The sequence below is a fragment of the Embiotoca jacksoni genome, unplaced genomic scaffold, assembly GCF_022577435.1.
Source record: "Embiotoca jacksoni isolate LCO1_2020_lvr unplaced genomic scaffold, fEmbJac1.0.p SCAF_15, whole genome shotgun sequence".
NCBI lineage: Eukaryota > Metazoa > Chordata > Actinopteri > Embiotocidae > Embiotoca > Embiotoca jacksoni.
Window position 1 is genome coordinate 1,723,839 of NW_027185285.1, and position 112,419 is coordinate 1,836,257.

Consider the following 112,419-nt stretch of genomic DNA (forward strand, 5'->3'; position numbering starts at 1 on the left):
CCTTCCACAGTATCTCCCCTTCATATACCTCCAGGCAAGCCAAACAAACAAATTACAATAGAAAGGCAGAAAAGGCAGCACGGTAAACAAGCTATCGATGACTGAAGTGCGTCAAGCAAAGTACATCCACTTCGCGGTCAATGCTTTGCTGTCTAAGCTCAGTGCATGTTGTAGGAAAGTAATATTGAGCAGTTTCCAGGTACAGTTTATGAGGAAGGTCACTTGTTTTAGCTTTAAACTTCTCGTTGTTGTTGTTTATCTGGAGAATTACTGGATGGAAGTAATTTTCAGAAGGTTGTGGAACACAGAAAATGTAAGTGAACTGAGACAGTTGGATCCTCAAACAACAATTTTGTGTTTTATAATGTAGTTTGTTCTTCTTCACTTGCCTCTACTAATCAACAGCCCCTGCAGCTATTTACTTCTCATATTGTGCTTTCAGAAAGCAGTAATAGGATCATGAGACATCAAATCTTTAATATGATGATTCCGACTTGTGAACGAGCATTGCTTTAAGGCGTAAGTAAAGCTTTAAAATGTCGACTTTTACCATCTGTCACAGCTGCAACGGTCCAATGTGGACAATGGCAGAGCTCCTGTAACATATAACTACATTGTGGTTTGGTCTATTGAAGCGACTTTGGGTAGAACATTTTTTTTTATTTCTGCTCCCTTTGTCCCGACATGATGGGTGTAAAATGGCGAGGAAAGATGGTTTTCCAAGACACCAAGATGACATTAACACAGCTCCTGTTACTGGAAATGTGCTGGAAGTATCAGCACCACACTGAAGCATATTGTCTTGTTTGTCCTGTTAGCTACATTAGGAACATGAAAGATGCATAAATACTTAGCAGCATGGGTTCAGAATAGCTGATTGTATAACAGATCTAGTCAATAACGTAGCTTTTTGTTTGTTTTAATTGACGATGTTGTGTTCATAAAATTATAATTTATCTGCAGCACAGCAGTTTGGTATTGACTAGACACTGTATTTATGAGCCCTGGTCAGATTTCTTAAAAAAGAAAATAATAATAATTTTAGTTTGTGTTTTAAAATACGTTTTGTCGACAGAAAGATAATTTAATAGATATTTGTTTATCTTTCAATTTTTTTACAACTCTGAAATACTGATATCAGTTAACATGACATCCCACTGTCTCTGAATGCAACACATCCTGATCACGTTGACAATATTGGAGTAGCTTCAAAGTGTTTCTGACATAAAATCCATAATAAAGATGCCGAGTGTATACTGTATGTGCACCCTTAACTTTATTTCACAGTACTTTGTCTGAAAGCAGATAACATAGTATTTAGAAATAAAAGAAAAAAAATACATTTTTGTGCTCTTGTTTGTTTTGATGCACTTGAACAACAACTGTTGATCTCTCTAAAGGTTTTCTCAACACTTTAAACTCGTATTAGACACAGAAGTGCTACAATATGCAGTATAAAAAAACATGTTGCTAAATAGCTAAAGGAACTAGAAACCTGACAGCTCTTCGAAGATACTGAAATGCTTTTATAAAAATAACAAATGGAGACTCAACAACAGTATCAACATTGGAAATAAAACAAAAGGAAATTTACACTTGTACACATATCCCAAAATCTTAAGGCGGTTGCAATGTTAAGTCAGACAACCCAGTTAAGACTTTACAAGGTGCTTACATAAGACATTCACATCAGGCTCATGAATGCTTCATTTCACATTAATGAATAATAACAGTGTTGCGACACATGAGATGGACACAGGATTGTGACACAGAAAAAATACAAATGGGCTATAAATACCTGCAGTTATACTAATAAACTCACTGTCTAATGAAAACAAGACCTGAGTTAAGTTCAGGTAAATAAATTTCCTCGGGTCACCACTGCTATCAGATTGCAGGCGCTCTTGTCGTCACCTTAACACACACTGCATACATAGCAGTATACGTCTGCCATGCTGTCGTGTCTCTTAAATTAATTAATGTTGAAATGTTTGATATTCATTTACAACTAAATGGAGGATGTTTGTACCCATTAGAATCACTTTACCCACTGAAGTAAGAGATGCAGGTGAAGTTAAAGGCGAAGTTTCTTCAGAAAGAAACACAACGGGAACAAATGTTTTGCTGAGTCTTACAGAGGAAAATCCAGAAAATGTATTAGTGGGAGAATAGCTGTCATCTGGAGGTGTTTTACTCTGTTTGGTATAAACTAAACAAAGGTTGGTGAATCAATGAAAACAAAAAGTGCAACAAAGTGCAATGGAAACAGGCTTAGTGAAGTAATAATGACACATATAGACGAGAAGAGGAAATCATCCGATCTGTGTGGAGCGATGAGAAAACTTTATCAAATGAATACATGAAGCAAACATAGATAGATTTCCATTACAGGAAATATTTTCCACGTTGCTTTGACTGGTGCTCTTTAAGTTACGTCATCTTGGTGCGTCCTCTTCTTCTGCACTGGTTTAATGTTACCCAACCTGCGAATTAGTGCCACCAACTGTTTATTTTGTATTCTGTAACTTCTAATAATCACATGTCATTTCTGGCTGGAAATGTGCATTCATTTGCATTTTGTTTTTCTGATTTTGTTGAAATTCATTGAGAATTGACATTAAATTTGAATGGACACTTGGAAAAAAAAAATCCTGGGAATTCCAGTGGCTAATTGGAGAAGTAGATCTTTGTTTCCTTAAACTGACAACGATTACCAAACTTAGCAATCATGACTGTAAAAATGACTGATGTAAAGTTTAACTGTAACCACAAAGAGATGCATTTTAATAAACCCAAATCCTACAAAGACGGTACATGTAGAGTTACATCATGACATCAGTCAGATGAGTAAGAGAGTAGAAGTACATATTTAACACTCATTCATAAATACGCAATGAATCATCATGAGCCTGTTTGGAATAAAATTATGTAAACATCTTACAAAGTCAAAGCGTAAAGTCTTATATTTACTCAAAAATTTTTCATGATATACAAATTCACAGCCAGTAAGTCAGAGGATTCAGTTTCACATTCTTAAATGTTACTCTAGCATGTTGATATTTGCCTGGTACGTAGCTTTCATAATATACAAAATGATTTAACAGCCTAGCAGTTACAAAGTAAAACGAAACCTCTCAGCAAGCAACAAGGCCCATCTGAATAACCAACTACTTTCCTCCATTTTTTGGACCAGACATTATGCGATATAATACACTGGAAGAAATATTGAAGCAAAGGAAAAAAAACAAAAACACAGTCTTTAATAGCATTAAATAAATATTTCCTTGAAAATATACACAAAAGCTGCCATAGACAGATCAGAATATGTATCTGTTACATTCATCCATCGGGCTCTCCTGCAGGGCAGAACAGCTGTCTATGTACCTGAACAACAGATGACAAAGTACAGCTTTCTTCCCTTTGAAGTATTAGTGATTAATAATACGCTTTCATACCATATCCTGTGTGTGGATACTATTGTTCCCCAATGTTTTCTCTTTTAAAGGAGTAACCAATGGAATAAAAAAGAAAAATTTCCATGGGCCTGCTCTTGTATGTTCATACGATCCCCAGACCATGCAGAAATATTGTAAACATTTCAGCTTTTTCTACTTTGGTACTAAAGATACAAATGATGGTTTGTAAAACTGATGACGGAGACCTTCAGTGCAGCATGATCTATACTGCACTCTGCCAGCATGAAGTCTGTCAGGATCCATCCAGTGAATACTGCACAGTGTGATTCAGGGGACCTAAAACTGAATCCATCTGTATCATGTAAAAGCTTTAAAAAAGAAGTAAATAAAAAAACTAACAAAAAAACAGGCTGTTGACGGTTAAAATGACAAATGTTCTGACAGGTTTAAAGTGAGACTTGCCGTTCTTCAGCAACAAGGTAATCTAAATGAACAGCGCTCCGTTTGATAAACCTGATTTATCCAATAATACTTTTCCATTTACACAGCAAACATTGCAAATATAGAAATCCATATCTGTACATAGTTTTTAAGTAAATATATGCAGGGAAAGAAGAAAAAAAAAAAAGGTTGTTTTGAATGAAGGGTCCAGATAGTTCTTATATTGAGGTTTCAGTAGACATATCTTCATATAGTAGTTTCATATTACACAACAGCAAATCCACTGTCACAGGACTTGGCCATGCGATACCCAAAAACCTATTATCCATTGTAACATATATATTATTAATTTTCAATATATATATTTTTTTTCCAGATGAATGCTTTACATAATATGATAAATTTAAAGAATCTTTACCCCATTTTCCCCACAGTTAAAAGAGAATGTGATACACGCGAGTGAATAGTTGATTATAATATGGAAGTATCCATTGATTCAGTTGTCAGATGAGGTTCTTGTGTCATTTCTGCAATGTGTGGTCCATTTTTAAAAACACCTAAATAGGTTATGATTTATTTTGGGCTGATACACCTTTCCAGTAGTCTAAAATATCATGCAGGTCCTCATCCTTTGCAAACTGGACTTTCTTACGCAGGGCATGCCCCGCCGCCATGTACTCGTCATCTTTATGCCGTTTCCGGTGGAGCTTGAATTTCTCCCAGATGCTGTGTGAGGGTTTGCAGTAGTATTCAGGACTGGAGGAGTAGCTTAGATTGTGATACTGTGATGACATTTGGGAATATGCTAAGTCTCTGGAGCGGGAGTGAGTGAGAGGCTCCAACATGGAGGACTTGTGGCCGTCAGGTCCTTCGAGCTCCTCGATCTGAGCATCGGGATATGAGTGCCGGTGGTCACTGTACTGACGGATCTTCTCTGCCTCGGCCCTCAGGATGGCAGCAGCAGGTGTTACAGTGAGGAGGGTCTCTCCTGTCGGGGAGGTTTTCTCAATGTACTTGGATTCAGAGCGATAAGGCCTGGGGCTTCGCATTGGCCCTCCTGTGGCAGTGCTGGGCCTCTTTGGCGAGACATCAGAGGTCCGATGCCTCTGCAGAGAGTGGTGGTAGCTGTCCTTATACCCTGGAGACAGAAGGCCAGATTTACTCTGTGGGTGTTCTGATATTAGCACGAGCTGGGGCTCTGCAGTGGACACTGCCCCAGATTTCACCCCTTGAAAAGAAGTGGATTCTGACTTTAGAGCATCGATGCAGTTGTTAATTATCTGATTGACTTTATCCACTTCTTTTGCGATGGTGGAAATCTCTGCCACCGACCCCTGGCTATTCCCAGCCATTCCCATATTGCACTCCCTGCGGTCATGGTGGTCCATACTTCGCACCTCCATGTAATTTCCCTTCATCATTTGTGGAGTATCACTTATCTCTTGAAATTTGTACTGCTCCATTTCACCTGCAGATGGTAAGTATGGCATACGGGACATGCTCTCTCCGGCCAACAACTGTTTCTGCGACATTCGAGAAATAGTCCCACCCTCCAGTTCTTGTCCATATTTGAGCTCCATTATATTTTTCTTTACACTACCTGATTTTTTGTGCTTTTCATCTTGCTGGCGCTTTCTTCGCAAGCAATAGTAAATGACTCCCAGAAAAATAACCATGCTGAAGAGGCAGCCTAAAATTGTCATAATGTAGTGAGTAGCAGTTGCGTTGTTTACACCTCTCTCCTTTCCGTTCCATGGGCCAGTAGATATTGTCAGACAAGTATGATTGTGTCGAAGAGAATTACGTATTGAAGCGACACAGTATGTATAGTTAGTGTGTGGTTTAAGGTTTTTTAGCTCAATGTCCTCCTCTTTCTCTTTCAGGTTCTGAAGATCTGTGAAAAAGCTGTTGTTGTAAAGAACCAGGATGTACATCTTCGTATAGGGATGTGGAATCTCAACTGTAATGGTAGCACCCGTATTTGACACTTGCTTCACTTTCATCAGAGGGATTATTTTCACGTTGTTTTCTGTTGTACTGATGGTAATGTCGTCTGGTTCTGTGCCTGAGGGACAGTCCTCCAGCCCACAAAGCGTCGAGTCCGGCGGTAGTGTCGTAGGCTCCATGGACACTTGGATAAATGGTGTCACGTAGTCATCAGTACACACAGTGGTGAGCATGTGAAGTGCATTTCGGTATGTTGGATTGTTGGGATTCTGGCTCAGTAAACTATAACCAGATACGCCAGGTGGGGAGTCGCAGACCATACGCTCATTTGTCCTGTTCGGGAAAACCGAGAGCCATTTGACAAAACCAAGTAATTCGCACGAGCAGTTGAAAGGGTTGGTGTAAAGCTCACAGGTGGTGAGTTTAGTCAAACTGGTAAATGTGGACCCGTCTAACTGCTGGATTCGGTTCATAGAGAGGTCAATGTTCTCTATGTTGGGGCATTCCCAAAAGGCATTAGGTGTCACAGTCTCAATCAGGTTTGCCTGGAGGTAGAGGTACTGCAGCTTTCCTAAACCCCTGAGGATCCCCTCTGTCAGGTTCCGCAACTTGTTGAAGCCCATTTGAAGGACTTGTAAGTTAAACTGAGCAGAAAAGGCCCCATCCTCGATGTAGGATATTTCATTCTTGGTCAGGTTCAGGTAGGTCAAGTTGGCAAAGCGACTAAGGGCAGAGTAATGGATACTTTTGATTTTGTTTTCATTCAGACGAAGGTCCACAATGGTGCTGTTGATATGCTGTGGGATGGCCTCATAAGGTGGTTGGTTTTGGCTACAAATTGCAAGCCATACAAAGCCCTTTTCACCCTCAATTAACCAGCAGTCTCCATTGACTCTGCCAATATGAGTGAAATATAGAATGGCTACAGACCAAAACAAGGCACTCATCACCATGCCTAAGCTGCAGGCCATTGGTGCTTCTCTGAGAGTCATGTGCAGGGCCAAAAAGAAAGAAAGGAGGGTGATACCGCTGTGGTTTCAGTACAGCTGAGACGATCCTGTCAGAGATGTAGCTGGATGTTCAACTGTTCTCGGGGCAAGAAACAATCCTTTTATCAGTCTCCTCTTCATTGATGGGTGTAAGATGATGGATATTTTCCCCATGTACCAATCAGAATAATGCGGAGCGTCTGGTTTTAAACTAAGTTTCTTTCATTGAGGTTTGACTGTAGTGAATTTATGGCAATGCTTAAGGGATTTCACTACCTCAGCTTGGCTTGTGCTTTTTGTCTTAGAGGCTACCATCATTCAACGGTCTCATCCTATTGTTTCTGCCCATGTCTTCCTTCCTGTGTCTTTCTCATGTGCACGGATGAATAACCTGCAATATAAAGACAAGAACACAAAGATGACATTAAGTAGACTTTACTAAGTTACAAAATGTACACATATCCATGAGTTGGTTTTGAAATGTTACTCTCTAAGTGAGGATTCATGTTTTTTCAAGCCCTCCATGTTTATGCTCCACTATTCTGTACACAGTTTAAGAGGTGTTTGCAGCCCCTGCGGCAGACTACTATTAAAGGAAACTCTTGGCCAATTACCACTTGATAGGTTAGGAAAAGCAGGGTCCCTGTTTTCACACCATTAACCTGAGGAATGTCAGATGCAACTGAGGAGGGCCAGTATTAAGAATCTGCATTAAATCAATTATACAGCACTGTGTGAAGTGACAATTTGGATCATGTATTTTACTTCCTCTGAAAACCTTCATGCATGAATTAAAATATGTTTGAGCACTGGATTATACAAGAGAAAAGAGGAAAATCAGGTACAAGGTTTGATTACTGTTTCATTTTAAGTTAAATTAAATTCTTTTGAAAAGGGAGACAAGAAAGGGAGAAACAACTTTCAATCTGAAGAAGAAGCTGGAAATTACAAGTATTCCTAAAAAAACCCGTACAATTCTTGTATTCTTACAAGAATGTGCTTTTGAATATTCCATGTTTACTGTTACAGATAATATCATTTAATCCCTGTGGAGCTCACACTGACATATTCATCCAAAATGTTGGGTTCAAAAACCTTTTTTCGACTTTTACTAGAGCCTGAGCGATTTATCAGTTATATTGGCCAATATTACCCAATCACATATAATTGAATTACCATATAACTTGTCTAATACCAAAACGTTTTGACACAACATATTGCAGAAAAATATGTTTAGGTGCATTTACAAATTGTTTTCTGTTAAATGTATACTTAGTTATAATATTACCAGTGAAGTTCACTGTCATTTTAGACACTAAAGTCTATCAATAAAATATATCGACTCCATTACATATCTTTGTCACGTGTTTGAGGATATTTTGGTTGATATATCAATCGCCACAAGCGTCTGTTTGGTGAATGGCTAATGCTAAAATGTTGTGTAACAGTAAAGGAGCCACAAAGTCAAACTGACTTCAGTTGTGCAGCAACATCTAGCTTACATTAGCAAACATTAGCTATAATTAGCCATCATATAGTAAAGTTGTAGCAGTAAAATGTAAAACTAAGCATATTAAAGGGTGTGTTTCATTGCTCATGTTTTAACTTTTAATTTGTAAAAGAATAAATACATTACTTTGTCTTTAAAAAGTTACACAGTGTTGCTGTTACATGTAAAAATTCAATTCAGAGCACAACCTCCACTATTATATCACCGAATCACGCATTATTACAACTTCATGAGAACGTTTAATTGCTCAACGGCCAACGGAGTGCTGCTGACAAGGAAATGGAAAACAAAATGCTGCCTACCGCACAGGTATACAAGAACGGTTGAAAGACTGCAATCACCAATAATAATGGGTCATTTGAAGCAATTTGCTGGATTGATTTTAACATGCAGCACGGGGATGTTTATACTTAATTGCTGACTGAATGCTATCTTTGTAGAAACTGAATTACTTAGCTGATATGAGAGGAAGGATTTAATTTACAGGTAACAAGAAGTTACTAAACCTGACTGTTATCAGACAATATATTTTATTCAACGTAACCCCAATTATTCATTCAGAAAATTTTGCATTTTTTTGTTTTTGTTGGAAATATGATCCATCCTGATTTCTTCGACTGTTTAGTGTCATTTACAGAATCTACTGCAGTTAACACAAATTATATTAAATATTTGATCTTGAATTTAGGAAGAAATTTAAAGATGGTACAAGGAGACTACTGTTGAACCACCTCAGAAATAGTGAAAGATGCAAAAGCCCAGTTGCATTGTGGGAGGGGGAACACCAGGAATGAGATGTTTTTTTTTTTTTTTTTTTGTGTTAGAGCACATGGCTCTACACAACAGGATTAATCACTGTTAGAAGAAAGTAGATGTGACATTTTATGGCATAGAGAATATACTTCAAATTGGAACCCCACTTTTCACTGTGGATCTAAATACCATTCCTGTTGTCAAATGACCTTCATGTGAATTTATCACATTACAGTCAGACGCGTATTGTGGCTTCTCTTATCATCCACTGAGATGGGGAGGCGATTGTCTCTGCACTAAATCCTAATCCCTAATTTGTTGTCTTAGTCTGTTAAAAGGATGGGTCTCAGTCGTGGTATAACACCATCAGCTCCCAGGGCAGTTACCTTTGGTAAGCTTAATTGCAGGAGTTTTACTGATGCAAATCTCTCTCTTTGGATGGGTCTTCAGGCATGTATTACCACTCAACAATCCTGCCTCCTAGAAATAATTTTGAGTGACTGTAATCATTGGCCACGTTATGTTCAGTGGCAATGTTTTTTCAAGTGGGGGAAATACTGCATTTTTATAATGGACGCACGTCGTATGTAAAGTGTTTGGAGACAGCGGTGGGCGTACAAAGCTCAAGACTGTACCATCGAAATCGGGGTTTGAGCACAGTGTGGTTAGGTTTGTGCAACACTTTGACTAAGATTGGACAAAGTTTGGGGATTTGGCTTAAATGTTATGAAATTATACCCATCTTGTCTTGTGTTTCACTGTTGACCTTTAACCAAGACCACATTGCTTTGTGTATGGCAGCTATGGTATGGTTAAAGTTAAGTATAATCCTGGTTTAGGATCTAATTTAATCTACGGTTTAGGTTTGGCAAATTAAAACCCATTAAGTAGTAGGGAAGCTACATCCTTCATTGTAACATATGTGATTCTTCGGCATACTGAGCTAGGGCTGGTGTCATTTCAATACAATTCAAATGTATTTATATAGCGCCAAATGACAACAAAAGTCCTATCAGGGCACTTTACCATCATAAAGTCCTTACAACAGAACTTTGCAATATTAAAGAGAAACCCAACGATTCAGCAATTTCCACGAGTTACAGCTGGAAGGAAAAACATAATTTTAACAGAAAGAGACCTTTGACAGAACCAGGCTAACGAGTGGGCGGCCATCTCCCTCAACTGGTCGGGGTGAGGGAAGAGCAAAAAACAGCATTAACACAACAAACAATTGCACATCTTCCTTGTGCTAGCTACACAATCACAGATATGCTGTGTTTACACATTTTTATGAGCCAACTAAACCCTAATGCACATCCAAAAGTCCACAGTACACAAGAACTATAATCTGCATGTCACATTTAACCCTCATGTTGTCCTCGGGTCAAAATGACCCGCAGCTGTGTTCAACCAAGTTCTATTTTATTTCTATATTTTTATATTTTTTGGGATCATTGGTCATCATTCTTTAAAGAAACTCTCACAGCCTCCTTGTCACCAATGATCCCCAAAAATATGAAAATAAAATAGAACTTGGTTGAACACAACTGCGGGTCATTTTGACCCAAGGACAACACGAGGGTTATGTAACCTATGACCTTTAAAATAATAATAATAACTCATAACAGAATAAGTCTACAACACGTTATTGGTTATTCCAGCTCTAGATAATCTCTAATAGGCACAATATGCTGATAGACGGACACTGGAACATTGGTACTGAAGCTTTATATGTTTCGCATCGATTGGAACTGGCCTAATTGGGCGAGGTTATGTGTCAATCTAAAGCCTATAGATTAGCCTGTTTGTGCTTTATATTCCATAAATTCACTGTCAATGGAGAAGCTGCTATATCTTCACTGCCAATTCGCTATCTCTGCTTTCCCATTCCCACTCTACCGAATGTGGTAAATTAATGCATTGTACAGCAAGCTGTCTTGCTATGTGGCATATGCAAAAACATGTAGATTAAACTCCAGTAATATTTTATTTAGTGGCAGTCAGCATGAAAACTTTTTGATGTGAAACTCACCCAAAAGTGCAAATTTTATTCAGAAGTGCAAAAAGGACGATAAACGAAGAGCAATTTTGGTGAACAGAAACAGCTTTCAAAAGCAATTCTCTTTGGTTCACAACACAGTACAAATAAATAATCTGCAATGAGGCAAAGATAATCAAGTAAAAGCACTGGTCAGCTATTCAAGTACAGATAAAGAGCAGCATTAAATGCTGTGATTGAGGACATTGCGACAGAATGCCAAAGGCTGCCATTACAAAACCACCTTCATGATAACAAAAGAGCAGTGGCAGAGGAGCATTGAAGAAAAGAACACTCAAAGCCCCTGGGAGGAAAGAGGTTCCAAATCAAATGTTCCATGAAATGAATATGAAAAATACAGCTCTGCACAGTATCTGGCAAGGCAAGAGATCTCTTAAAGAAAAACTGTGTCCTGTTATTCGTCCTCAATCTTATGACCTTTATTGCAAATACCGCACGGCAGCGACAGAGCTCATCTGACCTGGCCTCCACTTGCTCAGAGCATGACACTAGTGAGAGATCCCTTTTGGGCGCTAAATGGAAGTTCAAGTTAAACCTGAGAAGTCTACCCTCATTTAGAATGCATAGGCTGTGTTTTGTTTGTCCACAGTGACTCACTCTAGTGAGCCTCCTACTGATTCGCTGCCTCACCACTGAAACCGTTGCACAAATTAGAGCCAGGCTAGTTCCCCTCGTAAACACAGATACACAAGTGTGCTTATGCTGACAGATAATACTGCAGTTCTCGGTTGACAAAACACAGATTTAGCATTTAAATATTGTATAATATTTAACTCCTGCTCTTGTGTCTAGATGAAATCCACAGCATATGCCAACTAAAACAATGCCTGCAGTGTTATGTTGTTAGGGATAAACAAAGCAACCCGCTACATTAAAATTAATTTCCGGGGCTTTAGTTCCATGCAAATCACACTACTGTAAATTCAGATCGTCAAATGAGCCCAGGGCAGTCAACAGTGTGTGTTGCCTTGAGAGAGCTTAGGTCTATTTACCACCACAGACCCACTTTCCATAATGGCAGCAATCTGTATGGTCCAGTGCTAGCCCTGAGTGCAGCAGGCCAGAACACCCAAGGCATCAGAGCCGAGTATATTCCCCTATCAGACACAGGCAGCCATTCCACAGTCTCTTTTCCATTTAGGCTTTATGCGCTGGGTAATGAAGACTTTTCTTTTTCTTTTCCTCTTCTCTTGATAACCTATTGAAACCCTGCTCTTGAAAAATGATTCAAACACAGCGTTGTAAATTTCTGTTGCAGCTGCTTTGGCCCACCTCATACAGCACTTCTGTTCAGCAATTTATTGGCTCCTTTCTTTATGAAAAAAGGTTACAAAACATTACAAAGGTTACACAGAATAATTTTTTGCAGCATGTAACGCAACAGAATTTAAGGAAGCAATCTGACCGTCATACAACAGGACAAATGTTGTGGACGGGGTCCAAGGAGGTGTAACGATAGTGACAGGTTGGGTAGTACTTAAAGGCTTCAGCGGCTCTCTGTGCCTGGCTGGACTCGTGAAGCAGGCGAGTCGTCCTCTCTCTCTCACACAGAGTCTCAGGAGTGCTGCTCTGCCACGAGAGCCAAGTCCTTCAAGGCAAACTTTGACAGAAGCTCCAGAATGCCACATGGAGAAAACAGATCTTAAAAAAAAATACTGCACCTCCCTCTCCACAGACAAACCAGCCAAACCACACCTCACCACCCTCCTCCCTGTCGGTCTCCCTCTGTTTGTCAGTGTGGCCATCCAAATCATTTCACTGTGCATACTAAATAAATATTTGTCTGTTCAATCTCCAAGTGTCTACAAAAGCATGATATCTGTTTTTACAGTTTAAAGGCCAGCTTTTTCTTGTTTCTCCCTTTGCTCCCTATCTTGTGTTTTGTGATGGTGAAGGTGCCTCAATGTCTGAGGACCCTCTTCAACCATACCAATGACTGCCCTTTATTTGATGCCATTGAAAATGCATGCACTTCTTGCTGGGAATGGGGGAAAAAAGTAAAGATGGGAAACCAGAAGTAGAGAATCAATTGAGTTGAAATGGAACTGCTTCTCCAGGGGAAGGAAAACATCGTGCTCATTGAGGTACTGAATTGCTTTGGAGAGAGGGAGAACAAGGGCACACATTTTTGGTTATATCAGAGGATATTAAACTCATACATTAATTACTGAGGGAATATTGCTTGGGAAAGAATTGATGGTACTGTCTTCATTGAATAGTGTTCGCTAAAAGTTAAGCACTTCTTATAGCTTCAGCGATATAGTTGTTGAACTTCGTATTTTTTTAATAGGCAAGAGCTCAGCAAATGGATTTTTTTTAATTTTTTTAATTTAAAATAACATAACTTCTCTTACAAGTGACGGGTATTGTTCACCACCTCGATGCACTGGATTCATTTGCTCTCCAGACAAAGCCTTTTATTCCCACATGACAATCAGAGTTGCTTCCTCATGTTGGAGCAAGACGACGCTTTCACTACCAGAGTTATCTCAATATGACCTGCTGACGCTGAAATAATGATATGATTAATTGTATGATAAGCAATGATAAATGTAGTGATAAGGTACCGTATTTGGCCATATATGATTTAAATGATGTGCTGCTGATTAAATATGAGCCATTTGAGAAGAATGTCACATAGTATGCAAATACCTACAAATGTGTACCAACTATATTGTGGAATGACTATTTTATCTGCTGCTGTAAGAATAACTGGATTTATATGGTTCAAAGGTTCCTGGTGGCATTTTTAACATCTGGTAGCAGTACAAAGTTTTGTTCATCAACTTAGTTTTTTTCTACATTAAATACACCACCAGGCATGTTTTACTTTTATCTCTGGAAGTGTAGTTCTTCAGTTGTGGCTTTGTTCAGCAGCCTCCTGAACAAACAAACCCCCCTTCTTTGCTTTTTGCTGTGCATGTTTAAGTCCCTCTGATGTTGTTTTGTGGCTTTATGTAGATAATTGCATGTTTGGTCGGGTTAGTAACTTGGAAAAGTCTTGTTAGAGCCTCTGTGCAAAATATGAACCAAAAACACAGCCATACTATCAGTATCTTATTTATTATCACTGTAGCTTCTTGACATCTGCCTTAACACTTTAACTAAGGCTTGTAAAAATGCAATGACAAAAGGCATGTTTGGGTAAGAAGAGTTTATCCCAGTATCAGGCTAAAGTGTATAATACACCTGTCAGTCCACTAGAGGATATTGTGTGAGTGTCACGTTTTGCCTCGCCCAGGCGTGAAGACTACACGCATGTATGACCAGGGTTCAAGAAGGTCATGTGACAGTGGTAATGTGATGATATATGTACCATATGCTTTATACCATGTATATATACATGGTATAAAGTATGACACAATCCTACAGTTGTTGGTTGAAGATGGTTGGATGAATCAAACCTGCGCATTATCTTTTTGATAATGTAAGTAAGTTCTTTACATAACTTATGTATGTATGTTAAGTAATTTACTTGCCGTACGTAACGTTACTTTTGTGAAATTACTTACTGTAACACAAACCATGATCTTTTCCGAACCCTAACCAAGTAGTTTTTTCTTAAACCTAACCACTTGCTTTTTGGTGGCCAAACCTAAGTCTTTTTTACACCAGCGGGTCAAACCATGACACTGACACTATATCCTGTAGTAAACTGGCAGGTGTATTACACACTGTGGCGTAAAACTAGGTTTGTCAATTACATGGTTGATGTATAGTTATTTAAATGATTACTGTCACTCCGTATAGAATATTTATCGGCTGTCTCAGCCATGTTGCAACATAAATAATAAAGTCATCACATGCAATAGTGATTTGTGAGAAAAATAATTTGAACATGGAAAAAAGGAAGGCTCAGCTGAAAGAGGGAAAGAGATAGATTCTGTTTAATAAAAGCAGAGAGCAGCTGAATGAACATAATTCACGTCTCCTGGCTTAAAACAGAACTCATCAGTTCACAGCTGACTTGAGGCCTGTAATATTACTATAATTGTTAAAAAAAAAAATAGAACACTAAACCTTTATTTTTGTTAATTTTCTAGCACCCCAGGTTTATTAATGTTTTACAGAGATAGATAAAAGACACGTAATCTTACAGCTGCCAATTAATACTGGTCCATGCTAATTAGCTCCACATTAGCACCAGGATAATAAGTATTGCTGAAGTGTTGGTTGATCTCAATTAATGCTGATGATACATTAGTGCCAAATGTCAAATAACAGATTATTTTGGGATAATTAAGGCATTGAGTGTAAAGGTTGGGCTGATATGCACAGGCATCCTGAATTTGAAACTGCCTCTCGGTATTTTTTTGCAAGTTACATTCAGCTCACTTACTACTTGTTATTCTACGCAGGTGTCATACTTTGTAAAACTTTAAATGACTTACTGCCCTGCCATCTCTTGTAAATTCCCAATATCTCACTCTATTGTTCTTCACTGTATCAAGAGTCCTTCAACAGGCTCATGACCTAGTACGATTCAAGCTTAGACGAGAGCAGAAAATCTCATTATAAACTAAAAGCTCTACTTTGGGCGTCACCTCTTATAAAGATGATAAGCCATAGAGAACGGCGTCGAATCACACTGCGCTAATGGAAACAGATGCATCAGTGAAACCCTACAGGTGAATTAAAGCAGCCGAGGAACAATAGTTATCTTAAAACAAGAAAGCACAAAGTCCATCCTGCTCAACTGTCCCCAGCTCCTTCCTGACATTAGTGCTGTGATCTCAGTGCTGCAGACTTCAAAAATGCCTTTCTGTAATAAAACCATAATGGGTCAGCTCTACAGGATGCATACTGAACAGGCCAAAAGCAACTGCATTGTAGAGCGCATTTATCAAAGGGACAGGAGCAGAGTAGAGTTTAATTTAATTCTCTATGTTTGAAAGTAAGATACGACTTGGAATAACACCTGAAGGTTTAAATGCAATTTTCCAGGCCATCAACTGACCATCAACTAGCCACGTTATGTTGCCCTCCAAACCAAAGCATCTGCCAGCAATGTCTCAAGCTGCTGACTCATGACATATTGAGCTAAATTGGGAGTTCCTGCGCAGCCCTGAGTGCGACAGAAAGTTATAGAAAAAATTCACAATCAGGAAGGATTTAACTGAACTGCTCGGTGTTAATTCCTTTTATAGTTTTAATATCTGATGTTTAGAGGAATGATAAAGTTCACATATGCTGATAAAATCTGTGATAAGACAGCCATTCTTATCTTTGTCAATTACATTGCCATGCTCAGCCAAGTTTTCCCCACCAATTAACCTTCAGAAAGAGAATGAAGCTAATTCAATTATACTGGACAGCAGCACCATGTTTCTGACTGACAGCTCAACTAGCCTCAGTGTTGTGATTGACACGCTGTGAACAGGAGCAGCCATTCCCTGTGCTGAGTGGTTATATCTGTCTGACCCAATAGACTATCTGACACAGTTAGGAAGAGGACATTATCACTTTGAGATTAGCTCCACAAAGACAATGTGAGACAAGTTTAACCGGAATAATCTACACTGTGAAGAGTTAGTTTGGTTTATAGATAATTTTACCCTCCTATCCAGATTTTAAATTAGTTCGGGTAAATTGACTTTTCAACACACTTAACAGGCTCTGAGGCCTATTTCCAGTCGGCCTGTACAATACTCTCGACATGGATGGTGCATTTAAGCATGTGGTGGTCAGCGACAGAGAATAGGAGCATCAGTAGCAACAGATTAATTGAGCAGGTGTTGTAATCTGTCTTGTAAATGTGTGTATACAGCTGATGATTACCTGATTTGGGAGAAATATTGACTTCATCTTCTACTTAAACATACAGTATGCACTCCTTCTACCGAACCCGGAAGGCAATCAAAGTTGGACAAGGTGACAGGAAATACAATCATTTGGTGCTAGCAAAGATGTTCACAAAGTCCGACTTTTGGTACTATTTGATCTATTTACGATGAGTGCAGTGAAGGAAACACCAGGGCAACAAATGGAAACAACCACCTCGTGTGATAGCTATGCTGAGAAATAAAACTGTCTCTCCCTTGAAAAGAAAGTTATTGTTTCTGACAGGGAAAATTCTCTCAGGCTCCATGAGGAGCAGAGGATGCAACATGGAGCTTGTGCTTGACTAGCAAAGGAGTGAATTTTTTTTTTTTTTTGGGGTCCAACCACAGAAAGCCGAGTGTAGACTTGAAAGAGATCTCAACCTGAGGTGACAGATACACCGCTGGGATGACTTTTTATCACAGTTAGCTTGGAGGATGCAACCAATAAAAGCTTTCAATGCTAATGGATACACACATGGATAAACAGACAAGAAGAATGTGACAGAATTTGCATTTTTATTGATGATGTCCTTCTGAATTTACTTTAATAAATGCACATGGGAAACAAGCAGTAATTGCTTTGCTGGTTTTAAAATATTATTTCTTCATGAAGGAAAATTATTTAAATGTATGCATACTAAACAGAAGTTTGAGTAGCTCTCAGAGGTGATGCTATAATTGTCACAGCCCTAACAATGCCATTCACACGCTTCCTGTCTGGCAGGTGTTTTATTAGACTACATCATTACCTATTTAAAGAAAATAACACCACAATAAGGTTTTTAATAGCAGTCTCCATCACCAACATGCAAATCATCCACATAAAACAATTATCTCTCTCTCTCTCACAGATGCTCCTTATCTTCATTGCCTTTTGCACACTTATTGTAAAATACTTGTAGAAGGATGTGTAGTCAATAAATGTCACCTGTGTCATAACCTACTAAGGAGATGAGACAGAGGCAATTATCATCCAACAACAAAGTCGAAAGGTCACACGACAAGATATATTACAGATTGGACAGATGCTTTATGTAATGCGTTCTACTTTCACCGTGCCCTGTTGAAGTGACTGCTTTTAGTCAGTCCACGGAGATATTATTTTGACACACCGTACACTGCTGAATAAAGCTTCAGTGAGAGTTTGTAAAAGCAAAACTGGATCACGCTAATTGAGTTGCAGACTTTAATATTGCAACTGGACTAACGTTTCATCACTAATGTGTCCCCATCAGGGTCAGAAAACAAAGGCATCAAGCAAACACATACATAATACACTAAGAATAGGTGAACATGTGTTATTGAGTAGAAAGTGGGGCTGAAATTCAGTCTGACTGAATAATAGATACAAGGTGTTAAGACATTATAATAAAGGAAGGCAGAAAATGTGTGACGGTGTGTTGTTTTACACAATATCAAGTAAGAGAGGTGCATGTTCTGCAGCAAATGTATCACCTCAGAAGGTTAAAGGATTCACCTGCGCTCAGAGTGTGAATCAAATATGTCTCTCAGTTTTTGATGTTTTGTCTCTGCATGTGCACTCTCTGGGATTGATGTACTTCTGATTGAGTCATCATAGCATACTTCAGAAATTGTTGGTGTCCAATTGATAGTTTTTGGATCATCCTCTGCAGGTTGAATGGTTATCCATGGTGCAATGGTCATCAGAAAGCCTATTAGTCTAATAGTATATACTATATATGCTGTAGGTGTAAAAGCCCTTTTTAGACTTTGTACAGAATGAATAAACTGAATGGGATGAAAACATACACTACACAACATTTTTTTTTTTTTTTTTTTTACAAAGTACCACCATACTGCTGTTGGATAGAAGCCATCAGTGTGTTTATTGTGCACTTGAAACAGAGAAAAAAGCAGATATGTTGACAAGTGATGCCTTCAAATAGTACGGTTGTTTCCAGTAAGTGCAGAACAGCAGTGTGCGATTTGAGATATCACCACCCTGTCAAAATGTAAGTACTACACAAGTAAATGTACCAGTATGGAAGAGTACTATCTGTGAGTTCATGGGGGGAAGTGCGTCATTTGGAACACAGCACATATGTATGCAAGTGATATAAGGGGTATTTCATTCAGCCATTAATAGTATTTATTTATTCACTTCATTCCCTCTCACTAGTTTAAGGTAAAATATAAATGAAAAGTAAATATAGTTGCTGTGCAGAAAACCTGGACACACAAGAATCTCAATCTTTCCCAGTTGACGTCATCTGACAAACATTTCAATGAAACAGCATGATTTACTTTTTTACTCAGATAAGTCACGTCGCCAATATACTGTTTTTAGATTAATTACTGATTCAACTCAGCTTTCTAAACAGAGTGAGTGATTCTTTATTGGGTCTGTGCCACAATCCTGACACGTTACTGCCCAAGTTGGGCAGTCAGACACTGATGCTAATCTATAATCCTTTTTAGATGCAATTTTCAGCTTTAGAGATGTCTTCCAAAGATGGGAGTGAGCATAGAGGCACAACGTATCAATCGTAAAATGGTGATATCACGTCCTGTTATTGTAAATAGAAACAACCAAATATAGTAGGGAATGAGAGAAAATGATAAATATGTGTGTGTGTGTGTATATTTTCATTACTATTTAAAAGTGATGACAAAAAGGGGGGGTGATATAACGGAGTATGTGATTAAGGGAGATTAAAAGCTAATGAAATGAATACTTTCAAATGGTTTGTCAAATGATGCTGTGACAAAACGATGCAGTGGTAGTTTTCTCATTTGAGTAGCCTACTGTCTCATCTCCTGCAATCTTTCAGACCAAAGAAAACTTCTGAAGAAAATCACTAAACAAGATTGAAAGGGCAATGGTAAGCCTATATAACTGAGACACTTTTCATATCAGTTTTAGCTCCTTATTATAAACAGTAAGTCATATAACATTTATCTGCAAGTATATGAACAGTAGGCACAGATGATTTCATGTTAAAGTCTCGAAAGATTAATTTACCTGCAGATTTTATTCTGTTATATCACATAATCTTCATAACTAGTTCCCTGCTTTAGTTCATTAATGTCTTACAAAAGAAATTAAATGGAAATATATAAAAAACATGACAAAAATGAAGGGCATCTTTTGAAAAGAGTAAGCAAAGGCAGATGGCCAGAGATCCTTCTTTAAAGGTGAGCGGCCTTGCGTTCTAATCCCACTCTGTAGGTGTTAAAAAAAGCGCCACTTATCCCATGTTTTTTTTTTTCACTCGAGAACTGAGCCTGTGTTTCACTACAGTAGGCCTGAGTGCATTAAATGCACAGCTTGTTTGTGTTTTTGCTTTAGTTTTACCACTTAAATTCCAACACAGACGAGAGCCATTGTCTTCAGTTGCCTCGCTGCGTGAATGGCATGTAATAATAAGAGGGAAGAGCTGAGGTGTCATGATTCGAGAAAAGTCCCGTCATGCAGAGAAAGGTGCCACAGCATTTTATCAGCGATGTGGAAAAAAATCATTAGAGAATCTGTAATGACCGGCTGACAGCTGTCTGTCAAAACTGTGTTGCCATGTTTTAACTCGCATTCATTTTCTCCATGATTGCCTTTCTCATTGTTGAGCCACAGCCTTGTTGCCTGTGCTCGTCTGTATTAACAATATATAGCATTTGATTAACATAATGGAGATGACATTATAAGAACTAGCAGTGTGTTGACTTGGCGAGAGCTACTTTTCCTTGGTCAGGCAGTTGATTTGGTGCAGCATCCAACTCCAAAAAAACACCCACAGACTTCCATCACTGTTTCACTATCGCCTTGATAGACTGCAGTATCATTTCCTCTCTTGTTTGTCTCCTTCCTTACACCCTCCTGTTACTGCCATAAATCTTGGACTTAGATTTATCAGTAAATAGGACTTTTTTTCCAGTCTGTGAAGTAGTGGTTTGTCTTCGCCCACCCTAAGAGTTTGGCCTTGTTCCCCCTCCTGAGAAGTGGTTTAAAAGGCCTATACTCATCCTCTGAGAGCACTAGACAACCTTCTTTTGGCAGGACTCTTGCTGATTGGAGTCTTATGTTCTTTATTTAGAAAAATCTGTATCTGGGATGAAGTTACTTTTCTATCTCTCAGTGAACAAAGCTTGATGTATTGATCCTCTGATGGTGTGGTCACTTTTGGTTTGCCTGATCCTACTTTTAGACCCTCACTAGAGTGGAGCATTTAACCACAAGAAAAGTTGATGTTGCAGACATTCAAACCACCATTTTCTGCTGGTTTTGGACCTTTTTGTTTTTACAACTACCATTGCTGTTTTAATGAGGGCTGACACAAAAGGACTAAAACATGTCCATGGTAGTTGCTGAAGGATGCTGTACTCTACAGTTATGGACTAATTTGGATCCTCTCTTCTTTCACATAGCAAAGCCTTTAATCTGGCTGATCTAAAAAACACTGGCTATATTTCTGATAGATGGGGCTCTCATCAACAAATTAATGTACTGAGGGAGCATCAAGTGAGTAAAGTGATCACTAAACATTACAGTACATTAGGGCCGAAGACAGCCCGGGCCAGGCGAGTGGATGAGTTCAATTCTGGGAAATGCACCGATACCAAGCTGCCACAGTCCCACTGAGGAGGCGGTGCTGTTGGATTCTCTTTTAGTCTGATTTAGCACAGTTGGTCCCAGTAATAAAGTAATCACATGAATCATTAATCAAGTGGTGTAAACTAGCCATTTAGTCTTTTAAATTTGGATGATGCTGTCATAGAGAATGTGGTATGTTGCACTAATCTTGCCTAAAAGACCCTAACGGTCAACAAAAGGACAGGTTGGTTTTATATGGTCTCCATGTGTTACCATCATAACGTCCCGGCAGCTAAGTCATCAATGACAACGAAATAAACTGAAGCCGTATGTGCAGCCGGTTGTGTTTCCATCCTGTCAGCATTGATCCCATAATCGTGTGCACTGTTTGGGCACCAACAAACACCTCTGCAGCCAACATGCACGCTGCAGCCCACGTGATGGGTAACTGGCCAAAGTGATATCAATCCCTTGAGCAAATGATGAGGCGATGAGGAAGGGTTAAATTGCTTTGATGAAGACGGAGCCCAATAACTGCTAACCATACAGATGTATTATAATCACCTTATGTGACCAATTTAAGACTCCCTCAGGATCCATGTCTCTCACAGGCTAATCCATGATGCTCTTTACGGTAATCCATTCAAATAACTCTTCTCGAGTGCCATCAATTAGGAATTGAGGTTGATGGAGGAGCTGGCACTATACAGCTTCATAGGGCTGAAGCTGTCGTGACCCGGACGGGAGGATGATCATTACCGTGATCAATGACTTGATGGTATTCTGTTTTCTGTGTCAACTTTTATACTGATTTTAAAAGTCAAACTAAAACGTGTTAAGAGATTATAGTAATAATACAAATAAATTGTGCCTTAATTAAAGCAGATTGTCATATTACTCTCTGCATATCTGACAGACCAGTAAAGTAAAAGCATACATCTCTCCGGAGAAACTCTGAAATGTGGGTCCCCTAAAAGAATATTTCTCTGGACTCTCTTCTTAGAAATATAATAATTAAACTGGGAGTTTTGCGGTCCCTCTCCAGCTCTGGACCCACAGACCTGTCACTTCAGCCTCAATAGCACCACATCCTCAGCTTTTATTGACAGTGGTTAAAACCGAGCTGCATTACTCGTTCATGGGCTGCCAAACTTGTTTTAGGATGGCAATAAATAGTGTATCGGCTTGTTGTGCTCGTTACATAATGTGGTTTTATATTTATAACCTAGGAATTGGTAAATCAGAAATATATCTGGGCAGTTCAACATAAGAAAAATCCATTTTAGCCGGATTTGAAAGGCAGCAAGGATTAAATCAAAGTTATTCAATTGATCCAGCACTCAAACGCACGTATTTGGTGCATCCAATGGGGATTTGATTTTTGAAGTCTGTCCAAACATGGCTTCCCTTATATGATTGACAATAATATATACAAAGGATTAATATACAAAGGCTCATTGCCTCTCAACTTTTGGTTTTGATTAAAATTACATAAATGGCTGCTCCCATTTGGAACAAAAACTTGGAAAATATGTATTGCAATGTAAGCCAAAAATCTAAAACACAAACTCTTTTTAAGAAACACATCAAAATGCAACAAAAAGGTTTTCTTTATTCACTAAAACATCAGATTCATTATCTTTTTTTTTGTGTATTCCGGCAGATCAGCTCATATTCTGAATATTGCTACAAATGAATGTAACCAACTGACCAGATTTTGGGGTCCGATACTGATATTAAAAAGTATAAAATTCCCATATTGATATATTGGTCAATATTAGTTGTGTGACCTGAAAATACAGTATACATGAACACTTATATTCTGCAATTATCCCTCAGATGGGGTTTTGAAACAGTAAACTTTTATGGGAATTTAATAATTATTAAAAGCTGTTTAAAAAAAACCCGGAAATGTAGCTATTTCTAATTTACTTCTCGCATCTTTTTCTGCATTATGTTCTGTAAAAAAAAAGTTTTCACATCAGCTCATATCAGCCAACATTAAACGCCGATACGACATGCCTGTGATGGTCTTATAAGCTTGTCATTATCTACAATATATGAAACACCTTTTTAGCATGTTATTATTTTAAATGTCTGTCTTAGTATTTACAACTACATCATCATAGTTCTTCTTTAGGCTGCTCTTCATTTTAAGATTGCATCTCTCTACTTGTTGTAGTTTGACTTTTAGATAAGTCTTATGGTTTGAAATTATAATTTAAAAAAAAATAATCTGTACTTTTAATTAATGCTGAGTTAATGCTCATTACATGCTATCTGGAATGGGGCTATTATGACATGAAGGCACTGGACAAGTAGATATCTTACCTGCCACAAATTTTATTTGCAAACACTTTATGCTATGAAGGCACTGGACAAGTCGATATCTTACCTGCCACAAATTTTATTTTCAAACACTGTACGACTGAGTTTCCAGAAATAACAATTTATTTATTTTTTTTCTATTTTTCTGGTGCTCTTAAATCAAGGCAGAACTATATTATACGAGTTGTTACAGTGATGTTAATGCTACTTGTCCCCCCTAGTCCATTATATAGAGTATTGTACAGCATCCACCCTCTATATAATTACAGTAAGTAAAGGGCAAGAGGGAGGTGTCAAGTTTAGAAAAACTCTGATTGCTGTTGAACCACATGACATCTGCTTTAATGAAGCCATAGGGCACTCCCATCCTGCTCTGTGCTACGTGACAGACAAGCTGAGTAACTAGTGAGCCAGTTAAGTTGAAAGGTTGTGTAGGTTATTATGAAAATATAAAGCAAGTAAGTGATGATTCACGGGGCCGCATACCATCCGTGAAGGGTTAGCACTAATTGTTCGGTCAGTCACTGTGCCCACATCAGCCATTTATTACTTGTTGTTTGGTCACCAGTTTAAAGAACAGGGATAGAGCAAAGCAAAGGGGAAAGAAGACAATCCAAAGAATTGTGTATTAGGTTGAGGTTTCAATATAACATAAGTGAGCAAACAAAAATGACTTTTCAAAGGAATTTTAATAAAGAGGGTAAAAAAAGACACAATGGAGGCGACACTATTAGACCATACAGTATATGGTAAAATAAATAATCAATCAGTAATGCAGTATTACTTATCACAGTTTATGTGAATGCCTATTTATACCTATATATTTCCATACCCAGTCTTAATGATTCCATTTACATTTCTGGACCACAAACTTTTCAGAGGGTGATGATAAACTTTTGAAATTGAATTTATAAATGTTAAGTAATTTACATACTTGTTTGTTTTTACTTGGTGCAAGTTTTACACTTTTTAACCTGGGATATAAATAGGCTGTATAAAGTTTTACTCACTTATTTACTTACTTTTTACTATTATAATTTAGGCATTAAACTGCTTGATCATTTAAACACAAGTGATCGTTGTTATAAAGACAAAAATTACTTTGTCATCTTATTATGGGGTTGAAATTACTATAGTCTACTGTATTATATGCCTCCATCTTGCCTTCTAAATCCAGTAACAGCAGTTTCATGTGCCAACGTACTTGTATAAGTGAAAAAGCAGAAGTTGAAACAGGGAGACCTGAGGACAACATAAATCTACAGAGGGATATTCATGCTGTCCACTCTCAGGATGACATGTCCTTTGAGTGGCTTGTCTTTGGCACTGTACTGTACTTGTCATGTGTATTGACCAGTGGATTAGCGATGGATTCTCTGTGATCCTCTTAGGGGCGTTTGCTCATGCAGAGCTGCAGTTCATTCGAGCAACACGCACAACTGTACCAAAACACCTGCACTTACCTCTGTAGTCTAGTTTGAAGTCCTCAGTTTGAGAAAGCATCCCTGATGTTCTCCAGCAGTGCAGATGTTCACTGGTTTCCTCTGTTGAACTCTGAGGAGTGATAAATGACAGGAGTACATGTAAATATTTAATTTGCTATGAAGATGTTTACTTTCAAGCGCCTCAGTACAAAAAATATATTTTGAATGTTAACTAGTTGATAGCCCCTCTCGGAATTTGCAATCTTGCAATTACAACAATGAATGCAAATTATAATAATCTCTGGATCATGCAATTTTTGCCAAATTCCCACATTTCTCTGCAGCAAAGTTGCCCCATAGAAGCTCTGCTGAAGCCGTTGAGGCACAAAACTTACTTTGTCCTCAAATATAACTCAATCAGCAGGGCACTTCAACCTCTCCTCTCATTTTCAAAACAAACCACGTCGGTTGACTAGAAAAAAACTGCAAAACCACAAGTGACGGGGCGCAGGGGAAATTTAGTTTTATGATATGAATGAAGCTATCAGCAGTTGAACTTCCCTGCATCAGTCTAGTTATACAGTATGTGTCAAATTACAGTTTACAGAGTTTTATACATCCAGTTAGAGATTATACTTTCTGTTTGCACACACGTTAAATCAATATCTACAAAGCATTTAAAGCACTAATTTGCACAGAGGATAAATCCTATGGATGCTGTCATAGACCTTTTTGTAAACTATATCACTTTTATGACTACATTTTTTTGAGTTCAGAAAAAAGAAAACAACTACCCCTGTAATGTGCAGCATGCTTTATATTGTAAAAAGTGAATACATGTGACTCTTTATTGGGCCATTGTTAAAAAAGAAAAGAAAATCTATTCATTTTCTTGCAATTTTTAACAGTTACCACAGTTTTATAACAGATCACATAAAACTCAACAAATATGAGCACGTTCTTTTGAGAACAACCGCTGCAAAATGAATAATTTTCGATCGCAACAATAATAATAGTGAAGTTCTGGAGGGACTAACTTAACCTTTTTATAGGCTATAAGTATTTAAATCAACATGTTAAATCCATCCGTGGAGGCCAGTCTGAATGAAGCATGTAATAAAAAGGCTGCTTTGGATAACCTTCCTTTGGCATTGCAGCCTCCAAAATGTATTCAGCAATGTGAAGTTTTTTTTTTTTTTCCTCTCATTTTTTCAAGAATCAAAACCACCTCATTAACCTTATCTAACAAGCACAAGCTAATGAAATCCTCTGTTTCAGTTTCTGGTCTTGCCAAAGTTAGTTTTACTAATTAATCAAACATCAGCCCCCCTTCATCTTAATGACTCCCCATGAAGTGAATGAGAATGTGCTGCAAACACTGCCCAGGGGGAGGCTACTTGGACACATCTTCAAGCATTTTTTTGGGAGCTAAAATAAAGAGAAAGAGAAGCTTTGTACTATAGAGAGATGGATGCTTTGTATTCACTACAAAAAGTGAACCAGAAATGAAACATGATTTCTTCATCTTTTTGTCCATGCCTCATCCTTGCCGTTACGACTCTGTTTACAGAGACTCTACAGAATGCAGCGATGCAGGGCTGCAATTTTCCCCACCTACATACATATTAATGTCTGTATAAGACAAGCTTCAGATTAGTGCACACTCAGTATTCATATTACTCCTCTCGCTGTAATGAAACAATTCGGCGTTTTCATCCGTTATGATTCAGAGTGTATGACATGTATCAGATGAAAAGCCCAGGCAAAATCCAATCTTCAACAATCAGTAATGGAAATCTGCAAAATGGCTAGATTTTCAGTAAATGAGAGGACAATAGATAATGTGATTCAATTAGCTGCTAAGGCTGCTATTTGCATTCCAGTGAAAGGGGTGATAGTTAAAGTGGCCCAAGGCAGCTGCCTTTCAGCAAAGACCCGTGACAACACAAAAAAGCAGCGGAACCAAGAGAAAAGGGGAGTTTTCAGCAGTATTCTTTTAATTACTCATCATAATGACTCCATTTAGCCGTTCAATGACCCATTTTACGGCATTGAACAGGCATGGGAAGCTCTCCGTCCTTGGCAGGGTCAGTCCTGCAGCTGCCCCTGCTGCCATGTTTCAACCAAGAGGGAACATTTCTTTCTCCCCACACTGGGCTCTAACAGGCAGGTTGCTCCAGAGTTTTTTCCTTCAACACGATCACATGTGCACACTGGCTTCACCGCCACAAATTAGGTATGAGCTGAATGTTACTCCATGAGGGAATTCAGGGAGGTGCTCATTATGTGGAAGAAAATAATTATTCTTAATGAATGTTGCTGTGAATCAGATAAAGATAGGTTTGTCGTGTTGGCACACGCTTCCAGGTATGCAAATAACTTCAGTGCAACATGATGTAACATAAACAATGTGACCATATGTACAGATAAGATGTTAGTTATGATGTTGTTATAAATATTTTTCTTGTATTGTAACTCTCCAAGGTTAACAGGATAATTAGCATATAAACCAGTTCTGTCTCCTAGAAATTATGTTTACAGATTACTGAATTCTTTTCCCAATTATAATGTAGTGACATGTAATTACTGGCTGCAATATGTTCACAGGTAATGTGATTTTTGAGTGGATGCAGTAATATATGTATCTACCAGATTTGCTTCGTAGGGATGGGTTGGATGGCAGATGTACAAAGTGCAGGGCAACTTTTTTTCACCTTACCTTAAACTAGAGCATTAAATGAATAAAAACATATCTATAAAAAGTTCTCAACATCATTCACTTACAGTTCTTTTGCAACCTGAAGATTATGTTAACTAAAAGTGTTTTCCTAATCTTGTTGACAGAAAATGTTAACCAGCCAGGATTGCATTAACAGGTGGAAAAGGTTGAGAATGTGGCTTTATTTTTTTCAATCTGCATTGTATGAAAAGGGTTTCCAATTTTTCAAATGTCTTTCTGGACATCAACAGATACAAAATAATTTAAGGAAACGTTTTTAGGAAAGTAAACAACTGCTTAATTAAATTTGGAGACACCCAACTAAATCCAACTAATGTACCAATCTAAAAATCTGCACCTGCAACAACGATACGTGCAAAATTACTTTAGTATGAAGGGATTTTTTTTTTTTTTCCGAGCTGATAAGGTGTTGTTTTGCATTGTCTGTCCATGTATTGTAGAATATAAGATTGTTTATTGTCCCCATGATGATACAACAACTGGCTACATTTGTTTTCCTGCAGAGGTCAAGTTTCTGCTTTGACTGCTAACTTGTTATCCTGCAACATTATTGATTCTGGATGCACTCAGTGGTTTTACAATCAGAGTGGTTGCACAGGACTGTAGGTGAAAAAGGGGGGAAGGGTCCAGTGCTCTTGGGCACCCATCTGCCCAGTGTCATATAGTCCAAGCCAATCATATGCTAAAAATCACCGGCTTGACTGTACACACTGAAAACTCACACTGATGTGCTGTTGAACAATTGATACTGCAGATGTCAGGATTAAATTACAAATTTCCATCTGTAAATCAATCACGATGTACATTTCTCAACTTTAAGGTAATTTTCTTACAGTAAATTAAGTCATATCTTTACTAACACTGAGAGAAACCATAACTTTAAGTGTTTTCTTCTGGAATCAATTTACTAAAAATATACAGTTTATATTTAGGTACCCTTTTCTGAGAAGTATGGACTGTTTAAGGTGGAGAAGTGGAACAGTATACATCCCTCTTTTGAACAGAAATGTTTATCTTTTGAGGTGCTTCTCCTGAGACATGACGAATGTGAGGATGGATCAGGTTGCAGCCCTGGAGGAAGGGGACGCAGCAGGGGGAGGAGTGGAGGTTGTGAGGAGAAGCAGACCTGATATGGTCTTGAGGAGCTGGAATTTTTTTGGCACATCTCCAGCATGCTGACCCAGAGCATTGAAAGGTTGAACACTGGCACCAATCTGACTGATTCTGCTCGGCTGCTGACGTGCAGAGCGGCGCACGTGGATGAGGACAAAAATAGCTCGCTATGGACCGAGGTGTGACGCAACTGTTCACAATTTAAATCACTACCGATTGATTCTGTACCATGTCACATTTTTATGAGGTGACTCATCAAAACTTTAATTATGTAACTCATGAAAATGTTATTATGGAAGCAATTTATAGCTTTAAGGAAATAAAGAAGGAACATCACAATGTAGCAATGTTTATTCATGTGCATAAAGGATGTCTCCGTTAATTTCATTGGATTCATAGCCCACTATTACTGTCTTAAGTGGATCCCAATTTGTGAGGACAGGTACTTTTGATTTGCTAGTCAAGACTGGTTGTATGCAGTCTAATATATTCAGAAAAGAAGTGACCCCAAGTCAAATTATATGTGCCCTCCTCTTCTTCCTGCGTAAAAAAGGCAAACCATCTTGTTGTGCCCGTTCATTAATGTGAGAGATTAGTGTGCTTAAGTGGTTTTCAGAGTAAAGGCTTCGATTAAGATGGTAATAAAACAAAGATGGCAGAAAGGGAGATATTTTTTTTTTAAAGTGAATATTGCTTTAAAATATTAAGAAATCAGTCGGCAAAGTTCATTATTCAACGACATGATGTGTCCTTCGGCACAGCAGAAATCGCTAATTTATTAATTTTGTGTATTATACATTTTACAACACTATGCAAATTGACAACATTAGATAAAATGTATCACAGCCTTCATTGTTGCTTGTAACAGTGAGGTTATTATGGCCACCATTAGCACCACCTCAACTGAGCTCACCTGCATGCTGTATCGTGTTGCTGTGTTGGTTTCATATTTTTGTTTTGAAGCCCCCAAAATCCTCTGATGTGTGGCTCCATGTTGTTGTTGAGGAACAGTGAGGAATAACTAATTCAACTAATCCAATTATTGGATTGGACCTTCATCAAAATGACAGCTCTTCACGCAACAAACACTCAGCTCAAAAACTGACTGTTCAATAGTTGTACAGATTTAATGTCATACTTTTATGATTACATGTGGAACCACTTGCATCGCAAATCATACAGTATTCCTTTATATCGTGGTTTATTTTTGCAGTATTTATTGAATATGATAAACTGGTTTCCAGGTCAGATACCGTATATGCCGAACAATATGATCTGCTCAGATTTTCATCTTTGTGATACAGATTTTGAATCATCTTCTGGTAAACAGGAACCCCACACTCATACATTTCTCTAAAAGATGGTGGAGAAAAGTTTAATACAAAAGTTTGACCTTTGAAGGAGCAATTTTGAAAATGAAAGAGGTTTAAATTTACTAGGTGCAACTTTACAAGCTGATCGAGAGCACTCTCCCTCGATACCTCTAGTGGGAGTGTTGCACTCCTTGGTGACCCTGTGGGCATCAGGTGTTACCAACAGCCATCTGCAATTCAGAGAAAGTGTCCTTAAAAATGAATTGACGTCGGTTCCACAAGCTTTTTTTATGTTGTAGACAGCTTCCTCCGGCGTCGTACTCGAAAATAAATTCAAATGAATGTGTTGAAAGTATAAGAAGTTTGTGGCAGCCCCCTTAAAAGTGGAGCATGTGAACCTTCAGTTTGATTTCTTATATCTGTCTTTCTTGATTATAGAATTAAGTTGCATAAACTGACAACACCGACAGGGTTATATTGTCTTGTAATATAATGTATTAACCACCGGTGGCCAGTGGCCAAGCAGCAGAAATAAATCTCAGTGTCAAAGTGTTCAGATATGACAGAAGTGTTGCTTGTCAAACACTGCATGCATAGATCACAATGACTTCATTCAACAGTCATTCGTGTTACATTAGGACGTTTTTTGATTTTAGCAAGATGACAAGGTTTTGCTGGTGAATACATTCCCTGTTATATCCTTCGCTGATCTAGAGCTGTCAATCAAAGAGTGCCCAGATAGCTCCACTTAAAAGCGTGGCAGCTGGGGTGGAGGAGGGTGTATAAAAGCACAACAAATCTTTGTAGCCTGCTGCAGTCACAAGCAACAGACTGCACAGTGTGAGCAGCAGACTGGTTAAAAGTATCGCTGGTGTTTGAAAGGTCCACTCTGATGTGGAGAGAGTGTGTGATAGGAGGTGTGTCGTGAACACTGCTCGCTGGGTCCGTCAACCTGGGTTGGTACCTGGCTTGTATTGATTAGAAAAGAAAAAAAAAATCAGTGAAGGATTTCACCGCCTGAGGTTGTGTTGGAAATCTAAATTCAGCCGATTACAGTTTCCAGCTGACCATGAAATAGCTCAATGAGGTTATTAGATTTACATATTGTCTGCTAATACTTGAGAGCTGAAGTTCTTGATTTTACATCTGAGTGACTCAATCTCAGTTAAGCCTTAAGGTAAAGGAGTGGAAAGCAACACAGCTAGTATTCCCCATGGAGAAAAGGAAAGTATGTGCTGCCCGTTGAACCCACAAACAAGCCTGAAGCAAAGCAGCACACACACACACAAACACACATGTGTGCAGCACACCCTCCCTCCATTTAAACACTTGGCCATGTGCATGTGGATGCAGACAGTGTACTTTGAAATTGCCTTTCTAAAAATAGACATGCATACTTACTGTACCCTCAACCATAGCAAATGCCATCTACAGTAAAAAACACATTTGGAGGCAGAATGGGTTTCCTGATAGCTTCATGAAAGCAAGATACTGGTGTGCTATTCCTTCACTCATTCAATATTGAAGCAGCATGGAGCACACGTAATGATGTTGTAATGGCTTAACAGAAAAAGAACATGGTTTTGCTGCTAAAGTACAGAGTGACCGCACAACTCCTGCACGTGTGGAGGCCTTTCAGTCTGAAAAAATAAACCATTATGAGACATTATTGTAAGATTTGCTTTTTAAAATCTTAAGAACAGCAAAATGCAAGAAACTAACACTTATTAAACGTTCATATAAAGTGAATAAGATAGAAAATGTAATAACATGGATAAAGTTTAAATTCAATGTTGGGTTGCAGTTGTTGTTACATCCATTTCTGACATCTTTCACCTTAAATGTTCTTGTTGAAACACTATCGGTACATAGTTAAAGAGCTGTTTTGTGATTGTTAATTTTTAATCTGTTGATTCAGTTTTAGATTACTGCTAACCGAGCTTGTCATTCAGCCTATGCTAGCTATCCGAGGCTCATGTGTTGCTAATTCAACCCAACACCCCTTCTCGAAGAAAGAAACTACTTAATTATGTCACGTTGTATTTCCTGATTCCAGTCAGTGAGAAGGGTTTCTGTCTTAAATCAATACTTTAAAAAAAAGATAAATATGAAAATTGTGATAAAACGTTTGGTGAGACAAATAAAGAGGACAATACACTCCCCCATTCTCTGTTCCCCCTGCTCCCTTAATAATTGCCTGCACTCCTTAAAGTTAATCTGTGTATGAACAGACTACCTCCCTGCACTAGTAAATTAAATTCAGTTTTAAACACAACTACAAACATTAGTTTAACTTTTAAAGGAATACATTACCCTAATGTGCATTATATTTTAACTCCAGTGCATAGTGGTGTTAAATGTGCAGCCTTTCATATTCTCAAAGGTGAGAGGGAAGCAAGTGTCTGTGGGCAGAGACCCTGAACTAAGAAGCTACTCAGAAGAAATCTGAATAGCAAACACTGTTATTTAGTCTGACAACTCATTCCTGCTCTCACTTTGCTTAAGTAGAATTTAAGCTGTTTAAAAATGTTATTTGGCATTTACTTTCAGAATTAATAGCAGAGTACAGTAGTTCTTGTCAGGACTTTATTATACAATTTTACATTTTAAAATCGGACACTCGCATACTAGCTCTTAGTTGTTTCAACATGGAAAAACGGTGCACTTAACCTTTTGCCATGTTGAAAGAAACCCTGCTGTTGACACTTAATTTCAGAGGTGCATTCATAATCTTTTGTTTAAGCTGTTTCTGTGCTCTGCGAAGAAACCGGACCCTTGGGTACAAAAGCAGGAAAGCTGTTAAGTTGCACAAACTCTGGTGCGGTTTTGTTTTGCCAAGGGAATCATTCATTTAATGTCTGATCTTCGCCTTGGAGTTCCTCCTTCTTTGCTTCCAGGGCAGCTCTGAATAGTGATGAATAGTAACCGAGTGGCACTGTGTGACGAAGAGTGGCCAGGCACACATGCATGTGACAAAGACATTAATGTACTCCCATGTCTGTTTTTGCTCTCCAAGATTATTAATCAGGAACATCTCGTGAAGCACCTTGATGACTTTTATTCTCAGACAAAGTCAGATCTCTTGACTGACATGGCCAGTAATTTATTATTATCTGGAGTAAGTGGGGTGGAATGATAAAGATGACAAGTATAACATGGGCTCTGTGTGGTTTTACTCCAATGCCTTTATTGCTTTGAGCAGATCTTCTTGAGGGCAGGACGAGCTAAAGAGGGCACTTTGTGCTGGTATTCTAGGATTGCCTGAGAACAACGTGCACGCTAAGAGCAGACTAACGCACAGTGGCTCTTTTCAGGAAAAGAAAGGATTCATGCTACATTACGCATTTGAAGATGCAGGTCATATACAGCACACACTGTGTTCCTTTTTAGCCCTAATAATATTCTGGATGTTGGAATAGTAGAAATGATAGCAACTTCATAAACTAGGGCCAATATGACAATCTGTGGACCTATGTTAACAGAATAATTGGTCAAAGAGTGCACAGAGGTCGCTCCGAGTGAAACACTTTCTCTGATATCCCCGTGGGTGAACACTGAAGACATCTGGAAAGACATATGGTGTAATGAAACATGGATGTTGCAGTGACACTCCTGTTCAGCACTTCTTCTAGATAAAGCAGCAGAATATCTCCCCACACTGCCGCAAAGATTCAATGAAGACCTACAGCAGTGCGAATCAACAGCTTCAGCATTAATTTTAGATGAGTCCTGTCATCAGTACCATCATTAGACCTGAATTCAAACTGTGATTCGGAGGCTTTGCAAAGGAAGCCATGACACATCCCACGGTTCTCTCTGAGCAGTTTACAATCTCATCTGTCTAATTGATGTCATCACTGGGAAATCAACGTTTAGGTCTGAAAAATAATGAAATAAAATATCATAATTTTACTCTTCTTCAAATGAGATTTTTCCAGCTAGCAGGACATGTGGTCATAAATAAATCACAATTTTATGTTTGCCCGTTAGACGATTCACAATTCCAATCGCCAGATCTTTTCAGTATGTAAATGGATTTCCCAAAATAAAACGCCACTGATTCTGTAATTTCTTTGCACTTGTGTTCTGTCTTGTCAAACGGGATGACACTGCTTTTTAGCTGGGTTTTTAGAATTGGGATGGGAACTAGCATATGAATCTAATTAATCTTACACAAATTAATTTACAAAACTTAGAATGAATTGAAAAAGGAGGTGAGTTTTGGATGTTTGTTAAATCTGGACTGGTGGCAAAACTGGTGAGAAAAATAATAAATGAACCAAACCAAGCAAAAGTTGTAATTAATAATATTAATTTGATATAACTCCGGCATTTTAATAATACACACTCTTCCCAGAACTGATTTTTAGTTCATAGTCTTTGATAGCGACCATACATTATAGTCACTGCTATAAAATTGAAATGGATCCACTCATGCCAGTTTGCTGACATTGGATAAGTCACAGTCATGTTATGTGGATACCTTTGAAGGCAGGCTTTTCTGTGTAAAGGACAAAAGGTATAAGCCCTCCATAAAGAGGAGCTTGCAGTTTAATTGATGGAATCAGAGGAGAGTTAGAGGACCGTGAGATGTAAAAGCTGGGACTCGCTGTATCCCTGGTGAGCACCCTAAAGGCCTTCAAATTGTTTGCAAAGGTTGTCATGATAAGGAAGAGCCATAAAGCCATCATATTAAAGTTTATTGTTATGCTTTAACCCGCCCAGATTGAAAGTTTCACCGTTTAGAACCTAAGTGCCTGAATTATGTCAGAAATTCAAGCATGTGATGGAGAACACCCGGTACATTTTTCTGGTAGGTGATGCATATCTGGGACATGATCCGACATGAAAAATGGCACAAGTTCTCGCGTCCTGTTCAACTCACAAAGCTCAGCTTGCACAGGGAGAGAGCGAGTATTGGGCCCATTGGGCTGCACTGTACATATGTTTACATGGAAACCTGCAAAGCCACAAACCAGGAAACACAGCGTGCAGAGTGCCCTCGCACCGAAAGTGTGTTCAAGCAGTTTACGTGGGCTTGTCCAGGCACTCAGCGTAACATGCGGGAGAGGAATGCACACGTCCCCTCTATGTTCATTATTTAGAGCAAAGCGGTCAGCGCTCCAACCTCCCGCACATTAGCTCTTGTCCATTCATATATTCAAAACTGATAAATGTTAAGATTCAATTTGCCGCCGCAGACATAATTCCTGCGACTGTTCATTAATTTGCTCATAAATATGGAATTATTCAGACTTCATTGGCTGTCTGTATAGTAAAGTGAGTAGTGAAAAAAAAAAAAAAAAAATCTCCCTCTGACCATAGTGAGCCTCGCTTTCCAGGTGAGAGCACTTTATTCTCCCTGCTTCCCTCTGCAGTAGGCCCACTCAATAAATCACAGTGCAAAGCGCTGCCTTTACTCTGCAGCTGCTAAGACACCGATGTCAATGGCTGTGAGGATAAATTGTCATGACTCAGCAAACTCTCGGCTGAAAAAGGTTTGCTTTTGCTTTCTATTTTAAGAATTCACCCCCCAAAAATATATATAAAAATATAACACACTTTAACTCTATATTGAAAATGACAACAAATCGACATTTTACTTTTACTGCAACATGAGGGATGATACATGTAATTGGCTCCTTTGAATGGATTGAATAATTAAAAAGGGAAAATGAACGAACATCATCTATAATACAACAAGTAGAAAGTAACTCGAGATACATGCATGTACAGGTATTGTTGTCTGAGAGACCTGCTCTAAACCTGGTGTTACGTTTCATGGTTCAATTTACATTCTGCCGCGACCAGAAAAATCCTTTTATGAAACATTTTATGAAACATTTCTCCAGCGTTATATGTAAGTAATGACATATCACAGCAAAAGTGTAAATATATGTCGAGAAGAGAAAGATAAATTAATCAAATTAATGATATTAATGCAATTTAGGTTGACACCATCAATGAGTGCATTGCAGCTATAGTCTCCTGTTTCTTCAATCAGCACTTATAGAATGACTAACAAGCTAAGTGTATGCACTAAAGGCATTATTCAGTGCCTTCATATTGATGGGTCTTGCCAGAGTTGATTCATTAAAGGGTTTGAGTGGAGCTGGTAATGCACTTAGAAGTCTGATGAAGTTACAGTGTCGACACTGAAGCCACGCAGTCAGTGCAAGTCTTTGCATTGGGATTTTTGTTTTATTCTCTTAAAACAGTCCAGAGAAACGACTGAGCAGGAACAAAGAAAGGAATATTTTTGATGTAATGACAATTGACTATATTTTCTGCTGGAATATGAGTGATATAGGACTATATCTACCTGTTTCAGAGGGACTAATATAGTTTGTGTTCTATTTTCGGCAGTGCAGTGAAGAGTGTGAATAAAAATGAATTGGTTTCAATGCGTTAACATTCAGTTACTGGTATTTTTTAAATGCATTTTGCAGGACTTTATCTTTATATTTGAATGGAAGCATCTTGCAAATGTACAATACTGAAAGAACCTACTGATAGTGAATAATTTATATAACATGGTATATGTGTCCGTGTAAAGAAAGAATACAGTAATAAAACAAAACTAGTTCTGCCTTAAATTATATGCAGTGTCTGAGTCATCCAAGGACTGAAGTTGTTATTAAATTCTGAGCAGCAGCCAACTCATATCCCAGAATTATTCACTAAGTTATTCAAGCAGAAATTATTCGACTGCTAAAACTTATTTTGTAAGTGCTTACTGTATTATAACACATTTAGTTCACACACTATACTTACTTTGTGTTGTTGTGCCATTACATGAAGCTTGCTTTTCTGTTTTGCTTTGAGATTTTCATTTATTACCCATCATTAATCTAGTTTAATCCTGTTTTTACTGTCATACGGTTACTGTGTCTTTCCAAGCCCTTTATTTGGCTCCCTCTAAAACTGTAAGATTCAGTATATTTTAAACACAAATAACTGACAAGAAAATATGCTTCTACCATGCTCCACCTCCAGCTTTGCTGTTATGCTGATGATACTCTAGTTAAGGTTTACACCCTACAAATTCATGCACTCATTTAGATACAGGTTTATCATACTTCAGTAAATGTTATGCCAGTTGAAACTTGTGTTAAATACTGAATAAACAAAACTTCTGTTATACCTTTCCGTAATTTAGATTTAGGTTGAATAAATACATTAACGTCTCATGGAAAAATATGAATTTGCAAGAGCATATTCTTGGAGACACAGGCTCGAAAATGTTTGCTTTAAATAAAAAAAAGACTTCATAATCCTAGTTTATGGGAATATAAACTTTCTTATTAGGCAACAATAATGTTATCTAATAATGACATCTATCAAGGTGACTGCTGTTCACTGTGATGGACTGTCTTATCTGAAGTATACACAAGGAAAGCTAAATTTAACTGGGTCCTCTGAGACTAGATGATTAAAATCACCAAATTTAAAGGGGCTGGTCGATAACAGTGCACTTCCTCCCTCGAGGCAAAACGTTGCATTGCACTAAAGCTGAAGTTTAAATCACACTGCATACTAATTGTCTACGTAAATTTGTATTTTGGCATCACATAGTAAAGGATCTTTCGGTACATTATCCTCAGTTTCATCAGGTTCAGGTGCTAAAACACAACAGATGAAATAAAGTTAATGTATTTCTCTACTCTTTGATTCTTTTATTTTTTATCTTTCATTTCTTTCATTGTTTTACAGCAATAAATACTATTGTGACATCTAAAATTTCCCATCAGCTGCTTAGTTACTTGGGTTATCTGAGGGCTCCATGTACACCAAGGCTAATGTCTCATTACTAATGCTGAGGCACAGAAGCAGACCCGTCCCCTCTTCTCTTCCTTCCCCTCTTTTGCCTTTTTCCCTCATCTCTTCTTGATCTTATTTTCCCTCAAGAGGGTTTACTATTTAATAGGATTTCAGTAATTGTGAGAAACGGGGAGCAAAAGTGAGACATTTTGTGTCATACTTTGATCTATAGGACACCCAAATGATGTTAGAACAGTATAGAACAATGTGTAGCATGTTGCAGTTGCAGCTGGACATGTTGGAAGAGACATTTTTATCCGTCAGTTCAATGAAATAAGTTTCTGTTTTGGTCATCAACACACAATTTAGGTAATGTTTGGAATTACTGTGCTTTATGGCTTCCTTTTGTAGCGTGTTAATAGCACCAGTTCACGTCGCAGTGGTAATGAAAATACCACGTCATGCAGCATCACTGAGCAGCTTGCACTCGTGGCTGCTTTAATGCAGTGGAGTTTGCCAAAATCCACTGGCTGCATCAAGGGATGAGATGACTGCTGCAGATAGCTGGACTAATGTCTTTGTGGGAAACATATTTTCCTGTTTGTTATCATTCAACTTCTTCAGTTAAACATAAGCTTTTCTTTCATCACTCTAAACATCTGTGCATACTGGATCATCAGTCTATGTGTGTGAACATTTTTGTCACGTCATTATTTGTTCAATCTATGCAGGCCTGCATTTGTCTGCATAGTCTACATTCCCTGTTGCAGATGTAGTGTATTTATATTAATCAAAGCTTTAGTGTGAGGCTGCTTTTCCGTGTTTGCTAGTTTATTCGGTACTTTCTTCTGTCTGGGTTGCTTGCTGTGAGGCCTCTTGTTGAACCCTCTGGTTGGAAAACACATTATATTATCTCCATGTAAACACTGCTCGAGAAACACTGTCCACCCTGACCTGTCTGAGGGTATAGCTTGATCAAATCCGTCAACTCTGAGGCTTTGTCTGCATTGCACTGAATTTCTATTTTGGTTTCAACTTACATGCATCCTATTTTTTATGTGTTCACTTTGTCACAATGCCTTTAATCTACTTTAGCTATAATTTGTTTTACTTGACCCGTACTGGCAGAAATTCATTCTCACTCTTTTCTCCTCTCGAATTTTCATTTTGCCACCGAACACCTGTCTTTTTCTCTGGATTTTGGTACATTTTCTAACATCTGTTTGTGCTGGCTGTGTTCCTGGGCTTTTTGCTTTTCTTTCTCTGCCTCCAGAACTCCTCTGGGTTGATCACTGATTGGAAACATCTTGCATCCAATCCATGCATGTTTCTCCTCCCATTGATTAGCTGCTGTGTGGTCACTTATATTTGCTGTCATTTGTACATCTGTTTCTCCTGATTGTCTTCAGCTAAAATACTCAAGAATAGGCCTCGCATGACTTTAGATGATTGAATATTCTTTTCACAACGACTCTGTTTCTCCATTTACAAGATATTTTCCTGTCTCTTTTCCTGCCGGTGTTGCTCAAAGGCTCCTTCAGAAACTCTGGCATGAGCAACATCCTTGATGCTAGCTTGACAAAATAATAAAGTCATGTGCAATGAATGAGTGGCCTAACTAAATATAGTAGAGAGCCAGCAGAAATGCTCAGTGATGAGGTCATATATCTCAATGCTAAACACTGCAGTAACAATGCTGCGCTCTCTTATGCTTTTTGGCGTGAGATCAAAACTAGGGAGGAAGGATGGTGGCTCGCTCATTACATTATTGAAGAGATAAAAATGTTTTAGAAAACCCAAGTGGAGTTTTTATTTCACTGCAATCTGAAACCAAAAATCTAATTTGAAAGAATACTGCTCAATGATTGAATTTCTTATAACTTTATCAAACAGACAAAGAAACACAAATACTCAGATTATGGCTCAGTGTATTACATGTTTTACTTTAAAGGCCCTGAAAAATGATTTTCTCAATGAGCTTCTTACTCTGTACAAAGGGGTTCTTTGTTAAAATACAGTTTTCGGTGGTGTTTGTTTTTCCAAGGGAGGTTTTTGCATTTCAGTTTCTGTCTGTGCTTTTTCTTATTGACTTGAGGTGGGCACGGCTCAGGTGGAAAAACATGACGTGTAAGTCCATGTGTCACAGTTTAGTCAACAAAATGTGATGACAGTTGTGTGGGTATTTGTTTATGATGACCAAACCGTACCCACACAGTCCTGATGAAGCAGGTTAGAGTTTTTAAGTCTTAATTTTTTTTTAATTGCTTCCTGTTTAAAACCAAGTCTTCAGGTGTTTTAAATAATGTCATGAATCATCATATTTTATGTTATGTTAACTTGCAGCCCCTCCAGTGAGCACAGAGTATGAAACATGCTCTTTTATAGAATTGCACTGACAAATCAACACTCTTCAAAGAAAAGCTACAATCATATTCATGTGTGCTAGTCACATTGTTCTTGATTTGGTTGTTGTGATCGGTCTTTACTAGTACATTTTATGTCTTTTGGCTTTTGAAGTCAAAGTAGATCAACAAACAAATCTAGCAGAGGAAGAGACAAAACTGGAATATGTTCATAGGAAAGAACAAAGCTTCTGTATCAGCTTTGTGGACCTAATGTCTACAGTGTCTGCGTTAAAGCCACACTTCACAGCAGCCTCTCGGGGCTGCAGCGACCAGGGTTAGCGATGTTGGAAGCACCACTAACAGTCCCTACGATGTAAACCTCTCAGGGCTTGCATGAATAGTGCCGCCGTCTGATATTACTCCACAGTCACATTAGTAAAGTATCATAATAAATGAAACATTCTCTTGAACACCCCATTAGTAAACCTTATCTTTTCAGTGCCTCCTACAGCCACCAGCTATCACACAAAAGCCCACAAGCTGTCGGAGACAGAAAAGCCTTATTTGCCTCCCTCTCTCTCTCTCTCTCTCTCTCCTCATTTATCTCTCTTCCCCCTCATTTTCACTTTTGCTCTCATTTATTCATTATGTGTCCAATCCTACAGTGAGTGTATGCACTACCTAACTCTTCAAACCCAATACATACAATCCAGCTCCATTATATGTAAAATAACAATATAATCCTGAAAAGTGACATGAGTGATTACATTAAAAAAAAAAGTCACTGCAGTCAGTGTTTGTACTTTTAAATGAAAGGTATTATTGTATTGCTCGTGTTCACAAACTTATTTTTTCATGACTCTGTTGTTTTAGATTTTCTGGATTGTCACTTCAATTTGTTGTCACTGGGCTCTCTGTTTTTGCGACCTTACATGTGTCTTACTGGGGTTCTTTCAGTGTCACTGCACTTTGAAGTCTAAAATCTGTCCTGAAGTCAAACTAAAGGCACTGGAGTCATCTATACTTCTTTCGTGTTTCTCTTAAACTCATCCAGACACCCTTCAGTAGAAGAAAGCCTGTAGAAAATAATATCATACCTGATATCTAAAGGGGCACCATTATCCTATTTCTTCATAAATGTCTATTTAAATAAGCACATTCTCGTAATATCCACACCAAAACACATTAAAAGACTGTGGGAGGTCATATTGTAACTTCATATTTATCACAATTATACCCTTCCTCGGTTTGTAACAATGACTATGAACCAAACCATGAACATTTCTACACACTCTTCACTGTTTCTCACACTATTGTCTCACCTGAGACCAATTATTTACAGCAAAATACTCTTTTGAGATACAATTTGAAAAAGACAGCTCATAATAAATGAGATTGGCTTTTATCGATAGTCTGCTTGAACTCTTTCCACCTGGACGGACCCGACTGAGCCCACCTGCTGCTCTGTCTCAACACGGCTCTCTTAAAGTCCCCCGACCTGCTCGAGTAGGATTTATGTTGTGTTTTAAAATAGATAAGTGGTTTTTTTTTTTAGGTCAAAGTTAAACCAGTCAAGTGGTATTTTCTGCCTACTCTACTAAACACTTGGACAGAATCCACAACTATGGTGTAGTGGCAGTCAATAAGAATAGTCACCCTGTTTTTTGTTTTTTTTAAAGCAGTGCATTTAAAAGTGGATTTTAAAACGCATTTGTCTTCACTCCTGGGAAATCCAAATGTTGTCCTTTGCCCGTACTGCATTATTTATGAAACCCGAAAGTCAAGGCAGAGATTGTGTTCACCTAAATGTGATTTGCAGCACATTGCTCATGCCTCCTTGCCATATGTCATTCTACCTGGCTGCACACCAGAGAGCTAAAAGCCTTGTGTGCTCACTTCATCGATCTACTGGGAGGAGATGTTTGTCAAAATGTCCCGAACCATCTGATTCAGGAGACTTCTGTCCGACTGAGAAACACTAGCTAGGTTACTACAGAGTGTAGAAGCTTTAACTACAGATACATTATCCAGGGCATGTGACATACTGTACATGGAGGGTTACAGAGCTGTGATACTCCCTGGCCTACCAATACAGCTTTGATATTATGAAGTGCAAAGTAAACATTTCACCAAGTTTTTCCAACTTATAGTGGTTGGTTAAAAGTCTTATGATGACTAATGCAAGGTCACTGAAGCAATAAAAGCTTCATGTGATGAACTTTATTTCCTCGCTTGGGGGTTGTACAAAATCCACAGATCAGATTTACAGTATAACGCTAGATAACCTCCATTTTAGCAGTGGCATGAGGGAATAGTCTTTAAAAGAGTAAAGTCAGTCAATCACTAACAAATGCTCATGCCAGTAAAAGTACTCTTGAGTAAAATACTGAATTATTTACCAGAGAAGACTTGTAGCTTAAATTGTAAACACAGATATAATCAAAATGGAGAATTTGTAGGTTGATCAAATATTTCTTGAAGTTTCAGCCAAAGATCAAATTTGATCCAGGCAACAAAACATTTGTTTTTATAATATTAACATTGATCAACTCTGCATAAATATCTATAATTGTACTATATCTATGAGTTACATAAGCTAGTGAAGGAGCAGTGCTATGTTTAGCTGAAAGACGGATGGTGGGAGGGTTATCTTACATCCATCATAAGTTTGAGTCTCGTGGAATCAATACAAATTTGTAATGTGTTCGCAATAGATATGCAAAGGGGGTACTTTTTTTTTTTTCACAACCATTGATTCAACTGCCAAGTATTCCTGGGTACAGTGTAAGGATTTCAAAACAAGTTGCCTGATTCAGTAAGAAAAAATAGAACATTAGTTGTTAGTGCAGTATTTTGTAGAAAGCTGAATATTGCTCTGTTTCCTGATTGTTGTCCTGCACAGTGGGACTCCACATGTGTAGTGTTATATCTGACCGCCCGTCAACTTGTAAACAAAGGTGAGATGTGTTGGTTTGTTCCTGTCAGGCTTGTTAGGCAGTTGTCTGGTGTCCTTCAGGGTTAATACACAACATGTTTCTGATTCTGCCAGTCAGGATAAATGCGGATTGGCACAGCATCCCTGCTGACCTGCAACATGAGGGTTAAACAATGCGAGTGGCAACGGACTAACTACAGAGATAATTACATTGCTGTGTTAGGGCAGAGGGCTCAGTAATTGCACTTTACCAAGAAGTGGTGTTTTGAAGCAGCCCCCATAGGACTGAGTTAGATCATCCTGCCAGGCAGAGCATATGCAAATTTTACTGGGCAGAGATTCAAATCGGTGGCAGAAAGACCCATTAAAGGGCTCAGTCTATGATCATAGAGCGAGAGTTATACCACATAACTTTCATCACCATGGCAACTTGTAATCAGTCCGCTCAATCTGTAGAGTTCTACTTAATGGTTGCTTTCGAACAATAGAACCACAAGTGCTGAGCGCCAGCAGAATCCCACAAATTGCTCGCTCTCCTAATGATCACCCATTTGGTGGCTTTCATTGCATGATGTCCCATTCATGCAATTAGTAAAAAAGCCTGAAATTTACCAACTAAGCTAACGATGAGTGCTTCATATTCTCTTGAACACTGAGTATTATTGGTATTAGCTTTAGATAATGGCTGTAAATGTTAGGGATAAAAGACTGCAAGAAAGCAGAACGTCAGCACAATGGAAAATTACTTTGCACATCAGGAATCACAAATTCTGCTGTAGCAGATCGGACATACAGTAATACATTAACTGCCCTTATGTCAGCATTGGTTACCTTAGCTCTAGCAATCAGCACTTTTCCGTAACTTTTCAAAGCACATTATCAAATTATTTTTGTATTTTTTTTTTTTTGTTATTTATTCAACAGGCTGAAAAAAATAACAGTTTTTGATAATGACCAGTACAAAACAATAATATTAAAATGACCTCAAAGTAAAATAAATAATTAGTTTCACAGTCATTGATTGTGTGACTGTGCTGTTGGTTTACAGGTTAATATGGCCACTTTCTCTTTGCCATAAAGGGTTTGATAATACATCATGTGGATTTACTACAACTATACTAACTATTAATCTCATTTAAAATGTACAGTATGCCTGTATGGTGTCAGTAATTCTATTTTTAGATAATTTATCCTTAAGAGTCACTGATATGCATTGAATCTCCTGTCATGGGTGTTGTGATAGAATACTGTTATGTGTATTGTGAAATTTTCCAGAAAATTGGTTGGAAAAACAGAAGCATGCCTTGTTGTTTTCAGCTCCACTGATTTAAAACCATGACCAATCAAGGTACTTCATGACAGAATGGTGTGGTCTAATTCCCTTTTTTTTTTTTTTTTTTTTTTTTTTTTTTTTTAACTCTAAGCCCATAAGATATTAAATTTACTATTATATGCTAAAAAAAAAAAAAAAAAAAAAAAAAAAAAAACAGTATCACACCTTCACATTTTTCAGTCTGGAACCCGAAAAAGTTGAACATTTTGCTTGAAAATAACTGAAACAACCAATCAATTTTCAAAAAAACAAATTTTATGTCTCTCATTTTGATCCTTTAAATGTGTAAATGCAAAAAGTCCTCAAAATTAAATATTACTATCAATCATTGATTTGTAACATTTCCTCATACAGTATTTGTGGAAATGGTGAGGCAGGTCAGGGAAAAAATACAAATAAAAACTTCACTCAGTTCTATCATCCCACTGGCCAAACTTGTGCAACATTGCTGTTTTAACTTATGTTTGATGGTGCCTCACAGGCTAACACTGCCTCACGCAAAAAAAGCATCTAGGCTGTGTGGGATTGTACTGAATGACTACACAAATTGTCAGAGCAGAAGACAAAACATTCTCCGGAACAAATAGGAAATATTCTAATGTACAAGAAACACTGTCTCAAAAATGGAACATTTTCACACCAGGCAGACGCAGACTACAGCTTCTTTGAGGAAGAAAAAGAGCTGACTGTCAGTGCAATAAATTTAACAGCTGATCTGTAGGAAGAGGTCTGTCTTCTCCAAGAAAACTGAACAACACTTTACTTCCATCTAGCTTCTCTTTTATGTACATGAAGCCGTTGGACTGCCAAAGTGTAAGGCAGCACATGATTGGTGTAAGTCACTTGACTTTTCCCTCATTACCTGACACACGTCCATCACTTTAATGTATTGAAGGAGCTCAGGGGAGATAGGACATACAGAGATGTCCTGTGCTAAGGGTTGTGATTGACTCATGGCTCAGTACTCAGGAAGGTGCGGCACGTCTGTCAGCGGCTGACAAAAACACATTTGTGTGACAGTGTTTCCCCACAGTCCTTCTTCCTCAGCCCTGTCAACTCCGTGTGGTGTCATGGACCAAACAAGCATCAGAGAACGAACATTTTATCTTAGCGTATGCAGGTTGTAGCTTAACACGTAAAATCCTGTAAAAGTAGATCGCAACAAACAAAGGGGCATCTCTCCCTCTGTACCTTGGAGCAACAGTGATGCTTAATATAAGACTCATATGGCATGAATGATAACCATAAAAGATTCCTACTAGTGTCACTAAACCGAACAGATTTGGTACGCCAGATTATCTATCCTTCCAGTGTCGAGTCTAGTGAATCCGCTTGTACAATTAAATGATAAAACTGTTCTACATGTACTGAAAAATACATGCTTCCAAATGACAGAATCACTTTTACTATATGAGTAATATTACTATCATCAATAGCTTAAAATATTAAGGTACATAATTACAGTTTTACACGTCAAGCACCTCCATTAATTATTTGGTTAATATAGACGTATATGTAATCTGCAAATTATTATTTTTTTGCTCCATGACTGTTTCTGTTTAAGCACTGAATGAACAATGAATTTTGTAAAACTCAAATGCTGGTTGAAGTTGTCGATAGTGGCATCTATCTGGTTCATAGAGCTGGAATCATATTCTTGGATTTCTATTACTTTTAGTGCTATCATATTCAAATTGATGTGAGTGGTCAATGCCTGGTTTGTTTGCCTCAGTTTGGTATATGGCTGGATAACAAGCTAATTAAGCTCATCACATATAACTATTTTAACTTGTCTATCTGCGTATAAACAAACACAGAACTTATTAAACATTGTCAGTTACATTATACAGTTAATTATCATTATATGGTATCGCTTATTACCAATGCTGATCTCATTTGGACAATAAAAAAATAGATTTTTTTTTTTCATTGCAACTAATGACAACACAGATCGTACCAAAATACATTACGAATGGCCTCGGTATACGTTTTTGTTTGGGCTGTTTTTTTTTGCTACTATGGTCTAGCGAAAGAGATAAGTATGCCAACTACTTACTAATGACAGGCAAGAATATGCAAAATTCAAACTGTCGAAACTTTGAAAGCCAGACTGAGTAGACTGCGTGGGCCCTCTATCACCTCTTAATGTACAAACGGTATTACAAGTCAGGACTTAAATCTTACCTATTGCATCTTTAAAGATTTCTGAGCACAAATTAAAATTCTTTATACAACAGAACGACATACATAAATTAAATAAAATAAAGAATATAAATGGACTGCCAGTAGAGCCAGAAACCACAAACACTGTAAACACTCATTGTGAGAAGCTGGAAGTGGAAGAGTCCCCCAAGAATGGGAGAACTGTTTTTCTTAAGAGGCTCAGGCTCGATGCATATAACAAAACATATTAAACATTCTCTCTGTCAGTCGTGGTCAGTGCTTCTCTCTGCGGTGGGAATCTGTGGTGGCAGGCAGGATAAACAAAGAGTGAGACAGAGTGCCTGTGTTGTAGAGCCTGGGCTGGACAGCCTAGAGGCAACAGCAAAGAGGAGACGGAGGTCTTAACTGCATCTTAAACAACACCTGGTAATCGTATGCAGCTCAGCACGTAAAGGCGCCATACAGAGCTCTTCAGGGGGTCAGTCTTTGTAGTAATACTTTATTATAATGCTCGGCTGTCTCTCCAAGTTTGGACGATGTTTGTAAAACATTCTGCATGTAAAGAAATCCTAAACTGTTCAGTATCATGAAGGCACAATGCAGAGATTGAGCTCTGCTTTGTTGTGGTTTTCTCTCTAATCCACGACACAAGGATATAAGACACAGGGATGTTTACTCCAGAATTTCAGTGTTCATCATAGAATTACATTTGTATTATTCATTCTCAATTCTCCATCTCCGAACTAGAAAAGATCAATTTATTAGGGAACACACTTATTCACTCTCAGGCATTTTCAGTCAGATGAGAATATTGATACCACTCCTATTTGTATTGTACATTTGTGGCTGCAGTTGATTTGCAGAGCTTGGCACAAAGACTGGAAGAAGGGGGAACAGTTAGCCTGACTTTGGTCCATCTACCAGAACCTCTAAAGCTACTTTTTTTTTACCTTGCCTTAAAAAAACAACAACTGTAAAAATAAGAATTTACAGTTGTATTAGTGGCTTCTGTACTGGACTATTTCATGGGTTGAGTAGTTGCCAAGCACCCAGTGAAGACTTATCCTGGCCAGTTTACTGTGCATTCCGGCTCTTAAACCATAAAAGGGCAAACTGACATTTTTACACTTCGTTCTTTGTTAAACCAAGATGGTAATACCATGTGGCATACTAATCAGTGAGCTTTAGAAGTACTGTACACAGACAGTGAGGCTGTTTTCTTTGAGTTAAGCTGGCCAGCTGTAGTAACTGTATAATAGTGGTATCAAGCTTATCATCTAACTCTCAATATGAAAGCACATAAACTGAAATTATAATAATAAATAACTTTTGCATATCTTCTGATCCTGGCTGTTTTGAAAGTGCATTAGAGACTAGAAATATGGGCACTAAATAATCTAAAGATATCTCCAAATATATATCAACGTCTTCTTATGTCATTGTATCATGAAAATGTGACAGAAGATTATGGTATTCTGAGCCTTACTTACTACTTACTAATTCCTAATATTTTGTAGTAAATCAGATCGAGGTAATGGCTAATTTAGGTGCATCTTGGTTTGTTCTGCTGCACAGGCGCTGCACTATAAAATCCTCTTTGAACAGTTGACTGCTGCATTGGCCCTCAGAGTCAACCCAGACACATCAGATCAGTGAAGGCATAGAAATTGTATCAACCACGGGATATATGAGGTGCTCAAGGCTATGTTGACTATCAGCTGATAATGATAACCACTGAGTTCTCGGGTCCTTTTTTTTTCTCCGCCAGTATCACTTCATCCTTCTGAAGTTCAAATGCAGAGAGCATATTCTGAGCATGACAAATATTATTAGGGGGATTAGAGGCAAGCAAACATGAAAAGAATCATATGTTTTGAATTTCCTCATGACCTAGATGTATGTTAGCACAAAGGAAGAGATAAAGGCCTGTGTGACTGTTTGTGTGCAACATGGCACAAAGTGGGGGAAAAGGTTTCTGTACAGGCTGGTTTTTATGTGCATGTGTTTGATGCGCAACTCGTGTGTGGCAGAAATCAATTTACGGAAGATAATTGTTCATTTCCAAGGGGAGAGGAGGAGGCAGTGAAAGATTGAGTCTACATCACTGTACACAAATGGCACTAATGGGGACAATGATCATCTTCCATGAATCCAATTACAGGGCTGTTACTCTCACACCTCACAAGTGTTCACATCTTCATAAGGGGCCCAGTTAGTCGGCCAGCCAAAGCTAATAAAGAAAACAAAAGTTCTTGACTGCTTCACATCTCGCTAATAAACTCATATTTGTGCGGATAGTTTGACAGTTAAATAGAAGCAGATGACAGCTGTCCAGGAAAGCTCACCCAGGGAGGCTGTGGCTATGGTGAAGTCGATGGGATTACCTGGGGGATTAGGGACTGTAAGTACAATAACAAAACGGCTTGACGAGGACACAATTATTCTGCCATGTTTGAGACAAGCTGATAAAAGCAAGGCGATGTGAGAGCCTGAGCCATTGTCCAAAATGGGCTACTGCAGGGAAATGGAGAAGAAATAGGATTTTACCGAACGTCAGATAATTGTTCTACTCATTAACAAATCTACTGGGTTTACTTTTCTTAGGTTCGTTTCCCCTGATTTTGTATTTCGAGTTTTAGGAGACTCCACAATCTTTTTTCATCTGGCATTGAAAGGTCCTATCAGAGTTTGTAAAATGGAAATCCTTCTGAAGGACCCCAGAAATACCTTCCCCCTGCATCTCCTTAACCCCAAAATATTGAAAAGTCTACACAGCATTTAGAGTGTAATCAGCCCTCTGCTGAAATTATATTAGATTCCAGTCTGCCGTCCACGAGACTCTCATCAAGCTCTGCAAATTATGGAAAGCGTTCATTTGAGAAACGGCTTCTCTCCCTTGATGAAACCTTTAGTGATGGTTCAGCAACACCAGAAAGTCACATATCATTTTCTTTGGGTTTTAAAATAATCAGAATGCATGAGGCTGAAAAATTCCTTCGCCAAGCCAGATAACCAACACTTAACCTCAGTTATATCGATGCACAGCTTTCAGCTGTTTCATTGATAATGTAGGTGCTTATTTGAGTGGGAATTTTTTGTAAAATCTTTACTTTACTATGTGAAATGCTCTGAGATGACTTAGGTTGTGATCTGTCGCTAAATAAAATTGAATTAATGAGTAAGAAACAGACTCACACAGTTTGTCTTAACTACTGCTCAAACTTTGCATATTTCTAGCTGTAAGGAAATGGGTCCATGTGAGAACGAATACAACATTCTCTTTTCTGCTACCGTCACCTTTTCCATCTTTTAATCACTTACTGGCTCTACAGGCTGTGTATTCGTGAAATATACTGTGTATTAAAGAGTCAAAGCCCTCTAAAACAGTAATTCTGTTTTAAAGCTGCTCTCTGATCTTTGAAAGTTTTAAACAGAGAAGTGTTTGAATATTTGAAACTCCATCATGCATGCTGTGTGTTAATTGACATTAGTCTTGCGGTACAGATTTTCTATTTTAAAACATTTTTCTGTGGTGCTGATGCAGCGGTTTAGATGAATTTATCATGAATATAGTTTTTATATTTCAGTTTCATTCTAACTCTTGTCACATTCAGGAGGGCCAGTGATCTTGATGTTATGTTTATAGCTGTTTAAATTAGTGTCTGTGAGGAAATCCTGTAGTGACAAACTTCCTAAAGCGCTCCTGCATTATCATCCTCTTCTGCATTGCCTGTTACAGTCTGTCTTCCCAAGAAAAATAAGTGTCAGTCATTTCTGCAAATGAGCAGTATACGCCATAGAGTATGTTTTACAAGTGACAAAAAGCTGCTGGAAGAATAGTAATTCTTGTCTGTTAGGAGCAAAGGAGGTGGTAATGTGACAGTGACAAAGTTTTCATCTAAATGTAGCAAAATATGAATCAATTTTTTTTAGAAAATTGGCAGAAAAAAATGTTTCTCACCACTATTATGCCAATATTAGGATTTGGGTGCATTAGGATAAACAGTTGGTGGCGCTAATTCTCCAATCTAATGCCTTTAAACCTTTGCAGACGAAGAACGTACAGCGAGATGATGTAATTAAAAGACTGCTGGTCAAATGAATGAAAACAATGAGTGAAATGTAAATATGGCTTCTGTAAAACCATTCATAAGTCATGTTTCCATTATCAAATTGTAGGCGTTTCCAGTCAGCATTTTTATACGCAAACTGCGAATGAGCATTTTTTTCTTTGAACCATATGGACATCAGATTAGAAAAAGGAAAAATTCTAAAGGGTTTGGAAAGCACCGACAAATTACGTCCTCAGATATTAAAAACAAATAAATACCTGTTGAGTCACTATCTATCAAGCTATGATCTATTAATACAATGAGGATTTAGCCTCGGCCTTGCTGATGAAATTGCATTTGTGGTATTATGAACTGAATGAGCTGGGTGTCGGTGGTGAGGTTCCCGCAAAAAAGTCACAAGTAACGCCCAAATAGTTAAGCATACTGCTAGCTGACTTATGTCACACATTATGTGACACTGCTGGGATCTCTGGGAAGTATCGTGAAGTCCAACAACATAGCGGCAACTACTGCTTATCAGCAAAGTGAAAAAAACGGAGATTTCTTTGAGATTGTAACTTTAAAGTAGACAAATATTACAATTACAGGTAAATCATTTGTTTTTATTCATAAGAGATGTTGCATACTATTGTGCACCCAAACTATCAGTAAATGGCCTATTTACATTTATATATGTTAAATTTCACAAAGTAAATGAGCAAAATGTTTTATTTCTGCTTGGATAACAGCAGAAATAGAACATTCTCTTTCGAATTTGCTGTCAACGAGATGTGGCGAGAGAAATGAGGTTGACTAAAAGGAGACAGATAGCTTAGCAAGAAGGGTAAGAAAAGGGAGAGAAAAAAAAAACAAGGACTGAAAACAAAGGTGAGAGGAGAGACGGGGAACAGGGCCGATGGGGCGAGATGAACAGATGAGGATGGGGAGTGCTGCCAGCATGGCGTGAGTGCATGTGTGTGTAGCTGGAGGATAATATGACCACAGTAGCGGAACACACACCTCACATCACACTCAACAGGTGGGTCAACAAGGGGCATCTCAAACAGGCAGGCAGGAGCTTATCTTAATTCTGAGGGAGAGAAAATCCAAGATCCCATCCACGTAGACTCTCTGTAATCGATGCTGACAGGTAATTCAGAGGAGTGCATGGGAGAGCTCGCTGCCTGCAGGAGTGGCAGGGCATTTGTGCGGCCTTGGTTGCTACACTCCATGCAATCAAAGCACTTGACAGCTCTAATACATGTTCAGATAAACACGTATTCTATAAGAGCTAAAAACCAATTCAGCGGTGGGTGAATGATGACGAATGAGACCTAAAAAAACAAAACGGAGCCGGGATTTATGCATGTCTCAGTGAGTCTATGATGGCCTGCAAAAAAACATGTATTCATCTAAAATTCTGTGAATGTTAAAGGAGCCCTTTAACAGTCAGACTGTGATTCAATTCGATTCATTTTGTCTGTAGACTGTCAGTGACGTTGCTTATATGATCATGCAGTGCATCCAAACCAGCCTTTTTGCTCGGGTATTTCTTCCTTTATTCCACACAAGCTTCTATGAAAGTCACTACAAGTCTTAACTAGGCAATCCCTGATCTTTTTACAAGAATTTGGGCTGCTTCGAAATGCCATTAGTTTGCAATGTGAATACTCAACAAAATATAATGCAATTAAGTAATTCAAAATGGTTTACACAGGGCAGAGAATGGAGTGTCAGTGTATGAGGAATATAAGAACCATGTTGATGCCACTTTTTTTTACTTAAGTATTTTGCCATCTCGATTAATATTCTTCATCTAACTTTTGTCTTATGTCCTACTTTTAGAACTACAGTTCCCATAATGACTTTGTTGGACGTAAACAAGAAGTATAATGTCACCACCGATTCAGTGAGTTACACTTTTGTTTTCAGCCTAATTTGTTTGTACTTTGGCAAATAACACTAAAAAAAAAGCTATTAGCAGTTCCTGTTTGCAATGTACCCATCAATACACAGACAGTTATCACTTTGATACTGATGGATGATGATTTAATTCATTATGTTTGCAATGTACATTGAGCACAATAATATCTCCTGGAAGTGTGAGCCACTCTAAATCTGAAAATATGTGTAGATATATGGTTTTGAGAGTTCTGACACCAAGAACACCCTGTCTGATTTATGCAACAAGTCCTCCAACCCACACAACCACACAGGTCTGTTCCTACTCTCAAATACGAGTCACAGGAGTGTTTCTTAAATTAGCAGCCCCGGTTAGAGGGACAAAGAACACTTGGCTGGGTCAGAGGAAGACAAAAGTTCAGGTTAAAATGATCACTTGAACCGTGTTGCGTGTTAAAGTTACTACTTCCTTATAGTTATGCAATCTTTGTTGTCATGGCAACAGTAAACGTGGTTTCAAAATGGGAACGCGATCAGCCGCAGGAAGCGAGCACCAGTCTCCTGAACCCAAGTCCACTGTTGAAATTAAAAAGAAACAAGCAATGTTAAAATATAAATGTTTATATTTCAGCCTGAACACCCTGCCCTACTCAGCAATATACGTTGTCAAAATACGTTGTCGCAGTATCTGCTGACAAGCCTCAGAACATACTACCTCCAGTCCAGTATCTCACTCCTCTGCTTCCTCTTCAAGTCTCTCACTTTGTGCTTTCCATCTGTCTGAGTCAATAAAAACAATATACGAAGGTGAGTAGTCCTCCCACTTGCCCGTTTAAAACTAATGTTGATGTTTTGGGGAAAGTCAGACACTGCAGGATATAGAAGCCAAAACCAGAAGCCAAAAAAAATAGATATATTTAAAAAATGGAGGAGGGTGTATGTAGGCTAGCAGGGGAAGTGTGATGGCTCGTGGCTTTGTATCCAGGGCACATTAAAAAGAGAAGAGAAGCCCTGTCTTGCTGGTCCTTCAAAGCTGCCGTTGGCCTGTCTCCAGTTTTGTGAGAGGACTTGTTATATAATTCAACAAGAGCCTGTTTTCTCATACTTGACTATTGCTAAAACCAACACGGCTGGCGGTCGATCCATCCGCTGAGTGAAAATTATTGAAATAAAACGCAGAGTTTTGTGAATGTGAACTTGTTGAGTGAAAGTGTAGCCTTTCAAAACGCGAGCAGTCATGTGCATGCGTGGCATAATGTTGAAAATACAGTGCGTTGTTTTGAATGTGGGCCACACACGCACAGATCTAAGACTCTGAGCTATGCATTAAATATTCTGCATGTACAGTATTTTACTCTATGCATAAATTCCAAGTCTCATGAAAAAATAAACATCACGGCACACTATAAGGTGTTCTTGTTCACAATGAAAAAAAAAAAAATTCACTTGCTGCAAAACAAGTGGGATCCTTTCTAAGATATCTATGATATATCCTGTAATTTTAGGAGTTTTACTCCCCAGAGTTTTAAGCAGCAACAACAAAAATCAATGTGTTGTGTCTTTAAGAACAACATGGTTTGTTATTTTTCCCCTGCAAAACCAAGAGAGCTGTCATTTAATTTTGGAGAGCGACATCCACTGCTGGCTGTCTGTTCTGAGCTCAGTCATACGTACAAGTACAGTAACAGTTGGGAAATGGAAAGCTCCAACTTGACAGAATAATTATTGGATGCATTAAAGGCAAGTGATCTACACACTGAAATTAGAGAAAAACAACATCTAAATCTTCAATTATTACTGTGGCATGATAGAATAAATACATTATCCTATATATGATTGTTATTATATACTATACAGTGGTATTTTTCCTTATTGTGACAGTTCAAAGTAGAGAATGACAAACAACTTGGGGTGAAAAGAACAGGACATGCCATGTGACAAAGCCTCTTCGGCTAGATTGAAAACTGAGGATATTGCGGTATGTCTTACAACACTGGGTCAAATGGGAAGCCCCATGTGGTGGTGGACTGCATGGTTTGTGATGCATATAAATGCAAATGAATCATGGCAAGGCAGTTCAGGCTACAGCAGAACCAGCCAGCAGGCTTTGTATAGAAAAATACACTGAAGAAAGAAAGACTGTTGTTTTGTTATGGAAGAAGTTGTAGGGTTAAAAACAAAAAGAATAGAAAATAAAGATTATTCGCAGGCACAAAGATAATAATAAAAACAATACAATGGAATGGTTACCACTGGTGATTTTTAAGTAGATTAGTGGTTTGATTGCAATTGTTTTGCTTCGTGAAAATAATCAGATTAAACTAAAGGTTGAAAGGAGCTCAAGGTAGTTAAAAAAAAAAAACTTAATCGTATTACTAATCCGTTCAGGGATAAATGAAGCCTTTTAATTATTACATTCGGGTTTTTAACAGAAAAATTCAATGATCAAAATATTATTTTAGCCTTTCTGTTTCTATATTATTACCTGAACTTGTGAAACTGGATCTTTATTTACAGCTCAGAGAAGCCCAGTAAGACCAGTAAGTCCATTTGCAGGAGTCTATTATAAGCATTTGACCCAAAGAGCTCTGGCTGACCTCCTCAGCCTTTTTAGAAATTCTTGGCATTGACAAAAAAAGATTGCGATACATTTTTTTGTTGTGCTTCACACTGTGTAAAACAAGCTAATGTATTCATGAAGGCAGTGCTCAATGAGAGTGTTGCTCATAGTCACTCCTATTAATCCAATTTAGGAAGTGTTATAGGCTGCTGGACAAAACCGCAAGTTCGTGCAAAAACAAAAATGCCTGATAAAGACCGGAAGAGGAGGTCAAAATCACTTTGTATCAAGGAGTTCATTTTCACAGAAAACTCAACTTATAATCGATAAAATAGAAAGTTCAAATGTCTCTCTCTTATGGGAGCTTCCTCCAATATTTTGAGCCCTCGCCTGGGTTGAAATCCTGGCTGCAGTCCGAGCTGCAGGGAAGACAGCCAAGATCGCCTGCAGAGCCCAAGTCCGATCTGTCGCTCTTCAGTCGCTGATGTATACAGACACAAAAACTTTAAAAGCATTGATGTACACGCTGGGCCACCTGTATTTCATTTTTAACGACCGATATATCCTTTGTATAAAAGCTGCGGTGTCATCGCTTTGAACGCTGTCCACATAAAAGATCTATGCATCCCGACACATTTTTTTCCCCCTCATTTCCATCAAGCACATTTCACACGCAGAGTGGTAATTAATGTGGAAAAGATAAGTAGGCTTTGAACTTTGTTCTGTAGCATAGTCCCCTAAGTGAGTCCACTTCGGCAGGCGCACACTGCATGCACGTCTTATTATAGCACTGGTCCTTGTGCAATATCTCTGAAAGATGTGGGATGAGATTATGGAAAATATTGTGTAAATCATCATTACTGCCAGTGTTAATATACATTTTCTAATTATTAAAAGCCCAAGTGAAGTGAGTACTAAGGTAATCAGTTCTGTACCTGGGAGTGCTCGGTGTCTCCAGCCAGATTCACAAGCACTGTATATCTTTGTAATCAGATCAGGCAAATGGGAATACTGAAAATCCTTAAACAGCAAGAATAATGAAAAGTGAAAGATCTAACAGTTTTAATTAAAAGTACAGTGGCACTGGCACGTAGCACTAGGCACAAGCATTTAGCAGTGTAAATCAGATTAGACAGAAAAGGATACATTTAGTGGAGCCTGAACCTCTAATAACAAGGTACAGAGCCCAACACCCCCTACAGCGTGCTCTTTTCCTCGTGGACATATCCGCTTCTTCTGATGGGGATTTACACGCTGGTCAAAATGGATTATACTTCTTTAATCAGGCTCATATCTTCGAAGACTGTCAAAAAAAATTAATTGAAATTTCAACCTCTTTTATGCTCTGATTAATGTAATTATAATAAACCTAATTTTTGCGTTACATGCTGTATTGCAGGATTGTCAAAACTCGCATTTCCAAGGATATGTGTATTCCTGTTACTAGAATGAATTATGCAATTATAATTATGAATGATTCATTGAGAAAAGTTGAATTTATTATTGATTAATTGGAAGACCTTCATGAATAAGACTCAGCTGTAATTCTTATACAGAATCATTATTAAACCGTTAAACTGATCATTGCAGTAACGGTTCATTCGAGTTGGCCAGTTTGACATGTCTATCTAATAGATCGAAATAAATTGACAAAATCCTTGATAAGACAAAAACACCCAAAACAAGTTGATCATCATGTAATCGCTGATATTACAGTGACATAACAGGTGTAGCTCTCCGAAAAGTTCCCTGGAGGAAGGGCTGCAGGCACAACACAGAGGGACTACGCCTGCGGCATGTGGGGTTGAAGTCTGAGCGGGACCACCCGCAGGGCTAATAGGCACGCTGGCCCTCGGGGGAGATCCTGTCCTCGAATAAAACACACAGTATATACTGTTGTAATATTCACTGCTCGGGCTCATTCCTGCACTGCATGGAGCACTCTGAGGATGTTGAAGAGCCAGAGTGGTGTTCGTCTATTTTAATGGTGCAGGGAGTTGTATCTGCGGCCTTCACATTCAGACTGTAGAGTTGCATGCTGCCAAACTTTAGCTGAAGCCCTGTTGGCTGTAGAGAAGGTGTCTTTTACTTTTGTTCCCTTAAATATTTTCCGTGGAGTTGAGCTGATCTACAGCTTTGTGCTGTAATATTCTGCATGTCTCTATTTAGAAAGGCTTCCTTTCTTTGACACCATCTACTTGTAGACTCTTCCCATAGTGAGATGTTCTTCTGAAGGAGGATACCTGCCCTGATGAGGTGGCCTCTCTTTCTGCAGCAGCTCATTGGCAAGAGGTTCAACTTCCGAGCCAAGGAACGGATACGAAAATAGCACATTTCTTTAGTTGTTTTTGTGCGCTGCTTCATATTTACTGCCTGTGCCACCAAGGCCACATATTGTAATAGTTGTATTTCACTGATGAAAATTCTCCACAGCCAGTTGTTCATATTAGGAGCTGAGCACTCTGCACCTTCGTTTGAAGATTACTTCCATACGCTGGCACTGTGAGGCTCCTGGTATTCATCAGCTCTCTGAATGCTACCTTGACCGCCGGAGTGCCATGATTCTTTGGGTTTGTCCAGGTCTTTTATCTTTCATGACCATAATTGACAAGTTATAAAAGAGACCATAAGACTCCTAACAACCTTTGAATTTAAAGTTAGTTTTCAAATTGCTGCAGATGACTGAAGTCTATAAATTTGGTCACTCTCCTACAGGGTAGAATGTGAATTGCTTTTTCGAACACATACTTTCACAACGTCAACCTCCTGATTCAGTCAAACACAATGAGTAATAAATACTGAGTTGCGGACTTGTTAGCCTCCACAGGAACGCAGTGATGTAGTCGGTGGAAAAAGGTTAAAAGGGGTGGTGATCTTTGTTACAGAGGAAAGTGACTTGAATCCACATATTACAAACTAAGAGTCCAAAAAGGTTTTGTTGGGATGCTTTTAGGACCTCATTATATTCAGATTATGTAGTGATGTTATTCTTTAAATTTGTTTCTACATTATTTCTCTACTATTTGCATTTCAAAATCTATTTATAAAGTCACACAGCTCTTCAGAAATCTCCTTGTACATAATTTGTAAGTTTGGCCTGTTGGTATTCTTTCAATGGCGTATCTCTGTAGTCAAATTATTTAAGAGCGTCGAGTAGCTCTTATTTAATTGCTTTTTAAGTGCTTTTTGTCCCGATTAAAGTTTTTTGCATTATTTAGCATTTTTATTTATTTTTATTATGATATTTAACATTTTCCAAAATATAGGGCATTGATAGTTTCAGAGTTGGAACAAATTTTGTATCAATACTTTTTTATGATATCCTGATGTAATTTATTTCACATTTTGATGCATATTAATTTTTATGTGACTGGAATACATGACTCAGTGTTAATTTCCTGCCGTATATGTCCAGTTTTAGGCTTTCACTTGTTTTACCTTTTGGTTTGGGGCACTATTCATTGTTGTTCTGATTACTGTTGTGACACCATGAGAGACATCCTTCATTAAAAGGGGCAATTTCTTCTCAGGTGGATTTTATTGTGCAGTTATGTATCCTCGTTGCCGATTGGCTTTTTGTCCTCACCAGTCTCTGTCATTTCTGCATGCTTTAACTACCCTGACGGTGGCTGTTAGCTGAAACACACTCGTCTTTTTTGCCCACCATAAATTGAAGATTATTGATCGGTTAGTGCTGGTATTGTGTCAGTTTTGATCCTTGACACAATTGTGCACCCGTCAGTGTGGAGCTGAAAGAAGTATTGCACCCTTTACTGTGGGTTAAGCCTACAATAAATATACAGTAGGCCGTAGTATAGAGTGGATGGACTCTAATTTGAACTTTGACTGTGACATCATATCGAGAAATCCCAAATACTGTTCATCATAGTCAGACCAAACACACCAGTAAAAGCAACGGAGACTGTCGTAGATGTAGCTGTTGATGTATTTATATGATCTGTTTTATCCTTAAAGTAAATGTATGATTTGTGATTTGAATGGCTTACCTTCCAAATAAAAATCATGTTAGAGTTTTTTTTTCCTTTCAGGTTTATGTGGACTTTGCCAGCAGTTTTGGCAGCCGGTTGGAAATGTAAAGCTCATTGGCCCTTTATTTTGCCTAAAGTGGTTAGACTGGATTTAAATCCAGACAGGCTGTGGAGAGCGTTCAGATTTTGATTTTTCTTTTTTAAGGCCACTTCCAGGTTTCTACCAACCATCTTCCAATCCAATCCCTAAAAATATTCAACTTATATAGAGTGTATTCCATTTTAAGCTTGTATTAAACTTAGCAATGCCTACTCTACACATTATTGATATTTCATCCACTCTTTTTTTTTCTGTTCTTAATAATTTTGATATTTCACTGAGAAATATATACTGTATATGGTTCAATATTAAATGAAAAAGAAAATGATAAAAAAATGTTGAGTTAAAGCTTAAAACTGTCTCCATCCTCTCAGCTGAGCCGCTCCAACACCTGACCACTGTTTGTGCAGTCTGTCTGCTCAAACCTTTCCTAAATAACAGATCTAAAACATCTTAGAGAAGGCCAGGAATCATTTTACAGAAATATCTACGCAGTGAGAACCACTTCTATTATTTAGCTGCTGCAAATTACTCAGCACAAGATGGCTGACGACAATAATTTGTTTTCAACGGTCCATCGGATTTTATTGTCTATAACTGGCTTTTGTGACTGAGACAGAACCGTGTAGGGAGATTTTACAGTTAGATGTAAAAGTTACACAGCTCCAATGTTGACTGAGCTCTGGGTTGAAAAGTGGAATTCTCCTTTAAGTAACTTCAATCGTGTTTGAAGTTCTCACCTTTTTGACTACAAAAAATGGACGTATTTACACTTGTTTTTAAGTTACGCTTTAAATAGAGAAAAATGTCTGCAGGCGCTCGTTTTGCTGAGGATTGTAACCCACTGTGTCTCATATATCCTGACACACGATCGGAAGTTTATTTTTGTTTACTCACGATTGTTTGTCACAGTTCATTACATGAATACGGGGAACAGACCTTTGTAGAACTTCGAAGAATATGGCAATTCAAATCTTTAAAACTCATCCTTACACTCTGAAAGCACAGAGCCAGTCTGTGAGCCACAATGGCAGTAAAACATGACACAATTGTGAATATGCAGTAGCCCAATGTGTGGTAATATATCCTTGAATATTCAGTGTTTTTGCATGCAGTAAAAGGTTTTGCAGGCTCAGTCAGGATGAGTAGCCAATTCCCTCTTGGGAGACATGCACCACGTGATTCATGAACACCGACTGACATTTACCCAGTTCTTAGTAACAACCTGGGATGAAATACAGAAAATTGTATTTCATTAAGGCGCAATATGGAGAGGCACCTTGATAGTGAGGCATGGCACACATTAACTCAAGAGAGACTATGCGTGTGAAAAGGGCATGATGTATGCCCTGGAGAAAGGGCCGAGTCATACAACACACTTTTTGTCCCAGATTCCGATTGTAGAGAGGATGTGCAAAATCAAAGTCCTGCCTTGTAAGAACCTAATCTTACACTTTTCTCTTATTCCTGTTAATTTGTCCTGCATGTATTCATCAAAACTCAAGAGACCTTAAACTGTACATTTAATTCATTGTGCATAGCTTCACACGGATTCCAAGTGGTCTCACTAAAGAAGTGGGAAAGCATAATTGGCACACAGGTTTTACACATAATCTCCATATTTATTTGAGGAATAACACCTCACAGGCCTGACAATCTGGCACCCCAGATCCTGTCTCTCTCTCTATGCTCTGGTCTCACAGTGGGTGATCACCAGTCTGAGCTGATTCGGCCTGAAAGGCAGCGCTGTTTAATGAGCAATGGAGGGCGTGAGTGAGGAGACAACAGGTGGAGCGTCAGATTGATGCTCTGCAGCTGGGGATGGACCGCTTTTCGTGCCAGCTGTCGGCCTTGATAATAATCATTAAAAAAGTATGTTTGCAAAAGCACTCGTGCTATGTTCAAGGCATTAGTCTGTGGTTTCCTCGGCTGCTGGGAGAAATAAGTTACATTTGTGAGATGTCGTTCATCTGGCTGTTGTTCAGAGGCATCAGCTCTCAGCGTGGCAGTTTTCCAGGTAAATATTGATATGTTTCTGATTTGCTGCTGTAAGCAGCGAGAAAGCTGCCAGGAAAGGTCTTACATCCTATCTGAATCATGATCTGTAGTATTTGGTAACAGCACTCTCGAAACTTGGCTCAGCACTGCACTGACTTCATTGCTCTAGGCACACCGAATATAGTGATTTTTTTTTTTGCAGTTGATGTGACTTGGTTCAGTTATTGCTTTGAAAGTCCACTGTTCTGCCTCTATTTGTTGCTTGATAATCAATCTTCTCTGTGAAGGACACTTCTTTTTTTCTTTTTTTTTTTTTTTCAACAACTGCATCGTTTAATCAGCCACGAAGATAGAAACACAAGTGACCCGCAGTAGGATTCTTTTGAAACACTGCGAGCATTAATTAATTTATCATGTTAGTTGTTTCAGGGTCCCTTATGGAAGTCATTGTGTAAAGCACTTCCACCAAGCCCTTTTGAAGACTTCATTGAGATGACTGTGTAGAAATCAGGCTCTTTGAATAATTTACATCATATTAAAAGCCTCCTGATAGTGTCAATGAACAGTAAGTCAAGTATGCAGCGATGCTCTCCAATATGAGTGTTATGGTACACTGTGGCCTGCTAATGGTGTGAATACTGGCACATTTTTACAAGTAGATGCTAGTATGTTTGCTCCAAGTTTGAAAGCAGTTTCTATGGTAACAATGTCCTATCTCCATTTTCTCACTGACAATCTGTAGATTTAGACAGTAGTACTGCTTGAAAATGAATTAACTATATTAAAGCTTGTAAGCAGTTATTGCATGGACTAATGTTGGCAACATATCGTACACTTTAATCATGACAGGATGCATGTGATCAGGTGAAAAAGGTGCTCACCAGCCAAACCTTAAAGGTTTGTCAGAAGTGTTTAAAGGCTTTTTAGTTCAGACGTAGGAATGCATTAGAGATGTTTTGGCAGTTTAAACAGTCTTTAATTCAATAGCTATATACATATATTTTGTTTTATTATTTTCTCACAAATCTGACCTTTGATCCCAGTAGTACAGCAAACAAGGTCATGTGGAGGTTGCAAAGACTACGACATATGGCTGATGAAATTATTGATGAGTCAGTCACCCTATTATTTACAACCTGCCCCTCTCAGCTGGTCTTTAAAGCAGCCCGCCTCTCATTCATTGCAGTCTGACTTCTCTGCGGTATTCCAAACGACTGCCCCCTGCTTAAGGCTCAAGTCAGCTACTCATGGCTCAGCTTGGCTCAAACCGTAGTCACAGGAGCTGTGTTGGTTCTACAATAACAGAACGGTTAAATGTCCTGAAAATACACAGTAAGTCAGTCAGTTTTGTTTTGGCGGTGTCTTTAAGAAGGCCGAGATACCGAGTTTCCATAGTGAAACAGATGCTTCAATTGTTTTGAGATAAAAAAAAAAATCCTTCTGTTACAACAGTCACACTCTGAGTCAAGAGGCTGGTATTGCTGGAAGTAGACATTGTCACTTGCAATCACTTGTATGGCAATTTTATTCATTATGAATGAGAATGAAATCTACGAGCCACAATCTATCTCTCACACAGTATATCTGTAGGGAAAGGATCCTTTAATTAAACAGCAGTACCTCATAATATTGAAGAAAATGTATTTCACGTGTAAATAAAAGTACTCACGAGGAAGAAAATGGATCATGTTAGTGTTTTACTGCCATAGATTATATAATTGGATTATTAATACGAATGCATTGATCTGAAGTCATCATTTTACTCTTGTGGCTAATGAAGGTGGAGCTTATTTCCTTGTACACTTGTTTAGTTTAATATATGACCATGCATAAATGTAATCTTAAATTTTCCTTATAAAATCATAATCTGAAGTGAATGAAATAAATAATAAACCCAATAAAATGTAATTTAGATGAGTAAATGTAGATTATTGCATTTTACCACTTGAAAATGATTCATTCCGTACATAAATTGTACATTTTAATGTAAAATTACAGTACATCTGCATTTTGTGTCACTGCATTCCTGATTAAAACATTTATTTAGCATTATAAGAAGCAAGTAAGCTAACATTACCTTAAGAAAGGTAAGCAATATGTTCAACTCTTTCAATTTGCCTCATAGAAAATATGCATCTGCAGTCTATCTACAATCTTGTGAATATTACATTTTGTGGTTTCCAGTAGACGTTAAGTAATGGTTGTTGCCATAGGTGACATAAATTATCTTTTTAACATGAAGGTATTAATACCATCCAAGTAATACTAACAACGTTAGTGAGTCAGAGGCTCAGTCATAGTTTATGCATCTCTATGATCGGAGGAACGCTGTCTGATGCTGACCAAGGTTACCTTGTTATCTGGATCAGCTGGATGTTTGTGGGGGTTGCCCATCACCTATCAAGCACTCACCAGCATTGAAATATGTCCCCTCTATGGCTTTTACGTAGTTGATTCAATGGGAAGCAATTGACTTCCTCAAATCATCCATCAGACATTTCTACAATGTGCCCGGCTAGCGTGTGGAGGAAGATTAAGGGATGACCTTCACACAACATCAAAGTGTAGATGAGTCCTGCACTGATCATCTGATTGCTCCTTGTCTCCTTGGCTTTCACTTCCAATGATTGTACACTTAAAGAAATGTTTGTTCAGTTGGTGAGGGGCAATTGGGTGCACAGAGGGAAAACAGCGCCTCAATCAATGTGTTGAGTTAAGAAGTAAAAACATTATCCAGCAACATCGTGAGTTGACTCTAAACGGTCCTCAAGTTTGTTTTGGTGACATGACAAGTCTAGATTAATTATATCTTTATTTTACAGCCCTGTGAAGTGTTCCATTTGATATTTTTGCCTTATCAAAGTTCCTTTTCAGACTAAATAGGTTAAAACGGCATCATTTTGTGATCATGAGAGAAGGCTTTTTGGCCTCGTCCCTTAACTGCAGACTGTTTTGTGTCTTTTTTCAGTCTGGGTGTCTGATGTCTGATCCTGTGTAAGAGACATAGAGGCCTGTTTGACCTGTCCATGTCCAAGTGCTGATTGGCTGCTTGTCTTAGAATATTTAAAATGGTTTATTTGTAATTTATTTATTACTTTCTGCCTTTAGAAAAGTTGAGAAATTTCTTGTTCTACTTGTGTAATACCAAACTTTTCCATTTTACAGTATAGAGTCCAGCAGTTGCATCAATGTATTTAAACAAACCGAAAACTTGGGTTATCGATGTTGTCTTGAAAGGATTGTGATTGACAGGAATCCTTTTTCCTGCATTAACAGCGTTTTAGGAGAAAAAGACTTGAAATGGCATGAATAAGTACCTGGAAGAATGTGTGACTGTTTACATGGAGAAAACAGGAGTATGACGCCCCTCCTGTCTCATCTTTGCTCACATGTTTGGCACGAATTAATATGAAACCGTAAACAGCGTGAGATCCTCACTTAGCATGATTAGTTGCCTTCACTAGCTAAATTAGAAATCTCCAGAGTTGTTTATGTTGCATTTAGAGTTGTCTGAATGACTCTAGTTGGAGAAAATTGAGGACATCAAGAGATATACAATGAATTAACATATGAAAAAGAGAAAATGAACACCATTCAACGTGATGTGAAGATACTGGAAACTTGCGAGTTTTTATCAAACAGCAGAGAAATACCGAGGGTCCATGCATTTGAAAGATCTGCAGTGTTTCATGCTGGCAGTGTTGAAAAAGTGAAAATGAAAAAACACATTCAAAGCGCTTCATGCTTGTGGAAGCCATTGAACATGTTAATTTCCTCAAGTGCATCATTAGTGTACTACTGAAGCTGTGTACAAGCACAGACCAGAGTTACTTAACATTCATAGGGAGGAGGGCCATGTATTGATTATCACGATGCGACTTCTGGCACCTATTAACCTTAAAGAAGGTTCTCACTGCGGAATGAAAAGCGTTTTCCTTCAGTGTAGCATGTGGGAGTGGCTTTATTCACCAAGCATCTGTCATCTTCAAAGGCTGTTGGTTTAAATTTCATAATTGGTAGGAAACTGCAAACTGCCTAATCATGCTGCATTACCAATGGAGGATCTAATCAGCTGCATCTTCTAACACTATTTGTAACTGCACAGAAATCTAATATAATTATCTAAACGGAAGACGTACGGCTTGCAGCGAAACACAGGATATCAAGTCTCTGGCATAAAGTGGATTTATTTTGACAGACGGGCAGCTCACACTCTTAAATATATTTTCCTATTGGGTGGACTTTGAGTGCCTAGGACTTTGCAGACTTACTCCTTGCTTTTTATATTTCCCCAAGGAACCAATTAATGTGATCGGTGTCCTATCTTTTCACTGATAGAGTAAGAGAGAGTATGTTTCTGCACATGCAATTCCTCTTTAGGTGTCTTGGAACAGAGTGCCGGAGCTCACTTCAAATTGTCGTCAGTCATTAAAATGATGACTTCCGGATGGAGCACTGATCATTTTTATGATTCTTGAAATGTTGTCAAGCTGTAATCCGTATTGTACTATGAAACAGCATTTCCAATAAATCCAATAAATGAAAACTACGTCATCGCGGCACATCACATCATCCAATCACATCCATCTTATTCAATTCAATTCACAAAAAGATTTCAGTATTCTATCCTTTAGTTTGGTTTGATTAAGCAGGAGAAAGCAGCTCCATTCAAATTAAATTGTGCACCGGAAAAAAGCATCGATACTGCTAAAGCCATAACGACTAGAATTGAGTAACAGAATCACATTTTCATTCTTTTCTGTCATGAAGAGAAAATTACAGACCTCGTCACACCAGTATCCACAACCCACATAAGCACCTTAATGATACTTAAATATAACCTCAACAACTGTTAATACTTTATGACTGACAGATTACAGTTTGTTACTCTCTATAGTATTAGTATAGTGTCTATAGTTCCTATGTTTGACAGAGCTTTCATTTTATTTGGTCAAAACTAGAATCAAAGGTGCACATAGCAGGATTTACACTAAAACGTTGTTTTACTGTAGCAATCTATGTAACACACTTTACTTTGAGTTTCTCTACTTTGAGGTCTGTAGTTTTATGAATTAGGGTTGTAAGCAAATACAAATACACTGTTAAGATATGCACAGATAATCAGACACAAACATAGATGTTTGTATCGTTTTGTGCTGTGGGGCGAGAAGGACAAAAAAAAAAAAAGCAAAACAAAACCAATATAGCTTGACTTTAAAGGCTTAAGCAATTATTTGTAACCATGTCTCACACTGTATAATGACCCTTACTTTTCTGCTTTTTTTTCTTGGCTAAGAATATATATTTATATTGTGCATAATAATGTGTTAATCTATGTGACTCCTCAAGGTGAGAAAAAGTAGTCATATAAGTTTCATGAAATAAAATAGAGGAAATGAGAAATGAGTTATTTTTGTGCCGGTGCTCTGTGTGTTTATGTACAATGTATTTGTTTGCAGTGTGTACAGCACACAATGCACAGAGGAAATATGTAGCATGCCTCAGAGCTACAGCAGTCCTGCATATATAAGACGGCTCTATGTTTACGTGTAGTCTATCTTCAAATTCTTCTAAGGTGCTAGTTTTGATGTTTTTAAGTTCCTCAGCATCTCCCTCTGCACTTTGACTACAATAGAGAGTATACTCTCTACTGTAGCTGCTTTATTCTGTAAAGGGTAACGGGGGCTGGAGTTTACAACTATTTAAAATCACCAATAAACCGAACATGCATGTCAGGTATGTTCCTTATCATATGCATAATCCGATGTTACAAAAAAGCATTAACTGCTTCACCTTGACAGAACTGTAATGCCAGCTTTAATGGACTCTCGTGTACAGGATATTCATCAAGCCAAGCAGGTGCCTGCAGATGCACCGCCGTGGTGTTCTGCATCCCAGCATCTAATTGCTTTGCAGAGAAGATGGCAAGTAAGAGACAGAGCATGTTCAAAACGCTTCTCTGCCATTTCGTGATGCTTGTTTACTAAAAGGTTTCGTCTATCATAAGGCAGCCAGCAGGTGGCTGAGGAGACTACACAGAAAGGTTTCTGGCGTTCGCCGGCGGATTAATTTTTGTGCACTCCTAAATTAATTATGACTGATTCACACCCTCGAGTGAATCCTTACATCTCCGGGTTGATCCCCGCAATCTGTCCGCGGTACAGTAACTCATTCCAACTTGCCTGTCTGCAGCTCTCTTCTCATGTGCATACATACCCCTTAGCACTGTGGGCTGATCAGTTTTTCAGGGAATATTTTAAAATAGCCATCTAATTTTCTTTTGAACTGTAATCAGCACATAATATAATAGGACGTACAAGAAATGAAAGTACCAAGTGATAATGGTTACACCTGCCATGCTTTTTTTTCTTCCTTGAAACGCGCCTGGAATCCAAACGGCCATTGCTGCCACTTTCAATAAACTCCCCTGAGTAAATTCAAATACATTTATTTCCTGAGATGAGACCAGGCCACAGCCCCATGAATGCAATGTGCAGTTAATGACTCATGAGGTGCTGATTCAAGGTGAAGTTTGCTAATGTTTTTTGCGTGCATCCAAGGAGATATTATCTCAGCAAAGGTGCATCTTTGTTTTGCATTGGCTAAATAAAAAAGGGTCCAAAGATAGCTGCACTTGAGAGGCAGCACTTTTTGCATTCTCACCCTTATCTGCTCGCTCCAGCCTTCGTCAGACATTGGAAATCCTCAACCAATTGCCCTCCTTTCCTGAATGTTAAGTTACTGTCAATAACATTTCCTTTTAATGTCTGTTGTCCTGAGGCACAACTCTGACAGTGTCACTGATGGTCCTGTCCTTCACCATAAAGAACTCTTCAGAAGTTTTGTGTCAGCAAAAACTGAATTGGAAATGTTGAGAAACGAAGACTCAAAGCAAAGTGTTTTTATGCGCTTATCTTGCCAGAAATTTTCATAGCATAGATAAAAAGTACCAAAGAGCTCTGGACTGTTACTACATCATCAAACCAACAAACCCATTTAAGGTTGCAATCCTGTATGACAGAAAAGCGTGTGACACCCACCAGTCCACTAGAGGGCAGCGCGTCGGTGTCACGGTTTCGCCTCACAATGCGTCAAAAACCGTGGTTTATGACAACAAATGTAAAAGCACATTAACTTAAGCATTTAACATTGCTAAAAAAAGAAATTCACATCATCTTCTCCTAAACACGAACCCTGGCCTCCTGCATGAAGGTCTCTGACTCAAGATTTCACTGCAAAGTCTCACAATCTCTTTCAAGTGATGTTCCTCACATGAACTCCGTCATGTGACATATCTCAGTTGACTTGTGTCTTCTTGCTGAGGCAATGTAAGGCGTCACAAAAACACGCTGCCCTCTAGTGGAGTTGCAGAAGTACTACACGCTTTGCCGCTATACTTGGCTGCAAAGTTAACATTTGGTAACACCTGTGGATACTGGTGGTCGAAACAAGTGCAAACTTTTCTATAGCAGCTAACTTTTCAGACTTACAACAGAGGAGCAATGGATGTATCCGTTTACGACATACAGAATTACATTATCTTAGCCAATAAATAAGTCCAAAAATACTTGCAACTTTGCATTTCCCGTGAGCCCTTCACAATAAAGGCCTGTGTTTTAACAGTCAGATGTTATTAATTGAAAAAGCAACAGTAAACTCTGGTGTGTCCTTAGGAGAGTGAACAGTAAACAGTGAGGCTATTATCAGTGAGATAACATTAAAACTGGATTACATGCACGCATCGTTTCCAGTGAAGTGCATTTCATGCCAATTTAAATCCAGCACATGAAAGGCTAACAGCCAGTGACAATAAAAGCTAATGCTGTATATAGAAAGGTAATTACTGAATGTAAATACATTACATGGCTAGTACTGATAAAATGCAAACCAGATATACTATCATGAAAATCTTAAGGATTTTAAGATTGATATAATAAGATAACATGCAGAATATTCAGTCTAGGTTCAGTGTAACTCTACTACTGTATGTGGGCTTTTTCTTCTTCAATCCATTTAGCACTTACAGTAGAGGTTGTTGTCTCCCTTTAATTTTTTTTCCCCCTCTGTGACTAATTTCATGATCCTGCCATTCTTCACCATACAAGAGAACCAGCTCATTCCTCCTTTTATAAAACAGCTGAGTGTCACATGGGACTGTTGAGACCGAGGTGGTGCAACAGCTTTTGTAAAATGGCACACACTCCTCAGAGCACAGGAAGTTTCTGTTTGAATTCAACAATTGTGGGGAGCTGTGGAACAGAAATATGCCATGCTGTCATACCATATGTTTCACAGCTTTGTCTATAAACCCTGCCTGGTCCCTTTGATTACACTTTACACGTTGTTAACCATACAACCAGAGCATTGCTGCTTGAACATTCAGTTGGCCATTGTAATTTTTCTACAAATTGACATCAGTGTGAAAAAGAACCATATTTGTGTTGCACGTGAAAAGGTTTTTGTTGTTTTTCTCTTCATTTTGTGTTCAGAAAACAGCATCTTTAGGAGGAACCACTAAAACTCAGCACACGGACATACAAACAACCATATTGTAAGTGCTAAAAGCTGACTACCAGCTGGATCAGCAATACAGAATAGAGCAAAAGAAGATTTTATGTCCTTTTTTGGCCCCTAGTTTGCAGTAAAAAACCTCAGAAACCACAGAGAGACAAAAATGGAAATGCTGTCTGATGAGAGTTCCCAACTGGACAAGGATTTGTTCGCTTGGAACGGTGATTTTTTTTTTCACTCCCCCTTATACTTAAAGCTACTGCATACAATAAATATATATGTGTATTTACAGCACAAAACAAGTTGAATTGACAGCCTTTCTAAATTTTTGAGAAACGCTCAGGCTAACTTGCAACAAAGAGTTTTAGATGCCTCAGCTAAAGTTGTCTACAGTATAGAGCTGTGGAAAACTGTAATGCGCACTGCCATATCCATTTAGAAAAGGTTGGTCACATTTCCCCCTCGGATATCTGTCTCTCTCAAATAGCAATTTATCGAACAGGGCAGTCTCGTCTTTTCTACTCCTCGTCGTCACGAGAAGCTGTAATTCTCTCTCAGTATCCTCAGCACGATCTCTCTCTCTCTCTCTCTCTCTCTCTCTCTCTCGCTCGCGCTCTTTCTCTCTCCTCCACAAAGAACCAAGCTATGGCAACTTGCATACAAAATAGCTGACTCAATCATCCAGCTGCATAATCAAGATAAGGGAGACGGGGACAGGAAAAGGGAGATGTGAAGGCTAATGCAAAAGACAGCTTTAGCAACAGCAGCAAAACTAAGATGTTTTGAAACAGTCATAACTCTTGAGATCAAAAGTTTGAAGAAGTAAGATAGTGATTCCCACTGATGGTAAAGGCTAAGCCGAGGCTGATCTTTATGAAATGACTGGAGTGAGGGCGTACATTAACAATTAATACAAAGCCTGCATTTTCAGTGGCACAAGACAGATTGTTTAAGCTCTATATCTTAAATGCTTTCCTGACTTTAAATGTCAGAAGGGCCACAACACATTATTTTACCAAAGCAGGAATGATACAGCATTCCTACACCTACGTGTACAGTGCATCTAAGAGGAGAGACACAGAACTGTTCCCACAGGCTTTGGCTTTTGTGTGACCACGGGTCTAGGTTATATTAAACTTGGCATTGTTTCAACATTTTTGAACCCCTACGCTGGAGGCTACAGATGCCCCCCACCCACAACCACCACCACCACCTCCTCCTCTTCCTCTGACAGAGAATTCAGGGACTCTGTCTCTCTGTGCCAAAGACTTTAGAGTTGGCTGAACATCTTCAGAAATCAGGACTTAAAATGAAAAGAGAAATCAGTCCATACGAAGCCTCATGCAATTCAGACAAACCAACACATCTAGCAGGCAGTATATAGAGTGCATTTCCCAGACAGATGGCGCAGACGCAGCAAAATCCTCAGCTAATCTGAGCGAGACTGCACAGGGCTACTCTAAGTACAAGACTGTGTACTGACAACATAACACTGTTCGGACCACTCATCATTTAATATTTTCAAGTCGACTAAATCGTACCGTTTGTCAGGTCTTCTAAATTAAATGTGTAGATTTGTGCGACTGTCATTTTGTGACCATAGTTTAGGCTGGGTAGGCCTAGTGATGTAGCCAGGAAGCTTTTTAATTAATTCATTTTTTTGAATTATAATAAGATAAAGTAACAACTGACATTCTCAATAGCATTGAGTTCTCATCCATAAATGAAATGCTATCAGTTTCTTTTTGTGAATCTCTGGAATAAAGTTCAGCTTTTACCGGTTAAGTAAAGCGGTGCTGGAGCTGTCCGTGGTGCTGAAGCGACATCTCGAGCGGGCGGTATTATTGGAGGTTTACAGTTGCAAAGTGCCCACTATACTTTGACTGGGGCTGTATCAGATGGAGTGCTTGCAGAGCAAATGCAAATCTACGCTGTCTCAAAAACGCAACACTAATTAGATAAATGAAGAAATGAATAAAACAAAAGGGAAGAGGAACAAAGACGAGAAGAAACTTAATGCTGCTGGCATTATGTGCAACATGAATCGCAGTCAAGGCGATAAAGTGTCCTCACGTCCCGTTCTCAGTATACACGCCAGCGTCCAGAGATCTCTTTGAAACAAAACGCAAAATTAACCAGCTCCAGCACGCAGGTGCACGAGTTGAGCTGTGCATTTTGAAAGGTGGATATGCACTTAATAATCTGAGTTATTTGTTCTGCACAGTATTTGTACAACAGCCGAACCACTAATCTTGAAATCATAAGAATTTAAACTTAAAGATCAAACGCTACCCACATGTGAATGCAAAAGACATAAAGCACAGTATATAGTCTGTAAAGTCTGCGATGATAAAAGTGTAAAATCCGACAACACTGTAACAGCTTACCTGCTTAACGATCGCGAAGCAAGAGCCTCTTCCCGATACGAAGCTGGCAGCTTTACTGTATCTCACCACGAAGACAAGACATTTTCAAAGAGACAGCAGATATTTCTGGTAGATAGTACAAAATTAAAAATTAAAAAAAAAAAAGGAAAAAAAAAAAGAATCCCAGTTTTCGGTTTTCGGTTTGAAGATGCACAGAGCAGCGGCTGCCTGCGTCAAGGGAGAGTCTCAAAGATCCATTTAGCGGTGAGTGATTTAATTCAGGGCTGAGCTCCTCTCATTGCTCGCCTTTATGTATGCTGAAGAGACCTGGAGCCCTGCTTTGGTTTTTTTTTTTTTCTATTTCACCGGGAGCTGACACCAGCGTTTAACCACAATCAAAGGAGGCGTGTAGGTAGGTAGGTATTACTGTATCTGTTGGGAAACTGCGGGGAATAACTGCGAGAGGAGCGCGTGTTGATCCTCCAGTCTAGCCGAGGCAAAGTTTAAATCTCATAATAAGATTGTGTCACCGCGAGGCTATAAATGGTGGCCGGTTCACAACGCGGATGTCGGGGAGGGAAACGGCAACTCTTGCGTGCTGAGATGAAAAACGCGCCGTTGCCCCGGTCTTGTAAGAACTGAACAGTTTCAAGTAAATGAAGACGGTCGGAGGGAAAAGTGTCAGTTACGTCACTCGAGCTTAAGGGGTTGGACAGCCTATCTGAGCAAACTTTTCCTCCGTTCTCCTCCGAGTAGGTATGGGCTGCACCACTGCGCTCGAAATGGTTTAGAATTGCTCAATTTCACAGTCCGGTTGGGGGTATGTTTAATTTGGTATTGCATGAAAGGAGGTAATTTTCTTCCTCATATAAATGTTCACTAGTCCAGTCAGCAGCCCCTTAATAATGAAAAGATGTGCTTAAGATGACCATTTAAAACTATTTGGTGACTATAGCTACTTTAGAAAATATTTATTTTTCTACAGGGAGAATGATTAGGTAAGAGAATATGGAGGATTTGTAATAATAATATTCACCTGAACTTATTGTTTTATTGAGATAGCCCTTGAAATCCATCTTATTATAGGCTTATGTCATGGCAGTATACACACAGTAACGCAGATAGAAACCATTACGGAGTCCCATTAGACAAGTGAAAAATGCCCCATTGGGATGGCAGAGGTCTGTACATTTCAGGGTTGAACTGAGGAGGAGGAGGGAGGAAAGGGAGGAGTCCTAGGATCTATTGAAGTGGCCCATACTTCACTGAAGAGGTCAAGCCTTGGCCCCTGTGATAGTAAATCAATACATATCATTGATAAATTATTGAATACAAGAACCTGCAGACTACAAATTCCCAACCATTTGTAAATACACCCACACAGTTTGAAACAGGATGGCATCTTTAGAAAAAAGAGATGATCAGATTAATTGCAGGTTTATATATATATCCACATGCTCTATGCTTTCCCTTCTGGTTTACACATAACTAAATCCAAATTATGAAAAGGGTGATACACAGATGGGATTACGACATGATGGAACCTGTTATAGCAAGGATGCCTGAACCCCTGTTTGAGTAGAGTCACAGCAAAAATAACTGAAAATAGAGAAAAGATTGCTTTTCCCTGCTTGATAAAGTAGCTGTGGCAAAAAAAAAAAATGTCTGTGCCTCAAGGGTTAAACCAAGACTGTCCGTCCCTGTGTAAATGCAGTCCCAGATTTAATTTATGGAGAGTGCAGCCTGATGTCCTCTGTAATGACGTAGTCTGGGGGATGACCCGAGCAAGTCGGGAAGCGGCAGCCAGGATGCAGATGCTCTTCTCTGAGAGGGAGCAAGTGGTTGTGTGAGGACTTGGCACAGATGCTGCAATTCCTTGTCTCATTGCAGCAGTCACGTTGGAGCTGTGAAATGTGGAGATGGACTGCCCGGCCCAGGAAGTCACAGCACTGCAGCTGCAACTCTGGGAATGACAGACACACTGTATCATGCTCCCTTATATGTTCACAACCCTGAGGAAAGCCGGATACGTGACCCCATACAGGCAGTGTGGCCTTTTAGCTCGGTGCTGCCACTGCACACCAACCCAAATTCAAAAAGTAAAGGTTTAAAGATATCAGGACCCACAGCTGACAGAATAAAGAGAAGGTCACAGCCAAAGGTCTAATTCTTCTTTTTGAGGAGGCAAAGAATTCTGACAAATGCCAATGTTTCTGCTTCAGCTTTGAAGATGAACTATTGCTAAATATTTCTTATGATGTCTTAGGAAGAGAAGGCTCATAGGTAAAAAAAAAAAAAAAATGATATGAAGTCATTATAATTAAATTTTGTTTTAATTCAGATTCAAACACTCTTCCCCTTTCAGGTTGCAGCAGATGGGATGGTCTTGATGGGCTGTCAATAATAAACATTCCCAGCTGAATTTACCTTGAGGGCATGATTGCTTGTATGAGCTTTGATTCCCAACGGATAAAACTGTTATTGTTTCTCACGCACTAATGATTTATAATGTATATCGGAGATTAAACATGTATAAGGGAATGTATTTCTCAAGATAAATCCAAATAACAACATTTCAACATGCTATTGGCTTTATTGACACAAAGGCTTCTAGAGTTGTCATGCTCAATGTAGCAGATGCACTTTGCAGCATTTATTTTATCCATGTGGCTGAAAAGGCATTTTGAGTTAGACTGACGCTTCAAGGGGATTTAGGTTGACATTATGTTCAGTGTAATTTTTCCCTTTAAAACAAGGGAGCACATCAGTGAATGTGTCTCTATAGTCGTCTATACGTTCCATAAGATACATTTTATAATCCCCCACCTAGTAAATATTAAAATAAAAAAGATACTGTAATGCCAAAATTTTACTGACAGTAATTCTGCTTCAATATCAGGCAGTTTGACGTGTTTTACTTTGTAGAGGGCTGGAAATGCTTTGTGTATCTAGGGAAACTGTTACAACTGAAATGATTAGACAATCTGGGTGGAGAAGAAAGGTGGACTGCATTTTTCAATCCTTCATTGACTGGCTAAGCCAATTTGGTGCTGGGGCAAGTGACAGGGCCGGCAATAATTCAGGGGAGGAGACAGTGACTGCTGGTTGATATAATGGAATATCTGCTGTCAGTGAAGTGCAGGAGATCTATCTTACTGGCTAAGCAGTGGGATGGACATCACCCATGATAATGTTATACGGGAGAAATAGGAAGCTGCACTCTGGCTTTTAACAGACCTACTTACAGACCTTGTTATTGTCCTCCACGCAACAGCAAACAGATGTTGGGTTACACCTTAGAAAGTCATCAATATGAAGTGGATGCACATGACATGGCACTAACGTCTCTCGGCTGTTGTTGACATTTTTTCTGTCATCACCCCTGTTTACAACTAACAAATGCAGAAATAAATACAAGGCAAAGACAGAAGAACTTTGATAATATGATAAACATTGTAAGAAAACATCGGTTTCTAGTAAATCACCAAATACTGGCACAGTGACAATAATTGTAATGGTGTACCATTACAATCATTTGTTGATAAGCCATATAAAAAAAACAGGTTTATGCATGCATTCATATCCTTTACTTCTGTAGCAATACCACGCTCTACTTACTTGCCTGTTACTCACATAAAAGTACGTAAGAATTATCAGGAAAAGACCCATGTGACAGTATGAAGTCCAAATAAAGACATGCTGTAGACAGTGTATTTAGTTCTTGTAGTAAATCGTAATTTGTTTGACTAAAAATAGGGCTGCAACTGGATTAAATTTGAGGTCATTTTCTTGATGAATTCATTCATTGTTTGGTTTTTAAAATGTATTAAAATAGTGAGAAAATGCAGAGCTTTTAAATGTCAGATGTTCAACCAGCAGTCCAAATGATTCCGTTTATTGTAATTCAATCACAACCTAAATCCTGGTGAATGTAATGTCAGTATAAACAGAAAAATATTTCCTTTTGATATTATATGACAGTGAGGTAGAAGTATCACTTGTCATGGAATGTTCAAGTTTAGTACACATACTTCAGATTTAGTGCATTACTGTGTAAATCTACTTAGTTACATTCCACCACTGAACATTAACACAGCTGTATACAATTCCAGGAAAAGATTTGAAAGCCTCTGCCTCGGCTCTTTAGTGGCTTCATCTAAAATTGTCTTGAGTGGACAATAACAAGCAGCAACAGAAGAACGAATCAGAGCAATGAAAGGAAGAAGAAATATGCATGCAGCCACCAGTTCAACCTGTGCTGCACTAACCAAAGAATTGTAATGAGCAAACTAACTCTGAAGAATCATTTGCATAGCCACCAGGTAGAGCATTGAGTGGGACTAGGTTACGACACGGATCCCAAGCCATGAGCCATTGTGGGAGGGCCATTTGCATTAATTTTAATATTTAGTCAGCACGGATAAGATGAGATCATAATTAATCTCTTCTAACCATGCCAGATTTCAAAAAGTTTTTCACTGCTGATCTGAAAATGGAAATTTTTAACTGAGAGAGAAAGGCTTGTTTTCTTCTCATCCTGCTCCACAGATTTGGGTTCAGCTGGGTAGACACTCCTTTTGTTCAGCTGAAATATCAATCACCTGTCGACTAAGACAAGGAGAGCATTTTAAGATTTTATCCCCTTATCAGTGGCTCTGCATGGGTAGTGAAATGTTGCTTAAGCCAATGTATTACCCTCTGTGAAGTTTATTGTCTCTCTGCTTTGCCTGTGTCTACACTCATCATCCAGCAGTCAAGGTGTCAAACATGGCTCATAATGTCCCCCATAGCTGGGGGGGGGGGGGGGGGGGGGGGGGGGGGGGGGGGGAATTAGAGTGAGGGTCATGCTTGCTCTGTAAATTAGTGAAAATTATGTCCCCTCATGGCGCCCTTCCTGCTGTATGTTTCCTGTGAAGATAGTTGACAGCTTGGGCACTGGTAGAAACAGACAGCGCACAGTGGAGAGCAGAGCGTGGGCAAACTCAGCCAACACTCAGCGAGGAGGGCTGAGGCCCCATGGTGGCTCCCTCAGCATGACCGGTGGGATAAACACACCACCTACACTAAAAGCCTTACAAAAGAGACACGGCTATTCCAACAGCTGTGACATGCAGCCTGTAGCCCGTGACTCTGGAATGAACAAGGTTTATTTATGGTGTAGATGGAAGAAAGGCTGAAAATACCTGATGGTGGTACTTTCAGCGCTCGCAACTGAGATACTCCGGTTTAGGTTTAGGCTTGGTTGCTCGCTCGCTCCCTGACCAAGGGAATGGAGCTCTACATCTGTAAATAGTGTCCAGCTCATATACACGTATGGGGAATGCACAGTGTTGTTTTGAAAGGGGATGCAAAACATATATAATTGAATATGGCAAAGTGCCTGTGCGCCTACTGCGGCCTTTTTTTTTTTTTTAACCACTACTCCTGCATCTGTTAGCTTGAAGGCAAAAGGAGAAATACCTAAATCTTACACATCGTACCGAAGAGAATTGCAGAGCATACATGATTCAGAGCCTGGCTCAGCTTTGTAGGCTTGTATGCTTAATGTATCCACCATCAGTGAGTACAAAGACTTGACTTGGATTTGACATTCTGTGACTGATTGATTTAACTTGAATGTCACGATGATTTGACAAAGGGAAGGGCTTGCTTTGCATATTTTTCTCCGTCAAGTTGATGACAGGAACTTTGGTACTGTTGGCTTCATCAAGAGCTAAACATTTTATCAGATTCCTGCCCGATACTTACAATATTTTGTACATGCAAAAACAGCAACACAGGATGCACATAAACTTTTCAATACATCTGTATTTGAATTTGAATTATTATTTGAATTCTTAAAATTTGAAACTCTGAATGCAGCACAATCCCTTCTTGTGCCTTTTACTGTATTACCAAGCTTGGCTGCATGCCTGTGAAACCATGAGATCCTCTGACTCAAAGCCATCATTTATACAGTCAGAAATCCTCTCACCTGTCTGCACACACACTGGCAGCCACTTCATGCCCCAGAGGGGTAAAAATAACTCGTTAATTATTCATCTTGTGGAACCGATGCCTTCTTTCATCATATAATATGTCTTTAGAAACATCTCAACTAGTCAGTACCGGCATACAGTATACCGACAGAGATGTAGCAGAAGGGAAAACCTCCCAATTGTGAAGGATGTGCTGCCCATGCAGGTTCTTTATAATCTCTTTCACGATTATTATCTGAACTAATATAAAGACAAGCCTGCTAATATTAGCTGATACTTTATGTCAGACCCATAGCTTCCAGGAAATTGCTTCCCTTGTAAAGAAAAAAGTCCTGCTCACACCATCACACTAACTTGAAAGTGTTTAAAATACATTCATAACACACAAAGAATATTCCCAGACTAACTGCATGCCACATTCATCAATACTGCAGCCATCAACTAGTATTCATGTTGGCTAAAATTTGGTTTGGTAATTGTAAAATAAGTTTGTACATTGGCCAATACTCGATCCGTCTGTTTGTCCGTCCGTCTGTCCATCCATCCATCCATCCATCCATCCATCCAAATATATTGTACCTGCAATGCAGTCTTCATTGAACCAGATTTTGTAAAGAACTGATTGTTTCTTGGAACATTTTTGAAAATTTGCTTTATGCTGGTTTTTTGTTATTTAAAATGTTAAGATGTTTTTTAAAAGGCCGAGAGTTAGAGTAGGATAACACTCTTATCTCATTCTGACAAACAACTTGATGTCATAGTATTAACGGAATTATTTAACATGTGGAAAATATGTTTGTTGACTTTCTTGAGTTGAGAAGTTTGATACCCCTCTTATTTCTGCATGCTGAATTTGAAGCTATACCCAGCAGCCAATTACAAGGGAGGACAGACAGCCTTTGTCCAAATGGTAACAAACTCTACCTACCAGGACTGCAGAGGCTCACTAATTAACATGTGATTGCTTGTTTGTTTAATCCATACAATAACCAACATAACAATATACTTTTCTAGTCTAATATATACAGACATGCGAGTACCGTATACAGAATAAATAATATTTCCCAAAATGGTGAACTATTCCTTTAACCCCCATTCATTTTGTTGATTAATGAGCTAAAGTACGATAGACAAACAAAACAGTTCTGGCAATAATATATGCATCCATGCTGATGAAACATTCCTCATCCTACACAGTATTGTTTTTTCATTCACAACATCTGACTCATGATATAGAAAGTAAACAGACCGATGGTGGGTCAGAGGCCAGGGAAGTGGACTCAGGCACACATGTGCAGTATACCCACAACGCTCTCGCAGTGGTTCCAAACAGAGTCTTGGTACATCGTAGCCGCTGTTTGTGTGTGTGTGTGTCTGTCTGCAGGCGGTAAGGAATGAGGCGCCCACCAGTCTGCATCTGTCTGAATGCAGCCAGGGAGCCTGTGCCTTCCAGTGCCCTATCCATAAGAGAGCAGAGCCCAGCAGGCAGCCCACACAGATGCTGTGCATACTGACAAAAGGACATCCGCCTACACGGCGTTGTCTAAATGATTCCCCAGCTCACGTAACGGTGAAAAAAAGCCGAGCAGATTGTGAAGTCTATGATCAGTGGAGGTTGGAAAGTGTTTCGAGAAATACTTGCCACAGTTCCTCTAAAACTTTTCATTACTGAACTGCCGAGTTGCTGGAATAAAAAGAGGAAGGTTAAAGGTTATAGGCTAGTCTGTGATTTTTGACAGATGGTGCAGAGACAGGGATTGTTTTGATAAACTCGGGCTAAAAGCGCTGCGTTCTTTTGAACACTGCTGCCTCTGTGAAGGTGAGAATAGGCCAAGTGAAGTGCACTCACGCGCAGCAGGCACATGTTCACCTTTTATTACAGGTGGTGTTATTGAAGCTATAAAGCAATAAAAGCATGACACACACTCACACACACAGGCATGCATGAATATACACACAAAGCGGACTCATACATCCCCGTTAAGTTAACAGTCATGTACGACTTCAGTCTCAGCAAAAAAATGTCATCAAAGTTTGGAGGCACCGGAAAATCCCTCATAAGCTTATTAACTTGACATGTTAATTTCTGCTCATTAACACAGGCATTTATTCATGAACTCATATTAGGTTGTACATTATTTGTAATAACTTTGTTCCTTTTAGGAATTACCAGGATTACTAGTTGGCAATATCAATGGTGGGATGCTGTTAATAATCTCACCACAGAACATTTCTCATTATTAATATTCAAACTAATTTCATGACCATCAGCATCCTCAGGAGAAGTAAGTGTGCTTTTGATTGAATGTGTATAAAGTTATAAAAAAAAAAATGGAGTGAGCAACGCAGCAGCAAGCTAAACTCATCTGCATTCAGCTTTTACTGCGCGGATGTGTGAGTCTCATGCTGGCCAAGTCATCCAAATATTGTAGATATTGAAAACAACCATTGGCTGCTTCCACAGGGGCTGCCAAGTTTTTACACGAAAGGGTTTTTGGAGAAATTGGTTTTCAATATTTTGTGTGCAGCCCTTAAAAAAAAAAAAAAACATTTTCCCTTAATATGAAGAAATCAGATGGCTTCAAGCCTGTGATGCTGCTTAATTAAAATATAATACAGAATCCAAGAAACGTGTTTTACAACTCAAATATATATTGTGCAGCAAAATGACTGTAGTGAACTTTTGCTACACCCAAACGCCAACTAGGCTTTTTTTTTTTTTTTTTTTCTGTCCTGAACAAACATGATACGGCTGCTTACAATGAAACACAATTATGAATGAAGTGAAGCCATGCATGAGCTTTGTGCAGCACAAAGTGCAAATTGTCATCTGGGCTCTCTGGCCCTAGTCAGCACAAGGATATACAAATATTGAGATGGCACAGAAAGCCCTGCAGGGCTTTTAGATAGTTCCACTTACTGATCTGTGACATTAGCATGAAGGATGTTTCAGTCAAAAAGAACAGGGAGTTGATGCTAAAGAGAACCGAGGTTCTGTCAGAAATATCTGAGTCCAGTGCTCGGGGATTAAACAGACCTGCTTCCCTCATTAGTTCATGCAGCTACCTTGTTGAATCTATAAATGGCCAGCTTGTAATATTTCTTCTACGTCTCTGTCTGTAGCCACGAACTGACACAGAGAATTGTGTATGTGTGTGTTTGACGATACAGTGGCTCCACTGTGCTAATATTTTGTTGACAGTATCATTAAATATTGATTGCTCCTCAGGTCCCATCTGTTTAACTTTGGACTTCTTTATGAGGCTGCCTGACAGCTTCTGCCACGAACACAGTGCTGGTGGTGTCGCTCAGACACTGCAGCAGTTGGCCACATACTCCTGCATTGCTCCTAAAAGTTTAAATACGGCCCCAAAAAGCGCTCTCAGGCCTTTTACCTCACATGAAATTTTAAATGTTTTCTTCACTTTTTTTGCAAATCACAACATTTGTTGGCAGCAGAATAGGAGTAACACCTGATTTGTGCCATTTGAAACATCTGTGTATCTCCGATAATGCTGACGCAGCGGTACGTCTGAGCTTTGTTTTGATTAGAATTGTGACTAGCGGAGATAATCACGCCTCACTTTCTGAAGGAGCTGCTCTCAGAGGAAAACTTTTGGATGAAGTGACTTCATCCCTAGGGGGCCCCTCAGAGGAAACTGTAAAGAAGCCAAAGGGAAATCACAGAGCCTCCTCCGCTTGCAAAAACAACATTTTAATAATTAGAGTACATTTAAAACATTGCTGTAACACTCTGCTACTATTTGGTGTGCCAGGAAGAGTTATGAATACTTCCGAATGCAGAGTTTACAAAGGTGTCAAATATGCAAATCAGCAACTATAAGGGCAGCAGCTGCGTTGCTACTATGATCCAGTGAATAATCTGCTGTCAGCAAAACACAGTTGTTTGTCACATCACATTGCAATAGTTGCATATTTTTCGCAGCGCACTTACGAAAAGGTTTTGTCTCTCCTCATAGTCGGAGGGGCAAATTAAGGCAAATTCATTAAGATTAAAGGCACTGTTACGGTCAGAGAAAGTAGCTTGAATAAATGAGGCAGTTTATGTGAAACGGAGGAAGAGGTTTCAATGCTGTCTGAGTTTTGGTCTCACACGTGCAAACCCAGGAGCCCCAGAGACAGAAGCAGCATGTCGGAGGGGCCGCTGAGAACAACTCCTGCCTTGTTTCCGGCCTGCAGCTCTTATGTATGAGGCATGCAGCATATGGAGGCATTCATCTGAAAAGCCCACTGGCTCTCTCAGAAAAGACATCACAAAACACTATTTTTGCTCCTTGTAACCTTACCTTTCTTCTATAATCCTGATAATTTAAGAGGATAGGACATTTTTGGGAAACATTTTCATTCACTTTCCTGAATCAGATGAGAAGACTGATACCACTCTCATTCCGAATTTTCCATTTGAAGCCACAGCAGGCAGCTTTGCTTTGCATCGCAGGAAAACAGCTAGCTGGTTCTGTCCAAAGGCAACAAAACCATTAATTAACACATATTTCACACTAAATCACAGGTATTCTGACACATTTAGTTACTCATGTGTACTGAAATATTTCATTTTCACTGCAATATTTATTGAGGCAGCGATTCTAAAGAAATATTTAAAAGCAAACGTTCTATTATTGTATTTTATCTCATATATTCTGATCACAAGAAAACAGGGGAAGCCTGGTTGTGTTTGAAGATAACAACATCCACTTACAGCGCCACTAAACTCACTAATTAATGTGTTGTATCTCATTTCTTTCATTCGTGCAAAAATCAAAGCATAGGAGCGTCACATATAAGTGTAATTTGGGCAAATCTAAGGTAAAGAAACATTTGACGGAAGCTTTATTTACCATACAGACATTAGAGTAGTGTCAATCTCCTCCTCTAACTGTTGACAAAAGAACAAAAAGTATCATAGAACTCAACTCGGTATCACAGCAAAGCTTAAAATACGCCCGTATTGGTCAGTGCCATGTTTTGCCTGGCCAAGGCGTGAAAAACCATGTGGTTAGGGTCGGGCACCAAAACGACAAGTTTAAGGTTAGGAAAAGGTTTCCACGTTGCTATCATCATAGACTTGAATTGTTGTTTCCTGGGTTTGATTCATCCACCCCCCCTCAGTCCTACAGATGGACTTTTGTACTTTGTCATATGATCTACATCACATGACCTCCTTCTTCATCCTTGGTCATCCGTGTGCGCACTTTTCACGTTGTGACAAGACAAAACGTTACATTGGCACGTTAACCTCTAATGGACTGACGGGTGTATCGTTGGCTGTAGGACCACAGAACTGATTTGTGTCAACCTATGAACCACTCAGTCTGAACTCCTATAAAATCCAGTTTTAGTTTTAGTTTTTGTGTTTTTCCCCAAAAAAATTGACCTAAATATGATTCAACTGGAATATTATTCCAAACCCTCAATATGACATTGCTTTTCAACGTTATTATCATGAGAGACTAAAAAAAAAAGTCTAAAATGACTTTGGGAATGCCAGAGACTTTTCTGTCTTTGGACTACCACTTTATTGTTGTAGATTCGTTAAAATCTATAGTGGCTTCTTCAATCACAGAGTTCCGTGACCCTGCGATGCCACCACACAGACAGATATCACTGGAGTGGCACAGATGCAATCACAGTAATCCTTCCTCGCGTGTCTGAGGCTCCACGCCATGAAACCATTAAAATGATTCAGGCGTCAGGCAGCTCGGAGCGGGTCACAGCAGAGCAATGACAACCCGATGACTCTGACTGCTGGAGATGAAGATGTCTGCTTCTTGCCCACCCAAAATTACACCTGCATGTGTTTCACCAGCTCAGATGTGTGTGTGTGTGTGTGTGTGTGTGTGTGTGTGTGTGTGTGTGTGTGTGTGTGTGTGTGTGTGTGTGTGTGTGTGTGTGTGTGTGTGTGTGTGTGTGTGTGTGTGTGTGTAGCTCCCTACTGAATATTTAATTCAGGTCAAGGGCAAAAATCACTTGTTCGCCAACACTGTGAATAACAGACCGCTAATGGCAGGCATATGGGCCGGCGAAATGGTTTTTTTTAATTGATAAATTAGATAACTTTTTGTTTCAGCTATTCAACATTTAGGTACATTATTCATTTATTGTTTCCGCTGCTCGGATATAATTTCAGTTCTCCCCTGAGCAGAGAAAACTGACAGACTATACAAATAAGCCCATTTTATTTCTAAATAAATGTTGGCTGATGGGTAATGTTAGCCATTTGTGCTCCTACCTATTAACAGATGATGCTCCCACATTTTACAGCTGCATCACTTGATGACACTCCAGGGGAACAGATGTGTTCAGATGAATTTACAGAGAGCTCTGATGTGAGAGAGATGGTGTTTCATTATTTTCCTGTCATTCTGCTCAGTGCAAAGTCATCAGCTGTACAGCAAGAGGTTGAAAGCCCAGGAACAAACCATTTCTTAGTGTAGTTAAACAGCATGTACCGGACTGCACAATAACACATGCGTGTTCATTATTATGCAAATTACTGTGGTCTCTTCAGGGGCTCCATGATTTCATTTTCAATTATACCGTTTCTTCCGTCACTTTGCAAGTTTTCTATCCTCTCTCATTGTTTTGAACATCAAATCCACAACAGCCTGGGTGTTAAATTAAAGTCCAAATGGAAGTTTCAGAGGATGCCTTGGAGTATTTGGTTATGCTATGTGACATCAAATGAAAAAATTCTCATTAAAGGATTTATAAAAACCTGAGTGCGACTGAACAAGTCGCTGGTTGCTTCACATGGGTCTCCTTCATTTGGACTTTAAAAAAAAAGGTAAAATCTTCCACATAACCTACAGGCAAAACATTTTAAATGTCCTCAATAAAATATTTTTTTCAGTATTGCCAATAGTTTAGCAGAACAAATGTATATATTTAAAATTGCCGCTTCCTTCCCAAATCTGAATGAATTCAAAAAGAAAAACATTCAACAAGCTACTGTAATGCAAGCGAGTCTGACTGTCACTACCACAGACATTATCTGCATATGAATAAGGCCTGGTATGAAGGAAATGCAACTATTCAGTTAACTGAATGTACAAAAAGTGCCAGAATTATCATTCCAAACAGACTGTTGGCTACATCTCCTGGCAATAGTGTTTGCAGCTTGCATTAGTATTTATTATGTTACCGTGTGTGAAACTACTGGGGCATGAGGGACGGCTTAACTTTTACAAAAAACAGGACAAATAAAGTTATGACTTTACTGCTTTTAGTAAAATCTGCTCATAAATATGATCTTAAAACTGAGCACAGTATTTATTCAGCATGATGATGACTAGTTGTTTTTTTTTTAGCCTCAAATAATGTAATAGACTTTCTTCTATAGTAATTGTGTAGATAAAGTCAATAAATCACAATTAGTGAATGGTAAATGTGTTCGGCAGCATTCAATACAGCCATTAGTCATTTATTTCTGTCTAAAAATGCAGGAATCAGTGTGTTATGACTTGACTGAGGTTGGGGTCACCTTCAATTCAATATTCAGTATAGTGATTTATGAGTCCTACAATACGCCCCAGTAGAATTTGAACAACCCAGCTAAGAGACATTATGCAGGTCTACTCAAGGTTGCCCACATGCACTGTAAGGTTTCATTAATGGGATGTACAAGCTACATGCTTTGGTATTCTGTACTCAATAATTATCTGTCAGAACTATTTTCAACCATCATGTTGCCAATTATAATAGAAACTATAAATGTAAACATAGATGTTGTTGGCCACAATCTGTGACTAATAGGACTTGAAAGGCAGCTCAGAAACAGGAGTTTTATTATATCAAAAGTGAGTTCATTTCCAGTATGTAAGAAAGGTATGTAAGAAATATTCTCGAAGGAAGTCAGATATAGTGTACAGTGTACTGCAAATGGTCCGTGATTATCAAGGAATAACTGCAAATTATTTCAACATTTAAAGGGCAACTTGATTGAAGACATCACATTCTTGTCCTCCTTGAAATGCCAGAGCAAAAGCCCTTCCTGGCACCAGTACGGACCGAGCAGGAGCATCATCATGACAGTGACATACATATTAAATAACCTTCAAGGAACCGAAGTAGCAGTGTGGGCTTTGTTGAGAATTAATATTGGTTTCGTGAATCACAGTAAATGAATGAGATGGATCAGGCTGTTTGTCACATTGTGTAGTCCAGAGAAACAAATATGCTTTTTCCTAAATGTCTTATTTCTACTCAGCACAAAACTATTTTCAAGATTTGTTTTGTAAAACTGATCCTTTGCTCGAATCGACATCAGAGTATAGATATTAAATGATAATGAAAACAATTAAAGAATGTTTGTTATTCACTTTAACACTAAGCAGAACATGCTAAAAGGCAAAATGGAACAGCATGGAGCAACATATGCTGTGACAATTAATCACATTGCAAGCTGTGAACCTTCTGTGTCGCATCTCTCACCCTGCATCTTTGCATGCAATCACTTAGCAATATTTCCTGTTGTGGAGGAAACTTACCCATGAATGCTCTTAATGGAGTCTTGAAATGTATCTAATCTCACGTGAAACAGACAGTAAGATTGACATGGTAGTAGAGATGAGGGGGAAATATCGATACAGCTTGGTATAGCGATTGTGTGGCAATATTGTATTGATGCATGTACGCCAAGTATAACTATGTTTTTCAGGTGCATTGAGGAATTTTGTCAGATTTTATGTGTTGGTCAGTCTGTCTGCTTGCCAAAGTTTTTTTTTATGCAATAAAAATGACTCAAATGATGTTATTGAAACTTTATTTTAGTAGAAAAAAATACATGCGGACAAAGTTTTTCTTTGTGGACATAATTTGCAGTTGAAAAAAGGTAAGAAATTCCAATATATTCCAATGTATATTACTGCAATACTCTGCATAGTGCTAAATGTTTAAAATCACCATAACATCATATGAGGACTTACAGTATAGATCATGGTTATATCGTGTGGCTTCTGGTGATTCCCACGTCTACATGCTAGTATCTAAGTCACGTGTCAAAAGCGTTACAAATTTTGGTGTGTTTATGTGTATATGTGACTAGTTCAGTATCTAACTCCACCATGTTTGGTATTTTTCTTAACCCTCGTGTTGTCCTTGGGTCAAAATGACCCGCAGCTGTGTTCAACCAAGTTCTATTTTATTTCTACATTTTTATATTCTTTTTGGGGATCATTGGTCATCATTCTTTAAAGAAACCCTCACAGCCTCCTTGTCACCAATGATCCCCAAAAAATATGAAAATAAAATAGAACTTGGTTGAACACAGCTGCGAGTCATTTTGACCCAAGGACAATACGAGGGTTAAGCTAAAACAAATGATTTTATCCACTAGTGATGTGACTTGGCATGGCAACACCGCAGTCTGTCAGCCGTCAGGGAGTCCATTACAGCTGTCCAGATTAAAGTATTGTAAGTATTAGATAGATTTTGGACAAACGGAATGTTTATTTGTATAGGGACAGTTGTGCAGCGTGAGGAGATGACACACAGCATTCACGGCATAGCCTAAGCTTATTTGCAATGACCAGTCTCTATATTGGCCCACAGAGGATGAATCTTACTGACTTTGGAGATCCTCTGACTTTTCATCCAGCAACATTGCTAAGTCCAAACTTTGATTTGTCCAATGATTCGGTTTATGAGCAAATGCCTGCAAAATAATCCTCATCTGCATCGTGTTCAGCACTAATTAGTGATAGCCAGCATGCTAACGTACGAAACAATGATGGATGGTGAGCATGGTTCACATGTTATCTGTTAACCTTATCCCTGTTAGCAATCTTTTTTGGAATCATCTTGGCATGCTATCATTTAGCTCTAATCATCTCTTCACAGATGCTAACAGGGCTGTGGGCTGTTGGTGTTTATCGTTTATGGTGTTTATCTCATGATGAAATTTACATGTGCTCTGTATCGTGACATTCCCATGTAAAAGTAGACTGTTCTTAAGAGCATCAAGCAGATGTTAGATATTTACTCATTAAAGTAAAGCAAGTACTCAATTAGAACCCGGATATGTTCACTGTCTGAAACAATACAAGTCGATGCAATCTCATTAAATCACCTTTTCATTGACGCTCCTAAATGACTATCGTTCAATCTGTAAAGCATGATGCCAGAAGGTTCTTTTATTTAATACCCAGTAAGAATTGCAATCTGACCAGCAGCTCCAGCCTTCTTTTAGACTGTGAAAATAAAATACTTATTAACCTTTTATATTGCTCAGTGCATATGTAAGAGCTGGATTCCCAGGAATCATTAATAAGTCGCACTCAAGTGGCAGATCTAAGACCCTGCAGTTATGCATGTGCACAAAAAACGACTTCATCAGGTTACCTCATCTACATACAATCAAACTGTGCAGTGAGCCATTAAGGACGACAAAGACGAGGAGGAAGACTTATGATGGGGTCTATACTGTCTTGGCCAACAAAGGCAGGAAATTAATTGGTCAGTCCTGAGCAGGGAGGGAGCTGCTCATTGGTAGTGAAGGGCTCCATCTCTCCTCCCTGACTACTGGCAATGTTAGGCAGGTTCATGCTGGTTCTGGAAACCTCCGGCTGTAGTGCTGTCATCAATACACACTGCATCAGTGGGAAGACACGGAAACTGAAGCTCAGCTTTCAGTGTCGAAAGAAGATAGATAATTTTTTTCATAAAAGAAAAACAGACTCATTATTTTGATGAGAAACAGCTGGTGTGCTGCCAATTAGATGCTGAATTTACATTATTAGTGAAATTTGCTGCTGGCAGTGATTTTTTTTTCTCTTTTTTTTTTCTTGTGTATGAGTTCGGAAAGAAAATTGGCTCTCAACAGACAGGCTTTCTTGTCCACTCTGTACCACAGAAAGATATTACTTTGGCAAAAGTTTCGAATTGCAAAGCAACGTGTTTGCAGAAAAAAAAAACAAGCCCGCCTATAAAAGCTGGCAAATCAACACAACAGATTGAGTAAAAAATATGGGATGTGATTGCTCTCTTCAAAGGCTCAGGTCTGTTTCTTTTTATACTTTTCTCTTTTTTTTTTTTCTTTTCAAGCAATCCACCATGAAAGTTTTGTTGCACAGATGGCATTTTCATTCCATTCAAAATAGATAATAGATGTCAATGAATATTTAAAGTGAGACCTTAAAGTTTGATGTCATCAAATGCATGTCGAGGCTTCAGGGGTCTGGACTGAAAGTTAGTTTGCAAATAATAACATCAGTGACAGGCTTAAAGGCTGAATGGAAAATGAGCCCTTCTGACCTTTTCACAGCACAGATCTTTATATTGCTGATATCAAATTCTGAGGACATTTTCATTCTATGGCGGAGGTCATGAAGGTAAGGGGGGTACTGAATGGGAAGACATTTGAAATGATAATTTCGTCTGCCAAAAAATATTGTTGTCATTCAAAGGTGTGATAAACTAGGCTAATTACCATTCGCCATGGCGATATGCATATTATCAACATGTTTGGTGTGTTAAAATGATACTGTCAAAACTCAGATTTCTTATCAGATGTTCAGTGAAAAAAAAAGTTTGTCTTTGAGCTGTTTGTGCATGACATTTTGAAGTTGAGCAGGAAAGTGGAGTAAATAATTATTAATAAAAATGAATATAGCCACTGTAGTTCTGCTTTTGTAAACAAATGAAAAAAAGAGGACTTTTTTGCAGTCTTACAGAATTTGTTTGTACTTTTACATTCACATGTTATTCAGTATCTCGTCATTTCCATCACTGTGGCAGCTGCTTCATCCTCTTCTCTTAAAGATGCTTTTATCATTTTATTTCACAACTATGCTGCATAAAAACAAACAATCTGACAGAAACACATATCGCATTTCTTTACTAGTCTCTTGTTAACTTTGGTTCTTTCCTGTTTCCCTTCTCAGGAGCAGGGTGCATTTGCTTGTCCAAGGTTGTTTGCTGGAAATGCTTATCTAAGGTTTTGCAGGGTGGGGGTGGGGGATGCAGGGGAGGAGAGAGTGGTGGGAGGGGGTGGGGGGTTGCAAGGCCTAAAGCTTAACCACACATTCTGTGTGCGGCTGAAGAACCATTATACTGAACGAAATGAGTGTCTAAAAGTGGCAATAAGCCACAGAGTTGACTGTTAAAGGAAGAAGGAACATTTTTTGGAAAATGCTTATTTGCTTGCTTTCTTAATGAGAGTTAGATTGACCCCTCTAATATTTATAAGGTAGGTAGCCAGCAGTCTGTTAACAGGGGACACAGTCAGCCAAAAAAAATATGCCTGCCTGTGCCTGTAAAGCTTACTGATGATGTTAGATTTTGTTTGTTTAATTCACACAAAAAACAGTGTAAAAATTGTACATTGTGGATGCAGGACTGTTTCTTGGCTGGAAAGGGTCACTTTCTGTCACTGCTGTGAGTTTCCAAGGCAACCAGTGGGGAAAGCATATTTCCAAAATGATCTAAGTATTCTTTTAATAATCAGGATTTTAGCACTGGATTTCCAACACACCTGTTTAAAATGTATTTTTTACCAGTGTGCAAATACGGTATAGAAAATATACAGTTGGACTTAAATTGCTGCTGTAAAATCATGGAGTACTGGAAATAATCACAGGGAATCATTTTGTGAATATTTCTGAGTATGTGCATGTTGAATGAATGTTGGCACATCAAAACAGAAATAGTTCCTGCTAACAGTGTGTTTTTAACTATGCAATTCCCCATATTGTGAAATGGTACTCATTTATACCTCCTGCATGTCACCCATGACATTTTTGATCATTTCCTTTTTGCAATAAAAAACAAGGGGCACATTTTAAAATGTTTTTTTCTCTCCTCTTCTCCATTGGTTGATAATCCTGTTACCCGTGTCCCTGGCCATTGTTGTTGTTGAATCTTTATTCAAATTCAACTGCTTTATAGCTCCACGTGACTCTGCAGCACACATTTACCCAAATATTTGTCTTTGTAAATAATAATTAGTAACATTATTGATGCCACTTTGTGCTGCGGTGGGAGATAAATTACACCCTTTTCAGCCAGTAAACAGCAGCTACACACCTGCTGCTGCACTACCTGTGTCGTGGAAGATTTTGTGGATGCCAAGCAGCTTTTTATGAGTGATAACAAACAGAATTTTGTTCTTTCTTTCTGGTTTAAAGTTTCATCGTAAATCATAGCCTTCACAGAACTGGACGTCTGTCCTCAAACAGTTGCTCAGAATTGGCTGATAGTTGCTTGTTGAATTGCAGTTAATCTGTTGATTAACATGAACCTTTCTTTTCAAATAGGATGTAGAAAAAACCTTGTATCTCTCCAGTGAGTTGCCTCTTCCGAGGTTTACTCCAGTAGACAAAAGAAAAAAACAGCTTACACTTCATAACTTTATCTCATAATAAAAGATGTACATCAGCAAACGAGATGCATTTCCGTTAACTAAGGACATGTAATCCTCTCTTTCTTTCTTAAAAACCTCTGCGGCAAAGACCTGATGCAGAACTTTGGAACATTAAGACTTCCGGTACATAAATATAAGTATCAAGTTTCAAGTAAAATGTCACGCAGTCATGTCTCAAGCAATACCCACAGACCACATGTGTAAGTATAGTCTCTAATTTTGCTTCTTAATTCTGACTTCAGCCAGTCTGCAGATACACGTAGCCTGTTAGTTGGCAGCAATAAAAGGTCTGTAGGTTTACTGGGAAGATTTGTCCCGATAACAGAGGCTTTCTTCAGTTTGTTTGAATCAATTTCAAGGTAAGAAACATCTTTTACTATGTGCAATGGTGTCCCGAGGGAAACTTATGCCTTCATCTTTGATCAGTTGCTGAAGATAAACAGGGAATATTATGTCATTTTCTCACTTACATGAAAATTCAACATGAATCTGGCAGCTGAAAAAGCATCTGCATGGATGAAGCCAATGGAACTAAAAATACATTATATGTTCCAATTGGATCGGATCCCCTGTTTGTTTTGAGTCTGAAAATACATCCTTTTTTTACTCAGTGATTTTGGTTTAAAAATATGCAAACATTTATTTTTTCCATGACAGAAGTTGATCCCAAACTAAATATTTAACTAAATGTTAAATTAGGGGTTTGCTAACCTAAATATTTAATTGAAGTTAAATGTTGAAATTACCAAACTAAATATTTCACCAACTGATAAATGCAGATGCTCCCTCTCTCAACTGTTCCTGCGTCATAGTGTTTTCTACCTGAGAACAGGTTTCAGGTTTACAAAGTAAAGTAAAATTGTGTGTGATAAAAAGGGGAGCACTATTTAGTAAATGGAGTGGGTCTAAATGAAACAGTTAGACGGCAGCTAACATAAAAGCTCCACAGACTTCCTCCACTCAGTAGATATCAGACAACATTTTCTCCTCACATCTGAGGAAAAAAAAAAAGAACACATGAAGAAGCGACGCCCAGTTTTCAGGTCTTTGATTCTGATAGGAACCTTTGCAGAGAATTTAATTTTGACCTGAAAATAATATATCCCTGTTCTCAACAACATGCTGCTTTGAGATTAGAGGCTGCCTCAGGCATTTCCAAGCAAGAGACTTTAATTAAAAAACACTTATGTGCAGTTTTTCCACTGATGATTATGTTCAGTGGCAGTCAAGAGAACTAAGCTGCTTTCTTAGCCACACTAGACAACATTAGAAATATTCAATAATGAAAACATGTATGAAAACCCCTTTCATATTGACAGCACAGAAGAGCAAAGCTGAACCATTGTTTAAAATGAAAACAGAGAGGAAATGAAGTCCTTGTATCTCTGCTAACATTACATACTATTAAATAATATTTCTTCTGTTGAAAATGTTGATAGTGTTGATCTACATTTTCTGGTGTGTTCATCTGCTCACCCTCCACGTCAGTGACAATAATACACCCTCTGTAATCCTCTGCTCTACCTTTTTGCATTATGTAAATCAACCTTTTAAAAAGAGTTTGAATAATGGTGCACTTTCAAAAATGTCACTGTGTTCTTGAAGCTGCACAAACAGTGTTGTAATTTTACGAGTAGGTGCAGCATTAAAGCTTTTGTTTTCTGAAATGATGGTGCTGTTTCCACTGTGGCAGTACAGATGGTGACACAAAGAATTAATATTTACGCTCAGTCAGTGGCCGTCAGGTCAGGCCAGACATTCGAACTGAAGATCAGGTCAGGCAGGACTTTCCAAATGAAAAACAAAGAAAATACCAATGCTGGCAAATACAGCACACCCACGTAACACTTATCGTTTTGAACTGAATCCAAAAAAATTCAGTCTACATGTAACAGTTCAGCTGCAGAAAGGAGAAATAGAGCAAAGTCTTGCACAGAGTTCTGTCAAATATGACTGTATCATCTTTTGTAGCAGTTATATAATCTTGAGCACAGCACAGGTCATGTACTGAAAAGAGTGAAGGCCACCTTATCCTGTTTTGGGGGGTTTCTGTAGGGGTGTAACCTGGCTGTTTCTCTGTGTTGTTCTTTGAAGGGAGTGACAGGGTCTTTTAGAAAAAGAAAAAAACCAGCCTGTTTTCAGAAAAACATTGATATTTTTGGGACATTTCTTTAGATATGTGTATGCTAAGATAACAATACCAAAAACATATTCATATTTAAATAATTTTTTTGTAACTTGTAACTAAAGAGTGCAAAACCACTTCTAAAGCATGGTAAACTTTGCTGAACTCATGATAAACACTTCAAAATAAAGGATCAAAGTCAATTCTGCAGAACTCGATACATATATTTTATTTCCTGATATGTTCTACATAATTATCCCCAGCACCTGCAAATTGACTGAAAGCAGTCAACTTTCCCTTTAAGTATTGTAGATGATTATGCACCTTCCAAATGCAACTTGTAAATTGCAGTACCTTTGTTTCTCTGAATATTCTTTGAATTTTATACACACAAGCTTTGTATTGAACAATGTAATGCATGACAGAGATTTTTAAGCTGCAGTGAGTCAGTGAGTCAGTTCCTTTCTGAGCTTTGAGGACCATCCACAGGGACCAGTGGGCTGCAGGTTCTCTGGAAGATTCAGATCCAACTTTAAATTAATAACTGTACATCAGCTGCCAAAATAACTCCATGAAGTGGACATCGGATGTGTCTCTTCACCTGACCTCTGCCCGGATACTCTGCCAAGAGCTGTAAACTGACTTAAAAAAAAAGGGCAAAATTCATGAAAAATATGGAATTAGATGCTGTGATGGTGTTAAACCAATACCTATGGATATGATCAAAAGTTTGGCACACCTAAAGTCTTGACAGTGCCAACAGTCTCATGTTTAGTGGATTGTTTTAATACTATAATCGTCTAAAAATAAATAACATTGAAATTCCAACCAGGTACCTTTCACCAAATTAGATAAGTGTAGATACCTAACAATTGAGGTTTAGTTGTACAGATGAGGACTGTACATCTGAAGAAAAACAGGTGAAATAGTACAAACTAGTATATTCATTCTCTGCTTCTTTTTGCCGGGATTGATCTCCTATCCAGAACACAGTGAGCGCACCACTTGTTTTTATTTGTTTTTGTCACACAGTTGCGGTGGGGACAGCAAGCACAGACTTACTGTACATTAAAGTTGTCTGTGTATTTTCTGTGAGTGTGACATTTTTGGGGAAATAACACAGAAATACAATTGTACTGCATCCATCCTCTAATTGTATGAGGATTATCTGACTCCTTTTTCTCTGGTAATATGCCATGCCTAATTATTAACAAACCCATTCTCCTCAAAAAAGGCCTTGTTAGCCATTTGAAGTTCTGTTTCTCAAAATGTACAAATATCTACAAACAACCAATTATGAACCTGGCTTTTAAGCTTTTTAAACTTGTTTTTTTTTTTTCATACAATTATGGTTTGTTAGCAGCAAGTTAAGAGTTTGGTTTGTGTGTGTGCATCCCAGAAAATTATTATTGTGTTATTTGAAATATTTTTGCCCCAAAAGCACACAACACTAACTGACAGAACCTTGAAATATCTCTTAACATATTCAGATGATTTGTTTTGATTTGAAAAGTGATAATGCATTTAAATGCTTTTTGTTTATTTAGGATTTCTGCCAAAGCCAACATCACTTTAATCTATCCTTAATAACAACATGAGCAACAAAATGCACCCATGTCTTTAAAGGTCTTGTAATGCTTTCATTTCTGTATTTTTTTTCCAGCTTTTCCATGAGATATTAGAGATAATGGCAGAGACAGCGATGCTGAGCACCAGATGCAAAAACATATACCGGATATGTAACCAAAAATGAACAACAACACATTCTTCTCACCTCTTCCAAACACAGATAATTGTGCTCTTTATAAATGTACTCGAATGAAAACAAGAGACCACTGCTATTACATTATGTCATGATGAATTTCTGTGCATCAGCCCACACAGTTTACAATTCACTTTTCATAAACACACCAGAAACATCCAGCATGAAGCGAAATGTAGTGGTCTACCCCAAGAAGAATTTATGCACTAACAGTTGTTTAGCTGCCCTATTATAGCTCGTAGAGTTAATTTAGGATACGCATGTGGCAAATTCACAAAGACCACATGTGAGGGATGCATTTCTCTGCAGCAATACAATGTTTCTTTAGGTTTTCATTGATGGAATGGGGATCTTGACAACTTGATGTGCCTCCAGTAATTCTCTTAAATTGTCCTTTTGGATTGCTGCCCAAGACCGAAGCCTAGTAATGCCCGAACTACATTAGACTGGGCTTTAACCCCTTGGCACCGTTTCAGCTTATGCAATAGCTAATCATTGTGAGTGCTTAAGAGTTTATTAGGATGCTTCCATGCTTAAAATAACATGAGAAGGCCACACTGGTGCGCACAGCTGCTTTACCAACACATTCTGGCTTTTATACGCTACTGTTGTCAATCTGTGATACCGCTCTGCATGAAATCTGGTTAAAAACATAATCACCATGCCAGAATATCTTCATACAACAGATAAATAGTAGGACGGTGAATTAAATCCTTGTTAGAGGGTACATATGGTGACATGATAAAGCAATGTCCCATTCATTGAAAGCTACATTCAGTAAGAAGTCTGACAATGTAACAAGGTTTTTATAGAAAATTTCAAAGTGACAGTACTCTGAACAACCGACATTTCATTCAAAGGTGTATGATTAAAGCAACGACTCATGATTGTGGAAAGAGTTTAAAGACAGGAGAAAATCATTTTAATTCAGGCCCTGTCAAGATAGTAAATTGCTTGGAGGAGCAGTAGCAGTATGCAGAGAAGAACCAGACCGTCCTCCCTGAAAATGTAGGCATATAGGTCGTGCAAGCAGGTTAATAGGAACCATATTTATTGCGACCTTGAGTGTCTGCAGTAATTATGATAGGAGCAAAGGAGAAAGGCAGGAGACGTACTATAACGAATCACGAAGTCTGCATTGGGAGGAGGTCAGGGGCAGTTGAATGGCTCAAACAAAGGACTTTTGCCCTGCAGGCTGCTGTTCATATCCCTTGTGAAATCAAAAATCAATATTGACTTAATTTTAACTCACGTTCGTAAATTATGGAACATATTTAACTTCCGTCATGTATTTACCTCAAGTAAACTAATTAATAACATAACTAATGTTACAAATTTATTTCAACCCAAACTGTGATTTCTTTCCTAAATCTAACTCAATTCTTTTGATACCTAAACCTTACCAAACCACGACCATGTTACAGTGTTAACCACATATTGAAGAGAACGTGTTAATCCTTTAGAAAGCGCTGAAAACACTCATGTTGTTATTTTGGGAATTATTGCAAAGAGACCTACTGTGTTTTTTTCAGAATGAGGATATGTTGGAAGAACAGTACTGCACGAAGAACAAGTCTAATCACCTCTATTAGCTGCAGCACATCCGTTAAAGTGTTAAAATTTCGAGGAAAACTGCAGCGTAGCTACTTTTTATGCACTTTTGTAACACATACTCCACTGTATGTTTATATGTGAGTTAACCCCCAACTCGTCCCTCCCCCAATCCCCACCCCCACTTCCTTTTCTCTGCTTCTGATTCAATTCCAGTTGCAGTTTATGTGCTCCATACTACACAGACATAATCAATAATGTAGATATGTACTTTGCATAAAACTCACGTCACATACAAAGAAATCAGATAGGAACAGCACACTGAATGATACTGAATAATTACAGAAGAAGCATGCAATAAAAATGACCAAATGAAGGAAATTGGATGACAATCATTTATTTAAATATTTACATCATAATTGAACCTTTAGGCAATTTTTTTCTAAAGAATAAAATAGCCATATAGTTCTTGTTTTCATTCCTGTTTTCCACTCAGATAAAGTTTCTTGTACCATTTTTCGAGAGATTTTCACTCACGCACACCAAATTGTTGAATGTGGTCAGAATAGACTGGATCCTGATATCAGGTGGTTTCATTCTCAGTTCCTGGCTCTTAAAAATATTACTTGCAAGCACACAGAGTTTTGAGGCAGAGAGGGCAAACAATTTGTGAACTGAGCCGCATCACATTTTGCACTGGTGGGACTTTTTTGTGCACATGGTGTATATCAGCCAATATGTCCAACAGACTGGGTTGCATGTCTGAAGAAAACAAGGGATGGTGAACTGTTTATGTGGCGTGCTGTTTGTGTGAGTGTGGGTCGATTGTAGGCTTTGCTTACCAGAGCTTATCTGTGGGGGTTGTGTTGCTCATGTCACAGGTGAGACTGTTTCTGCCAGTTAGAAAGTGCTATGATAACATAGTTTCTTTAGTGAAGATATGCCTTCTGAAGATATAAACTACACAAAAGATCGTCTTTTAGTAGATTGCTTATCTGTTGTGTTGTCATTTTCATCTACTTGGACTCTGATTTCACAGCTCTTAATCTAACTGAATGTATATATTTTCTAGAAAAACTTCTTTGGTTACAGCTTTAGAGAAGGGCTTTGAATTAATTTGTCAGTTTTCACTGAAATAAAAAGCAAAGCTTACTGGAAGGGATAAAGTATGAGATAAAGATTTCATCTTCTCAGCTGTTTATGTAACACAATTGACCTCACATTTAATGAGTTTTGGCCATTGGCTACTGCAAATTTAATGAATGCAATGCATGACAGTTATTCTATTAACATTTAAGAGTTAATGAAAATTTCTCAAACAGGCGCTTGCCTCCTGTCGGAAGCTTCTTCTAAAGCTAACGTGTCATTCTCTTTGCTAAAAGAGGACCTATTAACCTTTTCCATATATAAAGCTCGCCTACAAAGTGCAGGGATGCACCTATCCACCCGCTCAATCCTTTTAAATGCAATGCATTTGAAATTCTAAATCCCTCATTATGTCACATAATAAGTAGTTATGGGTCCTGATTTGGGAATTTTTTAATAGTCATTAAAATATGAAATATTAAAAACCTCCTGTCAGGCGAATAGTCGATCAAAAGTTGATTAGTGACGAGCAGTTATTAGAATAGTATTTTTGCTTGAAAAGCCCATCTCTAAAAAAAACCAGGTACTGAGCAAAATATTTACCAAACAACCTGCTGTAATCCTTGTTGCTGTAGAGGTTCGTGGTGTTCTTCTCATATTCCAGGATTCAGGCATGAACATGTACAGATGGAATTGAGAAGTTGCCATTTCCAATTAAGAGTTAGACATTATCTTATTTAGTAGGTTTAGAGTTATCTTTTCAACACTGTGAAGAGGATGAGGCAAGGACCACCAGGACTGGTTGCTGCTGTTTAGCATTATCCATGGAAGATAGCCAATCATAAGACAGTGTGCTTTTCAGAAGTAGGACAGGATCTAAGACACTTGTTTCAGACAGAAGAGGAACTGAGAGGCTGCATGAAGGGCCAAAATAAAATAAATTAGGATTTTTGTTTTACTGTGAATCATATAAAGCTGCTGTAGTGAAGTCCCAGAGAAAAAAAATAAGCATTATAACTTTTCCTACACCGTTTCCTTTTTGTGTTTTCTGTGTTTCTCTTTTCAACAAAGCACTTTGAGCTCTATTTGTTTGCATGGTTTTTATCATAAGTAATAGTTTCAAATTGAGACCTAGGGGAAATAATTAATGTGATATTTTACTGTTACTGTATCTTAGTTTCTGTGTAAAAGCTTCACTCATTTTCACTCATTTTCCGTGTTATTACTGCGAACACTGCTCCAATTTCTCTTGAGACATTATATTTGAGATCAAATACTGCACAGAGAAATGTGACTTGAGCTTGGAGCGGATGACAACCGCAGACTTTGCCTACGCAAGTCTGATATCTTGAAACATAAAGAGTACTTTCAAACCCAACACCATAGCAACACTTCTGTTTCTGCTTACCTGTTCTACCCACACATGATTCAGTCCTTCTAATCCACAACAGTAATCCTTCCTGTGATGTTAATGTGAAAACAGTCACTGATGCTGATGCTATGAAATCATCAAGGAGCTGATAATGTGAAAAATGAAATGGATAAAAACAAGGAAGCTGTAGTTCCATGTAGTCATTGTTTTGTTTAATGTTTGACTTGAGTGACATTGGCATGCATTGATCTGATATGCTGTAACTGTTGACTCAAGCCCTCCTGAGATAATAAATTAACCTACAGATGGAAAAATTAAGTCTGACCAGAGGGATTTAGATCATTTTCAAAGAAACAACTTTAAATTTAAAATTAGAGTGACTACCAAGAGGCAAGCGAGGCGATAGGAGTAAAGGATAGTTTCTTTGTATTGTTTATGACAACAAGCTGTAATCTGTTTATTTAATGGTTGACTTGAGCCTTGAAATCAGTCCAAACTGATTTTTATCAGAGTATAGATAGCAAAGGTTAATATGCATTGGCAGAGAAAAATAAATCCATGAAATAGGACTAATAATAATTACAATGAGCCTGCTTGTTGATCTCCCTTAAAGCTATGCTAACTCCTGTGGTTTGAGGCATGATTATTCATTCAACTATGGCTTCCATCATTAGAAATCTCTAATTAATTGCTGAAGAGCTTCGCCGCCTGAACTCACTTTCAGCGGGAGCAAAGTTAACATTTTCCTACAGCTTCCTAGGGATGAAGTGTTGTAAAAATGAGTTACAGAAATTGTTGCCATTTGCCTTTGGGGAATTTAAAATCATTTTGTGGGAGGTATTCAGAGAAGACTTTAATAAGTAATATTCCCAGAAAACGCAGTGTAACAGTAATGCTGAACACTGGGCTTTATTGCAATGGAGGTTGTCAACCTTGTTGCTAAATTGGACATTGATGGTGGGAGTCATGCTGAACCTCGATTTATATTCAATGTCATCTTTTTTTATTATTAAAAATTCCTCCAAATTTTGTTACATAGCAGTCGAAGTTCAGATCATGTTTGGTAAATGAATATGTGTTTTTAAATCACGGATGTACTGTACACGTATACTCGAAAGGGCCAACAATATTCTGCAACAGGACACAAACTCTGCTCTCCAGTCTCAATCATCCACCACCCTACTCTTATTTTCATTACATTACATTTCATTTAGCTGACGCTTTTATCCAAAGCGACTTACAATAAGTGCATTTCAACCATGAGGGTACAAAACCCAGAACAACAGGAATCAAGAAAATACAATTTCTTCAAGAAAGCCAAACTACAAAGTGCTATCAGTAAGATTTTCCATCACACTACATCTAAAATGTCTCCCCACATCTGCATAAACACAACATGTGGGCTTTGAATGTACAGACACCTTGGAAATTGTGCTACTGGAAAGCCTTGGTCAAAAGTAACTTTTTATGAGGCTTAAAAAAGTTACAAAACTTTATCATAATCAGCTGTCTAATGGGCTAAAATAATGATTCATTGTCTTTTTGAATGTCACAGATGGTGCAATAACCTGTCAAAAGGTCAGCTTTGTTGTATAGGTTTTATGTTTTTGGCTCAGTACACTGCTGAGCTTCACAGATCCAAATAACAGCAACAGGTGACACTTTTAAAAAGCTCATTTGATGTGATGGTCTTTCATGTCATTTTCTACAAAGGTATTGAAATTCACTCAGCTGGCCCCGCTCAGCAGCGAGCATCAGGCAACCCACACGTTTGTGTTGAACCAAATGTAATGAGTCAGTACCTAAATGAATCAATATCAAGCTGTCTGGTCTTCCAAATAATCAAGTGGTTAACATCCCCTGTGCCTTAAAGCTATTGTGGACTTTTACATATAAATGAACGTCTGTAACATTTAAGACCTTTCCAAATGAGTTCATGCAATGCTAATTAACCTTCCACCGCCGAATAAATCTCTCTGTATGTCATAGTGTATTCATTTTTATATCTGATTGTCTGGCGTGTGATACCCACGTTGGCCAGATGAATGCAAAATGGGCAATGCTCTATGGGCAGAACATCCACATTGAGCCAGTCAGCTTCTGATTTAGCTCTAGGCTAGCTTAGGCAGGAATAAAATAGCATATCATGTGGCTGTTTTAGATTTTTCATATTTTATCGGACCGAATGGATCAAATTCTTATAGAGAAACGAGTTATTTTGCTTATTTTATTTATCCACCATTTAGCCACAATTTATCCACCGTAACAGCTGCAAAAGTAGCGATGGAGGATGCTGCGGTGGAGTGATGTCACACGTTTTTTGTGATCTCACTAGAGGGAGGGGAAGACAAATGTTTCACACTGCAGGTTTAAAGTAATACTTCACAACATGTAGTTTTAGTGTCAACAGAATTTGTACCTGCAACATTTAAATGACAGTGATAAACCGAGGTCAGTGTTCTTCATGTTGTGTTGGATTCATCAGTTCCTGTTGTGTGAAGAAGAATCCTCCTAACAACAGAATAGGTCTTATTGCATTTTCCCTCCAACATGGTTTGAGGGTTGTTGGTTAAAATTATTTTCTTTTTTGGAAAATGGTGAGCAACTATTATAGCATGAAGTGGAATCTTAACCCATTCTCGTTTGGTGTATTTCATATAGCAAGGCAGTCTTCATTTGAATAATGTAATAACAAAAATGCCTTTCAGTGGGAAGAAAATTAGAATGTGAGAAGGATACTACCAAGGGGCAGATAAGAACAGCCACAGTCAAACACAATGTTCCTGTTCAGTGAGCACATTAAACTGGCAGATTTTTGCTGTGTGCCTGACGAGCCCTGGACACAGGATACACTCGAAGAAACACAGCCTTGAACATTTGAGCCTGTGCTGTGAGTCCTTTCAAAACAGATTGTAAACTGAAGCAAACACCTCTGAGACCTACAGACGTTCACGCCTCCTCACCCTCATCAGCCACTGCCTTCTGACCCTTTTACACCTCCACACTTTCACAGACACAACACACATGTGCATGCAAAGTGTTCCATAATGCTCTGATGCCTTTGTAAGTAATGATAGGCAGTGTACTCCCACTCCGAACACCTCCTGCCGTGTTGTTAATTTAGTGAAGCGCTAAATGAAATATAAAAAATTAGGCTCGGTAACACAAAATCATAGAATCCTTGAAGTTAAACAAGTGCTTATTCAAAAAGTTTGTGAATGGAAATGTGTCATGGAGTCACTAGAGTAACATACAGTAGAAGTGTATTTTATCACCATTTGTTGCAAAAATTGGGCATTCAATTTGAAATGAAAAAGTATATTGAATAATTGTTAATGTTGGAGTAAAAAAGAAGGAGACTGACCCCATTGCCTGGGTCTTCAGCTTTAAAAGGACCCACGGTTACGTTTTAAAGTTAATCGACCTCTGGGGGTCATATTATGACTATCTGGTGTCTCAGGGTCTTGTTATCAAATGACCTTTGACCTTACGTGTAATGACCATGAATCCTTAACTCTTGTGGTGGTGTCACATAATGTGTCAAATTACGTGCCGGTACCACAGAAACAATGAAAAGTCAATTAGCATATTTTGTCTGGAGAAGTGACACAGGTCAGATATTGTCTATAAATTGTGAGATTGCGGTTGTTTGTTTTTGATCAAAAGCAGACTTGGAGGCAGGAGATGGATGTTGTTTGCTTACCATTTTCAACCACAAGTCAGGACTTTTTTTTTTTTAAACAGCATTTACTGTTGCCATGACAACAAAGGTTGCATAACTTTAAAGAAGTAACTTTAATGCACATGTTTCAAGTCATCATTTCAACCCATACTTGATCCTTGATCCTAAGCACATGTTTTTTTTTGCCTAACCCTTACCAGAAACACTTTTCTGGGACATATTTGAGGGTCGAAGCAAACAACCTATATGTTCGTCAGGTTTCCAGGACTTGTTCAGAAAAGAATGTATGGAATACTTTGATAGTCGAGCAGGCAGGGATAACAGGTTGAAAAGATTATTTTCAAATCAGGAAAACTTTATGTCTAACTCAATATCAGTCCTCTAACTAACTTATCAGACCCATAGGCAATGAAAATGTGTTGGGAAAAAAAATCTTGGAAGTTATTGGACCTTTTAACAAACTATGTCAGTTTTATCTCTTTTGTTGAAAGGGCTGTACAACAACAACATAAAGCACACTCCCTCCTCAGATTCTCAAATTGACAAAGAAGGATATGTCTTCCACGATGGGAAAAGCAATAAGGGTCTTGGATATAGAGAACTGAGGACGAAAACCTCATTCAGCATAGTATGCTGACTATTTAATGGTTTAACCTAAAATCATAGAGGTTTTTGTTGGGGATTCCTATTTGTCTTATGGTAGGGATAATAAACCTGAAAAATATCACTCAGACAAACAAGTCCAGAGGTGATATCAGGACTTCAGCTGTGCAGACTAGACAGCAGTAGAATTTCAATTTTTATGAACAGAATATAAATATTTTGTCAATACAAACACACAGTCTGAGGAAAAACAATACACTGCAACCAAGTATTTGCATAAATGGAAATGTCTTTGATTTCAGTGTTTCTCTGAAATAAATTATTCCGAAAATGTTGAAATTTAAATCATTTGCCGCCTTCCATGAACACTTTGGGTTCAGCCAATGTGTAATGAAGATATGTGGTCTCCATTCACAGGCCAAATGTGTGACTGTTAGTCACAAACCACAGGAAAGAATGAAAAAATAAAATAATCTTTGCAACTGCAAAATCTTGTGAATCATTCATAACACTTTTTTTCATTATGAACTTAAGCATTACTCCGAAGCAAAAAAACAACAACAACAACTCCAGACACAATTAATTATCTGGAAATCTAAAACCAACCCTCTGGGGTAAATTCAACTCATTGGAATTCACTTACATTCATAAATGTCAACATTTCAAGCTTGCAATTATCAATGTAATCAGGCCTTGATGTTGGGTAACCACATGATTAAAAATGTAATATATGTTTAAAAATAATGTCATCACCCTCCTATTATTCCTCACACCCCTGAGGAGTTCAAACAAATGATGTGTTTACAAGTTTGAAATACATCGACCAGATTAATTTAGCCAAAGTTCTTGTCCTGAGTCAGACCCCATAGCTCACATCGGCCCTCCACTGTGGCACACCGTGTAACGTATCGTGGTAGCAAAGACCAGTAATGTGATGGAGAGGCAATTTGTCACTGCTCTCCATTTTCTCTGTGACCTTTTCTCAGGTGTGTGCAATGTATCTGCAAGCCTCCTGCTGTTCTAAATAATGCCAAGACGGAATCACGGACCCGCCACCATACAAGCACTCAGTCTTCACCAAATGCCACCCAGTCATCAAACACAGGCACCCAGATTGATGAATGAATTTAGGGTGGTCCGCCTACAAAGACATTGCCACGTCACTGTAAAATATTGTTCCCATTATGTCTCATGAAAAACAATACCCACTGGTCTTGTGTATTCATCAAACAGCAAACTGAATACAAGCCACATGTGAGATTTATACTGCCGCACTGAAATCAGCGATGGTGGGCAAAATGTAAAGGCTGATATTTCAAAATGAGGATCTTCATTCCAAATTAGCATAAAAGTCATATATTGAAGAAGTAAGCCCCTTTCAGTTCATTTTTCTTTTGCTTTTTTCCAGCCAAGTCCTGACACCGTTCTCAATGTGTGTGAACAGTCATCACTCTGGTGATAAATCATACAAAACGACACCAAAAACACCCAGTATGAAAAACTGAAATGGAAACCAGCTCTCAAAAGAAGGTCTGTGCGAAAATGAAGAATGCTTGTCGGGACTGCTTGTAGATTACAGATTTAATTTCCCTGGCTCAGCCCAAAATCTGTTCACAGTGTCTTCCACCTTAAGGAATATTTGATGAGGACCTCCAGTGACCCAGATGTTATGAACCGACTGCTGCGGCTGTCTTTCGAGACCACATCTGTGATTAAAAGGTTTCTTTGTCTGCTGACAAAACCTTTCACGGTTGCTCTCTCATCGCACACAAGGACAGGCGACAGACAACAGAGCTCCCTGTGACAAGTTTCCTCCCAGGCAGCAGTACTGATAGACTACTGAAAAATTGAGTGCCGTGCAGAGGCTGATATGGGCAGGAAAATGAAAAGCACCCATTTTCACGGAGGCCACGGGTGTCGTTTTATTCATTGTTTATTTTGAGGTTCAATTCACTCTGGCTGAACCTCCGGACTGCAAATGTATATGTGTAGTCATAAATGGGATCACTTTGTCACATCTGGTATTCAGATGTGAATCACTTCTTAGCAGTAATGCATGGGTGACAACTCTCAGCTCTCTGAAATATGCATATCATGTAAGTTTTGATCCAACATGAAATGCCACCCCTCCCCTCACTTGGATGTGAAAGAACTTACAAGCAACACAATCTCATACTGTATAATGCAAATCATTAACCCACATAATTCTGCTTTCAGTTTGTTTGTGGGGTGTTAAGTGAATTAATCACAGCAAATTATTCTTTCTCGTGTCAGAGTTTCACTTGTCTCCACATTTTAAAGCTCCCCATTTCCAACCTCTTCAGGGAATGGCTGAGCATGTTCAATTAAAGACCAAGTCATTAAATATGTAGTCACCTTCGCACTGCTTCGTAGTGTGCTACTTTGGATTGGCCTGGTGTTTCATAGTACACAAATCAAAGTGCAACTGCTGTAATTTTCCGGGTTCTTTAAGAATATTCACTGAAACAAGTGAAAATAATTTGGCCTGTGGATATTTGCTTACATATGGAGGCTAATTAGTACATAACAGTCACGACCAGATCAACAACAACCAAAACAAAAAGAACAAACATGAGCCTACGCTAGAATTATGACACCACAGTGAAGAAGGTTCGATTCACTGCTCCGTCTTTCAAACATGGTACAAAATAAACACCCGATAAAGGTACAGCACAGCGTGAAATGTACAAGCCACCTCCAGCGAATGTGAGAAAATCACCATGACTTTACAACACGTTTTCTATCCTGTGACCATTGGTTTCAAACATTAAGTTTTGTGTACAGGGTACAATTTCATTACAACCGCAAAGGCTTAATTGTAGTTTTAACGTCAACCAGTCACAGTAGTGGAATGTAACTAAGTACTTTTACCAAAATACTGAATGTTGAACCACCAATCCTTTAACTTTTAGAGAAGAATATAGTAGTTTGTACTCCACTATCTACCTGTTTATCTACTCATGAATTAACTGTTGTTGTTCACAGGATTTTTTTTTTTAAGTTATGACAAGTTATGTGTCTTGATAGAGAAAAAAGTAGAAGCAGAAATAACACTGATAGTATCTAAAAGTGTTCAAACATCAGCTAACACCTAATGAGTGACATAATAATTTAACATAATACAATTAAAGCTTCGTACATGCCATAGAGACATTCTAGAGATAGCAATCCTTTAGATAAGTGTTTGAAGTAAAATATTTAACCATTATGTCCTAAAGTTCTAGTGGATGTACAGTGCATATTTTCACATCACGACTTAAGGTCTTCCTTGATGGGAACTTCTGAAGAATCTGGTACACATTGTTGCAAGCAGAGTTTGTTTTTCAAACTGCAGGTGTGAAGTGGAAGATGTACTCCTTTGTGTGCCTGCCTATCGGGTTTTTTTCCAGGACGCCTTGAGTTTTCTGGTATCAGTGGAGTTTGAAGGTGTGAGGTGATTTTTCCGTGGGACTACTCAGCGACAGTGTAGACAACTAATGGATGCCTTTTGAGTCCAGTTCCTGAGGCGTCGAGGAAAAAAGAACTCTTCCACATTACCATCTGTGAAAATACATGGGATGTCCTTTTTTTTTTTTTTATACTTTCTCCTCTGTAACTTTTGTGTTGTCCTTCAGAATAGCTGCATGACTGGAGTGCATCGCCGGCGTAAAATTACACCTCAAATTTTTCTTCTCATCCACACCATTTCTATGCAAGAAGTAAGCTGAAGTTTCAGTGTACATTAAATAATTGTACATTTAATTATATTGCTGCACATCATGCTTCTGAATACCAATATTAATTGTTTGGAATATGTAATTTCTCAGCGAGGCTGCTACGAATGCCTTCGGGCCTTTCTGATCTAATGAGGTGCTGGATCACAGAACGGGCAGATAATCAGTGGCATAAATTAACAAAGTTATTTGAATTAATCAGGTGATACATTTGTGTGAAAATGTAAACAATACAATGCTCATGTTTCATTTGGATGTGCGTCCCAAGAGCCAGTGGAAACTGATTACTATTAATGAACTCATCAACCAAATATGCTCAACTATTTAGAGCATCCTCACTAAAACTCATCAATATCTCCAGATTTTGATGGCATTAATTCCATGTAATATTTCCATAATTGGCTAAGTCTGCCTTTCATCTGGCAAAGAAAACATGCATTGATATAGATAAACCCAAGTTTAAACCTAATTAAGGTCATTAGTAATAATTAATGATCACAAATACAAGATTGAGGACCAAATGCTGTGGCTTAATGTGTGAGAACAAAGAAAATGTGAATCACTTAATTTGTTAAGTACCCCCGAGATGAGAGCAATTTGTTAAAAATGTCTTCGTTGCCGCTAATTATTCAAATATTCTTGCTCAAAAGGTGGGTACTCCACTCTATAAATATATTTTAAAAAGGTTAATTTGCAAAATGAGAGACTAACATGGATGTTTATGAGTGTAATCTACAAACAAGGACTAGCAAAGTGTACTTTGCACTGCTGATCTGAATACTGAGGAGTCAGAGTTACCAGTTATACAACACCTTGTGACTTTCAACCAAAGGATGAGGTCTCACTTGCAACATGATGGAAATATTAATAGTCTCTATGTCACTCTATGTTGTTTTTTTTTTTAAATAATAAATGTTAGCAGCAGCTTTATGATGCTTTAAGAGGGCAAATTGTGTTTTTAAGCCCATTTTCCTGAGGCAATGATTAAATTAATTATGTATATTTTATTTTTTGTATATTATATGCAGACATTTTATACAAACATATGGATAACAAAACCTACAACCAACAATATTTCTTGTTTGTTGTCTCATGCTGTTTTTTTCTCTCTCTGCTCTCCCTTCACTCGAGATGGCGGCCCACCTCCAAGCCTGGTTCTGTCAGAGGTTTTCTTCCTGTCAAAAGGGAGTTTTTACTTCCACCTTTTGTCCACGTGGTAATTGTGGGGTTCCTCTCCATAAGTAAGTTTTGCTGTAAAGACCTTTTTATCTTAGATGGCTTTTGTTGTGATTTGGCACCATTACATAGAATTGAATTGAATTAAATCATTAAAACAAGCTTATGACCCTAATAAATACTATATATAATACCCACAAACTCACCAATGTGTTTGGTTGGATATATTGCCTGTGAGTTTGGTAGAGAAACTTTCAACTGAAAGTTATGTTATTTGACATCGGACCATAGCTGGATTAAAAGATTACCTCATGCTACTTTTGTCTCTTCCAAAGCATTAATGGCTGCCTGTGCATCAGCTCTGGTGAAGGCTTTAACAGACTATTGGTTTGAACATTTATAAATGCAGGATTGCTGCCCTCTGTCTCTTTTACTGCCCGCTGCCAATCACAAAAAAAATAGAGCAAAGAATCTTCGTCTTTACAAAAGACAGGTAAAGAAAATTAATTGTCTTACATTTGCCTAAAAAAAAAAATTGACTTTTATAATGCTAATCACTAACCTGTGTGCTACAAATGAATACCAACACTGTAAAGACAGGATCAATTATGATAAATGGTGTTATGCAGTGCTTGGAAACTCTCTACAAGCTATATGCATTTTAAAAAAAAACTTTTTTTGTATCATCTCTGTTTTTGTGTGATACCAGTTGAGGAGTATGGAGTAATTTAACAGCATTCAAACATTGAGCCAAAAACCTTTGCAAACTGAAAGATTTTCCAGTCATAGTTTAATGTGTGTGTTTCTGGAACACAGCGTGGAGCCGAGATGAGACGGAGTGGGAGGTGTCTGTAATGCGTCTTTTATTTCGGTTTTCCTTTCCAAAAAATTTTGTCTTCTGTCAGTCATAACCCATTCAAGCTAAGAGATAAACTTTAGAGACATGGTGCCATTGACTGGGGTGTGCGAAACCAAAAAAAATGTATACCTCTTTCATGATCTGATATACGAATTTGGCATGTTCATGTGCTTCTGTTTTTTTGTCTTGCGTTGCTGAACACTTGCTTGTTGGTTTGCCCTTGATTATTGAGATGTTGACAATAAATGAAAAGTGTGTGGGAAGCAGTTTAAGCATGGGATTGCTTGCAGGGATTTTTTTTTGTTGTCGAAAAAGTGAGGCTTCTGGATTTGAAAGTGATTTTTCTAATCCAGAAACAACGGTTGGTGAAGTAATCCTAAATATTTAATGAACAATCCCTATCCTCATAGAAACTCTAAAAGAAATCACAAAAACAAATTGTTAGTACATACTTGGATGGTCCTCAGACAAAACTAGGTAAATCACAGGCTGTCTATCACGTTCCCTGAACATGTTGTTACTTTCTCCCTTTGGCTTGTCTTTGCTTGTGAAAACACTAAATGGAAACTAGCCTCAGTGGTTAATCCCATGTGGCATAAATGCAACTTTAAAATGTCATGGTAAAGTCGCTTTTGAGCTCCATCTGTAATACAGCACAGCACTCTAGTGGCCACCAGGGTAATAATTGTCTATGTGTGTGTGTGTGTGTGTGTGTGTGTTTGTGTGTATACTTGTAAGGCTGTCCTTGTGAAGACCAGTGTGAGTTACAGAGGTTTGCCATTTGGGTCGGTCACCAAATTGGGACAAATGTTCAAAGGGCTGTTTGAGCGTCAAAGAGTTAAAGTTTCTTCCGTCTGACCGCAGGTACAAACTGCCAACATGTAGGACAAATAGACTTTAAACCTCATTTGTCCAAGCTGCCATAACGCAAAGTGATTTCCATGCTGTATTTCTTGCCTGTGCGACTTTTATGTTGTGTTTATAGTCCTTTTATTGTTGTTTGCCAGATGATTGTGTCATTACTACTGACTGTCTTAAGAATGGGATAGTAATGATAGCCTTGATTCTTTAAGGCTTGGTTTTAGGGTTCAGGTTACAATTAAGTTTGGGTTGGGGAAAGGGTTGGGTAGGCATGTAGTTGTCATGATTAACGCGTGAGGGAATGCACAAAGTCAACAAGTGTCCTCACAAAGACAGATATACAAACATGTGAGTGTAAGAGTTTGTGACTTTTGAATACAGTAAGGTATGAAAGCATCCTTTTTGGCAACCATCTTTTCAGAATTTACAAAGCAGGTGTGAGAAAACGATTTGTCTGACATTACTGTTGACTGGCTATTATTCAAAAAGTGTAAAGAGGGGGAATGTTTAGCCTATGTGAATTGTATTCAGTCCTGAGTACTGAAGAGATTTGGATAGACAAATATATGCAGCAAATTTGGATGTGAAAATGAAATGCAGAATGGCAGCGGGCAGCAACTGCTTCATTCAGCAAATACAATATTTTCATGTGGGATGACATTTTGACTCAGTGAGACTGTGAGACAGACAGAGGCAGAGAAAACGCTTGACTAGTCATATAGACAGAGGGATGATATGTGTTTGTAAAGCTGAGAACCCTTAAGCACCATCAACTCTTTTCAGAAATGTGACACAGTCAAACTTTCCTTTTCTCTTTGTTTCGGCAAAGCTCAACTTTTGGGATGCAGCTTGTGTTTTGAAACAATACCTCTCAAGTATGTCTTTCAAGACACAGTTTAAAAGTGCATCTGGTTCCTAAATTTAACACGACCAAGTGTCATCCAAAGTACAAATCTGCTCACACAACCAGCATCTAAAATACACTCCTGCCTTCATTTGATTTATAATTCAGAGGTTCTGATGTCAAGGCTCTTTAATGCATGTATGTTTCCTGCAGCCGCAACGCTATTGTTAACGCGTGTGATGATTTGGAAAAAGACTGAAGCAAAATAGAAGAAAAAAAGAATATAAAACCTCTTCTGTCACATACTTACAATGCTATCTTCACAGGAATCACATTATAATGAACTAAGCTATTCCCCATTTTCCCTGGAAACAGCAAGCACCCTTGAGCCCCTGCAACCACCAATATAGCCATTAGTGCCAGTCTATTGTAATTCATTATGCAAAGCAAGGCCTTAGTAATTCAAAACGAAATATTACATGGGCTGAGTAATTTGAGACTAAAACTCATTTCAAAGCCTCTGTGGTATTTTCTATCATAAAAAACCCTCCTTATGAACAGAAACCTGGTGTGAGCGATTTTTCTCAGTCCTGAGTAGTTGCTAATATTTGAAAATTGGGAGGTGTTGAAACAAAATCAGTGACATGGTAAAAACAGTGTGCAAGATCATGGAAACAGCTCCACTGTCTTTTTATTGAATAGTTAATCAAAATTGTGGATATAATTAAATAGATTCAATATTCAAGTCTGTCACATACTTACAGAAATTCTGGTCTGTACCATCAAAGACAGAGACAGACAAAAACAACAATAACAGTTACAAACAGTAAAAATATTACTGTAAAAATAAGCTATGAATGCTAACATCAATATAGTTGATATAAATTGAATCTTTATGAATACAATGCAGCTGATATAAAAGTTGTTCTTTGTGTTTTAGCTGGAGTAAAAAGTGTCAAGTGGGACCTGCTGCTGTCTGTCATTGTGATATG

The 112,419-nt window shown here is 38.4% G+C and overlaps 1 protein-coding gene across 1 annotated transcript; it reads right to left on the reverse strand.

The window, feature by feature from the left end:
- Positions 1 to 1,257: 1,257 nt before the first annotated feature.
- elfn1a (extracellular leucine-rich repeat and fibronectin type III domain containing 1a) lies at positions 1,258 to 73,115 on the reverse strand. The gene is made up of 3 exons (XM_069148739.1): positions 72,438 to 73,115; positions 25,275 to 25,365; positions 1,258 to 7,184 (listed from the first exon to the last, which is right to left on the reverse strand). Exon 3 carries the CDS (start codon positions 6,794 to 6,796, stop codon positions 4,424 to 4,426), a length of 2,373 nt encoding a protein of 790 aa, XP_069004840.1. The 5' UTR covers positions 6,797 to 7,184; positions 25,275 to 25,365; positions 72,438 to 73,115; the 3' UTR covers positions 1,258 to 4,423.
- Positions 73,116 to 112,419: the final 39,304 nt, after the last annotated feature.

Coding starts and splice junctions, on each gene's coding strand:
- elfn1a (XM_069148739.1), bottom strand. CDS start 6,796: ATGACTCTCAGAGAAGCACCAATGGCCTGCAGCTTAGGCATGGTGATG.